General features: G+C 37.5%; 8 protein-coding genes, 1 non-coding gene and 1 pseudogene across 9 annotated transcripts; 7 read left to right on the top strand and 3 right to left on the bottom strand.

Annotated features, from left to right (window-relative positions):
• Positions 1-850: 850 nt before the first annotated feature.
• On the top strand, positions 851-4,197 carry LOC146135620 (uncharacterized). The gene is made up of 4 exons (XM_083396089.1): positions 851-1,102; positions 1,442-1,586; positions 2,168-2,277; positions 3,883-4,197. Exons 1-4 carry the CDS (start codon positions 851-853, stop codon positions 4,195-4,197), a joined length of 822 nt encoding a protein of 273 aa, XP_083252215.1.
• Positions 4,198-5,442: 1,245 nt separating this feature from the next.
• LOC146135619 (uncharacterized) lies at positions 5,443-7,885 on the top strand. The gene is made up of 4 exons (XM_083396088.1): positions 5,443-5,694; positions 6,098-6,242; positions 6,515-6,624; positions 7,571-7,885. The coding sequence occupies exons 1-4, from the start codon at positions 5,443-5,445 to the stop codon at positions 7,883-7,885; spliced, it is 822 nt and encodes a 273-aa protein (XP_083252214.1).
• Positions 7,886-10,273: 2,388 nt separating this feature from the next.
• Positions 10,274-12,889, top strand: LOC146135618 (uncharacterized). Its single transcript, XM_083395212.1, has 4 exons — positions 10,274-10,567; positions 10,887-11,031; positions 11,699-11,808; positions 12,259-12,889. The coding sequence occupies exons 1-4, from the start codon at positions 10,316-10,318 to the stop codon at positions 12,571-12,573; spliced, it is 822 nt and encodes a 273-aa protein (XP_083251338.1). The 5' UTR covers positions 10,274-10,315; the 3' UTR covers positions 12,574-12,889.
• A 1,522-nt stretch (positions 12,890-14,411) lies between these two features.
• On the top strand, positions 14,412-16,645 carry LOC146135617 (uncharacterized). Its single transcript, XM_083396087.1, has 4 exons — positions 14,412-14,663; positions 15,205-15,326; positions 15,906-16,011; positions 16,331-16,645. Exons 1-4 carry the CDS (start codon positions 14,412-14,414, stop codon positions 16,643-16,645), a joined length of 795 nt encoding a protein of 264 aa, XP_083252213.1.
• A 2,977-nt stretch (positions 16,646-19,622) lies between these two features.
• On the top strand, positions 19,623-42,915 carry LOC146135614 (uncharacterized; annotated as a pseudogene).
• Positions 23,015-35,691, bottom strand: LOC146135615 (uncharacterized). Its single transcript, XM_083394991.1, has 14 exons — positions 35,556-35,691; positions 34,368-34,552; positions 33,637-33,744; positions 32,293-32,427; positions 31,349-31,518; positions 29,423-29,566; positions 28,355-28,556; positions 27,694-27,947; positions 26,969-27,065; positions 26,459-26,579; positions 26,036-26,184; positions 25,389-25,494; positions 24,840-24,960; positions 23,015-23,968 (listed from the first exon to the last, which is right to left on the bottom strand). The coding sequence occupies exons 1-14, from the start codon at positions 35,656-35,658 to the stop codon at positions 23,893-23,895; spliced, it is 1,971 nt and encodes a 656-aa protein (XP_083251117.1). The 5' UTR covers positions 35,659-35,691; the 3' UTR covers positions 23,015-23,892.
• Trnaa-ugc (transfer RNA alanine (anticodon UGC)) lies at positions 33,389-33,463 on the top strand. Its single transcript has one exon. It is a non-coding gene; the product is annotated as a tRNA-Ala (tRNA).
• An 8,209-nt stretch (positions 42,916-51,124) lies between the features above and the next one.
• LOC146135613 (uncharacterized) lies at positions 51,125-64,020 on the bottom strand. Its single transcript, XM_083396086.1, has 9 exons — positions 63,722-64,020; positions 62,901-63,055; positions 60,022-60,201; positions 58,173-58,361; positions 57,098-57,360; positions 56,189-56,383; positions 54,294-54,543; positions 52,021-52,532; positions 51,125-51,592 (listed from the first exon to the last, which is right to left on the bottom strand). The coding sequence occupies exons 1-9, from the start codon at positions 64,018-64,020 to the stop codon at positions 51,125-51,127; spliced, it is 2,511 nt and encodes an 836-aa protein (XP_083252212.1).
• An 11,589-nt stretch (positions 64,021-75,609) lies between these two features.
• LOC146135612 (uncharacterized) lies at positions 75,610-79,003 on the top strand. The gene is made up of 4 exons (XM_083395895.1): positions 75,610-75,717; positions 75,882-75,944; positions 76,415-76,579; positions 78,277-79,003. Exons 1-4 carry the CDS (start codon positions 75,682-75,684, stop codon positions 78,547-78,549), a joined length of 537 nt encoding a protein of 178 aa, XP_083252021.1. The 5' UTR covers positions 75,610-75,681; the 3' UTR covers positions 78,550-79,003.
• A 704-nt stretch (positions 79,004-79,707) lies between these two features.
• On the bottom strand, positions 79,708-108,851 carry LOC146135611 (neuronal acetylcholine receptor subunit alpha-7-like). The gene is made up of 14 exons (XM_083395221.1): positions 108,733-108,851; positions 95,902-96,041; positions 95,100-95,144; positions 94,251-94,360; positions 91,531-91,711; positions 90,464-90,539; positions 89,504-89,698; positions 87,575-87,658; positions 86,320-86,403; positions 85,045-85,157; positions 84,011-84,151; positions 83,511-83,572; positions 81,789-81,902; positions 79,708-80,161 (listed from the first exon to the last, which is right to left on the bottom strand). Exons 1-14 carry the CDS (start codon positions 108,794-108,796, stop codon positions 80,068-80,070), a joined length of 1,503 nt encoding a protein of 500 aa, XP_083251347.1. The 5' UTR covers positions 108,797-108,851; the 3' UTR covers positions 79,708-80,067.
• Positions 108,852-121,896: the final 13,045 nt, after the last annotated feature.

Genomic DNA, 121,896 nt, shown 5'->3' with positions numbered 1-121,896 from the left:
ATTGTCGGTCAGAACATAATTATGGTGGATCGTCTAACATCATTTTCTTGCAAAAAAACGTTGGAGCACGGACAATCGGACATCTGCTCCATTGACCAGCATGAAAACGTTATTCTGACCAAGAGACTTCTAAAAGCTAATAGAAAGACAATGAATGCAAAAACGTAGTTAGAACGAAAGGATTTTTCTATGGCGTTATAAGGTTTGTAGAAGTGTCTTGATAAAATTTCGTTAGATTGCAATTCAAATTGGGCAAGTGACAAGCGTTTAAAAATGGCTTATGAGTATTAATATCGCCTCAATATTCACCGAGTCATGTGTGGATCGTTAATGGAAAGGTTTTACCAAGGGCTACACACAATATTTGGTCTCTTGGTGTGCTAAGCATAATATTGCTTAAAAAGAAACGGGTTCACCAAAATTATGATTCTTTAATACTTATTTCTATGACGTGTTCGGACAGACTTGCTATGGCAATGACTTGGGCTCGGACAGAACTAATTTATTTGAAAATGTCTTGTTTACAACACTCACCAATTGCAAAACTTCTTGGAGGGTGACAACATGCCAACTGGCCCAACTATCTTTTCTTAAGGAAAACGTGATTCGGATCATACGTCATATGACAGGAAGCAAATTTTGGAGCGTGCAATTCGTTTGCCTTATTGACAAGAAAAAGGGTTGCTGAAAACGAATAAGGTAAACATAGCTAAAAGCTAAACGCATATTTTTACTTCGGTCAGCTTGCCAATTTTTTAAGTCAACTGCTCAGTTAAGTGCGTTAAAACAAGGCTAAAAGACTGAATCAACTTTTGTAGTTGAGTTTTCGTTAATCTTTTTAAGCTTCAAGATGAAAGTTATATATGCTGGTTTTAGCAAAACAGGAACAAAATCTATGGCAGCCGCCTTGAGAGAGCTGGGCTACATTGTTTACGATTTTATGGAGCAGTACGAATATCTTGTAAAAGAATGGAACGAAATTTTCAAAAATGGAGGCAGCACTGAAGACTTTCGTCGCATGTTCGAAAATGTTGATGCCGTGACAGATATGCCTGCCGGATTTTATTGGGACGAAATCCACAAAGCCTTTCCTGATGCAAAAGTATGTAAGATTATAGGTAGCCTGTTTATTTTACTGCAATATTGCAACAGGTTGTCAGTAAAAACACTTAAAAGATTTGTTTTCGTTAAACTTGGTATGACCGGTCACATACAATAGTTTTTCCATGGGGAAACTTTAGATTTTAAATCTCATGTCATTTCTTGCAATTTGGTTATTTTTAACATAAGATTACTTGCTGATGTGTGTATGTTTCACGTAATAAACAAGACTTGACTGATTTTTGTGTTGTCTTTTTCAATCTATATGTAAATTACAGCTATGTTAGACTCAAATCGCTATGACCAATATGCTGACATTAGCATAACCTAATGTTTTTAGATTGTATTTTCGATGAGAGAAAATGAAGATGATTGGTGTAAAAGCGTAAGAAAGCAATACGACATGTTTGACAAATGGTACTTTCGTCTCGTTGGTTTATTGTCGCCAACCAACTACAAGATACAAAATTTTGCAGATAGAATTTGTAAGTTATTGCTAAACGAATCAAAAAACTTTGTTTGAAAGGATTAAAAGAAATAAACTTTTGGGTTATACTCGTGTTATTTTCAGAATTGAATTAATGTGCAATATCTAAGTGAAAAGCGGTCAAACTAATATCACAAGGAGACAAGTTTGAATCCAAAATATACCTAAACTTGGAACATACAAGCCAACACAGAATTAATTAGCTATCAATACCCATTAAATGTTTGAAAATTTTATGTTTTCGTTTGTTTTTTATTATAATAGCAACTATTTTACTGTAAACACAAAAACTGTGAAATGCATCGTTAAACTTTGGAGCATATTGGTTGAAGGTTGTAGTAAGACTTAGTAAGAATATCAACGTCCATGTAGAAAGGTTATCATATTGAACGTTTCGAACATCTTTTTTATTAACGTTCAAAGGATACCTACTTCTGTATCGGCTTTGACATTCTTACTGCACCATATTAACGCCGAGAACTATTTCGGTAAATTTTCGGTTTTCAAACACAACTTGCAAACTGATCTGGTATTCACAGGCTTTTTGAATATGTTTTTTGTTTTGCTTTTCACGTGTAGTAAACGGAATTTTCGGATTGAAACACCAAGGAAACTTGTTCAGCATGAGACACTTTTCGGAGATGCACATGCGAATGGCATACAGAAGACATAACGCAAATGTGCTGCAGGTATACGAAGAATACTACTGTTTCAGGGATGTCTGATGCTTTGATACTTTTTATTTCAGGGATGTCTGATGCTTTGAGACATTTTATTCCGATAACAGTACCCAATATTTTGGACAAAAAAAATCGCGATCCTACCCGACACCAAATTACGTCATTATTATTGTCAGACAAACAACATATAGATACAAGCTGCACTTGTCACGTCTACGTAAAATGAGTCGACGTCCAGCTTACGACATAGGCTTTCTAACGAATTGTTAACGCTTAATACCCTAAAAAGATGGATATTGCAAAGAACTGTGGGATAAAACTGAATTGGCCTACAGAGAAATAAATAACTAGATCAGTGGTCTCAGCCTTTTTTCTTTCATGGCTCATTTTCGTTTTACAAAAGTTCTGTGGCCCATTCAATTTTTCTGAGTGTAAAAAGGTATAAAATGGGTTTAGTTCGAGCAAACAGAAGCAGGGCATATTTGAAGGCAAAACCGTGCATATCAGTGAGATGTTTGCTGATGAACTTTATTGGTCATATTCCTTAATTTTTGGAGGGGTTGAAAAGAGTGCACATGATGTAAATTCATAATTAATGCAATTTTCATTAAACTGTTCGTTTTATCATTTTAAGCCTTTAACGCAGTACGCATTACGAACAGTTAGTCGTAAACATCAATAACAAGTTTAAGGCATAGCAAGAATGTTAAATACAACCGTAAGAAACTAATTTGAGACAGAGAAACTACATTCTTAAATAATTCTAGCTTTTTTATAATGGTCTATGGCCCACTGGTTGAGAACCGCTAAACTAGAAAAAGCAGTGATTCTTAAACTGTGTACTGCGGTAATCTTGTCTGTATCGAGAAAAACTCACGTTTGCCATGTGATTTTATTGGAAAAATTTTGAACCACTTCCTCAATGAATGAATTTTCAGTGAATGACAATATGAGACTTTTAAATTAGGCCCAGGCGGCTCAAAAAAATTAATCTGTGGCTTTTTTGCAATACGTAATGGTAGAACTTTTATGTAAAACCGTAGGGATATTTTGAATAAGATGAAGTGTTGGGTTTTGCGAGTTCAGTTAGCCTGGTCAAAAATATAGTTCAAGCAATACCAGGCTAGAAATTAACTAGTCTGCGTAGGTCGCGATTTAGAATCTCACTGTTTTTCTAGCCTCAACTTGCCCGCACTACAATCCTATCAGGCTAATTTCAGTAAGCTTTTTCAAAGGCAGCCGGAGTACCCTTACGGGCACTTGTTAGGAGGGCTGCGGAGTCGGAGTCGGACTCGGACTCGAGGAGTCGAGTTGTTTTTGCTGGAGTCGGACTCGGGACTCGGGACTCGGGACTCGGGACTCGGGACTCGAGGAGTCTATTTGTTTTTGCTGGAATCGGACTCGGTAGTCGGGACTCGGTTAGTTTTACAAGGTCTAACCCGAGTCCCGAGTAGACCTTGTAAAACTAACCGAGTCTTTTTTAACCGACTATTTTTAACCGACTCCGCAGCCCTGCTTGTTAACATGTACAATGTACATATATACCTTAGGTAAAATAAAAATCACTTTGGCAGATCGTTGTTTTAACCTAAAAAGATAAATCAAAATTTGCAGAATGCGCCAAAGGACAAGTTGCTTATCTATTCGCCAAAGGAGGGCTGGGGAAGCTTGTGCAAATTTCTCGGAAAGGAAACCCCAGACACACCATTTCCGCACAACAATAAAGGGGGGGACATTGCGGATGAATTATACAGATCTCACCCGGTTTTCGTTCGCATCAAACGCGAGTCGTTGGTCTCAGTTGGACTTCTTAGCGCCCTGATGCTTTACAGTGGCTACAAACTTGCATCTGGATCCAATCCCGGTGCTTTTGCGAGGAAATGTTCAGTATGGTTCTTGTCTGGTCTGTTGGAAACGTTAAAAACGTAGGCGACGGTCTAAACCAGGGATGTCCAATCAGCGGTCCGCCTCATGTTTACGTGCGGCCCACCACTTTTTCTCATGTTTAGTAGCCTTTATTTAAAACAATTGTTTCGACGATCATCACAACGTGCAGAACGCGCAGTATATATGATCAATCAAAGATAAAAAAAATTGATGTAGGCCTAATGCCTAATCTCATAGTTTTTCTGAGGCTATAATCGACTCTAATGTCGCATTTCAACATCCATCGAACGCTTGTGCACCAATAATATAAGAAAAGTGGGTGTCTTTGCGGACCGTTTTAAGAAAATACAGCAGACCAAAGGTGTCGTACCATGGCATGATACTTCATGTAAGCTTAATTTTTCGCACTTCGCGCGATATGGCCGAGATTCACTTGTATATTTGCGCACAAGATTACTCTTGAAGAGCGGGTGTTTATAAGTTAAGTTGTTTTATGACGTCACAATATGACGTCACCCCTGTAATTTAATAGGTTTTGTGGCCCATCGAAATTTTTAAAGTGGCAATGCGGCCCATTCTGCTAAAAGGTTGGACATCCCTGGTCTAACCCATTCACAAAACACTACCGGTAGGCTACCACATGTATGGTTTGGTATGATAAAAAGTGTTAGGGAAAATTGATTTTGTTCATCTGTTTATTATTTTTAAAGATATACTTTCTTATTTTTGACCGAGATATAAACCCAAATTACTGCTAAGCTGAGCTATAACACTATTCACCGCTTTTGGCTTCATTGGGTTCAAAACTTTTTGTTAGTGGCTCAATGTTTTGTGTCAATAAAATCGTTTAGGCCCTACATGAAACGTGAAATTTGTAATTCTTTAGTTTTAATTATTTAGGGTCACTAAACAGTTAAGTAACGTCAGGTATAAAATAATAAGTACAAGTTTACAATTCTGGTTTTACACATAGTTCCAGAAATTAGCCTACCAAAGGAACTATTTTTGTTTATTATTTTGCCTGGTAGCAACACTTTATGTAGAGTTTCCAGTGGTAAGATGTTAATTTTATGTCAATTGCCTGCACTGCATCGAGCACTACACAACAACAAACAGTTGACTGGTTCGGACTTTAATCCAGAAGAGTGTTTGCAGAGCCACTGCGAGCTAAATTACATCGCTAAGCAAATACACCAGCCGATCTTAATGCAAAGTTTATAGGGCACACTACATATTTTACCAGCAGCGGCGGTTCAACTTGGTAGCAGATTAATAAAATTAGTTAAAATGAAAGTGATATTTGCCGGTTTCTCGAAAACTGGCACCAAGTCGATGGCAACAGCTTTAAGACAGCTTGGTTACGTTGTTTACGACTTTCCCGAGCAGTTCGAATTTCAAAGTAAAGAATGGATGGACGTTTTTAAAAACGGAGCTAGCACCGAAGATGTTCGGCGAATGTTCGAGAATGTCGACGCCGTGACAGATATGCCTGCCTGCTATTTTTGGGATGAAATTCACAAGGCCTTTCCCGATGCAAAGGTAGGCTACGTGCTGAATATATGCAGCAAACTTAAACCATTGAAAACCTACAGTCACAACAAGGTACTGAATACAGTTTTCATTACTTAAATTTTAGCAACGCTGTAAGTGCGTAGCTAAACGTTAACTACATAAATTTGCCCAATGAGAGGTATGGTCTATACTCTAAAATATGTTAGTTATGATAAGGAATGGTTAGAGGGTGAAATAAATCCATTTATTATTTTTGGGAAATAAATTCCCAATAAAAAAAAATTCTTATTAACAAATGTTAACGGTGAATTATATAAAATTTTCAAAATGTATATACTTAAAGGTGTTTTTATACAGACTGGCAAAAATATTTTACGTCCTGCAAATGAGAGGAGCATCACAGTCAGATAACAAAGATTTATTTACTCAGATCGTATTTTCCATGCGCTCAAACGAAGATGAATGGCTGGAAAGTACGAAACGACAATACAAAGCTTCTGATAAATGGTATCTTCGGGTCTTTACCTTTATATCACCAACCGCCTACAGAGTGAACAGATTTGTCGATATCATGGGTAAGAATAAGGACAATTTTCAACAAAACCTTGAAAAGTAGATAGCCCAAAAGTCAAGAAAAAGTTTGTTAAAATGCAAATCGATCGTATAGCATAAATCTCGTGCTACAATTTAACGAATGTCATATACGTAAGAATTTTTGTTTCCAAAACAATACATTTTAGCAAGCCTATATAACTGCCCAAGTTTAATTTGTTTATTGTTGGAAATGGTGTGTTTTCACAGTTTTCGTTCCAAATAGTTAAATCTCTTGTTTGAATATTAAACACAGTTAGAGCAACTTGTGGGCACGAGTACAGACAAACGCTGTTCCGGCAAATTCTGGTTCCAGATACTTTAAGCTTGATGACTTATCGCAGACACAACGCGCATGTGCTTCAGGTATATCAGTGTTGTAATGTCTTAAGTCGATGACTGGAGTGCACTTAAGTCACTGCATGCTCTCAAATGCACTTAAGTTACTGTTTTTAAATACTAACTTTTTACTGATTTTTGGACTTGACTTGTCTTAAGTCGTTCTAATAAAATTACTTGGCTCGTCTTCAGTCTTTTGGACAAAAGATTAATTTGAAATTGAGTCATTGAGTTAAATGACCCGTTTTTTGTTACTATTTATAGTTGACCTATTGATCATGTAGGCCTAATGGAACGAGTTTCACAATCTTTATAGTTTATCGTTTCATCTTGATGCTAGTTTGCATTTTACAACACTGTGGTTTAAACAATTTTTTCTACATTCTTTTTTGTGCTTATGAAATGAGGCCATGCAAAGTGGTCCCTTCGAAATTTCATTCGGATAGATAAGGGATAAAGTACAACTTTTTGAAAGAAATACAATCCACTTAGCGGTAGTGGAAAAGTGTACAAAAAAAAAACTCTTTTTAAACATATTATCTCGTTCAACTCTTGATTGTTTTCTTAAGGCAACTAAATATTCTCGAAAGTGTTGTGATAACTTTAAAATTCAACTAGAAAATTAAAAGCTAAAACAAAATAAGAAAGTTTGTTTGAAGTTAATTTTGTCGACATTCGACCGTAAAAGTCGGTTTTCTTCTTTTCTCAACGATGATTTAAACGTTTTATAGAACGCGCTTAAGGATAAGCTGCTGGTCTATTCGCCAGCCGAAGTCAATGATTTGAGTGCACTCAAGTTACTGTTTTTAGTTGTTAATTGACATGACTTGTTTTAAGTCGTTCTGATACCATGACTTGGCTTGTCTTATGCTTTTGACAAAATATTTGATTTGAACGTTAAATGACCCGTTTTTTAGGTTATTTTTGTTGCCATTCGGCCGTAAACGCCGTTTTCTACTTAAACATTTTATAGAACGCGCCAAAGGACAAGCTGCTGATCTTTTCGCCTAAAGAGGGCTGGGGAAGCTTGTGCAAATTCCTTGGAAAAGAGATTCCAGACTCTCCGTTTCCGCACAAGAATAAAGGGGGAAACATTGTGGATGAAATGTACAACACACATCCTTTGTTTGTTCGCATCAAAAGAGAATCTTTGGTCTTTGGTAGTTTGTTAACTACGCTTACGTGCTACGCTGGTTACAAACTTGCAACAGGATCGAACCCGCTTTCTTGTGCAAAACGATTTTCCGAATTTATGCTTTCGTCCATTTTAAACATCGTCGCAAAATAAGTTGCCAGTTGTTTAACCTCTCGATCCGTTTTCAATTAAGTGTGTGATGGCCTGGAATAAATTGAAGATTTATTTTTGAATAAAATTGTTTTTTTACGAAAATGTGTTAACAAATAATGTAAGTTGTATAAAACAACATTGTTTTCAAGCCTTTGGTATTTTTTTGAAAGATTGAGTCAAACCTTTGTAACACAACCAGTGTCGAGGCCAGTCGTTTGCAAAACAACTAAAGTTAGGTTTCCGTAAATAGCAAATTGCGAGGCAAGTTCCAGACGAAACAAAATTACATTTATTTGGTTTTAATTAATCTTTGTTAAAATACACTACAATTTAACGACTGTCATATGCGTCAGATTTTTTTGTTTTCAAAACATTAAATTTAAGCCTATATAACTATCCAGGTTTCGTTTATTGCTGGAAATTGTGTGTTTTCAGAGTTTTCGTTGTAAAGAGTTAAACTCTATAGTGATGAGTCAAATGAAATATTTTCAGCAAACTTATTTTCAAAACCACGATACATTTTAAAATTTATCTTATAAATATTGTAAATTTAATAGTTGAGCTAGTCGTCCCGTTGGCCTAAAATCTACTTTTATATTAGGGGAAATTACCAATTTTATTATTCATCTTACGCAATTATATAATTTGGGGACCCAGCCCTATGCATTTTATTGCGAATATTTAAGGATTAAAGGGGGTATAAACACGGTATGCATTTGTTGATCAGAATGCGTCCGGGTGCTGGCCTTGAATCCTATACCACAGCGTTAAACAATTATTAAATCAACGAACAATATTTAGGTTATCGTTTGGGGGCGCTGGTAGAATCCTACCAAATCCGCACCATATACATGAATAATAATATAGGTTGTCATACGATTCTAGACCAGCGCCCGAGGCCATTCATGATTTTGCCTTAGGTACTGGTTTGGAAACCTTCCATACGTTCACATAATTGTTAAACTAATCAAAATGCATATTATTTGGGCTAGGGTGCGAGTTTGGGTTTGGTAGGGTCCAGTAGGGCAGTAGGGCGCTGGTCTAGAATCCTACCACAGTTATGAAATTAACCCACAATATTTGGGTTAGGATGCGAGTTAGCGTTTGGGTGTGGGTGGGTCAAGTATTATTATAGTCTTTATTTAATAATAAAACTTGACTCACCCTAACCCAAACGCTAACCCGCACCCTAACCCAAATGGTGTTTCGTTGTGGTAGGATTCTAGACCAGCGCCGGCAGTAGGCCTAATGTTATTAGGTTTATATTTCCATATTTATTTATTCTCTTCCTTGTAGTTTAAAATTTGAAACTCGTTTCATCACTGCAAAACAAAAACTGTAGGACTCTAGAGTCTAGACCAGCGCCCCAGCATATTATTATTTTATTTTTTGTTTTATTTATTTTTTAAAGTTGGTGTGGTAATTCACTGATTCAACTGTGCACACAAATTTATTTAGCAAAAATCCCAGGTGTGCACTGCACCCACCACAGAATGCAGAGTGAAAGTTGCATGTAGGATTGATATGTTAATGGTTAATCCAATACCCATATAGGCCATGTCAGATATTTTGTGTAAAATGTGCCATGATCAGTTACTCAATGATGTCATACTATGGTTAAAAGGCCAAATTTATCAAATTAATAACTACTAAAAATAATTTTTTGAGCGTATGAGGCAGAAATTTGCTTTTGCTCTAAGAATGCCTATAAAATAAAAAAACATGAACATATTTTTATTGTATGGTTTAAAATTTATCTTTCAAAATTGATATTTTTGAATTGCAAAACTTAAAATGTATATATTAATTTGTAATTAATATAATGCCTGGCAGCAACAGTATATATATTCATTAATTTAGCATTGGATTGGCTTCCATACCAATGTTTATATTTATTAGAATTCTTACTTCACGTTTAAAGTACAACCATTGTGTTTTATACATAACTTATCATTTGTGTGGTACATCACATGATTTTAGGCATGTCTGAAAGACTAGGTGCACAAGAAATATAAGAATCCTTTTTTTTACTTTTTTTAGGTCTAGTCCTATAAGTTAGTAATGTGTTTATAAATAACTTATTACTAGTAAAGATAATTATGAAAAAGCATATATACTAAGGACAATTTTCTCCAAATTTAATGCTTGTATGTCAGTGCGACATCATACAAAACTAGTTTTTGATAGCAATTAAATATATCACAAAAAATATTTGAGAAAACTGTGGGTGTTGGGTTGCAACCCCTCATTTTGGTTATGCAAATTGCAAAAATAAAAGCTGAGCTGTTACAAAATATTAAGTACAAGGAGATTTTAAGCCTCCAAACAATCTTGAATATAATACTGAATCTAGTGTTTTGTAAACAGTTTATTACAGGTAATTTCTGTAACACCTCTTATCTAATTTATTTTATTAAGCATCCAACAAAAATGAAAGTTATCTCTGCTGGTTTTTGCAAAACCGGCACCACGTCAATGGCAGAAGCCCTGAGACAACTTGGCTATGTTGTTTACGATTCACCAGAACAGTTTATAAACCATGGTGAAGACTGGGCAAGAATTATGGTCTATGGCGCGACTGCTGATGACTTTCACCGAATGTATGAGAACGTTGACGCCGTGACCGACATTCCCGCCTGTTATTTTTGGGAAGAAATTCACAAGGCCTTTCCCGATGCTAAGGTTTTTATGATTAAAACTATTTGTAACACAGAAGCAATCATTTTGTGGTTAGCAAAATAGTACTTGACATAAGTTGGAGAGGTGTTCACAAGGCCCATACTACAACATAGATTTTTGCAAACATTAAAAAACTGCTTTAGTAAAATAATTTGCCAGAAAACATTTAGGATGGAAGAGTTTAAGCAGCGCTAGCCTATAGTGCTTAGTCAAATAGAATATTAATTATTTTCCAAAATCACAATACATTTTAATACAAAAATAAACAAAACAAAAAACTGATTATATAAGGCTAAAAACAGTCCAGCTTTTTTTCTTTTAGATCATATTTTCAATGAGAGAAGATGAGGAAACATGGATGAAGAGCTTAAGGAAACAAATGGACGCAGAGAACAAGTGGTACTTTCGGGTGTTTGAATACCTATCACCGACCAACTACAGACTGAGGCAGGTCTCACAATACATTGGTAAGAAGTAAAGAAGTCATATTTTGGCTACAAATGTGTTATGGTGGTCAAATGTGTTATGGTGTTGCCCCAAAGTCTTAAATTAATTTGAGTACTGAAAAATCTTTAAAAATCCGTATGTTTTTTCAAAAGTCTTTGAATTTAGGATTTGTCCAGCTTTAGTTATATCTTAAAAAGTGCTGTTGTAAAACCAGTTTTTAAACTATTTGTTTATGTGTTGCCAATGTATTATACTGCTTGCTTTTAGAATTGTTTAAAATATAAATTGTCTTTAAAGTATGCAAGGAAGTAATGTTTATTTTCCGCTCGCACTAAAATTAAAATACACAAAGTATAAGAAACAAATTCATGTGCAATAATGGCCGGAGCAGTGATGGGTCCAACATACCTTACAGCTGCATGCTAAATGTAAAAATTAAATTAAGAAAATCATTTTAAAACCCTTTTTGAATGTCTCTGAATTTTTTTCTTAAAAAAATTTCGTGCCAATCAAAGTTTCTTGTATTCTGTAAAAATCGTACAATTTTTCTGATCTCTATTAATTACCAAGGCTTGTTAACATATATATATATATATATATATATAGTATGTGTGACTGTGTGTACGTCTTGTTTTTTAAAGATCTAGATTATATTTCTTGGTGAACCTTGTTAACTTTGTATTACAGTGAGAGGAATCTTCGGCTGTGAATACAGATATTCCTTCTTGCATCGGAAACCCCTGCCAGAGATTCTACTGCGAATGACTTACAGAAGACACAACGCAAATGTTCTACAGGTAAATTAATATTTTTAATTGCAAGATCTTACAACAAATAAGGTTTTAGGTTAAATTTTGTTTTAGTAATGATTGTTGTACCGTACCATTGTTTTTCACAACCACTGAGCAGAATTAATGCTTTAGTGAAGGAATCATATAGACTGGTTACCTGCTGTAACTAATGATTATTAAATCAATGTAACTCGCAATTACTTTTAGGTTTAATAATATTAAAAAAAATGGATTGTATAGACATAGTTGAAATATCAAAGACAATGTAGAAGTAGGTAACAGTTTGACGTAATAAAATAAATGAAAATTTTGATGTTGTGAACAAATAAATTAAATCCAAACGTACAAAATACTTTACCTGCTTTGATATGGAATTTGGTATATCTTATACGCCTAGCTAATTATTCATACCATTATGCCCAGAATATCATAAATATGTAAATAAAATAATTTCAGAACGCCCCTAAGGACAAGTTGTTAATCTACTCCACCAAAGACGGTTGGAAAAGCCTTTGCGAGTTCTTGGGCAAAGAGGTTCCCGACACCCCTTATCCGCACAAAAACGTCGGGGGAAACGCAATGGACGAAATTCTCAACGAACATCCGATATTCGCGCGAATAAAACGCGAAACGATGGCCTCAGTGAGCCTTGTGACTCTTCTGCTGCTTTACAGCGGCTACAAACTCGCAACTGGATCGAATCCAATTGCTTACGCCAAGCGCTGCTCTGTTTCTTTACTTACAAGCCTGGCAAACGCAATTGACAAATAACCGCAAAGTGGGCCACTCTGTATTAGTTTAGTGTGCCGTGTAGAACCGGGCCAGTGAAGACAAATGTTTAACGAATAAGGCACTTCAAATAAATATAAATCGCTCTTCTGGTGTAAACGAAGTATAAACCGACGAAATAAGGCAACTTGTTTCTTTTTTATCCAAATGTAGCTGAGTCTGTTGTAGAGTAATTTTTTGTGTTTCGATCAATCATGACTGAGTCTGAGTTGTGTTTCGTAAAATTAGAAAATCCTCTATTCGTAAATACGATGATGCTGCGGTAAAATAAAATGTGCAATCTTATCCGAAGAATTGACTCTACACATGTCTACGTTTTTAACCGATTCTAGTGTTTAAGAGGGAAGGCCATGTTACTTATAAAAAAAACAGTCAAGTAAAACGTTTTTGGCAGATTTTAACATCAACAGGTACAGAGTATGTTTAGCAAATCATTAACTATACCAGGATAATCAGGTAGTACATTAACTATACCTTATATCGAAAGACTTGAAGGATTATCCCGAGCTAGTTTTGTTGCAAAGATTTTCGTCGACAGCTTACAAGATGGTATGGCTGGACAAGCTGTCGCCTAGCATACAATTTCGGAATAAGTAGGTTGCCCGCGCTGAACAATGGTTTTTAGACGCAACTTGTCCGCTATATGTAGTCTAGAACTGGATTTTATGTTATAGCGAATGAGTAGTTAGGTATATTGAAACATGTTTGACAGGTTCAAGAAGCAGTCGTTGATACTTTCTAAGGCCAAGCCCCGGGACGGTTAGCCCAGTCCTGGGACCGTTTGTTACTTTTAAGTATTCTTTTAAATGAGTAAATTTTAATTTAGTTTGGATTTAGACTTTTGGTCAATTTGCAAGGTTCTTCAAACGATTGTTAGTGTATGTTTCGAGTGCAAAAATCTAGAATATTATATTAAATGAGAATTGTGCACAGTTAATATAAGCTTTTCAATTGTGTCTATGCTCCTAATTGAACAAACCACTTGGACAAAAATGTTGTAAGGTTCGCGCAAAGTTTGGTGGGATGGATTAAGCCATAAACCAGTGTTGAACGTAATTTATAACACGGGGCAAAATCGAGTTGTAATGTTGACGTATATCATATTTAAAAAACGAGTAAGCCATCCCTGGTCTGTAGCAGGCATCTTGATATGAATAAATATTATGCTACAAGTTTAGTTACGGCCTTTGAACAGTTAATTCCGGCAACGTTGCTCAGCAAACACCCTTTTAGCAATTCTTTCTTACCAGTAGCCACGCCAATCGTTGTCAGGTTTAGTTGTCACGACTGACGTACGGTATGTCGTATGCACATTTTCTTGTGTGGGTAATGGGTATAACCAAAGAGACTTCAACAAAATTTTAAATCTCTTTGTATTAACTAGAGTATATTAACCTGTAAGCAAGATTAAACGGCGCTGGTCTAGAATCCCACCTCAATGAACGTTATTTGGGTTCACTAAGCATTAATAATAAATAATAATACTTGACGGGGCTGGTATAGAATCCTACCACAATTTTGAATTCAACGCACAACATTTGAGTTAGGGTGCGAGTTATCGTCGGCGTGTGGATGGTTCAAGTAATATATTCATTATTTAATAATAATACTTGTCCCACCCTAACACAAAACGCTAGCCCGCACCCTAACCCAAGTAATGTGCGTTGTGGTAGGATTCTAGGCCAGCGCCTACTTGACTCACCCTCATCCAAACACTAACCAAAACCCTAACCGCATCATTGTAAATTGCTTTAATAAATGGTTTCAACCCTGTGGTAGGATTCTAGACCAGCGCCGATTAAACTAAACCGTGAAGCAAGATGAAAGTAATTTTTGCCGGTTTCTGTAAAACTGGCACCAAATCTATGGCCGCGGCTCTCAGACAGCTTGGCTACGTTGTGTACGACTCGGCCGAGCATTTTGCATTTCACGGCGACGAATGGTCTCGCATTTTGCTGCACGGAGGAACTACCGAAGACTTTCGTCGAATGTACGAGAACGTTGATGCTGTAACCGACGTCCCAGCCTGTTATTTTTGGGACGAAATCCACAAAGCATTTCCCGAAGCAAAGGTAAGCAACATAAAAGAAAATGACTTGGATTTTTAAAATACTAAAGAGTAGGTTTAACGATGCGAGAAAATTTCCAACATTTTTTTATTCAATTAAAAATCTCGAACCAGTGTTTTTTGAGAATTTTTTCAACAGGCTTCAAAATCTTAATACAAACACTCTTAGTACACCGCAAGCCATTGCAGACTTACCGAATGTGTCGATCAATGATGCAAGCAGGGCAGGCTAGAAAAAGAACTAGCCTGCAGTGAGGTTCGAACTCATGACCCCCGGTCATACCAGGATCATCGCTCTACCAACTGAGCGACACAGGCTAAGAGAGAAGCTAGTTGAGAAACAACCATACGCCAATGCTTGCCACAATCTGTTAGAAAAAGCAACTTCATATTGAAGGGGGTCTACAGTAGCATATCATTATTCGCTGAAACCAGCACACACATATGTGTTTTAACAATTAACAAAGTGTGGATGTTAGAAATCAATTTTGAACTTGAAAAAACTTTTTACCTTAAACTTTTTTATTTTTATTTTGGTCGTGAAGATTATATTCTCAATGCGCGACAACGAGGATACCTGGATGGCAAGTATGCAAAGACAGATAAACGCCGAGAACAAGTGGTACTTTCGCCTATTTCCCTTATTGTCACCAACCAACGCCCGACTGTTTAAAGTTTCACAATGCGTTGGTGAGAATATTTTTTTGTGAAACTAACTGCTAAATTCGAAACATTGCGACTTTCCAGGTATGTCTATAGCAGTATGGAACAACACTTGTGACTTGGCGAGTATGTCGGCCAAAGAATCAACGTGAAAACCAAAGAAATTGGTGCAGAAATTTTATTTAAAGAACTATTTTACAAATAAAAGTTGTGGTTATTTCCACATATAAATTGCCGAAAATGTAGGAACATTAGGCACATACACAATTGACGAAAATATAATTTTTTGTGCCCTTCTGAAAAAGTTGCGGTAGTACGAAGGACGTTGTTCAGTGGGGAAAAAGGCTGTGCCAGGATAGATTGTTTATAATAAATAAAACAACGAAGAATTTAGGCAAAAAAAGCTTGTCACTAGAAGGGTGGCAAAATTCTGCCAGCCTAATGTGAGGTATCGCAAACTTATGTATCCTAACGCTGCGACCGCAAAGCTTTGTTTCTTACGAATGTAATGTTAGAAAAAACAACTGCTTTTTAACAACGAACTTTCTCTGATTGTTCTTCCAAACCTTTTTATTGTAGTCAGAGCAATTTTCGGATGCGAGCGAACCCAAAATTTGTTCCAAAGGCGACCCATGCCCGAAATTCTGTTAAGGATGACTTACAGGAGACATAACGCAAATGTTCTGCAGGTAAACTTAAACGTTTGTCGGAAATAATTTTAGAGGTGTTTTATTGAAAAAAAAAAGTTGGTTGGGTGCTGCATTAGCAAGATTCGAACCATGGAATCGCTTTTTCCAGTTATCTTAAAACGGCCAAATGGAATCAAAAATGTAGGTTTGTAGTATTTAACAAAAATACTTGTTCAACGAGCATTCACCGGTAACTATCTTTACTAGGCTTTCGACACTTTGTAATCATCCTACTGCAATTCATTTTTTTTAACCTGAATCTTTAAGTCTGGTTTTTAAAAACTTATAGATTTTATAATGTTAACTCAAACTATTTCAGAACGCGCCGAAAGACAGGTTGTTAATCCACTCCGCCAAAGACGGTTGGGAAAGTCTTTGCAAGTTCTTGGGCAAAGAGGTTCCCGACACCCCGTACCCGCACAAAAACGTCGGGGGAGACATAATCAAGGAATTGTGGAAAGAACACCCGATATTCGCGCGCATAAAACGCGAAACGATGGCCTCAGTGAGCATCGGGACTCTGCTGCTGCTTTACAGCGGCTACAAACTCGCAACTGGATCGAATCCAATTGCTTACGCCAAGCGCTGCTCTGTTTCTTTACTTACAAGCCTGGCAAACGCAATCGACAAATAATACGCAACTCTTATCGGTTTAGTGTGCCGTATAAAACCGGGTTCAATTTTTGTGTTTCACTCAGTGCGATCAATCATGACTGAACTGGATCAAATACGATTGCCTACTCCAGCGGTTCCCAAACTTTTGCAAATATTTTGATGTTTCGCGGCCCTATAAAATTCCAAGGGTCACTTGAGCCATGCTTCTTGTAGTACACTAGTGCAGTAACGATTCTTTCAATGTAACAACTTTCCAACTGATGCGAACTATTTTTCGGTAGCGTAGTACAGCATAATATACGCTTTGATGTTTAAAAACATTCGCTAAAGCCTAATTAAAAAACTTAAAGACTAATTCTCCTTGCGGACCCCCTAAAACTGATCTAAGGACCCCAGTTCGTCCGCGCACCCCCGTTTGGGAACCGCTTGGCTACTCCAAGCGCTGCTTTGTTTTTTCTTATGAGTCTGGCAAGCATCCTCAATCATTAAATTGGTACGAAATTGTTTGAGTGGTACCACGCGGTGCTTACAACCGTTGTATGAACTCAAATTAAAAAGTCAATAATTTTACCATAAATACGAATTTTGATACTGACCAGTCTCAACTAGCGAAGCTAACTTTGCCTTTCAAGACTTTATTGCAAAACCTGATCTAGATATTTAGAGCAAAACATGTCCGACAATATAACAATTATTTTATGACTTGGGCTACCAAGTTTAAGATTAGCATTAAGCGACCCACTGAAACTATAAAAGTGTATTACAACGGTATCGTTTTTTGTAGGAAACAATACCCTAATGTTAATCAATTTAGTATTATAAATTGAACAAACTCCCTGGGGCCGCCTATGCAAAGAAAATTAGCTAAACATTCACGTATAAGTTATAGTATATCACGTCGAACGTAGGATATGCTGATTTTGCTTTGGCGCTATTTCGCAAATTGCAAAATACAGTAATGTGTAAAGGACATACATATGTTGAGCCAGAAAGCGAGAATCCGTTATTTCAAGTTGATTAAAGTTTTAAGTGGATGGTGATCGAATCTGAAAAAAGGTGTGCTTTTTTACTTTTCACCCACACTATACTGATCTTGTAGTGTACATTAAGCCTTTTTCAGCTAGTTCATAATAACTGATATATTGCGGTACACTTCGTTTCCGTTACACCTCGTTACCCGTTAAAACAATCACACTTCATTTCCGTCAACACAACGCCGAAAAATATATTATAGGCAATAAATGAGGGTAAATGCTATTTGCGTATTTTAAAGGTGATATTTGCGTGTTTTAATAGGCCTAATTTCATCAATTGGTTATACCGGTACAAGCAGAAAGTAAGTAAGTGGCTTATACTTGGCTCTATTTAATACTTGGCTCTATTTAAACCCAACATAAATTGTTTAAAGTACCGTATTTCGTATTGTTTCAGACAAACTATAGTTAAGAATTGCCTGTTAAAACTTCGAAACAAATTTCATCGTTCTGTGCCGGAACGTTTACTGTTAAATTATTTAATCATTTATACTATATTTAATTTGTAATTTGGAAAGTATTTACCGAATTAAAAGTTTTGATTTAATGTTGTTAGTTGAATTTGGATCTGGACCCGGGACTCGACTAGAACAGAAACTATATACTGCTAAGATTATAAGACAGCTTAAAGCAATTATAATTTAAGGGATCGTTTGCCTGGGACCAATATTATGCCTTCCTTACAAAGGAAGTATTTTAAATTGTTTAATGATACTGGGGTATACGTTATCGCATATCAAAAATCTATAGTTAATGTCCTAACCCAGTTGTGCTCAATAATTTGACCTGGCTGAACCCCATTGTCTGTTTAACCTAATTGACGACTAAACACATTTTTGAAGCAACAAAAACTGAAAAAAGAATAACGTGTGCCCTCACCCTTTAAGAATAGTTAATTTAAAGACGTTAGGCCTGATAGGAGGTCCTAACAGGACACATAGGATTGAAAAACATTTTTTTAATTAAGTCATGGGTTTCGTTGCATTTACTGAACTGTGGTTTGTAGTTTTAAATTAGATATGCGCTTAAGGCCTCAACCAATGGATCCCTGTATGCAGGGTTTTTTTTAAGGTTTGGTTTGGGTGACCGCTAAGTAGTTTTAAGAGACCGCAAGTGTTTCATTTAAATACCAAAAAGTTGCAAGTCCAAAATTTGGGAAACCGCTGGAGAAAATCAAAACACCTTAAAAAAACACTGCGCTGTATGTTGTGCTAGCAGGTGGATAAGGATTGGAAACAATCCTCTTGTTAGTCTGTATTTAACACAAATTAGTCTAAGTCTATAGTGAGTTGGCATGTTTGCATAAACTTACAGGAAACGTGTATGTGCGACCAAAAGCAACAAAAGGATCTGCAAATCGACAAACAAACTTCAAAAACTATGGGAAGAATGGTTGTTATATAATTTGACTTTTAAACTGCTTTGAAATTTCTCGAGCCCTTAGCGCGTACAAGGCAAAATAAATCTGCGGCAAGTACAACCGAGATCTACTGCCAACGTATTTCATTCTCATGTGACTTGGCACGGAAACGTACGGCACCACAATTGATGACAGGTGTGTTCCAAAACGCGACGACAACGTGCTTGTTTCAAGTTGGTTTAAACACGACAAACAGCAGCGCAACACCAGAAGTCGTTTTTTTAGAAAAAAATATCAAACAACGCTCGGTTAATTGAATGGGATTTTATTCATTAACCCCAAGAGATTCATTAGCGTTGCTCCGATCCTGGCAAAGAATTTTTTTTATGTTAAACTTAAGCCAATCAATTGTAGCGGCGTTATTGGGAGATTAAGCGAGCGAGTTTTGTACAAAAAGAGGTTTTTGTTTCGTTTCGCAGTAAAAGCAAGCGGATTTTTGTTATACAAGCCCGAAAGTTAGCTGCCAGCACATTGAAGAAATTTGTCTTGAAACATTTTTTGGCAAAAAATTCGTTTTGGTTGTTTGACTAAAAAAATCCGTTATGAAAGTAATTTCCACCGGTTTTTCGAAAACCGGCACCACGTCATTGGCCGCGGCCTTGAGACAACTCGGATACGTTGTTTATGATGCGCCTGAACACTATTCATGCCATCGCGACGGGTGGCAGAGAATTTTGCGGCACGGAGCAACCACCGAGGACTTTCGTCGGATGTACGAGAACGTTGATGCTGTCTCTGATTCCCCCGCGTGTTATTTTTGGGACGAAATTCACAAAGCATTTCCCGAAGCCAAGGTACGAACTAAACTGGAGTCATGTCCTATAGCAGTAACTACAGAGTGGGCCAAAAGTAGGCTTACAGTTATTCCACAGCGTTGGCTTGGAAGAAGAGGTAGCATTGAATGGCCATCGCGCTCAACTGACCTGACACTAATGGATTTCTTTTTTGGGGTGTTGTAAAGAACAAGGTGTATGAGAAGAACCCAAAACAATAAATTTACTTTTAGACCGAAACCCTACTTTTTATAACTGTAAGCCTACTTTTGGCCCACTTTGTATAGGTGTTTTGGATTTTACTAGCTATTTGTCTAGTTTTGTTGTGATTAGAAGGCTTTTCCGAAACCTTTCTTGGCATCAAGGTGCTGTTTTTTTCTGACAGGTAGTTGATAATCGTGTTTATAAATATTGGCAGCTTATGGTTCCAGTTTGCTTTACTGAATGATAGGTTTTAACTTAGGAAAGTCATAGCTAGACTTCTTGTAAAAAGCGAAAATAGAAAAGTTCTTATTTTAGCTGTCAGGGTTTGACACGTGGCCATGCCCCCCAAAACTTCATATATTTTTCCTATTTTAATTGCACACGTAAAATACGGGCATCGTGTGAATCAGGTTTACGTTTTATAATCTATACTATGTCTTACCCCATTTTAATTCATATGTTTTAGCCGAAGGCGTCGCGCGTCAATTTTGCTTGGAATAAATGTTTATTACCTTACAGGCTTACAACATCAATTGTTAGCTATCAGCTATCGTATGTTAAGATCATATTTTCGATGAGAGACGATGAGCATACCTGGTTGGAAAGTATGCAGAAACAGATGGATGCTGAGAACAAGTGGTACTTTCGACTATTCCCTTACCTTTCGCCCACAAACTATCGTTTACTCAAGGTTTCGACAGGCGTGGGTAAGATATTCTTGTTGTTTTTCTATGTATTGCTTTTAAACCCGTATCAAAACGCTACACGACTGAACCAATCACTGATAGTTCTTAGCAACGCGATATTACAACTATTGCATAATATAATCATATTCTCTACACCAGGAATGGTGTTCTTTACCATGGCGCATTTTCATACCCTTTTTTCGTGATATTTTTTACTTATTGTTACAACAACTGGCACAACCGGATACTATTCAGGCCTAACAGTATTGGCAGCCCATCCGTCATAGTCATATAATAAATGGCACTTTTGTTGCCGCTTTTTTGTCAACTTTTTTTGTGATAGGCGTGCACATCAAAACTATGGCCAAACAATTTTTCGATCTAACAGTAAAAAACTATAGTTTAGTCATTATGGTTAGTACCTATGAATGGACCCTGTTTGTAAATGGTTATTGAAGCCGTGCTTTTCATCTAATCGGCATATTTGTGGTTGAAAGTCGCCAATACTGCCTAAATTTTACTCTTAAGTTTAAACAGCATAAAATTACCCTCGACACACTATCTACTACCCCCTATATTGATGCTTTAAACCCGTCTTATGTACCTCTGTCGGACAGTAAGAGCTACATTCGGCTGTGAACGTAAGCAAAATCTATTTGGAATTGAACCTTTGCCAGAGATATTTCTAAGGATGACTTACAGAAGACACAACGCCAACGTTCTGCAGGTAACGGCTTGCTGAACAATTTAAGTCGACCGGCAGATGATCTGCACACAGTATATTTACTTATTAATGACTGACTTTGACTAAGACAGGAAAGTCTAAAGATATTTTCTCCCATTTGAATTCATTGTCGTCGTTTAGTGTAAGGGAGAGGGATGTCTTCATATTTTACACATGTCATTCAGTTTGTCAATGTTTAGTCGTTTTGTATTTGTTAACAGCTCTACGTCAAACATTATGGCCAATAAAGAGCTTATTTCGGTGCATGCATAGTACCAATACTAATTTTTATATTAAATCTAATATTAGTTAAGTTGTTATTAATTGCACTTTTAGTAAGCTTGAACTCGAAATGAAATTTATACTGAGACCGCCTCAAATGGATATTAAAAGAATAGGCCAACACATTAAACAGATTTAACATGAACTAATTTTATGGTCGTAAAAATGTGTATTTTTACTTTTATTTTTGTGTTTTTGGGATCTTTTCTTTAGTATTTCTTTTTGGTGTGGTAATAAGATAAAAGTAATAAGGTAACTGGCTCCCTGTGGATGTATTTTACTGCGCTTGAATAGGATTCCTCTTTATTATTCCTCAGGGGAACCTGGGTCGTTTTGGGGCGGTATACAATTAAAGACAAATATAACAAATATTTAACAAACCATACCTATATTAAAAATTTTCCAATTATAAAAACAAAAAAATAGTCCAATTTCGCCATTGACACCTTAAAAACAACTACAGATCTCGGCCATTGTGTGTTTAAACGATGGCCTCAGTGAGCCTTGTGACTCTACTGCTGCTTTACAGCGGCTACAAACTCGCAACTGGATCAAATCCTATTGCTTACGCCAAGCGCTGCTCTGTTTCTTTACTTACAAGCCTGGCAAACGCAATTGGTCAGTAAATAACCTAATTTGATAGCACCGGTCATCGGAAATCGTGCTGTAGTCTTGCTATGTTTATGGCCGATGTATGAACTGACCCACAACCTGTTGCTTACATGTCTTGGCACTATTTGCGGCATTATAATTAAGTGTGGTCTTTATTTGGTATGTTTGTCTTTTTTTATTCCACCTTGCAACATTCGTTCATTCATTTTTTTTGTTAGTGTCGTCAAGTGAGGCGACTTTAGGGCGTGACAGACAATTTTGAGAAAGCGGCATTTTTTTTTGATCGGAACAGCAATCAGTTTTCTGTATTGTTAATAAATGTTTCTTGCGTTTCGTTTTTGCTATATTGTCGTTATGGTTTAATATCAACTTCGACATACCTATGACGTAAATATCAAGTTAAAATTCACTTCTCTTTACATATACTGTATGTAAACGATATGAATATTAAATTTAACATGCACCGTTGCCTATCACTTACAACGATAAAGGTAGTTCAAATTTAAGCAATTGTTTTGTTTCGATCCTTTTCCTACTCTCTTGTCAAGGATATCGTCGCATTTGTAAACGCGTGGTAAATACTGTCGACAATAAGGCGACTTTGGGGCCTGTTTTAAACGATAAGTCAAACAGAAAAAAGTCTAACATTTATCAGCATGTATAGAAACTGGTTATTATTTAGGAATCATAATAAAGCGCATCATATCACTTTCAAAAAGGTACACATTGAAAAATTCAGTTCAAAACGGCATGCCTACACATTTTGATTAATATTTACAACGATAAAACCAACTTTTGAATCTAAAAACAGCTGTTGATGTACAAAGGGTCATTGAATAAATTATTATTTCGTATAATTATGTAAACAGCGTTTTAAATTCTTACATATTCAAACTAGGGACCGGCAAACTTTCCTAGTGCCGGGACAAAATCAAACTAAAAGGGCTTTCGGCCAAAAGTTACGACTTTTAACAGACAATTATGTTGTTAAAACGTGTGATTTTTTGGCGATTTATCAATTGTTATTGAGAAGTCGTTCCGGGATTCATGGCATTTAAAAGTGGGTTCAATTAATTACATTTAAGAAAACGGCGTTACAGTCGAGTGAAGCGCAAAAGTATCTGAATTTGTTCGGTTTAAAGTTTGAGTCACACGACGAAATTTATGATCAAAATAACAATGTTCAACTTGATGTTATGCTCATTTTTAAAAGTCATAACCAACACACGCAAAACACATTACAATGCATTCAGATACCGATAATTGGCGAAACTTTAGGGTATACATGGCACCTTTAAACTGAAACTATCCTTTAAAACGCCAACATACTTTTTTGGAGAAATATATTCAAATAATTTTGAAACACAATAAAAACATATGTACACCTATTTGAAAACTACGTTATGCATTTACAAATATAGTGCAGTGCTTAAAGCCTACAACACGGATGCAAAGTCAATCTAACGAAAATGACACGATATTGTAGTAAAGAAACTCCATTTTCATAAAATATTCGTTGCCCAGCTTCTCTCTACTGATCTAACATACAGTAAAAATCTTGTAGAGCCATCCACAACAGAAGCTGAATGATTGGGAACACTGCGATTCTGCGTAACATTCTTAACATTAGCAAACATCAGAGTGTTGTAACAAGTTTTTTACGACTTAAATTCCAGTCAAGTGTTTTAGAAATTTACTTCAGCCCTTCCAAGTCAGGTAATTTGGCAAAATATTAAATCCAGTTCAAGTTATTGTCAAAAAGTCAAGTCTTAGCGTAAAAATGAATTGTAAATTTAGGATACAAATTGGTCAACTTATTCGATACGGAGCATATTTTCATTAAAACAACACAAAAACGTATGGCGAGAAAACGGTTGAAAAAAATGGGATAAAACTAAACAAATATTATAAAAAATTATATCAAATAAAAACACGTATGTCCAAGACAAGTAATTCGTACGAAAGTCGCAAAACGAGCCAAGTCTTTTTTACCAAAGGGCTTAGGTCAAGTGCACTTACTCAAAAACGAAGACTTGAGTGAACTTAAGTTAAGTCAAGGCAATTACTTAAGTCATGACAATACTGGCAACTATCACGAGAAAAATACTGGCAACTATCACGGTATTTAAAAACAACACAGTGTAATTTCCGTATTGAATTGTAAAAGAGCGGAAAGACACCCCCTCAACTGCCTTTTTTTCAATCCATACGTATAGGTTAAAATTTATTCAAAAGGCAAATACGCCCAACTCGACAAATTGTGGTTTCAAACAAATGCACTATTTTTGTTGATTTTGTTTCCCCAACTTTTATTTTTTGTGTTGTTCAAATACCCCTGCCATTGAAACCCACTGTTTTTGTACGTGAAACATTATTGAGACCTTGCTCATAAAAAGTCCATAATTGTTTTCTAATAACAATTTTTTCACCTATTTTAATTCCTAAAAAAACAAAAATAAATGTTATTTTGCAACAAACCTTCTATTGATCGTGTTAGCTTTAGACGTGACGTTGTTAAAAGGAAAAACATCCCCTTTATCACATGTTCCTGGATAAGCGTTGCCTGAGGGTACCGACACGTTTTGACTGAGGTCGCTTCCTGAAAAGATCAACTAAACGTTAAGCCACACCTTTAAATCAGTGGTTCCCAAACTTTTTGGCTCGCGGCACACTAAAAAAATCTTAACTATTTCGCGGCACACTTTTAACAGATCAACAATAGACTAGTTTTACAAGCGCCCTTTCCACACGACAAACTATATGTAAATGTCTCAAAATTATTTATTCCTAATAAATTGGTAATAGAAGTACTCGTTTTTCCGAAACGACAAAAAGTTTCGCGGCACACTTGACAATCTCTCGAGGCACGTGTGCCGCGGCACCTAGTTTGGAAATCACTGCTTTAGATTTCTGCTTTAAAGAACCATATTAATCCAAGTGTCTAAGTGTCCCGTTGTGATACGTGCTTTTTGTTATGGTCGACATTTGGTATTTACTAAAACGCCTTCAAGAACATTTGCTACGCACCATCAGGCAAAATCTTAACCGTCAACATCATCCCAAGATCTTCATGATTTAGGATGTGACAGTGGATCACGACAACTCCAAGAAACTTGTCGGCCTTAAAGCGGATCTAAAGAAATTAAGTTTAACGATGAAAGTTCATAAAAAGGATGTAAGGACGTAAACGTAAGTGGTTAAAGTTAATCAAGCGAATATAAGAACATAAAACTTTTAGTGGTTTAATTTAATGAAGAGAATCTAATAAAACAACACCAAATGTTAACTTTATAAAGTTCATAAAGGGTTTGAGGGTTGAAGTTCATAAATGGTTTGAGGGTTGAAGTTCATAAAGGGTTTGAGGGTTGAAGTTCATAAACGGGTTTGAGGGTTTGAGTTCATAAAGCGGATCCCATTATGTAAATTCAAAGGTTAAATTTATAATGCGAAGCAAGGTACAGCTTAATTTAAAGAGAAAATGTATAAAGTGGATGCAAAGAAATAAAGTTTAAAGGTCAAAGAGCATGAAGCAAATCCGAGGAAGTAAAGTTAAGATGTCAAAGTTTATGAAGCGAGTCTGAGAAGTTTATCAGATACAGTTCAAGAAAGGAACAGTTTATTCAACCTTCTCGATAAAATATCTGTATTATTCTAGTCGGCGTTGTCGTGGTTACCGTGATGTTGGAAAGAGGAGGAACAAGGAGCACGTCGCGAAAGATCCCGGGTCGCGAGTATCCGATTGTTCCTGGTCCTCCTTTCTTCCAGCGCTTCTCGTGGCCCAAGTACTTGAGCGGAAAATCCGGGCGCGAGATGTTATATTTGCCTGGCAAAAAATAAATCAAGCTAATAATCAACCAAATACTTCAAAGTAGCTTGGTAACGAGTTGCAAAGCCAAAAAGGTCGAGTAGATCGACATCATCTTGATTAACACGTTTTGATACGAGCTTCTATCATCTTCAGTTAATGTTGTTGTAATTCATTATCAAGCTACATTACAGATCCGTGCATAGTGTACCCAAATACTTAATAATTTAGCAATACTTTGCCAACGTTCAACGTGGCAAGGAGTTTTAAAAAATTTGCGTCGAACGATTACTGTTGTCGTTTTCATGCTGGTAGAAACAGGATTCGTGGTTCTGGTTCCAAAGTTTCCAGTTTTTAAAGTTGTTGCGATCTCTGTTGTCGTATGGACCGGTGTAGGCGTTATAGCTGATCACCTGTAAAATACCTCTTGAGTTTAGGCAAGATAAAATCGTGATAAAGGTAATAAATCAACGACAAAACTTAGTGTTGGATTTACATACTGAAAATAAGCTTTCCAGGATTTATTTATTTTCTTTAACGTTTTGGGATACCTGCCTTTTCCCTTTACCAGGGAAGGCATTTCACACAGATATTCTAAACGCTGGAGAAATTAAAATAGTGTCGGATGTGTTTCTTTTTTGTATACTCTATGCCTGGTAGCAACAGCACAATCTGTTTATATTCACAAGTGATTCTGTTATGGAAATATTCTGGAGGTTTGATGTTTTTACTTCACCATATTTCAATTGTATTATTGTGATGAATATGATTTTATGGAAAGTATTCATCAACCGGTAATCACCTGAAAGCTGTTAACGTGAATGTGAATAGGGTGACTTGCACGCGTGGCTGTGTTGGTGAAATACCATTCCTGAACTGTTCCTTTTCTAACGTTGTACCTGGAGCAATGTCAAATGAAAATCGTGTTACGGCGTTAAGGCCAATGCGCAAAGTAGACAAGCGCCAAAGAAATGTATCGACAAGAAGACCCAGTTTGATCTATTCGCTGGCTGCTCAATTGCTGCCCGGACGTCTGGGCTGGGAAAACAGATCGTCCATAAACAGATTCGTCGAAAGAAGAAGATTTTGTCCAAATGTATTTCAAACGTAATAATTATTTGAACAATAATCAGACAAGGAAAACTAAAAACTAATGGATCCGATCCGATACTGAAGTCTCTATCAGTGTACAGGAATTTATCAATAATACAAAGGCTAACACAAGTGGATTCATATCTTATTCAGAAAGAATACAAAACAACTGTTATTAAAACAGAAACAGCATTAGTGTAAGTTAAACATCTTGACCAAACACTTACAAGTAACTAACAAGGAGAGCTCCTACCGCGACAAGATAGTAACACCAAACGCCGTAAGGACAACTACAATGTCAAGGCACCATGGTCTCAGTGACCTTTGACCGTTTGACCGCAAGTAATATAATACTTACAAAATTAAATAGTCCATAAAGCACTTACATCATAGTACACTTTAGCAAACTCACTGTGAATATTAACAAAAACAAACCTCCAAAACTCCTCTCCTACGAACCAGTCACGGTTAAGGGTGAGCGACCCGCCGACCTCTATCACGAATCGACCTTGGACTTCACTTTGGGGAGTCTCAGTGAAGTTTCCGATATAGGAGGGTCTTTCAGGAAGATCCTCCTTTATTACTGTGCTCATTGTGGGGCCGCTTACCCTCAAAGTAAGCAGGGTTCCGTTGTAAGATCCGGCCGTGCCCGTTGACCATTCGTCCTCTGGAAGTTTCAGTGACTTAACCTGGATCACAAACTCGAGTTTTAGATTCAGTTGTATCAGATATTTTCTTCACAGCAGTTTATTATGCTGTTAAGGCGATGGAAAGTCTTTATTTCAGGTGCGTTGAATCAAAAAGGACACACTAGACACGGCGATAAAAAGGCACGAGAAAAAAAGGTAAACATGACGTTTTGATAAATCCGGGTCGGTGCAGTGCCGCTACACTACATTCTTTCGTAAAATGCGTTTTATTAAATAAAGATTTTTTTTAGATTTTTTTGCTAAATTTTAGGGTTTAAAGTTACGACTGCCTCGATATGGCAAAGTCCAGGTGCTCTGACTAATACTTTTGCTGTTGCAAATGTTTAGCCTTTTCTTAAGTTTCATTGATCTTAATTTCGAACATTTTTAAACGAATGTTAACTCACGTAAAATGTGCCTTCCTTGTTGCACACAATTAACCAATCTACCCTGGATGCAGGCACCAGAAAACTTCTTCCCAGGTTTGGTTTGGTCGAACGGTCGATATAAACACCATCAATAGCAATCTCATAGAAATCACACGCTGCATTTCCCGCAGAATCAGTGACCAAAAGTATAAGGTTATCGCCACCGCCAGCGTTAACCATTCTATCACAACACAATCAAATAACGATAACCGCAATATAAGAAAATAATAAATCAGCAGTAACCATTGAATGTACACTAGACCAGCAATAATTAATTAATTATTCTGTGACAGCCCCATAAACTAACGATAACTATTCTATAAGAACATAACACATCAGCAGTAACCATTTAAAGCAGTGGTTCTCAACCGCCGGGGCCGCGTCAACTTTCCTGCCGGTCCGCCAAAAATAATAGAATTTTATATCTCAATTGCAAGTAGAAGATGTTGAAGGCTTGCATCAAATTTAGAACTTCGCCAATTGCGTAATTTGCAGCATTGTGACGTAACATGAGTTAATGGCTGGTTTAAGTCAACTTTAGGACAAGTTGTATGTAAAAAAACTTCAATAAACACGTAGGCCTATAACACGTAGGCTATGTTATAAAAAGATAGCAGCAAATTGCTCATTAAATTAAAGTTTCCATTCTTTGCTTTTAAGTTGCATATTTTTGTCGTAATTAATTTTTTTGTTTTTGTTTTTTGAAGGTCCACCGGTCCGCGAATTTTGTTTTAAAATTTTACCGGTCCGTAAGCTAAATGGTTGAGAACCACTGATTTAAAGTGCACTAGACCAGAATTGAATAATTATTTTATGACAACCTAATAAACTACTTAACCATTCTACAGGAACATAATATAACATAATATAAGATAATAGAACATAATATAAGACCATTACCTGTTTTGTGGAAACACAATGAACCAGTTTTAACCATTCTATGGATACATAACAAATCAACATTTACAAAAAAACATGAATGGAAGTCATTGAAATGACATTTGATTGTAATTGCTTTGTTCCTTACATTTAATAGTAGTTAGTTACCTGAACCGTTTCGTTTGTCCAGTTTTTACATCCATGACTGGGTTATACAAACCATTGGTTGTAAAGTAGTTGAAAGTATCGTTGTTGTCCTCAATCCAATCAGCCAATGTATCATTGGAACCGTCCTGTTTGTATTGCTCCAGGCTGAGGAATACAGAATTGTTGCCTTTAATTAAATTTCTGGGGCTAAATTACCAGTGTTGTAAACAAGTCATTTTAAAATGACTTAAGTCCCAGTCAAGTTATTTGCAAAATAACTTAAGTCCAAGTCAAGTCTTTTCGAATAAATAACTTTTCGAATAAAATAAGTCAAGTCCCAGTCAAGTCATAATCAGAGCAAGTCAACTTCAAGTCATCTCCTTGTCATAAAAATAAAACGTTAAACTATTAGAATTTTTACACTCGCATGATTATGAACAATAACTGAACTAAAAAATAAGGAAAAAGGAACATATAGCAAGCAATTTGTTTTTTGTGTAAAAATTTGGACAAATAGCTCAATTTTTTTTTAAATACTTGAAGAAATGCTTTATTTCAACCCATGTCATTTGTTCAAAAGACTTAAGTCAAGTCAAGTCATTTGTCCGAAAGACTTAAGTCAAGTCAAGTCATTTTGCCCATATGACTTAAGTCAAGTCAAGTCATTTAAAAACAGTGACTTAAGTGCACTTAAGTCAAGTCATTAAGTCATTGACTTAAGTCATTCCAACACTGTAAATTACCCTTGGATTTATGATTCCTGACACTTTTATTTTCGGAGTCTGAAAATTTTCTCTGCTGCGGTGGCGACCCAAGGCGCGGTGACCGAATACGAATAGTGAAACGGATTATTCTTACGGAAATAACATTTAAAGTTACGTTATAATGTGACGTCCTGAGTTAAGTAGGCTAGCCCTAAAAACTGACTGTGGTTGGGTCAAACTCGTCCGCATATGTGAATCGAGTCTATAGATACGTTCAAGCAGATTGCGGTAAAGCATTTGCGCGTAGTGCAAGACAAATTGAATTTGTTGTGTTAAAATTGACAAAACATTTAATTTGAGGGTAGACGTGATGTCTTGAGTATACCTATAAGGGGGAACACAAAACATGACCTGCAAAGCAATAATACCTAAAGAAAAAAATATATAAAACTATAGTATAAAGACCAACGGCATAATAAAGCCAAATAAACAGTAATATCCAGTACAGAATAACATCGTGATTGTCTGAATAAGACCTGCCCCGATCGAGATAGGTCTTAAATTCATCAGAATAAGGCCTAAATGGCCAAAATAACGTCTGAAACTGGAGGTAGAGAGTATGGGACAAACGGGAGCCGTTGGTCCGGCATCGGACGTTTTGGTGCCGACATTGGGACGCCCTAGTTCGATGCTGTTTTGGCACCGGATATCCGGCCCTGTTTGGGTTTATTGATGGGTTATGGGTGGTGTTAGAGTTAGGATAGGGTTGAAATTATTTGGGGAGCTGGTGATGTACTGAGGGGTGTTTGGAGTTAGGTAAAGTGTTGTTTAGGCCTGACTTTGACAATTTGGGTCTTATTCCGACGGTTTTAGGACTTATTCCGATTTAGACGGTACTATGCATATTAGGTATCAGTTCTATTTTGGTCTTATTGCAAATTGTGTTTTATTCTGTCGTCGATGTGGTTCTAATTTCATTCTTATAGCTGCATAAAAACGAGTTAACAGCTAAAGCATTCAATATTTATTAAGACTATATTCGCACGAATATTAGGAAAAATAAATTTAACAAAGCTATACAGATATACATTTTTATGGCGTTCAGCGGACAAAAGCCGCATGCTGGGGGGATTGTATTTTAACATGGTTTTAGCGTTAGTGCATTGTTAAAACATATTTGATCGTTTCTAAAAATCTTGCTACATTTCGTTATTTAAACTTGATACTCGAAAATTCAACCTACTTGAAAAGGCTGTCGTTTTTTCTGTTAGGGGAATATGTAAGGCTAGGTTGGAAGACGAGCTGTATGTCGTGCTCGCAATTTTCAGGACATGAAACGTCACGGATATGTTGCGGAGTGTCTGAGTTGGTAGGGTCCTCCACTATTATCATCCCGGCCATACCACTCTCAGTCTATACGAACAAAGCAGTTATACACATCAGTTGTGCCTAGTAATGTAACTTGGTTCAGTATGGGTATCAAGGATAAAGAAAATTGGTGTACGAAAGAAACATACACGACCCGTATGCGTACATCTACTGTGATTTAACCTTCCTGAGGTTGTTTTTAATTAAAAAAAGTTAAAAAAACAGGATCAGACGTTTTGTTTATAAGGAAAGTATATTTCGCCAAGTGGCATCGTCAGTTCCTCTAAGAGTACAAATAAATAAAATCAGAGCGCAGCCATGAACAAACCAATTAAAGGAAACAATAAAATATGGAAACATGACAATAAAATATGGAAACACGTCAAAGACTAAAAAAGGTATAAAAACAAAAACGTAATGAAAAGCACTATAGCCTCGCAGTCAACACGACCGGGAAAAACGAGTTGGCGACGCAAATAAGTGAACGAATGGGTACCGATAAAATAGCGGTTTACCCATTCGAGCCGCATTTTACCGTCTATCTCGCACTGAGCATTATTTCCCTTCCTTCCCTTATTTGCGTCACTCATGTTTTTAACTATGAGTTTTACTTGTTAATATACGCATCAGCGGAGCAGTGATCGACTGGCTAAAACCTGCCGCCGATGGTTTTGGATTCTATAAAGATACACCCTAATGTATAAATTTTAAAACTTGGTTAAAAGTTTAGCAAATTACCTTGTTATTGGAACATAGGTTTTATGACACCATTCTATATATATTGTAGATACATTTGGCTTTATTTCAGCGATTAACTACCTGCAGCTTGACGGATCCGTGAAGGTGCGGGTGATACCAGTAGGTTCCTGGAGGATGGTCAGCAAGAATCGGGTAGTTGTAGTTCTTACTGCTATGGTCTGGAGCAACCTCCACAAAAACGTTGTCGTGTGGTATCTGAAAGATCGAAGAGCTCATATTTAAGGGGGTTAACTGGAAGTCAGTTCATCTTTGTAGACGTCCACTTAACGGAGTAAGTCAGTAAGCTTGAAAAAATAGTAGCATTCATAAATATGATTTAACGTATTTTAGTGACTGAAAATTCTAGAACTATTATTATCTCAACAATAAATATTAGATGCCTCCGTGGCCCAGCAACAGGATATTAAGGAAAATCTAAGGGTCGTCCTAACACCTGAGATACTTGAAGTAACTGCATAGCATTAGTTTAAACTTCATCCATTATAATGCACAAAATAGGCTCGAAAAAACGAGAGGAAATGGCTCCTTTGTTGCTAAAGGTTGCCCAACTGTGGTGTATAAGAGTATAAGGTTGCGTAAAGGAGTTCGTAAATTTGGTAAATGCGTGAGTAGCGCATTTTTAGGTGTTTAAATGTACGAACTATAGCTACAAATGCCCTTAAAATCTCATTCGGGATACTATAAAATAAAATGAATTTAATTTTAAAAGTTTGAGTCTAAACTAGGAGCTGTGTAGGCCTACAGTTATATCAACTTGAACTATTTGGTAAAAGTGCCTTTCCAATCTAAAAACAATTTGGTAACGAAGAAGCTATAGCTATAGCAATTATTAATTATTTTTTAACAATTTTACCAGAGTTGCTATGAGTAATGTGTAAGTGTTGTAATATAGTACACCGAAAAGCCATCGCAGACTCGCCGAATCTGTCGATCTATGATGCAAGCAGAGCAAGCCAGAAAAACAATACGGAAGCCGTAATCGTTGGTCATAAAGCAACTTCCGAGGGGCTAGATCACAGATGTTATTAAACACATATGTTTGTGTGTGTCTTTCATTGATTGATACGGACTGATGATCCCACAGTGTGAAGTTGCTTGTACTAACAAAATGTGCAAGTATTGGCGCATGGTTGTTTCTCGACTCGCTCCTCTCTGAGCCTGCATAGCTCAGTTGGTAGAGCGACGGTCCCTGCTTGACCGGAGGTCGTGAGTTCGAACCTCACTGCAGGCCAGTTGTTTTTCTGGCTTGTTCTGCAGATTCGGCGAGTCTGTGATGGCTTTTCGGTGTACTATTGATACGGAAGCCGTAATCGTTGGTCATAAAGCAACTTCCGAGGGGCTAGATCACAGATGTTATTAAACACATATGTTTGTGTGTATCTTTCATTGTTGTAATATACTTACCTCTCCGCTAACATGCAAACCGTGCGTGTGGAAGTTTGTGATGTTCGGGAACCGGAAGGTGTTGTGGCCATTGTCGATCCCGGGGGGAACTCCCTTGAGGGTGTTGGTCTTAGAGCAAAGAACAACAATTAAAATAGTTTTATCGTTCTATACATACAAGTATATTTTTAGCGAGTTAAAAGATGTTTTATATAAGGTTAAGTTAGCGTATAAAAACACAGTCATATACGAGAGAAAGTTTATTGTAACTACTCAATCAGTGCTAGCAAAGGTTTTAACTCAAAACCGAACAAGATCTTATGCGGTAAACAGGTGCAATTAAGTAAAATTAATTCACTTTTTTTGTCCTAGCTCGGTCATGAGCTAAATAAATTGGCAATTAGTCTAAAACAGTTGTTCTTAATCGTTCATAAGGCGTGACCCACTCAAAAGGGAACACTTTATGCCCGCTTTGCTCAAGTTTGAAAAAAATGCGTCATAAATTGTCACAAGTCAGGAATCTGAAGTCATACCGAAAATTACAGTTTCAAGTTGGCTAATAATTAAAATAATGTTTGCTTGTGGACCTTAAAAAACTGCTCCGTGGACCCCAGGGAGGGCGATTGGCGTGCGGTTAAAAACGCTGATCTACGATATAGCGATTAGTTTTGCAGTTAAATTAGGACAAAAAAATCGATCCTGGTTCTTCTCCACCAACAAATAGCGACAATGTCAGTTAAGGTTACACCAACCAGTTTCATCTCAATTGTGACTCCGGGCCGAATGCGCCAAGTGGGCCCGGGGATTTCCCCATTGTAACACCTTCTCGGCACGGTGAACCATTCGACCTTGAATTGCGTGACCTCTACGGTCATGTTGACCCGGAATAAGCTTTCTGGTGCGATCAACTGACGAGGCTGCTTGAAGGGAAATCCCCCTACACAAGTTAAAATATAGGCCTATATATAAAAAGAAGTAAATAAAACAGGGGGATAGTATATATTGCTTTCTTCTGGGCTGTGTTTTTATCCGCAGCGCTCACCTGGAGCTAGACAGCACACAAAGTCAACACAAAATAAATAAAGGCAAAATAAACAAATATATGGGAATTAAACAAATAATAATACCACAATACTAAAACAAGCACAAAAATTATAAAATCATCTCGAGATTGAGCCGCTTTTTCTCAGGCGAGCATCTTGATTTTTTGTTTGACGGGATGATAAATTTTTTTGGCGATGATGTCTTAAAGATAAGTCATAGCGTGGCGTCGTGAAGTAAGTGACCTCTACGTCGTATTACCTATCAAACTCGTAACCATAATTCTAATGGCTATCGTCAATCGGTTAGCGTAAGCGCGATTAACTTTGCGTTCAAATGGATATAATTGACAAAATGTCTTACTTAAAGGAGACGTGACACCTTAAGCATACGATCATTAATCGCACATTAGTCAATATCATGGCTCTATTTAGGTAACTTATGGCAATAAGTTGTAAGGGTCATAGCCTTATGCCCCCTGCTATACCTCTGCTGGGTATAGGTTCGTGCAAAACAAGTTGCATTAACAGAAATAGTATTTGCATTAACAGAAATACCGCAGCAAATATGCGTTTATACTGTTTATGTTGAACTAGGGTTCAAGTTAACACAATGGATACATTGGCGATAAAATTGCATTAAATAGATTAACTTGGCAGAAGTTTCATTTTTATTTTTTGAGTTAACAAGGCACTAGCACGAAGCATGTGTACAGCAAAAATACTTTTGGAAAGCCCGTTTATCATTTATTCAGGTTAGCCAAAAATTGTTAGTTAAATGAAGTAGTTATACTCGCTGTTGATAATAAAAAATAAATTTTGCGAAAAAATGCAGTTACACTGGATATACTTCTTCAAAACGCGAGCAACGCACCGTATAAAAATAATAAAAATTCAAACCTTTTAGCAAGCATGGTGACGTCATTGTGCACGACGTCACTTCTTGGGATTGTCGCACGTTCATAATCAGGATGGTCGCCAAAATTGCATGAACGCCAACCATCTTGAACTAACAGATTTCCAGTTGTTGATTGCAAGGCAATTGTTCTATGATAATAATTAACCTCGCAAATTTATAACCGCAACTCCCACCTGCACAACAAGTTCTGTTTCCGTATGAGTCAGCGTTAATCCACCACCTCTGCTTATTTTCAATCAAACAACACTTCAGGGAAACCAATCTGCAATGTTACAGGGTAAAATACACGTCTCTACTGCCTATAGTTTATCGCACCAATTGACTGTAAGCTCGTATTTCGCTTTTCAACTCGCATTTTGCGACACAAAACGGTGCAGACTAAAATCGTGATATTTGGTGTCGTGGGTTTAAAGATATTCAACCGAGCTTCAATACGGCCGAAGAAAAATTTAGGTATTGTCAGTTTGAAAACACGGATCAACAGTAATCTTTGCCACTTTTTTTAAACATACAAAATGATGAAGAAATGTGACCCACCTAACTATAGCTTAAATACTATGTATTAGCGGGAAATTCGAATTTTTCGGTCAAGGTTCTGTTTTTCTTTCACAATGCGGTTTAGTTCCGGTCCTGCTGCTGTTCGATCAAAGTTGTTTTGAAATCGGGTGATAATTCTCCATTTGGGGTTTAACAAAATGAATTTGGGTTATTGCAACTCATATTAAATCTGAGTTCCGCACAATATTATAAAAGGAAAACCGGCGCAGGTAATTATTTTAAACTCCTGGCAGCACACATTGCTTTTCCATCATGTTTTGCGCTGTTGTTGCGTATATTGCCTTTTGTCGGTTACCGCAGATATATGGTTTATTCCTTTATACAGCAGTATCCATTTTAGGCAAAGTCGAACGTGTTGTAACTTGACTTATCAAAGTACAAGTTGTAGCGCCAAGCTAGACTAAACCGCTTGGTCTTAGTTTTAAATATTATATGGAAAGTTCATAAAATTACACCTGGGGATTATCGCATATGATTAAAATACCTGCCTTGATGTGATATACGTTAAATCAACTGATTATTAAACAGCACCCTTGAAAATGCAAGGAACACACCTCCGTGAACGTCGCGGCACACCTGGCATAGTTACGGCACACCGGTTGTGAAGCACTGGTCTAGAATCCTACTACAGCGTTGAAACAATTATTAGAGCAGCGCACAATTTTTGGGTTAGGGTGTAGGTTAGTGTTTGGGTGAGGGTGGATCAAGTATTATTAGTAATATTATTGTTAACCTATACCCAAGCCGCTAACCCGCACCCTAACCCAAATAATGTTTGTTGTTCTAGGATTCTAGATCAGGGCCAGATTACTTCCTATTAATATACATACATTATTTCTCAAGGTTATGTTATTACCAGGAAAAATTCAACTTTCTGCACCAAGACTTTAAAATTTTATTAAAGAAACATTTTGCCGCATATAAAATGGTGAAGCGTAATAACAACCGCAACAACCTTACCAAAGAAAGCTAATTATTACGTCAGAAGTCAACAATGTGAAACTTCCACAAGTTCGCAGAACGAAAGTTGCCATTTAAGTGCTGCTTGTTACTAATTTTATTTTAACTGTTTATAAAATTTTACGAAAAGTACTTTTACGTATCACCCCTTATGTACGTTCAGGCCCCCCCCCCCCCACCCCTTTTTTTTCCATCATAATAAAGACTACGGTTCAATAAGCAATCTCAATCATGAGTTTATAACGTCAACAGCTTCACAATATATACCAAATCGTTTATAGATTTGGCGGCTCTATTTTATTTTAGTGCCTAACAAGCTATTTTCACACTTTTAAAAATTTCTGTCAGTTTTCAGTACACTCACGTACCCTGGCAGCTTCTCAGGGACCCCTTGGGTGGTCCGTGGACTCCTGGTTATGAACCACCGATTTAAAGAATGTTTAGCGGACCCTTTTAAATCTTCCCCAGTTTAAGAACCATTGTTCCAGTTATGAATCTAATTTTTGAAGGTATCAGTGATCAATATCTAGTATCTACACCAAGTTAGGTGTAGTAAAAAAATTTGTGTATTTCAGCACGAATTTTATTAAAATTTAAAATTTACGTAGCTTGATAATAAATTACAAAGCCAAAAATGTCGAGTAGAATGACATCATCTTGCTAAGACGTTTCGATACGAGCTTGTATCGTCTTCAGTTATTGTGACTGAGAAGCAACTGAGAAGCAACCTTTTTGGCTTCGCAATTTATTATCAAGCTACATTTACAGATCCGTGCATAGTGTACCCAAATGAAATTAACGATTTATTCAATTGTTTTAAAATGTCGTTTGAAATCTCAAATATTACAGGTAAAGCCTAAGCGGTGTTAGAGAAGCCACTAAATGTTTTTTTTGTTTCTCCAGTCTTTCTGCCAGCACTACCTTTGTAATTGTCATTGGCGTTGTCCTATATGTTTGTGTCATCTTTGTAATAATGCGGACATTGTTAAAGTTATATACAATACAGTAACTTAACCTTAAGCTTACCAAATAGATTTGATGATGAAACAGATGAAACATGATTGTTTTTTTTCTTGCTTGTAAAACAATGTGTACCGTTGTTGAGTCATATCCAATACATATAGAAAGCTCATTTGGTTTAGTAACTACTGGATTAACGTATGAGCGACGTTAAGCTTCCATCCGTTAAGTTTGTTCTGCCCACATTAAGCTCATTTCTCTTTTGGCAATTCCCCGCAAGCTTTTGTGTAGGTGAGAAAACCCACAGCTTCCGGTATAGATTGCATAGATTTTCGTTAACTATACATCGGTCTATTTAGTTACTTGCAAAATACATTTTGATGCGTTGATCCAACCCTTGCAATTGCAGCCTCTGGGAGTATTAAGCAACCATTTGTATTGGCACTAAAGTCGCAAACTGACCTTGATATTCAGCCTGCTCGCAATGCGTACTCCAAACATAGAAGAAGACCAATCACAACATTATTTAGGTATTGGCGATTTTAATAATAATCATCCTATTAAACCTTTTAGTGGATATAGGCTACTTTCTTCAAAAAGTCTTTACTCGACTTTATTTTCTTAAAAGTTACGGCAGTATATCCTATACTAGCATATTACTGAACTAGACAAATCCAATTCGCCAAAAACATCTGCACACAGTTTGCGAATTTTCGTCCTACCAATTGTTTTTGGCCAACAATTAAACCTGCCTTTTATTTCCTTGCGTTTACATATCTATTTTATAAAACTTACAACGTTCTTTCTGTTTAAAGATAACTAGAAAATGAACTTAAGAACAGAAATTGCTTCTGTTTAGACAAACTTCGAATATAAATAATGAGGAGAAAACATTCGGTATATATGAGTTTTTACAAAATCGTAAATATTTATCCTGCCATAGCTGAACTTACGAAACTCAATTGACGTAAATTGAATCAACATACAGGCGAGTAAGGACTGACAAATATAAAGCTAGTTATTCACAGAATAGTTCATCTTTGCATTCTTTGCAGAAGCGAACAAAACGACGGGGGGGGGGCAAATATATTCGTCCACCGAAATTTCGGGTTACTCTTTGTCACGGTTAAGTTTTGGTTCCCTAATTTAAGGTCCCTTAGGAAAGCCGTTCTTAACGTTTTTCTTGCTGAACCCCTTTCGCCAAACAATTGTCTCACCCATTCTAGAATTACTTCAATAACAAAACCATTGTAATTTTATTAGTATACAAGTAACTGATACCACTATAGCAAAATACCAAAATGTGAGTTAGATCTACATTTAACTGAGCAAATAAAAAAAATACAGCAATACATTTGCTGTGTATAATTCAGCATTCCCACACCCCATTGTACCAGTTCCCGCACCCCTTGATTGGGAAACCCTTCCTGATGGGAACAAGAGGCTAAAGAGATAGAGTTAGTGGAGAAGAGTCAGCGGTAAAGGATAAAGAGTAAGGGGAAAACAGTTGGAAGAAGATGCACCAATGTGTGCCCGCATTACCTATCTCAAAACACCATTTTTTTACACATTTTCGCGCACATTGTGCAAAAACGTTCGCATCCTCGTCAAATGAATCAACATATAGGCGAGTTAGGTCTGACAAATATGACGTTTGTCTTCCACAGAGCAGTTCATCTTTTCATTCTCTGCAGGAGAGGGGCAAATAAATTCGTCAAGCGAAATGCCGGGTTACTCTTTGTCACAGTAAATTTCCCGTTCGGCTGTGCTTGGCTGCTACACAATAACCCCACTGCATTCCACCAGCAGGCGAACTCGCTTGCTTGTTAATAAAAGTTGCGAAGCTAAATGAGGAACTGAAACACTCTGTTACAGTGGCTTGTAATGACTACCCTTTTGCAACTATTAAATCCAATAGGCTTATATAAATCAAGGTGAAACATTTTGAGTAAAACTGCAAACTGCTAACGTTTCTTTGTGAGTTTTAATGAGTTAAATGAACAAATTGTGACTAAAAAATACTTATTATTACCATATTATTAATTTTTGTTTTGTGGGAAACCTTTATATAGAGATGACGTCGCAAGTTATATCTAAATGTAAAGTCATAAAAAGCAAACACAGTTCGCTTATTTTGTTAAAGTTTTAGGTTGGAGAGTTGTTACTTTCAATACGAAACTTGCGTTAAAAATATGTCAATATATTATCGATTCGTGCAAAGCTAAGAAACGACTTTGTATCGTTCAAGTTGTAAAACATTCTTTTCCGATGGTGCGATGAGTCGCATGGCGCCTTTGAGCTAAAGCCATTTTATGCCAATAGGTTAAGACACACTAGAAATGTAATTTAGTTTTTGTTTACAGTTACATTGTTATAGTCGTCAAAATAGATGAAATGGCCTCGTGCCCCGCCCCTGGCTTTTCTACGTTTGCTCCAACGCTTAACACAACGCTCTGTAACAAAACACTTCGAGCCACTAGTCAAAACAACTCCGATTCATACCGGTACACATCGCAACAACCTTGAATTACATGAAGCGGTGTGTATACTAAACGCCCCAATAGCATCATAAAGTCGGACAGGGGCAACATTTTCCCAGTCGCGGGCAAATCCAAATTCAAAAATGTCTCGGCGGGCCATAATGCATTAAACGGAATACTTTTGTTGTTAAAACATATAGTTTTTAGACTTTTTATTACAAAACCGTCAATCATCGGCGGACCTAGAATTGTTTTGCAATTGAAAAAAATCGTAATTCCAGTTTGTGGTGTGGTTTGAATGGGAACCTTAAACTTTTTATGTTGTTTTTTTGGATCCGGCCGCCGACCGTAGTTTGCCGACCCTGTAGTATTGTATGTGTACGGAAATCGTGTAAATTTTTACAATAAATCAACTTTTTATCGGTGCAAAAGTTGGAGAACGACAATCTTCTCACAAAACACATAGTCGGCCTTAAGTGTCAAATGTGAACAGCTTTATCTCACGCAGCAACATTTTAACAACAAGAACTCAAAATGTTAACTGTTAGCGTTGTAGTCCCGCATTTAGCAATCCGTAGTTTGTTGAACAGTGGCCTTAATGAGGCTGGCATTCGTATTTCCGCATTAACAGTGCTTGGATCATATTAACGAAGATGGGAGCCTTCAGTTTCATTTGTGTCTCGTTTGGTCAAGTTCCGGTACTTTTCAGGGCCTTATTTATTTTCATGGGTGGTTCAATAATTGGGTCATTATAAATAGGATAATTTACCGGGTAACTTCTTGTAATATTATTTATATACAGTTTGAGTTTGGTTTGTTGGTTTTTGGGTATATATTAAGTTGTACTTACCTTGACTTGTTTCTGCAGGCAAAACAGATATAGGACAAAAATGTCTTGCCTTCACCCATGACTTTTAAAGATGCAAAGGGGGGGGGGGGGAGTTAGGCAAGGGATACATTTTTTGTTATGTTTTTGTTTTGTAAAAACTATGCAAAAATCATTTGTTTCAGTCTTACCAACCCCGCTTCTTTTATAGACAAATATACACCCCAAACTTTTCCTTGATTTGTTTCTGAAAGGAAAAACAGATATGGCCCGAAAATGTCCCCCGTTCACTTCTGGCGTAGATGCAAAAGGGGTAGTTTGCCAAGGCTTACGAATTTTACTAAGAAAACATATATTTAAAATTAATTTTAGTTTTTTTTTAAATATCCAATCTTAAAAAATAAGCTCAGTAATATCCTGGCAGTATTTTCCACAAAAAAACATTTATTGTTCTACAACAACAAAAACTAATTTAATACATTTTATAGAGTCGAAAACAGTGTTTAGGTATTGGTGAGTTTTGATAATCGCCCTATTAAATCTTTAGGTGAGTATGCGCAGCTTTCTTCAAAAATTTTTACTCGAATATTTTATTTTATCAAAACGTTACGGCAGTAAATTCTGCATAGCATAACCTGATTAGTGGCGTTTCCGTGGGGGTTTTGGGGGTTCGCCCCCCCCTTATTGTAAGTGACATTATCGTTTTTTGTTCGTTTTTGTCAGTGTTCAACTCACCGTCCGAAGCTGCGTGTTTTTTTCAGTGTAATTGAGTCACGCGTCTTGCTAATGCGAAACCAAAATCAAACGCAAAACGCCTGTTAAAAAAAAATCAAACGCAGGATATTTTTTCTCTTTCGCCTTTCGTTATTCGTTCGGGTTGGCTGATCAGCAAGTGTGTGTTGGACAATTATTAATATAAATCAATCAAGCGGTCGCTGTAATTCATCGGGCCCGCTGCCTCTTCGACAAACTATACACTAGTCCATTTTAAATACTTTTTGACTATTTCAACTTTATTTTGTGAGTTGTGTAACATAAGCATCCTCAAGTTTTAATATAATTATATAGCCGTTAGTAACGATATAGCCTTACAAAACAGCCGGTGTGTTTGATCACCTGGGGTTTGTGGTTTGTACAAAGTTTTCCACAGTTTTTATTTAACCTAATAATCCTTGCAAAAGTTTTTAAAATTTGCGATAAAACATTTCAGAACGCGCCGAAAAACAAGTTGTTGATCCACTCCGCCAAAGACGGTTGGAAAAACCTTTGCAAGTTCTTGGGCAAAGACGTTCCCGACACCCCGTACCCGCACAAAACCTCAGAGGGAACATACTGGCGGATATGTACAAGAACCACCCACTTTTTAAACGCATAAAACGCGAAACGATGGCCTCAGTGAGCGCTGTGACTCTGCTGCTGCTTTACAGCGGCTATACAAGCTCGCGATGGATGAAATCCGATTGCTTACGCCAAGCGCTGCTCTGTTTCTTTACTTGCAATCCTGGCAAACGCAATCGACAAATAACCGTACAGGAAAGGTTTTGTATTTCTCTTTAGTCGGTCATAAAGTTTCGCTACTATCTGCAAGACGTTGTTTAATGAGTCGGGCTTTTGTGTAGTTTCTGTTTGATGTACTTTGCCTGTAGTGCAAGGATTCTCATAAAACTGTGTGCCACGAATCTATAAAAATTATAAAAAACAAACCCAACGTACTATAATATTAGTCATACGACACCTTGGTGTGGCAAGTATTGAGGTTTATACTGCTGTATATATTCGGTGATTGTAAGTCTTTATCAAAATTTTAGGTTTATTCATCGGTAAACTGATTCAAACAAAATATTCAAGCAAGGTATTTTGTATTCAAATACTTGATGATGCTTTGTCGTCTAGAAAGTGTGCCAAAAAATTGGCGTAAGTAATGGATTGTACGGTCATCTTGCAAAGTAGTTACTCACTCAACACAATACATATTTTTATCTGTTAAAGGTATAATTTCCGTTAAAGTAGAATAGGTTTAAAAGTACAGGATGACGCCTTTACGATACGAGAATGTCCCACCCAAAACTAGCATTTTTTTTAATAAAAAACATTTACGTCGACGAAATCCGCATATTCCAGTCGAAATTAACCCGGATCGAGGCAGTAAAGCGGCTCAATCGTATCGGTGTGGTGTCATTGTAAACCAGTGGTGGCCCTCTCGTGGGCCGCGGGTTCAAAGGGTTTGGAACCACTGAGATACAACTTTGTAGTCCAACTGTTGTGTTTATTTTCGCTGTTTTTATTTAGAAGTAATCGTGTTAGATCGGGCAAGCAAAAAAAAAAAAAAAAAAACTGATGAAATGTCCTTTTGGTAACATACACATTCGGTGGAACTAAAATTACTACAGGATACATTTGGAGTGACAAGATTGCAAAATTAACATCACTGTTATGGTGTATTACATTTAATTAATGTTTTCTACGATTCTTCTATCATTAACGATTAGCTATATGGGGTCATACTGTTTATAGTGTCACTTGTTAGGTTGTTGGTTGGCCGCAACAAAACATAAACGTTTTTTACGGATATATTTTTGCTCTGCAATGTAACTATATTTTAAAATTTTATATATATTTCTTATAGTTAAATGAAGATACGTACAACAACACAAACGACATAACACGTTTATTTTTTATTGCATTTTAACGTTGCAAATAGCGGTTTTGTTCTTTTGCTGCCAGTTCGGTAAAGGGTCATCGGTCAATCTGAATTAAAAAAATAAAAAAATCAATTCATTTTTTTGCTTTAAAAATAACAAAATTAGCTTACCTCAAACAATTTGCTTTTTCACTTCCACTTGACTGTTAAGAACAACATTAATACTATTTAAATCAACCCTATTTACAAACCTACAGCCTGTGGAATAACTGTTAAATTGAACCTGCGTACAAAAATCGGTTGTGCACCTGTAAATAAAAAAAGTTCATACAGTAAAGCTATTTAGGCTTACGACTCGCCTGACCTCTACAACTGACTGTAACAGCTGCCATAAAACTGGAATAAACGAAAGCGGTGGTCCACAATTACCTGGCAATATGCTCAAACTTGCATGTTGAGAAGTAGCTTCGTCAACAGTTACCGGTTAACGTTTTAACAATACAAAAAAACAATTATAATCACCTTGATGAGCTTCACAGGAGCCGTTTATCTTCAAAGTTCCGTTCATTCCTCCTGTTGCAAGACGATCGGATCTGGAAAAACAAAAGGTCAATGTAAGTATAAATTGCAGACGCTGTCCCTATAGTTACCCGACAAAACTTGAAAACTTTTCTTTCTTTTGGATTCTTGCACTGTCCACTCGCTTCGTATACATCGGGATATTCTATTGAAGATAAAATTAAGAAAACTAATTCAAATTTTAGCTTAAAGATATTTGTTGAGGTTAAGTTAATAGCATACATAAATCATTAAAAAAACTGCATGGTTAGCTTCAATTTTTATCTATTAAAAAGTAGTACCTAAAAAACTAGGATTATCGCTACATCAAACTTAATATATACAATAGCTTTGAGGGTTTGTGTAAAATTAAGGTTATGTATTTTTAACATATTGATTCAATTAATTTGCGAATAGGATTTGCGTTTTTTGGGCGAATATTAGCTGGTGTAAAACTTTAAAAGCTAATAAAGTTAATATCTAATTCTCACCAATATGTACTAAATGTTACTTACCCGCTACGGGGGATTCAGATCTGATCTTTTAAGGCTTCAGGATTCGTCAGCTGATGGCAGCGATCCTATCATCATTCTAACAAAATCAAAATTTAATTGAAAAACTTTTTTCTTAGCGTCATGCAAAAACAAAAACAAAACTTACTCGGCAGGCTTGTCTTGCTTTCTTGAGCTTTGGTTGGGCATCATGGATTGATTGACAGCCTTAACCCTATATCTTTGCTCCATAGGCGCTAATTTAACCATTTACGCGCATAAGCGAATTTGCGGCGGCGAAGATTACGTCAAGAGTCGGCTAGCATCATATGTACACACAATAAAAAAATATTTTTGGTTCAGGTGAAAACAAGTTTACTCATATCCGGAAAAAATGACAAATGCCGAGCAGCATTACAATACAGTGATTGAACTAAACATATTTTTAAAGTTGAATAAACCCTATAAAATACTAACAGCGCCACGAAAAAAAACTATCCGCGTTTCAACATTTATTGGGGGGGGGGGGGGGGGGGGGGCTTTTCATATTTAATTTACAAAACTGCCTAGTTTATACGGGATGAAAGATTAATCTTAGTAAAAAAAACTTTGTCGAATAACCAACATTCAACAGTAACCCTGAACCAAAAATAAATAGTAATTAAAAACAATACTAATTGTATGGCTTCGATTGTAGGACAAAGGCAATGCAAAAATAAATGCATTGCTGTGCTTGTCTGACAATATTGTTGAATAAGCGTAAAACTAACAACGCTGTATACAAAAATATTGATGACAAGCTCAAAGATTACGAAACCGCAACATTTGCGTTTATGGCGACGAATGCGAGAGTTTAACTTATGCGCAAAAAAAAACGTGCGTAACATTTGCCGCGAAACCTTTTTCGATGAAAAAAACGAAAACGTGTTCTTTTACTATATCCGCCGATATAAAACCGCTAGACGTATTTACAACGTCCAATAAACGCAAAAACAAAAACGCGAGAAAATAAAAACAGTGACGTATTAATTACGTCATGTGCATTATGAAATGCACAGAAAAGTCTGCAGGTTTTCACCTGCTAAAACAGTGATTCTCAACTTTTTTAACTAGGTCACATTTAGTGACTTTGTGGTGTCCCCGCATACCAAACGGCCTAAAACAAACAACTCCCCCACTCTAACTAATCTTATTGAACCCAAAAATAATAATTAAAGACCTAGTCACCCAGGCTCACCACACATTCAAGGTAGTCCGAATTAAAGTGGTGAGATTTTAACTCACGCAGAGCCGCAATAATTTGACTTAACTCCACATGAGACTTAAAAGCCGCATCAAATACCACTTGAAACTGTGGTTTAGTTTACTATAGGTTGAGAATCACTGTGTTCAAAATACAATGTATATCCGACAATCGAAATTGACGCGCTACAGCCTCGATATGATAATTGTTATGTCACTTGGTATCCGTATGATGCGTAGATAGAAAGATGGCCTTTGTGATGTCATTGATCCGATTGGTGACGTGGCTTGGAGAATTATCTGCACGTAAACGTTATTTTGTCAAAGGTAAAATACCAATTTGTGTTCGCTTTTAAGTGTTCTTAAACTTCATCTGCATTATACCTATACTATAGTGGTCCGCCTATGCTGCCATGGGTTAAGAATGACTGATTTAGTTTAACGTCGGGTAAAACGTAGTGCACAAGTCCGACACTATAGCGCAATATTTTGAGGCAATATTTACAGCATTTTAACAAATAAAAATATACTTTGCAATTGACTGTTAACGAGGGTAAATGTACATAACACTTCATATAACAACCTTATTAAAAGCCTACAACTACTAACCCACCCAGCTTACAGTTGCCCAACGAACTAATGACGCGTTGGCTTGCGATGACGTGTTCACTCTTGATGACGTATTGGCTTTCGGTGAAGTGAGATTTCTTGCATCCCTTGCCTTAAAAATCATTTCAATGTTTAAATAAAATGCAGAAAAATAGTACAGCGTGCGTCTAAAGTGGAGACTTTAATTAAGAGAAACTATCAACTATTAGTTCGATTATACTCATTTTTTTTGCCAAATGCTTTTTTTAAATTGATTTTGTTGGCAGCGTATGCCAAATAGTTATTAACAAATGATGCATTTAAATCAATCAGCCATTTTATGTTAAATTTTTTATTGACTACAATATTCGCAAGGACAAATCTAGTTACGCCCTAGAATTCAAGATTTTAGTTGTACTTTTACAGTTCGTCTATAATCTTCCTAAATCAGGGATGTCCAACCTTTTAAGCAGAATGGGCCGCATTGCCACTTTAAAAATTTCGATGGACCACAAAACCTATTAAATTAAAAGGTGGCGTCATAAGTTACGTCATATCGTGACGTCATAAAACAACCTAACTTATAACCAACCGCTCTTCGAGAGTCAACTCGTGCGCAAATATGCAAGTAAATCTCGACCTTTTTAATCTCGAATTTGATTTTTCGAAAATTTGAGTTTTCACATGTTTGGGCTGACATATTTCCTTAAAACGGTCCGGAAACATACACATTTAAAAAAACACACATCTTACTTAGCAATGATGGGTGCACAAAGTGTTCGATGGATGTTGAGATGCGACATTAGACTCGATTTTAGTCCCAGAAAAAACAAAAGATTAGGCCTGCATCAAATCGTGCGCGATCTTTACGTTTTGATGATAGTCGAAACAATTGTTTTTAATAAAGGTTACTGAAAGTGGCAATAAGTGGTGGGCCGCACGTAAATATCAGGCGGGCGCGGGTCGGACATCCCTGTCCTAAATCGATCTTAAAAATTCCTCTTTTCGCAGGGTTAACTTACTTCGATCGAACCTGGATTTTGGTTTGTATTTTCCACCTTCGTCTTCTTATCGCAGAGCCGTTGAATCTTCAATAAAACAAAACTAGTTCAGTTGTTTGCTTGTAGTAATACTTCATTCGTTTTACAGGCGCTAGGTATAACAATGCCCATTAGATTTCGGGCATGTTGAGGTTCACTTAAAACCAAATGTGGCACAAGTCGACACCGTGTATAGTCAATAGATTTGCCGTGAACATTGTATATATCGTAAAGAAAAGAAACACTAAATCTAAACCTTGCAATTAACTCGTAAGTAAATTGCCTGTAAATTCTAAAGATGAAAAACTACGCTAAAGCTTTTTTACTCTTCTAAGACGTATGTTACTCAACACAGATCAAAATGCTAACATACGAGTATTAGCCTGCCATTACATCTAGCTACTCTTGATAAACCCTTACTAGTCCTGTTCCTAACCGCACACAAACCTTACTGAGCTGTGCGGTTTTCCAAATGCAAAGTTAATTAAAATTCTTTTGTTTTCCATGGATTATTTTGGGGCGGAAAGCACTCAGTTGTGCCTAGAGCAGTGTTTCTTAACCTTTTTTACTTGGGGGCGCACCTAGAGACGTATGAAAACGTGGCGGCGCACCTTACGAGCGAAGCGAGCGCGAAATTTTTGAAGTGTACTTATATTTGTCTTAAATGGCCTGCATTTTTTATTATATGGGTTTTATAGTTGCATATCTTTAAAGGGACTTCCAGCCTTTGAGACTAAAAACGTTATTTTGTCCATTAAAGTCTTATTCCGATTAGTTTTGGACTTATTTCGACATGGTTTTCCTTTTTCTCGCGGCGCACCTAGCAGCCTTCCATGGCGCACCGGTTGAGAAACGCTGGCCTAGAGGGAAGCAAGTAATCAAACAATTTAAGAATGCTTAAGGCCAAGCAAAGGCGTTGATTTGCTTTGCTGTAGGACACCAGGTAACTGTTAACAGCCGCATGCTGTGACGAAAAATGTACAGTTTAATTTTAAAATATCGAAGGTTGCGGCATAGGTCATTAATGTTGTACATTTTATTTACCAAACGTCGTATCTGGCGTTCCTCTTTTAGGTTTAATCACAATGTACTTTCTTTTACAACCCAATTGCGTTTTTAGGAAGCTGTAGGCTATGCTTATGTATGAGGTTCTAAAGTCAACTTCGTTATGCATTTAGGGAGGAGTATAAAATATAATTCACCCAAAAATTTTGTTTACTGGCATTGGAACCTAAACAGAAAAACTGCTGTTGTAAAAAGGTATGGTTTTTAATGTGATAAAAATATGGTACTCTCTAAAACAGAATGAAGTGCATCACGTAGGATTTTAAAAAACTGCGTCCGCACAAACCTTCGGTTTCGATTTGTATTAACGTTTGTACTGTAAATTTTGGAACATTTTTTGTCGACATGATGATATATATCTGCTTCCTAACTTTTCAGAATTTCTGCACGATAAATTGCACAGGAATTAAACAGAAATTCCAGTGAATTTATTTTTTGTACAAAAAATAATACAGTGGGTTTGGTATCTAATATAGGGGCCCTTGAATTTTATTTGAAATGTTTATTAGTACATTAATCTAACCCCTAAGTAAACTCTAAATAATTGTCCACTACTGTTTAACTCATGGTTTCAACCTAAACTGTTTATATTTTAGCTGATGTATCAGCCAAGCAAAAGTGTTTTCGGGTAACCTGCCTTGCAATGATATCGGTAATGAGTTACTGCAACATAACTATTGCTCTACATTGGTTTGCTCTGAAGAAAAATCGGAGTTTTGGAAAACTTGCTTTAAGTAATGTATGACTGTTTTAAAGGGAAAGCTTTCCTTTTAATAACTCAACTCTTTTAACAGAGTTAACTACAAACAAAACAGATTGTTTTATTGCAAAGAAAATCGACGATATTGCGTTACAATTGTTCCTAAACGATAGGTGTTTCATGGAAATGAATAAAACGCTTTCCTCACCAAAAATTGGAAAATTACGCTGGAGACATACATTTATGATTTATATATTGCACGTAAACAGTCGGATTTCAAAGGGTGCGCGTTTGTGGAAAGCAATACATATAAATATAAACCGTGGCTTTTACAATGACGAATGTGACAGAAATTTGCAAGGCGCGAGTATTAACGTAGTGTTTTAGCGCCTAAATGTGCGATGCAAATTTACCTGAAAGTAGTCTAAACTTATGCGCAGACAAAAAATACTGAAAAATATGCTGCTTCGTCTGAAATGTGTCTAAATTGCAGCAACTTTTGAGAACAGAAGGCAATACATAAAGTACTGATTTTTCACGGACACTGTAGCCCGTGTAAAGAAGTGATTTTTCTAAAGTGGTGATTTTTCAGTGGACACTGTAGCCCGTTTGGCATATGTGTTTGAAAAATATTTCTTTTTACATACGGAAGAACAAGTTGTAAAAAGCAGGTTTTAACGTAGCTCATCAGGCCACTCCCTAAAAAAAGCTAAACTTTTTTACTTATTTTTACTAAATCCCAAACAAAAATTCAAAGCTCGAATTTATTTTCTTTTTCCAGGCTATTTGGCTGTTTATATATTCAGCCCAAAGGCGCCCTTTATACTTTGGCATGTTGTGCCATGTGACTAATAAACTCTTCGTGTGCAATTTCTGGTAAATTCGATCGAAATAATGCGAGTCGTATCATTTGAATTTAAAATTAAGCCAATTTAAACAAAATAAATGCAAATTTTTTTGCGAATTACGTGATAAGATCAGTTTTCAGCTGCGTTTTGTAAATACATTTTGACGTCCCATTATGGTGAAACGTTGTGACGTCATTGCTAAAAACATTCACGCCCCCCCCAGTCAAGAAAAAATCTGGATCTACCCGCGACACACACTTCTCCGGTGTCAACTTTTAGTCTTTAATCATTACTCGTCCGTCGCATAATCGCCGGCGGCGCCCTGTAGTTTGTCACGAGGCCCCACGGCCTAGGTTACGACTTACGACGGTCAACCACACCAAGGACACTACAATAGATCGTTGCTTCCCGCAGGGGTCCTCAAATCATCCACTGTCCGCCTTTAAATCCATAAGAATGCAACGCCTCAACGAGGAACGTCAGGATTACCTTAACAGCCTCTTCAACCTGAAGTTAAAGGGGTACTGCACTCAGGGTTTCCTAAAAGTATGACGGAGGACATTATTACCCTACATCGAACACTGTCCAGCGAGCTATAAGTCTCCGCCTTCGCGCAAGCTCTCGGAGGACGCTACGAGCCGGCGCACGTCTTCAGGGAAGATGTTGGGCAGCGACGGACGCGGTGCGTCGTAGAAGTTGCTCGGTGGCCCTCTAGCGCTCAACAAACTGTCCTGCGAGCTGCCGATAGAGGGCCTCGGCGAGTCGTAGTAGAAACCGCTCTCGGTGCTTCCGCCTTCCAAGAGGTGCGAGTCCTCTTGCTCCTCTGCAGGAACGCTCTTCTGCTCCTCGAGTCGCGCTTTGGCCGCGACTTGCTCCAGGTGCTCCCGGATGCGAGAAACGTCCTCTCCAGAGGTGTAGGCGCACTGGATGAAGATGTCAGGGGCAGATGGACGCGGCTGCTTGTAGCGCTTCTGGGCTGCCAGAGATTGACCGGAGAAGGACATCTGAGGAGGACGCAAGCGATTCCTGGCTGGAAGAGCTCTTGGATCCTTGCCGTTTGCCTTTGTAGTGAAACAAGGATTATATGTTAATAGATTTATCCAAGCCACGAGTCCTTAGACTTTGTTAGGGTTACGTAGAATAGTTTTTGGGAGTCCACGAAAGCCTTGTTGAAATCTTAATGCATAATTTGTCAAATAAATTATTTTCTTTAGTATTTAAACTGAATAAAACGCTTTGCCCTTGCCAATCGCAATGAAAAACTGTACCAAATATTGTTTTGAAGTTTTAAACGATTTCGCTCGTACTTGCATCATTATGCGACCGTTTAATTAATTCATATTCGATGGAAGCCTTCAGTTTAACAGCAATGAACAAAGCATTTCTTGTTGTTTGTTCCTGCATGCATTTGCGCACATTTGTGTTTGGAATTAATAAAAAAACTCATGGTCTACAAACAGTTTATGGAGTTCTATTTTCCACAACATACCTGATTCTTTTTGTGCACCAGTTCGGGCATTGATGAAGCGGCGGAATTATCTGCGAGGTAGGGACGCCCTGGGACCTTCTTCTTCCGGAGAAAGTGCTTTCGCACGTCATCCTGGGATACGGAGTTGGCCTCCACGTACGATTGCTGCTTGGAGGAACGCGGCTCCGGCGCAGGAGGAAAGTCATCCGTAGAGTTCAGCGACAAGTAGCCTTCGTTGTCGACCAGGGGCAAACCGGGGTTCGAACCACCAGCCTGCAGGCGATCCAAGTGTGGATCCGAGGGAGCAAGCGAAATGCAGGGGGTGCTCGTCTGCGTCCGCTGGGTGGAGCCGTATTCCGCCACCGGGAGGCGCTTGTCGGTTGTGAGTCGCGTCGGAAGAGCAGTTCCGGATGCTCGACCCAAGGGAAGATGATTGGTCGTGGTGTACTCCGCCACTTCCGGGATTGTGTCGAACTCTTCTTCGTCTTCTTCTTGTTTTTCTGCTTCTTCTTCGCTTTGTACGCTGTTGGCCGCTGCAGAAAGAAACGCGAAATTGTCGTTAAATCAGTTTTGAATTAAAGATATAACTAGGGTCTTGCTGTCTTTGGTATTTCCATAAAAAAAATTGTGTTCGTCAGGTAGTCAGCAAAATATAAAAAACGTCTGGTTGACGACGGAGTTCGCAAATAATTTGGAGCATAAGGGATGAACCTTGCAATAAAGAAATTAAAATCAGGTACAAATGCAACTAAAATTTTTAAAAAGTTTGAGGCTTTTCTTCAAAACACTAGTTTAATTGGCTAAGCACTTTGCAAATAAAAGTAGAATTCGACTAAGTAAAAAAATCGACTAACTTTAGATCGAGATTGTTTTAAGGAAACATAATTTTTTCCGAGATGACGTCACGTTATGATCTCTGAAAATATTATGCTTTCCTAAAGGTAATGTAAGAGATGTGACGTCACAAAGTTACATTTAAATGTGGTGTTGTAAAGTAGTAACCTTAAAAAACCACACATTAGTTATTTTGTTAGTTTTAGGTTTGTAGAGGTGTTAGTTTCAATACAAAAGCTACATTACAAATATGTTATCTTCCGCGTTGCGATGAGAAGCACGCCGCCTTTGGGCTAAAACGCTCTTATCCAAAAGCGTCTGCAAAAGTCACATTTAAAAGGTAATCGAGATTCGCGCGTAGCACAAAATCTTTTTGCAAAAATAAAATATGTGAGGCACGCCGCCTTCGGGCTAAAACGCTCTTATCCAAAAGCGTCTGCAAAAGTCACATTTAAAAGGTAATCGAGATTCGCGCGTAGCACAAAATCTTTTTGCAAAAATAAAATATGTGAGGCACGCCGCCTTCGGGCTAAAACGCTCTTATCCAAAAGCGTCTGCAAAAGTCACATTTAAAAGATAATCGAGATTCGCGCGTAGCACAAAATCTTTTTGCAAAAATAAAATATGTGAGGCACGCCGCCTTCGGGCTAAAACGCTCTTATCCAAAAGCGTCTGCAAAAGTCACATTTAAAAGATAATCGAGATTCGCGCGTAGCACAAAATCTTTTTGCAAAAATAAAATATGTGAGGCACGCCGCCTTCGGGCTAAAACGCTCTTATCCAAAAGCGTCTGCAAAAGTCACATTTAAAAGGTAATCGAGATTCGCGCGTAGCACAAAATCTTTTTGCAAAAATAAAATATGTGAGGCACGCCGCCTTCGGGCTAAAACGCTCTTATCCAAAAGCGTCTGCAAAAGTCACATTTAAAAGATAATCGAGATTCGCGCGTAGCACAAAATCTTTTTGCAAAAATAAAATATGTGAGGCACGCCGCCTTCGGGCTAAAACGCTCTTATCCAAAAGCGTCTGCAAAAGTCACATTTAAAAGGTAATCGAGATTCGCGCGTAGCACAAAATCTTTTTGCAAAAATAAAATATGTGAGGCACGCCGCCTTCGGGCTAAAACGCTCTTATCCAAAAGCGTCTGCAAAAGTCACATTTAAAAGATAATCGAGATTCGCGCGTAGCACAAAATCTTTTTGCAAAAATAAAATATGTGAGGCACGCCGCCTTCGGGCTAAAACGCTCTTATCCAAAAGCGTCTGCAAAAGTCACATTTAAAAGATAATCGAGATTCGCGCGTAGCGCAAAATCTTTTTGCACTTATGTATAGTTCAAATTGGCAAAAATAAAATATGTGAGGCACGCGGTCATGACCTGCCTTTGCTTCAAACAAGGTAATTTTAAGTACACTTATAAGCAGTGTGTTGTACGCTCAACAGCTAGTAATTCCAACTCACCTGATTTGTTCTTATTCACGCAAGCATAAGCTGCCGTTATCGGTTCCTCTCCAACCGTCCCGTCCTTGATTGTCGCGTAATAATGGGGCGTCGCGGGTGGCGCGGGGGTCGGAAGCTGGGGCCTGTCGCCCCCCGTAGCCGGGGGTGGCATGAGCAGGGGCTTCGGCGGGGCGCTTTTGGCCTTGGGGCGACCGTCGTAGTCCAAGTAGACATCCTGGAGTTGACTGAGACGCTGCTGGCGCTTTTCGGCCTGTAAGAGGTTATGCATTGCTGCTTTTGGATCTTGCTTTGGTTGTGTTTTAGCTTTGTTTGTCCGCAATAGTTGCACTGAACATTTTTACACAACTCCAAATCTATGTTTTTACCCTTCTGGATCAGCGATTAACCATCGAGACATTTGTCTTTGGCAAACGAACTTATAGTTTGCTTCACCACTAAACCTAAACACCTCGTTTTGTCCGATTCTTGGTAACGCTTTTATGTTAATAATCCTTCCAAGAAACAGTAAAAAAGGTAGGACATAATTTAAACTGCATAAACAAACGTAAGCAGCAGCACCACAATTTGCGAATTTTAATGCCCCTTGACAGTGTACAAACATAAGACAAACACGAGGGAGCTACTATGTGTTATAAATATGCAAGTAGTTGGTAAACTCATATACTAATTGACTAATTAACAAGAAAATTTCCCATGACTGTCCACACCTCAGCTGTGAAAAAAAGATGTCAGTTTAGTAGAACAAACGTTCACGGAGAAATATATTTTTCTCAGGAGGAATAGCTGTGTTGTAAACATGTCATTTTTAACTGACTTAAGTCCCAGTCAATTCATTCGTAAAATAACTGAAGTCCAAGTAAAGCTTTTTTTAAATAAATAACAAGCCAAGTCCCAGTCCAAGTCATTTGACCCAAGTCAAGTTAATTGTCTTGCGGGAAAAAATTAGGATAAATACCCAATTTTAGAAAAAAAAATGCTTTGTGAAAACACTTTAGCTCAAAAAGCCAAGTCATTGTGCTCAAAAGATTAAAGCCAAGTCAAGAAAATAGTGACTTTTGAAAACAGTGACTAAAGTGCACTTAAATCAAGTCACTGACTTACCTCATTACAACACTGGGAAACAGGGCTCAGCTACAAGGACACGACCGAAATAAGGGCCTCTGGCGTAATTACCTTATGCGTACTGCGGCCTGTACTGTGGCAAACGCTACACAATGTATAGCAAAATATGATTTGATTTAATGCACTCTTATCGTATACAAACAGTGTTAAGAGGCTTACAAATAAAGAAAAAAAGTAGAATGCTTGCCCGGCACGTTGGGCAGTAGAAATGGCACCCGTGGCATCCCGGTCGGAAACCGCTGAACTGAAACAAACTTGTTGCAGTATGGAATTTCTCAGATTAAGCTTCAACCTTAACAGTCATACATTGAGCACGACCTAAATGGCAAGCCACTGACGCAGTGGTTCTCAACCGGGTTGCCGCATTTCTAATGCTCCAGGGTGCCGAGAGATATTTGAGAATCTTTAAGAATCGTTTTGTAAGATTATAGTGCAACAATTCCAATTATAATTCCCTCACGTTGTGTAGAGTTGATGTTCATTGTTTCAGTTCCGTGTATTGTGACATTCTAGTGAATTACCTACGGAAAAATCTTGTAGGGCTGCGGCAATCTATTTGTTGTTTCTAAAGGGGTGCCGCTAGACATAAAAGTTTAAGAAACACTGACTTAACGCGCATCTAGGCAGAAAGTTTTAAAGTGCGTTTATACACTAAGCTGTTACTTCTAGGTGTTTTATTGAAGTCGTCAAATTGAATGCAGAATCAGTATTGTCCTGCGTAAGAGATGCTGTCGAAACACTGACTGGTGTAATACAAAGTTCACCGACTTTACCTCAGACGCGTACTGCGGCCTGTCGTTTGGCACGAGTAGCGGGCCTCGTGAAGTTTGGCTGGCAAGGGACTGTTTGCGTGGATCTCCGTTTTGCTGGACTTTGTCGTACATGAGGTTGTTGATGGATCGGACTCCCTCCTCCTCGCCCAGTTTACGCCTGTCCACGTACTCTGTGACGTCAGTCGATCGGGACTGCTGTTGGAGAAAAACGATGTTTTAGTCAGTTAAGGGCAAAGAAGGCTGTTGGAGCGAAATGTCTCTTCGGCAGTGTTGTAAGCAAATAATTTTGAAATGATTTTAGTAGCAGCCAAGGCATTTTTAGCATAAGCTGAGTCCAAGTCAAGTCTTTGTGAATTAATAACAAGTCAAGTCGCAGCCAAAGTCACTGTTAGAGAAAGTCAACTTCAAGTCAAGTCTTGGTCATACAAGGAAAACGCCAAAATATTAAAATTGATAAACTCGTTTAAATATGAACATAGCTCAACTGAAAAATAAGAAAAATACAATATATAACAAGGAATTTTTTCAGGTTTAGCGAGTAACATACGAGTAATGCTACTCATTACAAGTTGATACGGAATATTTCGCGACGTGTATGGCCACCTACCTATAGGACTATAATTTTAATTAAATGGAACTTTCAAAATTAGCAAAATTTAGAGATGCGAGGAAACCAGCACCTAATGGTTAGATACGGTGAGGGGCCTTCTCTTTAAATCTGGTGGGAAAATGAAGAAACGGGTGGTTGGATAATTACATTAAAAATAACGTGGTATAGGTTTTCCGACTAATGTTTTCCACCTAACTAACGTTTTCCGGCCCCATGTACTTTTCGTGCGCAAATCAACCAGTAAATCTTTGGTTATGTACATATTGTTTTGTTTTTAACTGGTTACTTTCGTGACGAACCTTCGTGGACATGCTCCGATGATGCGCTGATCTCTTTCTTCGCTTTTTCAACACGACGCAGGCGACCGCGAACACGAGAATGACGAACACACCGGCGCAACCCAACCCGATCGCCTCGTATGTTCCCGATGAACTTCCGCCACCTTGCGGATCTTTGTCAATTCCTTCGTCGCCACCAGCGGCGCTGTCATTGTTCTGCACACTTTGAATCGTCGTGGCGTTAACGTGAGCCATCTTGCGCGGACCAATTGTTTCCGGGGTAGCTAAAAGTTGCAAGGCATTTGCTAACTATAGCATCATAAATAAAACTAGCGTTTGATGGAGTTTCTAACTCTCAGATAAAGAGCGTAAATATTTTGTGTTCGCCTTTGCCCACGTGTATTAATTGTGCCAAATATATTTTCTCTAAGTTAATAACTTTCTTCGCAAATTAATACATGTCGGAGAGTATTTTATCAGTTTAAAATAAATCAATTTTTTGACATTTTAAAGAAATCGTAGTCAAAGGAAGTACACGATTTCAATTTTGCATAACATATACGAAAAAATACCTATGAGAAACCAGTAAAGGGACACTAAACGCAAACAAAAATTTAGCACTCAAGTACATTGGTTAATTTTATAGATGATGTCACAAATTATTATTAAGGACTAACCATCCTAAAAGATTGCTGTGTTTAGTCAGTCGATTCTAAACCGTATTTTTCCCTCAAAGGTTTTTTTTTTCGGTGCAGACATTGGATTTTTCACGTCAGATAACAAAACACAGCTTTGGGTACGAACTTATTGGGAAGAGTAGTTTACATCGCAGAGACATGTATTACGTTAAAATAACCTATTCGAAACGCTCAAAATTGTTGATCTAAATATATAAGACCTTTAACTTTAAACTCGGGAACGATGTAACTGCGCAAAGAGCAAATTTTATTGCGCAAAATGTCAGTTGTGGCTGCCTGATTGCACAGTTGCGTAAATTCGATGAAACACTGACCTCGAAGCAAAAGAACCAGCCCCCTTACATTACTTACATTATCTTTCCCTATACTCCACATGATCATTGGCGGTTGTACATTACCTGTCGTCAAAAGATACTTTGAAATCTCCGAGAGCGGCGAGGAGTAGAACAAGAGCTTGAAGTAGGCACCCTTGAATGTGATGTTGACCAATGGGCGTGCAGTAACAACACGCAATGTGCTGGGTATTGTCATTCCGGTCTTGTTGCAGATAATCGGAAATTCGGGCAGCACATTTTCTCCCAAGGCGTCTGAAAAACGACAAAAATATGGTCACATTTTGTCCATTCCTTAAACCAGATTCTATTTATAGTTCCGCTTTTAAGTTTTTAGCCGGCTGTAGAATTAAGCCTTATTATGTTATGTTTTTAATTTGGAAATTATAACTAGTTGTTTTGTTTTCGCAATTTGGTCTTTTGCGAAATTTGTTTCAAAACTTTATAACGACCGAACTCGGGCAGCGTTACCAAACTGCAACCGGCAGGCGAGATGCAGCCTTTTGTGCAATGCGAAATTTATTTAGGTAAATAATTGTTTAAATAATGTGTCCGTTGTTTAATAATAATATTTAAGTCAACAAGTTTCGACACAAAATTCAATTAATGCGTTTTTGAGTAGAAAGTTTCAAAGTGAGTTTATACAAAAAGCTGCTTCTATGCTTTTTAAGATGAACAATTTGAATACAGAATCAGAGCTGCTCTGCATAAGAGATTTGTCGTAACGCTGTTGTGAATTACAAAGCGCGTGGGCACCGGCTTGTGTTTATCTCAGCCCCGAAACAATTGCGTGTTTGTGCGGCGCCGTGTTGCGCTGCCTGTCGAAAAAAAGATGACAGCACGCCTGTGACATCATATTAGCAAGAAGCGCTACGTCACTGCCAGCCTGCACAACATGAGTCGCGCCTGCGACCAGCAGAAATCAAAACAAGCAGCTGGTTGTAATTTTTTAAATCGGTTTTTATGACGTCACAGTCATCGGACGTTATAGGTAAGGTAGGTATTCCTGATCGGTCATGCTGTGTTGTAAGGCCTTGTGTTGCACGGCGCGTGATTAATGTGCAATTTTTATTGCATTAGACCTGCTGTGACGTAACAGTGCAGGTTCCGGTCAGTATTGCTCACAGGCCAAGCCATTTCCGGTTTGTCTGGGCATTTAAAAAGCTATACAGACAGGACTACAATGGCGATAGCGGTTTTTGTTTCAATAAGGTGCCAATTTCAGCCGGTTAATGTATTTTCAACATACAGTTTCAATTGCAATCCCCAAATAACCCTGCATTATTGACGTGTATGTTGCAAAAGGGTGATTACTGTTGTAGCACAACCGTAGAAGACCTTTTATGCGACAACTGTTACTCTTTTAATGGGTGAATGAATCACCCTCGTACTGTAAACAATAGACATCGATTCTGGCTTATTTTTAACTGACAATGCAAAATTGCGCTGTACCATAAAAATGAATAGTGCGTTCTATAAATAAAATTAATATAGTTCAACAGATGAGCTGTACTAGGTTTTACAATGCCATACATTGTCTTTAAAGTTTTCGTAAATACCATTAAAGACCACAGTTATAATTTCGATCGTATTTCGTTTAGATTAAGATAAAAAGTATGCCGATTCTGTTTTACAACTATCGAATAGTTAGGGTAGTTTGTACCAAAAATAAAACTATACACAACACCATCCAAATTCTCAAAAGTACTAACGTATAAAACATTATGTTTATCCAGTACAAAAAGGAAAAGTTGGCTTTTTCGTATGTTTCCTGCACAAACTTTAAGCAGGTTTCATGGCGTGGCTATAACAATAAGGAACAAACGATTTCCTAGACGTTTCTCCAGAGGTATACAACTTTAAACACTGCACCAGAGCAGCCTTGCTACTCTTGGAGACAAGTACTATTTCTTACCGAGAATTCGAATGTAGCCAGTCTTACAACGCCCGCTGCCGCCTCTTCGAACGAGAATGCTGGAAAGCTCGGCGACCAGTCCCTTGCCCGGCGTCTCGAGTGCAAGCCATTGAGGCAATGCTGTCTTCTTCATAGTCACAGTCGTGATCACCTGTGTCGCTCGCCTGGTGCCTGCTACGCCTGGAATTAAAAAAGGTGTACGGTAATGTGGGGCACGGGTTTAGTTGTTGAGGCTTATAATAGTTGATTCAGCCGAAGAGTGTTCTAATTGACACTTTCGTTCTGACTCCAACTTTAGGGTGCGTATCTAACTCGCGAGCGGCCTCAAGACGTTCTGGTGATTAAAATTGGATTAGTTAATAAACGAACAGCCAGTTTCTTTAGAGCGGCCAAACAATCAACGCTGTAAACAGCACAAGTCGACAGTTAAGAAGAGTTAGTTTTCAAGCGGATATAGCGGCCTTAAGTAGCTACCTACAATCCCAATGCTGACCGCAGTGATATGGCGGAAAAAGCCATTCAGCATTTAACACTTTGGTGTGAGTTAGCGTTGCTTGGCATAGGCAATAATACTGTCACATAAGCAGAAACATCATAAAACATACGGTATACACAAAAGCTCTTAGTCGGTAATAAATCATGCCCTCTACAGTAAATCCAGTGTTGTAATGACTCAATTCCTTGACTTAACTTAAGTGCATTTAAGTCACTTTTTGAAAATTACTTGACTTAAGTATTTTGACCAAAATGACTTGACTTGACTTCAGTTGTTTTTTAGTCAAATTGTTTCTCATAATCGGACGAATTTTAATAGTTTAACAGTGTCAATGACATGACTTGAAATTGACTTGCTCTCATAATAACTTGACTGGGACTTGTCTTGGGCAACCGATGACTTGGACTGGGACTTGACTTGTTATTATTTTTGCGAAAGACTTAACTTGGACTTAAGTTATTTTTCATCAGACTTGACTGGGACTTAAGTCATTTCAAAATGACTTGTTTAAAACACTGGAAACCTCAATAACTTGTGTTGGGTCATTAAAGTCTAATGAATTTATAATTCAAATCGGCTTGAAATAACTCGATTAGGGGATCATGGCTACGTGCCCCTGGATCCAGCCCGGTTTTATTGTGTTTTACCGTTAACAAAACGTAACCCTGGTTGTACTGGCACAATAGACGGTTACAAAGAACCACAACGTTTTCACTATTGTTTGCATCGAAATTTTTTTAATTTAGGACAGTGCACTTTCATTACTTTTGGGCCAGTAACTTGTGGTAAGCAAATGCTTTATAGGTGGAACGCTAGTGCCGTTCAAGTCTTAAATAGATTTCAGGTAAAATGAACGAAAGTGTAATATTATTGCTTTACTAGTCTGGCACGTTAAAACGACCTATATTCTACAAACCCATGCGCATATAGAGCGAGTTTTGATTAATTACATCTTAGATTTCATAACATCACCAAACTTAAGCCGGCTGCAACAGATTGCACTATAGCAGTAAAGTATGTAAAAATACTTGAATATAACCCTGTGAAATGGCATTTGTAACCCATTCGGGGGCTACCTGCACCCTAATGCGACAAACAAGCATTGATTTTTGGAAGCCGTGTGAGCACTAAAACCCTTTTTACAATGTGTTACGAGAAGTGGTAAAAGTAACTGTCCGGAAGGCGTTACAATGAAGTATTTTTTTGCAAGACCATGTATCAAAAGTCTATTTTTTAATCCCTATCACGTACAGTTGCTGAAAAATTTTACCACCGGTACGCATATTTATTTTTCCTTCGTGCGAATGCCATATCGCTATTTAAATTAAAGTCTTGCTAACCTAATCCATTTAAATGTATTTTTTCTACGCGACCTGTGTTTATGTGAGATAAGTATTCTACTTTTGACGCTACAATAGCACCTAACGAGAAACTCTTGCTTTGCATTTAGCTTGAAAACGGAACCAGCGCTATACCGAACTCTTAGAAGATGGCAAAATGCTTCCGTTTTTATTTACATGCATAAAAATAGATTTTCTATTCCGTATAGATTTCTATAAAACCTACTGCGATGGGCCAATATAGACCAAGAGGTATACAAAAGCCTTTGTTCAAGAATGCATATGTTTAAACGCTTATAGTTTAAATAGTAAAAAAGTAACTGTACATAGTTTAAAAAATACGGGCTAAGAAAATGTGCAAAATATTTACTTAACAATACAAAGTACTTGACCATTATCAATTTTAAATTAAAATGAATGCAACGGCAAAGCCGACCACTATATAGAATATAGATTAGTTAAACTGAGGAAACAACAGAAATACGAATAAATATAAAAGTTGGGATACTTATGCGCCAATGTAAAGCTGCTAAAATATCCCAATAATGGTGTTTTGAGGGTAAATTAGGTGGGGTAGGCTAATATTTAACGTCTAATTGCCTAAAATTTCCATTGTTTACAGAAAGCTGATAAAATATAAGTATTATTATTATCATTATTTTTATTGTTTATATTGGGATCTAAGCCTGTTCCAACACTAGATTTGTTATCCATATCGCAAGACACAAGCAAAAGCACAAAGTTTTAAAAAAAATGTAAAACAACTTTATTTAATAAAAACAGATTACTTAAATTGCGCAAAAATTGCATTATCAGTTCTGCTTACAATCTTAATTCGAATAAGTTTAAGTTTACGCAACTATAGTGTTCTGCTTTTATCGAATAAAGTTGTTTTACATCTTTTTTAAAACCTTAGTGGTTTTGTTTGGATTTTACAAAGGCTCTCGTGATAAAAAAATTCCCAATAGTGTGAATTCTACAAACGCAAAATTGTTCTATAATAAGCCCCAATCGTAGCAATTTGATATTTCGTTGTTACTTACTGGCAGTTACTTTGAGCTTAAACTGACTACCCCTGGTCGGTCGGCAATGTGCGATTTCTATGCGGCTGCCGGACACGTAACTTCTTGGGTCGGGTCGTCCTGGACAGTGGCGGATCTTAGAGCCGTCGGACAACAGAATGATCACCATTGAGCTCCTGCGACAAAAAAATGATCAAGTTAGAAGTTAGAAAAACACTAAAAGTAGTCTTAATGATAGTTGGATGGTGGCTGTATATATCTTCTAAGAAAGTAAGTAATAAAAATTGTGCTGGTCATCCCGAAAGCCAGGGACTAAATAAGACTCGCAAACGTGAAGCACAAAAGCTATGACGGGCCTCTCTTATTATTCGTTAACAAGAACATTTTATTTACTATAAAAAGGGATCAGAAACATGAATGAAGCATATTTGATGGTACTAAGCAGTACTACAGGGGTTAACAACCCCCATGAAGAGTTATTTGACATTTTTAGGACGGTTAAGAACGTTATGAGTCTGTGAACGCTGAATAGCAAAGAGCAATATCGCTATATCAGCCTATCGAATGTTCAAAATTTTAATTTGTTTAAATGCAGATTATTATTTCATGTTTATCTATTTATTGCCGTGTTATTTATCCATTAAACGATTGCTGGTTATAACTTAAACAGTTTTTAGAATGTATTGTTAAAAAAATGCTTCTGGGATATATAACGCCGCTAAAAAGGCTAAGAATCACTTCAAAACTACTTTTCTAGTCTACAGGCGCCCTAAAACCAATTTTTCGCAAATTAAAAAAAGTAAAAAAAATATTGAAAAATAAGAAATAAAACCGACAAGCACCTGTCGTAGTACGGAGGAGTGTCGGAACAGGGAATGCCCCTCAGGTCGGTCTCATCCAAGGCAATCTCAACACTGACGTTTCCGCCGCCTGTTGCAGTTTCTACGATCCACGAGGTCGTTTGGGTATTCCCTTTGCCGATGACGTACTGGGTCTGGTGCTTTGCGAGCCGAATCAGGTTTGGGAGTGGGAAAGGCCCCGGGTCCCCGCAAAGGTCACTTGCCCCCGATGGACTTGGGTGAGCGCAGATGAAAAACAGAAGCAAGGTCAAGGACCTTGATAAGGCTGCTGGTAGCTTCATTTATCTCTCGTTGTTTACAGTTCTTGTTTTTCTCAGCCCAACACCCAGAGACAATAGAGAGTGTTACGGATTTTTCTTTTTTTTTTAGAACCAGTCGTTTCAACGTTTAAGTCCAGTAAGGTTGAGACTTGTACGGCGTTCAGTTGTCAGCGGCACTTTTCGCTTTTCCTGGAAATCTAATAGGTCCTGTTAATTCTCTGCCCTTTCTATACCCCGAAGAATTTCAGATCGGTAAGGAGTGTTCTTTCAATGTCTTAAGAGTCAGTCGTTTATCAGTTTAAGTCCAGTAATGTAGACACCTATGCGTTCAGAGATTTTTGCACTTTTCGCCTTCCCTGAAAATCTAAAAATATAAAACATACGGTTCGTTCGAAGGCGAAATTGCAATTAAAACGGCAACCATTTTTAGTGTGGGTGCGTCTAACATCGCACTGAATCACGATTAAAAACCGTTAAGAAATATAAACATAGCAATATTGGCGCATCCAATGTACGTAAGAAATACATTTATATGAACGTATGTAGCGTGAATGCAGCATGCCAATATAAAACATATACGCGGTAACTGAGAAACAAAAAAAGCTTTGCTTCAAGCTAGATGAATCTATAAAACTAAAAATTCGCTTTACGTCGGTTATTGTTTTCATAGCGTGAAGCAATTAACAGCATTTCCAGAGCCGTTCCCAGAAAACAGCTCATATTCATTAAGCGTTATTTACAGTCGAGTGTTTTGCCAAAGCACTTGAATTCAATAAAACGCCCTTGTTATGCAGTTTGGCGTCGTTTTACTTTTGATAAACACAGCAGCTTCGCCGACTCAACTCTTTAAACAGGAGTCCTGCTTTTCGAAGCTTGATATACACAAAGCTGTCTAAAAATGCACGCTAATTAATTATCTTCAACCCGCTGTACGCCTAATTTCGCATACGGTGTTTTTGCGCTGTAGAGAGACTTCCTAAAATAGAAAGATCTCACTGCGTTTACAGGTCAGGCGGAAGTCATTTGAACCCGCAATATGCTGCCTATACTCTCACCATTTTATGACACCCGAATGGAGCACAGAAAGTCACTTTCTCGCGTCAGCTGCATACGACCATATTCCATTCTAGTATAGTATAATTATTTGAATTAGGAGTAAATGCGACTAACTTTATTTCTTAACCAATTTTGCGAATGTATCGTGTGTTTTAATTCTAATTGTAATCTAATTCGAGTTAAATTCTCGTTTTCATTTAAATCAAGTTTTTTTCTCATATGAATATTTCATCCACATTCTGATGCGAATATATTGCGATTTCAAGTTAAATTAAATGTAAAATCCGTAAATTTCATTCTGGCTCAAATTGTAGTCTATTTTCGATTATTCCACATTTCTGTAATCTTATTTAGTTTAGAAAAATACTAAAATGCTCTAATTTTCATTCTAATCTGATGTGCGAAAAGTGAGACGGTTTTATTTCAATTCTGAACTTATCTTAAAAGGCTGAAATCAATGTACTCGTCCAAGTTGGCACAAACAACACTCAAGCCTCTGATCGAAGACACGGAAAACTAAGCGACCTCGCTTGGCACAAGGTGACAAGTTTTCCGACGACCGAATTACGTCGCGCAAAGTCGCCAAGGACGAGAGCCCAGCAGCTCGTGTGTGTCACTTGCTTTCAACCTCGGGTAATCAGCTTGGCAGCACGGCCACCGGAAGCGACGTTGTGTTGCACGCAAGTTGCAGTATAGGCGGATGTGACGAAACCTGGCCGCGCGCCCCATTTTGTGGGCTGCGTGCTGCCGACTGTAGGGGTTAGGGGCGTTTTTGCTGATAAAGCTTATCAAAGTGCCGGGGAAATCGTCGTCGCACAACTTTGGGTGACCAAGTAGTCGCTTGAGCAATGTTGAGGTCTTAGTTGGCCTGAATGTAGTGGATTGTTGCGTTGCATACTGTTCATGAATTGCGATCTAAATTACTCCTAATCTCTCATATTATTTAATGCTGTTTACAACCTTTTTCGTCATATCTTATTCTTACTTACGCACACTTTTGTAATATGAATCTTTGTAAATAGCCGTATTTGTCCAATTCTAAATAAATGAATCAGGGGGCACTATTTAAAGACAAATTGTATTTTGTATTATAGTCAACTTTTGTTTCTTAAAACTCAAACAACATTGCTTCAATCGCAGGATTGTCGTTAAATCAACAAAAAAACAGAAAGAAAAGCCAGTTCGGCACAACTTTCTTTTACTTTTCTGATAAGGATTAAGCACGACGCTGACCAACAAGCGCTCTTTAAACTTTCTAACTTTGTAAGTAACTCAATAACCCTGGTTCGATGCAAAATCGTGAATGGCTGCAACGAGTTTATCAGCGATTCTTTTTTGCCACCGGCATCGGAAGCCGTTATTCAAATTCGATCAGTTCCAATGCCTTATCATTATCGCCATTACTGCTGCCTTAGCTTGTGCCTCATCATCCAATATCAGCAAAATATGCAGCAATGTCATCATAAAGTAGACTCACACCTCTATAGAATAAGAACAAAGACCCAATTTGGTGTCCGCCGTTCTAATCTTAACATAATGTGCGATATGAACAGTTCTTTCTACCTTGTTGCAAAAACACAGGTTTATATTATCTCAAAGCTACACAAATCAAATTTAAATTTCTACAAACGATTTCGAGTTTTCTGCATCCGACCAAATTATCAAAATACCCTTTCGGATTTCCGGGTAAAGCGACCCTTTCAAAGAAAAGTTATTTTAAAACTTGCTCCTGTAGCATTTCTGGACAACCGACTGAGATGACCAACCGCCTTTCAGTGACTAAAACGACAGCGATTTCTTAAAAATGCAGGAGAAACGTGTTGACTCGAACGTGTTGACGTTATTCGGTTCGTTTCTAATATTTAATCTACGTGGAATTGCAGTGGTCTGCTAGAAATAAGTGGTGTAGCGTTATTGTAAACTTAGAGCAACTGAAGGGACTTTATTCACAGGCAAAAGTCACCCTGATTAACCTAATACAGGTTAAAAATGAGCCAACTACTTAAATAAAAAAACACCATTTAAACAAGCATTTGACGCAGTTGTAATTTTGCAATACAAATCCAAACGTAAATCGAGTTGCTTCATTTTCTTAAAATTGGCCACGAAGCTATTCTATACCCTCCGTGAAATTTGAAGCAATGTAAAATTTTTATGACACAATGAAATCGAAACACTATAAACTTCCCTTTACCTTTTGATAAAACTTTTGATAAAACGTTCAACAACAGAATGGCCTTTGAATAAGGGTTCAAACAATAACCTAAAAGACCGCTGAATGCACAGACTTTGGACACAAGACAATAGCCCATAAAGAGGGACCATATTTTATTTAAAACAGGAAAAGCGATGAGAGCATTCTGAAAGTAAAAGTACCGTCACGGTTTAAAAAAATGGGAATAGCGTACAATGGATTTTATACCACAATAAATAGACTAATTACATAGCCCTGTTATCATAGCTTCGGCATTGAGTAAGCAACAAAGTGCAATTTTGACAAAACAATATTGGTTTAGCAATAAGGTACCCTACCATAAAAATTGAAATAACTTATCCTTTTTGGCATCATAAAGAAACCCTCGAACGTTGATAAACACGTAACGAATGGCGCATTTAGAAACAAACAGGAAGTTGGTATTGAAAAAAAATTAAACTTAACGACACTCTTATAAGGTTCACAACTGTTTTTTGTGAAATAGCCGTTCTTTCTTTATTTAACGATAATTAAGTTAATCGACAGTAAATTTTTAATCGGGACCGCGATTGTCAGGCATTATTACAATTATCAGACTCCTCATAAAAACGTTTTGTGATCTCTGCACTAAACAACGAGTATTACAAGACTTCAATATTAAATATTTCCGCGTTAAAATAAAACTTTTAAAACGGTTCTTAGATCAAATCGGTGAAATCAAAAGGCGGGTACGAACCGGGGTGACCCGGAAAAAGTAGATGACGTCATATTGTCCCACATAAACTTACAACCACCCCAAACATCCGCTCGTCGGTAAACAATGATCTACGTCACTGGTAGTTAACCTAAATGCACCCCTGCGGCTTCCTGTATGTCAAAGTTAACGTGACCGGAAGTGTCGTAAACGTTGGCATGTTTGTTTTCGAAAAAACAAAACAATTTTTAAAAAATTTTTAAAATAGGAAAGTAAGTTTATTACTCATAATAAGAATATCAAAGCCCATACAGAAGTTGGTAACATTTTGAACGTTTCGAATAACTCTTTAACTCTTTTTTTGCTATGTTGAAAATGAAAAAGAGTTATTCGAAACGTTCAAAATAATACCTACTTCTGTAGGGGCTTTGACATTATTATTGCGTCTTACTACAACCTGCAACCATTGAGCTCCAACATTTGTAACTGAGAGACGCGTTCGCTGACGATATTGTACAGCAGAAGAAACGGGGTTGTTTCACAGAAAAAAAAAAACTATTAATAGTGAGTTGGCGTATTTTGAAGGCGGGTCTCGCAACGCAAACGCAATAACATAAATGGTTGCTACACCTCACGTCCGTAGCCGTGCTTAGAATGTGTGCGGACGTCAGTATAAATAAGTTCCACTTGTGATAGTTTCCGCAAAATTTGCAACCGCACCACGTTGCATCTATGAACGCCCACGTTTAACGGTAATTAAAAAATCTAATTACTGTGGGACATTTTCTTCAAAACATAGCTATACGAAGCCAAAAGGCATTAGACACCCAAATCAACAAACGGAAGTAATTCACAAATATAAACAGTTGCCTTTTGCTTTGCGATGTGTTAAAATGTGTTGCTAAAAAGGAAACTCTAAGGTCGCATTTTTAGTGCACTCTGGAACAACTTTAACAGCTTCCAGTATTTTTATAATAGATACCCTTTGAAGAGCAATACCACCGGGATAAACTTTGCGGATGCAAAACAACTCGAACAAATTTTCTCAACAACATGGTGCATACATGGCTACAGGAACTAAACGAACTATACTTTCAACAACCTTTTTTTTAATAATTACTACATTTTACAATATTGTAAAAAAACGGCACAAGTATAGTAATATACTGTGTTTAACTTAAAAGGTTTATCATAGCCGATGAAATAAACCCTAAACTGGTAGAGATAAAATAAACCCGAGAACGCAAATGCCACAATCATTGATTTTGGCGTTAAACATCTGAGAAGCACCAGCTTCACCAAACCGTTGGGTCTATTCAATAGAAAGTCGCCCTGAGATAAATACATATGACAGACGCCAAGCGCACTGGGAGTTTGGGGAAAAACTTACACGGGCTCACCAGGGTAGGTTTAATGCCTTTTAGAGCAGTGGTCGGCAACCGCCGGTCGGCGGACCGGTGCCGGACATGGTAAATAATGGCTGCTTAAAATGAACTTTTCATGCAACTACTTTACCAATGTTTGGATGAAGGTCTTGCCAGAATACCCTGACCTTGCCATAAAAGCCTTACAGCTGTTTGCTGCCATTTCAGACATCTTACTTGTGCGAATCTGGATTTTCTACGATGACAGCACAAAAGACAAAACCACAAAATAGAAAGAAAGGGAGGGACATGTTGCGGGTTTTATTAAGTTAAATAATAATAATTCCTACAGATTGCGCAAAACAAGCTCAGAGTTCTAAAAGTTGCACTAAATTTACTTTACTGAACATTTGTTTTTAAGGCCGGTCCGCGGCCAAATTTGAGTTTTAAACCGGTCCGCAGTACAAAAAAGGTTGCCGACCCCTGTTTTAGAGGACCGGAATTGAATAAGTAAGGTTCAGTGTTGATTACTATTTGAGGGTCAAGTTATGATTAATTAACATAATTTTTGTTTCGGAAATAGTTCTCATACCAGCAAGCTATTATAAAAAGGTTTAAGATGATACTTGAAAAAGAAAGAAAGCGACAACTTGTTTCAACCGGGCCCTTATTGAGGTCTGAGTCGTCTGACCAAATAGAATTATTCCATTAAACACTGAGGCACCATTAAAAATTCGGCTAAAAATTTGTGTGATGCCCTCTTATCTTGGTGCCCTATAAAGCACGTGATAATTTTGCTTAATGGTTAATTCTGTGCTAACGCACAACAGCCTGAAGTGCCGAACATACATTTGGCTTCACCATGGACTTGGTTTTGTCCAACGGTACACCTTTAGAAGTGTCTGAGTTAAATACACAAGCGTGTACAACAGTATCGGACAATGGGACATCCCTAACGTGTAACTTACGTATTTCTATAAAGACAGAGGCCAACGAAGCGGGCCGAGTTAGATACAGGGAGGGTGAGTGATGTTCATAAGATAGGCATACAACGAGTGCTGTTACAAAAGCTCGTGACGAGAACCTTTTGCCACTTAGCTTGTCGATCACGCGCGGAAGTGATACGAGGCCTCGGGTGCTTCCGTCGCTTTTTGCGCCAATACACAGCCTTGGCGTGCTGAGCGTTGTCACGACCCTCCCTACATCAATAACTTTAACATACCGCTTTTATCTTATGCGACTTAATTGGCGGTGTCATATCCTAAGGCAGTGATTCTCAACCTTTTATGGCTTACGGCATCCTTCCAAAATAAAAAAAGAGATTTGCGGCACACCGACAGGAATTTTCAAGTGTTTACTGAAATGTCACTATAAATCGAACTGGAACAACCCAATCAACTTAAGACATGTAGAAAAATGTCATTAGATTAATGATATTTAATCGTACACAATAGTTGTATCAAGAAGCTTACAAATTTAGTAAATATCAAATTCTTAAAAATTCTCAAATACCACCTATTGGCACCCTTGAGCATTCGAAATGGCACACTAGGGCGTCGCGGCCCAGGTTCAGAACCACTGTCCTAAGACGACGGGCAATTCAAAGGCTTGTTTCGCTGTTATACAGGGGCATTTTTTGTTATAAAATAACATTGTTTGAATAAGGTAAGTTGTGCAGCTATACGGCAGCATAGAAACGCGTTTTATTTCCCTGCGCGGACTATTTTTGTTGGGACTGCTAAAACTTCAAGCAACAAAGCACAACCTATACCAAGCAACAAAGCACAACCTGTAGGCCTACTACTTTCTCCTTGACTATTACATTTGCTTATTACTTCACTAATGCCACCCCAATCATTTGGGAAGAAATCATTTCTTTCTGCCATGTGTAGTTTTTTATTATTTCGTTGTAAAAAACACCATATATTTTCTTCTTTTCTTCATGAAAAAACAAAACATTTCCATTGTCTACAAAAACTAGGTTCTTATAAGTTTCAAGCAAACCTCGCCTTAATATATCATCCTTGATGTGGCCTTACAAGGTTTCGGTAAAAGTGCCACAGTCCGGGTTTTTATTGTTTGATAACTACATAAAAGGCAAGTTAGATCTGGACACCGCATATTGCGAAACGAACGACGCCTGTTAGCTGACAACACTTTCCTGAAAATGAGTACAGGATACACGTCCTGTCACCATTCAGCTGTCGAATGTATATTTTTCTAGTTGTTCCGACTTGTTAAACGACGGATGTTTGTTCGCGAGTATAAGCTAGTGTCCATAATTATAAATCTGCAAGGTGATGATATGTCGGAAAGCTAACTAAAATTTCGAAACTGGGTGTAAATATTTTGTTATCGCAGCATTGACGCCTAAATAAAAAAAACATTGCGCCATGTATAAGATAATTATTTTACATGACAACGAAAATACCACAAAATTTTCCCGTTTGATGAGAATAGTGTTGTATTGATTATTATTTGAAGCCCAAAATAAAACAACCCTTTCTGACAAACCTCTTTAAGTAGCAGCGTTTTTGATTCATTTCAGAATTATTAATATTTTTTAAGTTGACATTGCAGTAGGGAAAGTTGTATCGCCTAATTAAAAAAATCTGCTATTATCCCCATATGTCAGCACTTTTATTTTCACAACAGGTTACGGTTACACTTTGACCTGCCACCACAAAACGAAAGCTTACGAGCAATTTTGACCTAACTAAACTCGAAAAGACAAAAAGCTACCTCCAAAACCTTTCAACAGTGTCCTGTTATTTTTTTTTTAAATTACAGTAAGCAAAATTCAGTTTTAACGATGAACGTACTATTCTTACACAAACTACAACTCTAACTTCATTCGCTAAAGATTGACAACTTTTAAACTAATATTCAGGGGCATATGCGTAACTTCCCTCTAAAAGGTTAACTGTCTCTTTTCCACTAAAATTTCCGCTGTTCTTGCGACTCCTTAACGCGCTATCTTTACCGATGACAGCTTCACAATAATGTATTACACCTCGTGTCGAACCTTTAGCGTGAATCGCCTGTTTCAAAACTTCCGCTGCGCAGTCAATTAAAAGTAACGGCCCACTTGCAAACGACACAACAACGCAAGGTTTGAGACGATCGAAGGAACCCGCTCAATTTTTCATCTACAACGCGCCGCGCCTACCTCAGGCCAATCGGGCTTTTGCTTGTTACTCACTGCAACACAGCTGCTGTGAAAAAATGACGCGCCGCATTAGGTTGTAAGAGGTTACGTGGCCGATGCGACAATAACAATACGCAAAGGCTGCTTGCTTGTGATCAGACGCGTCTTACTTGATGTGTGTGTATGTGTGACGTGTGTGTTTGCAGTGTTTAGTCAAATGATTGTCTGACTCGTTTATGACACTTCGGTGGTCAAAAGACGCCCACGCTAGGTTAATTGGCATATACAAGTTGACACTTGGGATCAACATGGGGAATTAACATGTGCAATAAGAGCAACAAAGGGCGTCATGTGCAGGCTCTGGCTCTGGCTCTGACTCTGGCTCTGGCTCTTATATTATAAATTTCGTTATGTCAGTTTAATAGCAATGTAAGCGCCTAACGTGTAAGAAATCCACCACAATTTTATTGTTTGCGGTTTAATTTGTTTGCAGTAGGCCTATTGGTTAGTGCAGGGCTTCTCAACCGGCCCAACATAAGCATATATTATAAATATTAGCCAGTTAAACCTAAAATATCCGTCTTCTTTGTTACTTTTGATGCCTATCTTATGACGTTTCATGAAGCATTTTTTCCAGTTCGTGATCAGGCGGGGACAAAGTGTTGAGAGCAGAGGCGTAGTCAGGGTATTTTGCGCCGGCAGGCAAACTATAAAATTGTCGCCCCTCCTTCATTTTTAATCACATTTTCTATTAAATTAACAGAATACACCCTACTGTATACGGAAAAACCATTCAAATGTTAATAGAAATTTCTATTTAAAGAAGAAGTATTCTCATTTTGGCATTTGTAAGCCTCATTTTGGCGCCCCTGTACCTTGGCGCCCATAGACATACGTACCCCACCGCCCCCTTAGCTACGTTAAGAGCCAATGAAAGTGGCCATAAGTCCACGATTCATAAAAGGTTGACAACCACTGGGTCACTGGATGGAGACTAATCCCGACTTTGTTCAGCTGGTAGTGTACTGGAATTATTTATTTGTTGCTAATATTCTAAGCTAAGTTTTATATATAAAATTTATTACGTGACCCAATTAATGCAGTCCTCGTCAACATAAAATATTGGCAGCGTAATGTAGCCTTACACGTAGATCATTATTTGTTAACCATTTAGCGCTCGTACCCTTTGAGCTTTCATGAAATTTTCTCGTAGGCTACCCCTGTCTATAATGGCCGACGGAAGTAAATCTAATTGCAATTAAAGGAGTTAAACTCAATGTATTCATACCTTACGTGTTGAATACATGCATTAAAACAGTCTTGTAAGTTCAACAATATTCACACACAAACAATCAGTCAGTATAGGCCTACTAATGGCGTTTTGTTGTTGCTTATAGTAAACAACGCATTCTTCACAAATATGCCTAAATAGCGCATAATTTCACACTGCATGTCGTACCCCCTGCTTCGCTACTTCGTACCACCAAGGGGTACACGTACCCCTGGTTAAGAACCCCTAACGTAGATGTATTTACCTCCCGTTAACATCCCATTGTTAAACGGCCAATCGATGTGTATTAAGGGGTTGACAAAAAAGAGAGTGCACCTTAACTGAACGACAGACAACCCACAGAAACTAACATAATGTAACAGACAGAGGATGTTATGCTGGACCGTTATGACTAGACCCTGGACCGTACGTAATTCCTGTTATTTGATTTCCGTTCTGTTGTTATCAATAAACACAGATTCGCATAATACATTGCTGATGCTAAGCTTTCCGCTGGTGAAACACACAGCCTTTACAACAAATAGGCGTAACTCGCTACAGCCCTTACAAACTCAGTTAGCCCTGCAGTAGCTTTCATAATACGGCAGAGGCGTAGCGAGGGTATTTTGCGCCCGGGGACAAACTATAAATTTGGCGCCCCCTCTTCCATGTTTAATCACATTTTTTATTGAATTAACATAATACACCGTAATTATACGGAAAACAGTTCAAATTTTAGTAGAACAATGTATTTAAAGAAGAAGCGTTTTGGTTATACAAACTAAACGTATGACTCATTTAGTCACTGTCAAACATGAATGATTTACAACTATAGATTATTTTTCTTGATTTTTCTGTCGCAAACTGCCCTGCAGTAGCTTTCATAATACGGTACCTAACAATAAAGGTATTTTTTTATTTCAATGTTTTACACAAAATGTATGCAGTGTACTGAACCAATTAAATATAAAAAAATGTTTATAAACACGACAATGGTGAATTTAATATTTTAGATTAGGCCAGGGATGGCGAACCACTGTCCCGCGGTCACTTCGTGACCCACCAAAGATTTTTAATGACCCACTTGTCTCTCTAAAAATACCGAAATGTTATCAATCATTTTCATGAAATAATAAATGTAAAAAAAAAACGCTCTTCGTTAGATAGCATTATACTGTTTAAATCAGGGCTACCCATTTGTCGGCCGTGCAAAAGTGTTTTAGGGTTGATGATTAGGCTTATTTAACTACACGTCCACAAATGCGTGCAGAAAAGCAGACAACTAAAAGCCTTTTGTTTATCGCTGTAAACCTAAAGGGTGGCGATCCTGGAAAATTAAGAGTTCGCAGACCGACAAACCATGCTGGAAAGCTTTCTGCTGAACTTCTGTAATTCCGTATAAAATGCTGCAGTATTTGTTAACTATCTAGCTTCTTAATATTGGTGGGTATCTGAATTTGGAAAACATACAAAAATTACCAACCCAGACAATAACACATAAAACAACGCAACAGCAAAGTTTCGCAAGAAATTAGTGTACTGTTAGATATATGACCCACTTGAGAATTTTGTAAGCATCAAGGTCGTGTTTGTGACCCGCGCGATGAAGAGGTTCGTCATCCCTGGATTAGGCCTACACAGTCCTGAGTACACAGTTTTGCTTAATTACTAAGTATTCTATGAATAATTGGTTAAACAACATTTATTTAAACTTAAAAAATTAAAATTATATATATTTTGACTTTATTACAATGGTTTATTTAAGATTTTTGTTCAAGTTTCGAATATTTTTTTCATGTTTCATTCTAAAAAAACTTTTTATTTTTTTTAGTAATAAACTTAGGTTGCAGGTTCGGTGAAGCACCCAACGGGGCTGCTGAATTAGTAAAATAAATCGTTTGCCGTTGTTTATAATTTTGCTGTATTGTTGGTTGGTAAGGTTGATTTTTGACAAAAATGTCGGCAGAAATTCCACCTGCAGATGTACAATCGGTATACTTTTCTCTACTTATACCTAACTATATTAACGCACGATCTAAGGCCCTAACTTTGACTCAATTGAGAATCAGTTTAATTAGTGGCTTAATATTGCTAGACAATGTCAATGACAAATCAGATGTGTTGTGTACGATATAAAATCATTTTTGTTATTCTAGGAGCATTTGATGGAGGATCCAGATAAAAGGGACAAGTTTCTAAGGCTTCTTGGTGGTAAAAAGGTAAAAATAATAAAAATATATGTTATTGTATTAACTTATATATGTATTAGTCCTTGCTGACTATTTTAATTAGGGTTATTTCAGAAAATACATTTTTAAGTTTTATTTGACTATAAAGCAATTTAATGAGCTGCACACTTAAATTTAGAAAAAGATTGAAATGTGGCAGTGGCAGGATTTTAAACCTGAGGTGTGTAAAGAAAAAAAACATGATAACACACCTGCAGCCCTCAAAATTTTTTTAGAATTTTAGAAGCGATTGCCTTAAAATACAAACTGGCTATCTATACCATCACAATTGTGTTGATCAAGTCTTAAATAGTATTTTTTTTCATTTAAATTCCAGAATAATTTGTTTTTATTGTTTACAAGACTAATGTTTTGCTCTCGTGGATTTCTGCTACCATTAATTTTCTTGATGGCGTTGATTCCAACACACTTGTGGTATTATAAAATGTTATTTCTGCCAGGCCAAAAACCAAGAAGCGAGCGATAACTGGATAAAGAAATCTCGTTCTGAAAAGGATGAAACAGCATTGGCGAAAGGACTGGAGGAACAATACACAAATACAATGCAGCAGGTTGTGGAAGGTAAAACAAGAAGAAAAGAAGGAATTGGATATATGGTGTCATCGGTAATTTGCTACAACTAACTGCATTTTTGTTTTAGCTCTAGTGCAGTGCTTCTTAAACTTTTTTAGTTTTGTTCACCCCTAGCATCTATCTCCAGACTTCATTCACCCTTAGGAAAAAAACTTAGAATTGATTTTGTTTTTCAAAATTCTCACCTGTTGGAAAAATTTTATTCATCCTGGGGTGAACCATTCACCCGATTAAAAAACACTGCTCTAGTGAAACAAACTTTATATTTACATCATTATATAATGATTTAGTGAGATTTTTGGAACACTATATACGGATCTGTTCATAAGTTTAATGGTAAAAATAATGGCCCAAATAGACATAAAAAGCGACATACTTTATTATTCAAACGTTTCAGCAAATGCTCATGCCATCATCAGAAAAAATATGATGGCATGAGCATTTGCAGAAACCTAAAGCATGTCGCTTTTTATGTCTATTTGGGCCGTTATTTTCACCATTAAACTTACATGAGACGTTTTTGTGTTTTATTAGAACATTAAGTATCTGCAACTAAAATAATCTTAATTTTACCAGTAATCTTGTTTGAAAATAATCCATGTGACCAGCTGTATTTAGTGTAAAAACATCATTATACAAGATGTAATGACTAATTTTCAAGATATTGGCTGAACAGTTTGTATTATGATATTAGCAGTAAGTGTGTCAAATAATATTGAAACAAAACAGTGTTCTGTTGTCACCACAGAAATTGTCCCTAACCTGTATGGTGCAGGTTAAGGGAGGCATAATTTTAAAAATATTTTAGAGCCTACTTGTATTTTGTCCACTTATATAGGGAAACTTACCAGCTTTAAAAATACCTAGATTAAAGTTAATCAGATTAAATTCAGTTTTTTAATCATAAGCAAAACCTAGAGACTGTAATTTTCCAACTTATACTGCAGTTTTACATCCCAAGCCCTCACACTAATCCTAGATCCAACCGCTCCATGTTGCCAATATTTACTAGGAAAAGTTAAAAAAATACAATATTGGTATAAAATACAGGTAGCATGAACTTAATCAAAACAAAAAGCATAGAGTGAAGGTACACCTTGCTATACAGGCCACTTTATTTTGCAAAGTGAACCAACTTGTTAACTGGCAAACACTGCTCGTCCATTTCTGGCCAAATCTTATAAAGGAACTGTTTGTAATATTTAGCTAACCACAGTCAAGTATTTGGTGAAAAATGACGGTCTTATCAATTTTTTAAGTTGAGACTCAGTCCGAGTCATTATTAAAGCTCAAAGGCAAGTTAAGTTATTGACATAAAAATAAAACGGTTAACTATTAAAATCATACGATTGTGAGAAATAACTATAAAATAACACAAAGCGAGCAAATTTTTTTTTGCGTAAAACAACCTAAGTTTAAAAAAAGTTGTTTAATCAATACACCTAATTTCAACCCAATTTACAACTCAAGTCCAAGTCAAGTCGTTTGTTTAACAGACTTAAGTCAAGCCATTTAAACACAGTCAATCGAGTCCACTTACCGGTACTTCAAGTCATTGATTAGGGTCATTAGAACACTCCTGTAGGTACCGTTCTCTTAAAATCTAAACAACCATGAAACAGCATATAAAATTCCATTTACCTAAAAGATACGCTCAGTTTCTTCATCTAAACCGCCAAACAAAGCAAGTATCTAAAAACAAATGTATTCCCATTCTTTGATTCAACAGGCGGAACCAGAAAGAAGGCGCGAAGGAAGATTAGACGAACGATCTCACGCCGATCATAACAAAGCAGAAGAGACACGTTCGCGCCACCGCAGTCGTTCACCGTTGAAACCTGAAAAGCCAAGTCAGTGGTCCGAGTTGGCGAAAGACCTTGAACATAATGGAACGCAGAAAAAAACTCAAGATGATGAGTCGCCTGCTGCTGAAGCAAAACCCGCCGCCCCTTCGGTTTCCAACAAAAAACAATTTTACATGCAATTTAAAAAGGCATCATGAGGAAGCCTGTACCTACGGTTTAAAAGTGATGGCTGAGTAATTCTCTGAGCCTTGGGTCTTGGCATATCCAGATTTCAAGTGAAATTATAAACAGTAAAATCTGGTAAATGCGTGGCCACTTCTTTGATGGTGTACATAACTTTTAATATTACATGCTACCACGTCTATGTGTCGTATTTAAAGATACAGCTGAATTCTCGTAAATGGCACATATGTATAACTAATGCACACTTCGAAAACGCTACAAGTGACAAAATTCGCCTAAAAAACGAGACTTTATTCCTATATCTGCTAATAACGAGAATCCCTTGAATGTTGATACAGACTATGATATGAATGTCGGTGTAAGTTCTGAAATAATTGTAGGAAATCGTTGTGTGAATATTTTAAGCCTACCCATTTACAAGCGTAAATTTGACAGAATTTTTGCGTCGAGGTAGACATTGCAAATACTAGTTAACCTGTAAAACTTGCTTGTTTTTTATCCTAACATAATGATGTCCATAGGACCAGGTGCTTCGCAGGGTTGCCGAGCTCAACTCGGGACTCGGAACTGTAGTAAGACTACTAGAATCTCGAGTCCGACGTGTACACTGCATATGTGCAGTAGCGAGTTCGGAACCAGTTAGGCGGCACATTATAGGTATACAAAGGTAGAAAAGCGTATAGAATGACAAATTTTCAATCTACGTATTGTAGGTGGGTGAGTTGTAGGACACCCCTATTAATGTATTGCGGTACACCCACCCTATACAGTTCTGAAAAGTCGGAGCCGGACACTGGACTTCCCTAATTTTTTTGTACGGATATCATGTAAAACCGACACTACAGGCCTGGCTGTTTTCCACCGTTAAATACCAGAACTTTTACCAAAACAGAGGACAATGTGCATGGCTGCCAACTAGTCGGTTTGTACGTTTTGGGTTTCAAAGTGTAGTTGCAGAATAAATGGCGGACTAATAAGTTCAAGAAAACATCCTACAGCTAGAGTTTTCACTAAAATGTTAAAGAAAAACATGGCCTGCCTCGAAGGAGGACACATGGTGGCCATGGAAAAAGCATTTCTAGAAACGACTGATAAATCAGCTCAGGTACATTTCTGGGCGAGCTTTACGTCACACATGATCTCACCAAAAACAACAGTCCGTATGTCCGGTTGAAAGGCACTTAGTTTATAGTACAGAGGCGCGCGGTGCTAGGACGATGACATGCAAAAAAATGTCGCGTGTTACGGGAAAAGGCACTACGGCGTAGAAAAGCACGTGAAACTCTGGCAAACGAAAACGCGAGACCCGCAAAAACACAACAACTACAACAGTAACTCTATGTACAAGCGCGAACAAAGCAAGACCGGCGACCAAAGGGTTTTCGGATTCAAAATAAGGGGGTAGGGGGTTAGGGTTCGAATAGGGACGGTTGGAATGGATTGAAAACAACTGGCAAACAGTCGGCGGCGTCTTCCGGTGTATCTGTGACTGAGTGCCCGTTGTCCGTGTGTTCGGGCGTGCGTCGACCCTCCTAGCTCTGGTAGGGCAGTAGGATTCCCGGGGCGAGTCCAAGTGTGAACATGGTAGACACCACGAAGTAGATGACGAAGAACCAGACGCAGAACCTGGGATTGCAGTTCTCGATCCGTTAGTCTTACACGTATTTTATTTTAGGGTTAGAATATTTTGAACAGGTAAGATCCAGTGTTGTAATGACTTAAGTCAATGATTTAACTTAACTCACTGTTTTCAAATGACTTGACTTAATTCTTTTGAGGAAAATGGCTTGAGTTGCCTTAAGTCTTTTGAACAAATGAATTGACTTGATTTAAGTCTTGTGGACGAATGACTGGGGTAAAAATAAAGAAAAAAATGACTTGTTTACAACACAGGTAGAACTTGTTGACAAATATTTGAAAGGCATCGGTAACACGTGTAATTTTCACTAATGAAGTTCCGGACTTCATATGTTGAGAAAGCTTTAATGAATGCAACCGTGGTTTTGTCGATAGCGTATGTTTCAAAGCAATTCCAACTGGGAACAAGATTCGAACGCAATACTCCAAAGCAGTGATTCCCAAACTGTCTGCCGCGGCACAATAGTGTGCCTCGAGAGATTGTTAAGTTTGCCGCGAAACTTTTTGTAATTTAGAAAAATAAGTTATTTGTATTTCCAATGGGCATACACGCAAGCATTTAAGACTTAACTACGCACTATCCATTACAAATTATTAATATTGATACATATAGGCCTACATATAGTTTGTCGTGTTTTAAGGGCGATTGTAAAATGACTCTATTGTTGTTCTGTTAAAAGTGTGCCGTAAAATGTTTCAGAATTTTTAGTGTGTCGCAAGCAAAAAAGTTTGAGAACCACTGCTCCAAAACAACCAGATGTATCTCGAGAAAGCGTCAACTCTAAGGCCAATATTTTATACGGGTTTTTTCACTGTTGATATTTCCTGTTAAATAGGCTTAGGACAAAAACTAGTATACCAATCTGGCTTCAGGCATCTTTGGTGCTAAGTTTTACGACTCATTTATCGCAGTTGTACAAACATGAGAAAGTATGTTACATTTATTTTTATCAAAAACGCATTTAATGCTTATAACTTAAACGAGTGATTATACTGTTATTGTTGCCAGGCATTGTATTGTTTGTCCGACAAATATTTTTTCCCAAATGTGCCAACGTTTGGATGATCTGTTGAGGCAATCTTCGTCAGGGCAATGAACTTACAACCTTGCGAAAATATATATACAATGCGTATAACCACGGCTGTGGAGTCGGAGTTGGACTCGGGACTCGAGTGAGACCACGTAAAACTACCAAAGAAATTTAGACGTGAGCACGCGCAGTACTAAATTTTGAAACTGATATGACCGCCAACTGTAAATTGTACAAGGCGTAATAGCATATGGTGGATATTTTCACACCATGTATTGCGAGTAGATGAGTTGTATTACACCTCTTTTTAAATGGGTTGTTGAATATACCGAATTTAGTACGGAATACAGTTTGTAGAGTCAGAACCGGACTCGGGACTCGACGAAATAGCGCACGTTTGACTGGAGTCGGACTTGGGACTCGGATTCGGGTTTATTTTTTTGGCTGGAGTCGGACTCGGGGTAATTTCACCCGACTCCGCAGCCCTGCGTTTAACACTTCACTCACAGCAGGCTGTTTTTATTCATCAAATTATTCTTAGTGCAATAATAAGCACCCTAAACGGCCCGAGCGGATTGCCTCACCTGTCCAAGACTGTGGCGGCAAATCTCCACTCGAGGGCGCTCTTTTCATCTTCATCGTCATTGTGCATTCGCTGGGTGATGAAAGTCAGCCCCTCAAGGATCTTGTTCATTTCCCTGATCAACCACATTACAGTATAAACCAGGGGTGGGCAACATTTTTTCTAGTCGCGGGCCGAAACCAAACTTAGAGAGGTCACTTCGGGTTGGTTTAATTTAAATGTGTATACTTTACGCATCTTGTTATAACAACCGCAACGACTGTTAATCAGGGTTAAAACTATAGTATATTTTGTAAATTGTAATTTACACCCGATGGAGGAACAAGATTTGCAAAGCGGAAAAAAAGATTTTAGGTACCGGTAGTTAAAACAGCCAAATAAATATCAGGAATGGCCTCGTGCCCAGTTTGTTAAATAGGCCGCGGACTGCATGATTTGCGTTGGCGGGCCAAATCTGTCCCGCGAGCCGTAGGTTGCCCATTCCTGATATAAACACATGTGATTTTAAAGACATGTTAAGCCGCCCGCCATTCCCTTGTGAGCAACTGTATTTCGAGTTTTATTTGTTAGAACTATTTTTTGACGCCAGTTTGAGAGACGTGATGCCAAAATAAAAACATCAGTTTTTATTGCGAAAATGGTTGTTGATGTTTGAGATTTAGATATTATACGATAGTGCGGTGTTTCGTTACCCATTTACCTCAGGACGCAACTATATAGAGCAGCTTTCTTAACCTGGGGTAAATTTATCCCAGGGGGTAAATTTACTCGTTCTAGGGGGTAAATCCAAGGATATGTATATTTTTTGTTCCATTTTCTTTAACTAACTTTTGCGAAGCGGCTTCTCTGCATTACTAACTATTAAATATAAAGCACGAAACCGACTTCATGTTAAATCTTAAATTCGTTGTGCATTATCACTAATTTCCCAGATATTGCAATTTAACTCGTTGCCAAAAAGCAAAGGAAGCCGTCACACTGACTATAACTGATGTAATTTGTTACTTTCGTTTTTTTAATAAATGAGCACCACTTTATATATTGGGGGTAAATTTGATATTCATTTTTGTTCAGAGGGTGAAACATACAAAAAAGGTTAAGAACCCCTGATATAGAGCAAGCAGAAAATATGTTCTGTATACCAGTATTCACCTTTAATTTCTTGCAAGTTTTTTCTTACGTGGGTCTCATGGTAACTTTATCATGACTGTATTGTATAATGACCTAAGCCAAAACAGTTAGCAAATAAATTACGTTTATTGCAAGTTTTTATTTATTTATTTATTGAAAGTTTTTTGTACGGTCTCATGATTGCATTATCTTGAAAGTGCTGTAGTATGCTCAATGAGCTAAGGCAAAGGAGAAAGTAAATAATAAAAATAGGTTTTATTTTTGAGAATTTGATCTTTTTTTTGCCTTCGGCGCACCTGGAACCTTTATGAAACAACCAATGTCCCGAGGTTAAACAGCACAGCAAAATATTTAATTCGATAACTACATAGAAAGGTGTTGTGCCCAAGTTTTTATTATTCATTTTATATTTTTTACCCTTGGCCCATCAAAATAAAAATCCCAAACCATTAGGCTACATCCTTCACCTTGATTTCATGCCAGTAGTGCAACTGTAACTAAGTGCCAACTGTTTTAAGTAACGCCATGTGCTAAACTATTTTAGACAACCTCATATTTTAAGGTGTGTTGGTGTGCTTTAATTTGAACTTACTGGTTAGCGTCGCACAGATTTGTGGTGCAGTCGTTTCCTTTGTTAGCCAGCCGATCGCCGATCTGTGAAATTCGAAAAGAAAGTCAAAGTAATGCACACAATAAACTCGATTTAATTCTATGCCGAGATGATAAGTAACTCAAACGACTTATCACTTTTCACAACATGGCAAATCGTTAACTACAGGCGACTTACATTTTTATAAAAAAAAAATTACCCCCAGACGTTTACAGCAATGCCTCCTGCTCAATTTAGCAGCAATCCAAAATCTAAATTTAAATTTGCCAAAACTAAATTTAGATGTTGAAGTCGAAACTGAATAAAGACATATTCGAAACGTTAAAAAAGTTACCTATAATTCTTTATGGACTTTGATATTTCTACTTCGTCTAACTAAAACCTCTTACCATTGTGGTCCAAAGTGTAAATTGTAAGCAAAGTTTTGGATATTAAACATTTCTGTGTCGGTAAACAATATAGCAGACATTTGATATACGTGCCCTGATCAGGGGTGTTTCTGCCCCATTTCCAGCCAGAAGTTCCGGCTCGGTTCCGTCCAGGAACTTTCGTCTAAAGCTGTTCTCCCCTGGCCTCTTCATACGGAGCAACTTTGGAAGCCATTCGAGAAAGATCAGACGAATCTACACGTAACATAAAATAGTATTCGGACGAACTTGATCGCCTATGAAAAGCTCGTTTTCGGTGTTATGTCAAAAAAACGCTGTAGTCAAATTGGGGAAAAAGCGATTTGTTTCCGCGCTGCAATCCTGTTTCTTTGAAAAAAAAATTGAAGGTTGTTGACAAGAATAATTTAATTTGCAAAGCGCAATGCATTTTTTAACCCTTAAATTGTTTTTCACACTGTTTACATGAGTAATTTATTTAGCATTTTCTTCAGACTACTTAGAATTAATATCAAAGTCCGATCAGAAGCCTTCGTGATTCATTTATTGTTTCTACGCATAAATTGAATGGATTTTCAATCACACGTGTTTGGTGGATTTCAATCACACGTGTTGACAAATGATTAAAATTTATAAAGCCTAAAAAAACTAAAATACTGTAATAAATCCAGCCTAAAACTTTGCGTTCAAAATAAATTTATTTTTTAACTGGTTAAAGAGATGCACATTCTTTGAACATTTTCTAACATCTTAAACTATTCCAATGTATATCTTTTCGCTTATTATCTGTTCCGAGTGCCTTTTCGCGCACAGGTAGACCTGTTGTTGTTCTTTCAATGATATGGCTCGTAGAATATGTAAAAATTACCAATAGAATTATAGAATTACTGTATGAGAACCTACATGAGAATTACGGTTAACTAAACGTCATTAACAGGAATAACTCAGTTATGTGCAATAAAACGATTTACTTGGTTGCAAAGCACTTGTTATTAGAATAGACACGACCGAGTAAGATTTTCTGCAATTAACTTTGTTTCACAATATACGGATGCGGCGTTTCGCCGTAACAGTTAAGAATTAAGATAACCCCACTTCTTTAAACAAACGCCCCGCCAAGCGTCACTTACCGATGCAGGCATCTCGTTGGTGGTCGCCGACGTCGTGTGGTGAAAGTTAAGGGAAATCACCGTGCATATGACCGATGACGTCACCATGACTATGCTGCACGCGAAGTACTTGCCTGGACGCCAACGCAATTCGATTAATGGGCAGAAAAAAGAGATTTCATACACACTCCGTGTGTACAACGCATGCAGAAGACCGTCAAGACGACATTTTTTTTTTCAAATAAAATGGCAACACCATGCAACGCAACATGCAACATACGATACCCCCAATGGTAAATAAAACTTGGGTACACTATTCACGATCTGTAATGTAGCTTGATAATAAATTGCAAAGCCAAAAAGGTCGAGTAGATCAAAATAATCTTGGTTAACACGTTTCGATAAGAGCTTCTATCATCTTCAGTTAATGTGAATAAACTAAATAAAACTGTCTGTTAACAACGAGTTAGATTTTGGACAATTGTTAGTAAATCACAAAGCAGAAATGATATATTTTTTTATACAAACAAATATTTCTGGTTATATTTGAGGTTATTTTTAGACTTCAGTATACTTTCAATCTGGGTTTAAATAAGGCAATTGCAACTTGGCTGATTTTAAGGTTGCATCTAAAATATACAGTGCCTGGGTTGTTTTGAAATGCTTTGGTTCTAAGGTTAGTTTAAAACAACGCTCTTTATATTGATCAATAGGCAGTTTATTTTTTACAGTATAACGCTTGTTGGTAATATAGCGACATATAGTGTAAATGCTATTACTGGTGGATAGTAGGGAAAAGCAGTTATTTAAAACTAAATGACATTTAAGGTTTATTACTATCATCACCTCATATCACAAGAATGTCTAACGAACCAAAATATACCGAGATTCATCCTAGCTTTGTTAATTTTAGTTTATTTTAGTAAGAAAGTTTAATATATAGAAGGAACATTCACAGCAGTATACACAAATAAGTTAATATTGTGTAAACGTTCGAAGTAAATCGTCTAACGTTCGTGAATAATATATTCGAAACGTTTGCACAAATTGACCAGTTTCTGCAACGGCTTTGATAGTCCTTGAAAGCCAAACCTAGCATGTTGTTGCAACACTAAAAATACGACAAGTCTGCGATGTCAGTGTGTCAGTATTTCAAACACAAGCTTTCGAAGTACGGCGTCGCAACCGACTGTTCTGTTAAAACGTACCAAGGCATCTCGACCCGGCAAAAATCACTGATTAAAGCCAGATATCAGCTGCGGTTAGCAGAAAACCCCGTTACACTCGTTTGCTTACAGACGAGGGACTCCACAGTGGAATGGGGTATCACTTCAACAACGGGACCCATAAAGACAACGATCGCCAGCACGAGGGTTATACCTGTTCGGAGGAAAGACGATGTACACAGGTTACCAGTGCTTCTGTGTTGAAACTGTGACCGGTTTCAAGGGTTGTATGCTCGGAAGACAGTTGGGCGACTGACTACATGCCGGTACTCCAAAGGCCACGCCTTAAGTGCTACCTTCCAGCGTTGTAACCAAGTCATTTTGAAATGACTCTCGAGTCCTAGTCGGGTCATTTGTAAATTAAGTTTAGTCCTAGTCAGGTCATTTGCAAATTAAGTTTAGTCCTAGTCAGGTCATTTGCAAATTAAGTTTAGTCCTAGTCAGGTCATTTGCAAATTAAGTTTAGTCCTAGTTAGGTCATTTGCAAATTAAGTTTAGTCCTAGTCAGGTCATTTGCAAATTAAGTTTAGTTCAAGTCAGGTCATTTGTATCAAAATGGTAAGTCAAGTTCTAGTCCATAGCAAGACAATTCATTTGCATCAAAATAAAATGATAATTTACCAAACAGAAAGTTTTGATTCACAAATAACAGAAACGAAACACCTGTATAGAGAGCAAATAGTTTTACGAGCAGATACTGAAGTAAAACTAACCAAATTTTACCACTAATTGAATGAAAAGACCCAACTTTGTCAGGTCGTTTGTCCTAATGACTTAAGTCCAGGTCAAGTCTTTTGTCTGATAGACTTTAGTTACCCATTTTGCCTAAAAGACTAATAATTTTTTAAAAAGCAGTGACTTAAGAACAAAAATGACAAGAAGTTTGTAACAAATTGGTATGATATTTTTATGTTACATTTATGCTTACTCAATAACTTTGCTTTCATCGAAATGAATACCTGGATTTTTGACTGACAAACGGCGAGGTTTAAATGCTTGTTTCTTATTGTAACTGTTTCACTTGCCCAGAATACATATGGTTTTCAATGCAAACAGAAAAACAAAAACAAAATTTCAAAAGAACACAACACCACAGAAGCCACATTAAGTTAATTTGTTAATAAACACCAAGACTATGGAACATGCAGCATTCCCCGAAATTAAAGACAGCCATTTACCAGGACTAAAAGCCTCGGAAAGGTACAGGCCCGGATAAAAAAAAACGCTCACTACCGCCAGCGTAAACCTCATTTGTGCGGTTTTCGCCCAAATTTTTATCCGGCCCCGCCCATTCGTGAGCGAACAATCACAGCGGAGCACCCTACCGAGCAAAGGTATGACGTCAGTCGGAGGCAGGTTGTCGGCGACAAGTTGTAGGAAGACGACCAAGGCGAGAAGCACCGTGATGCCTGTGTATGGGGGCGAAATAGGTTAGCTCTACATAAGTATTTTTAAACTGGGTTGAAGGACTCAAATGCAGTGTAGAATATTTTGTAAGCTTATTCTAAATTGATTGTCTCATCTATCTCATTCAATGACAGCTTGGGAGGCAAATGGACAGAAGAGGATATTGTCTAAAATCGGGGCTTTTCTTTTGAAATGAATTGGGACATAAGATATGCTATACATAACATAAGTATACAGCTCTCCAAATTTGAAATAATGCAACACACAGTGATTTCGGCCAATATGTATTTCAGTACCATTTTCTAAAAGAATAAGGAAATTAAGATTTTGAACAAAGAATTAAGATTTACCACAACCTAAAACCCCGTCGCTAAGTTTAAATATGCATTTTACAGAACTATCATTGCTTATTGTCATTATGGATGAGAAGAGTTAAAACGCAGGCTTTATTTCTTGGCCAACAACCCAAAATCGGCGTTTTTGTCATTTGGATATACGTGCCAAAAACGGTGGATTTTTCAGACCTTCAGTATGAACGGAGTAGTTTTTTTTCGCACCCGATCGTGTTAAAGGGTTGTATTCGCAATAACAACAAATCACCATAATGTAGTCAGACATCATATTTCAGATTGCCATTTACTTTTTATGTCCTATAGTAAACGAAATTATTCACGTTTAAAAGCTTAAATCTCACGAATACGACAACAGGTTGAAAGGCACCAAGAAAAACGGTTGAAAATTAAAAAAAAATCTTTAGCGACACCATCCGGTACATATTTTTAGTCCCTTATTTTAAATGTAGCGCGCCAGCGACACATGCGGATAATTCGTGTCCGCCCGGTTTGAACTCGCTAAGGCGCTAAGTGGTCGAGGGCGAAAGCGTGTAGTTCGCTTGTACAAGCAACAAGATATGTATCAATAATGCAAGTCACACGTGGAGAGTATAGCACAGTATATCCAGGAAATCCGCGAGTCCGATCTGAATACACATGCACTAAAAAAAACATCATACAGTGTCGTTTATTTAATGATTTTATTGGTAAACGTTTTTTCGGTTATGTTATACCAGTGTTTTTTGGGATGCCATTTTATTGGCTGGGTCGCTGATGAGTGCAGTAGTCCACGTGGTTTAATTTATTGAGATCGATTTTGAGGGGTCTTTCTTCAAAATTGGACACAAACCTAGTAAAATTCTCTGACACGACTTATTATGGGAAAGATCCACCGCTACAGTGTAATAGTAATACCCAGTGCTGTGAACAAGTCATTTTGAAATGACTTAAGTCCAAGTCAAGTCATTCATTAATTAATTTAAGTCCGTTAAGTATGTTTTCGAATAAATAACAACTCAAGCCCCAGTCCAAGTCATCGGTTGCCCAAGACTAGTTCAAGTCAAGTCTTAATTAGAGCAAGTCAACTTCAAGTCAAGTCCTTTTGTCTTGAAAATAAAACTTTAAACTAATGAAATTGGTAAACTCGTCCGATTGTTAGCAATAACTCAAGTAAAAAATAATATAAATGCAACATATAGTAAGCAAATTGTTTTATATGCGCAAATTAAGATAAATAACTCAATTTTTGAAAAAATTCTGAATGAAAACGCTTAATTTTAACCCAGGTCAAAGTCGAGTCAAGTCATTTGTCCGAAAGACTTAAGTCAAGTAAAGTCATTTTAAAAAGGTGACTTAAGTGCACTTAAGTCAACTTACTCACTTAAGTCATTACAACACTTATAATACCAGAACCAACAGCATATGTTTCAAGCCGCATCGAGTTGTGTCAAAAATAAAGCTAACACCGCGATGCAACAAACCAAAAAGAAAAAGAAAACAAAAGAGGACTCTCACCCAGAGTGATCCGCTCCCCGGAGTCAGCCGGGAGGAGAAAGACCAGGATGGTAAGGGAGCAGACGAGGACGCAGGGAAGGATCAGGTTGAATCCGTAGAAGAGCGTTCTCCTCCTCATGTGAACCGTGAAGGTGACGTCGACGAACGGGTGATCGCAACATTCGTACGTCACCGCCGTCCGCTTGCCGCGCATCGCTGCACACGTGGCGCGAAAAAGGGGCTGTTTTACTGTTTTGACCGCATACCACATTAAATAGTGACAAACTGATGTGTAAAATATGAAGATATCTCCTAACCCTTACACGTATATCACGACAATGGATTCAAATGGCAGCAAACATTCTTTAGACTTGGTTGTTTTAGTCAAAGTTATTTATTAACAGGTTCTAGTCCGCAATAAGAAGTTTTAGTGCGGACTACTATTTATTAATGTGGACTGGAACTTCTTAATGACTGACTTTGACTAAGACAGGAAAGTCTAAAGAATATTTGCCACATTAAATAGGGCATAATTTTTGGCTCTAATAGGATATTTAGTAGTTTACTGGCCCAACATTTTATTTTTAGTTCACTTTTTCTCTGAAAACCTATATTACACGGTTATTTCGACGGAGAATTCAACGGAACTTCATTTAAAAGTTACACGTGACAATAAATAATTATTTAAATTACTTTTTAAGTGAGATCTGTCTTTAGGGTTTTGGATCACATTTGATATATTGTCTCGAGTAACTTTTGGTGCTTTGCGATGCAATTTTTTTATTTTTTGTCATGGCATGAATCACATTTAAATATTTTCCTGGCTTTTTGTTACACTTTTTGGCGTTTTCATTATACCGCACTGTTAGTACATTGTTATTTAACTGGTATAAGCATGGAACAGAAGAGAAAAAAAATACTAAAGAGCAACAAAAAAGTATTGCATATTGCATTTCAAATAGCAAACCACAAGATGCTTACAAAGGAGGTCCCATTCTCCACTTGGAGTGTAGCTGTCCAGGGCCGCTTCGGCGTTAGGCGCTACCACCAGATCAACCTAAAAGCACATAAGCACAATATGAGAAGTTAAGCATGTCTTTTAACATTCTAAACAAAAGGGCTTGTCTAAATCGCCGCTTACGCTTAAAGCTACGATTTTTACCTTGTCCCCGTGACTATCAAAACCGACAGAAAAGCACAGTTACCTAAATTTTGCACAAACGCTATACTATCGGAAACAAGCCTTCTACAGATTTCCCCAATTCTAAAACAGGTGAACAACGATATCCGGTAATCTAAATAGCTTTTAAACTTAAAATTAGGGATATCCAATAACATCGGATCGGTGCCAATGCCAGATGCCAAGTGGCATTATCGGTACTCATCCGATATTACGGTGGTATCGGCGCCGACAGGATACCAAATCAATGCAAGGATTTCATCCATGAATGCGGGGATTATACTTAATTTGAAAAGGCAATCTTTTTAACAACAAAAAGTAGGCTAGCAACTGGAGATAACAAGACTTCTTAACGTTAAAGCAACTTTTGGCCTAATCAGTAGGAAAAATTGACTTTTCATTTTTATCTATTTCGATTGTTCTATGCATAGCAATGACGTAATTTGGTATCGGATTGCGACAGCTTTTGTCCAAAATGTCAATTACAGGTATCGGATTAAAGTGTCAAGTATCAGACATATCTACTTAAAAAGGATCAATAAGAGGCGAACTAATTGCCATAGGGATAGCCGGTCCGGTATTCATGACCGGTGACCAAGATATATAGTTGCCTTTTAACTGGCAAAATATATCGGAATAGAAACAAGATATACACAAAAAAATTGTAAAAAAATTCGGTATCGGAAATAAAATGTAAAATATTTATATTCGGTATCGGAAATAAAATGTAAAAATATTCTAAAAAATATTCGGAAAATGTCAAGTTTCGGACATTTCCACTGAAAATGGGTCAATAAGTGGTCCTGTTTTTCCTGACCGGTTAAACTAGACAGGTGCCTGTGAACCTGCACTTAAAAATCACACTCACCAGTCCGCCGTGGTAGGTCCAGGTGCCGAACTTGATGTGGCATCGCTGCTCGTCGAAGGGAAAGTACTTTATGTCGACGTCACAGGTCGTCTTGAAGAGACCGGGAGGAAGCCATTCGACCAGCCCGTGGTGGTGGACGATTAGGTTGGTTTGCAGCATCTGATCAAACGTGTCCACAGCGCTGCGAAGCATCGTTTGTTTTTATGTTAAATCGTATGATTTTCTTGCATTGTAATTGCAGTATATTTGTAAATGGTCGCATTTGCCAATTTAACCAGTTTTGTACTTTGAAATGATGGAGCACGGTTGTGCGAAGGCTTGTCGAGAATTCAATACAATTTGTCTTAATACAGTGTCACCTGATTCCTCTAAGTGCAATATGTGCTCCTGAATCATAAACTAACCAGAAATGAATTAAAAACATGTTTTTCTTTTGGAGTGTTTTTTTCTTTTGGAGTGACACAGAACGATGGCATTTGGTATGGCAAAAAGGCTTAAAAATTATTTTTTTGTTTTTTTATTGTAATTGTGGTATATGATTCTGAATCATAAACTAATTAGAAATCAAATTTTTTCGTTGAGTGTTTTGGCAATGAAAGAGCATTGGGTATAATAAAATGTTTTAAAAACGGTATAGTCTTGGAATTGCTGTAGGCCAGACCAAATCAGAAAACACTTTTTACTGATGGTTAAACGACCTAGGTCAAATGTTGAATGATTTAGAAAGAATATGCAAGAAACGACAGGAATAACAGAGGTAGACGCAACAAAATAAACATGTTAAATGACTGACGTTTTTTCTGTGACATTTGCCTGAAAAAACAATTGATTTAGGTGACCATGAGTATTCTATGGGCTAACCTAAATCAGTCAATCTATCAGGGGTTAAAAAATCTCCGAGAATACTATTGATATATGAACATCGGAATTGTTTATCAGTACGCCTTTCAAAGCTCCCACAGTTGTACACACATTTGTGTAAATAGTTTAGCACACAATATGATTCACCGGAAAACCCGTTACAATGACAGCAAAGTAGCAAAAAAAATCCCAAGGCCAAAGTTTTCTACGCACATTATTATCGCCTATACTCACGCGTGTACTAAAGGGGGGTCGGCTGTGAATTATGCAGGCGGCTCGGGGCACGCCTTTTCACGGCAAAACGCCAATTAAACTTTCATGAACGCGTGTTAAGGGCGAAGAGTTTGGGCAACTTGGAGCGGAACGAACCCGCAAAGTTGGACAAAGTGGGCGGAAACGACTGACTCTTTCCCGAGCCTGCTATGCATAATAGATCGGTGGAAAGTAGGTGTGGGTAAGGGCTGATCCCAAGTCAACTTTGCCAGGACGAGTATTATAACCTAGGAATGACCCATAATATAGGACCGGAGCCGCTAAGTGTTATTATCGATGCCAAATTGATATAGGAATATTTTCCATAGTATTCCACTTTGACATGTGAATTTATCCATATAATTGTAGGTTAACAACGGGACGATTTAACGCTAAACCAAATCAATGACCTGGAAAAAAATGCTATTCAACTTTTAAATTTTATATATTTTGCTGGTTTTAGGGTGGTGATGCCGCCAATTGGTAGAACGAGTAAAATAACCTAGGAATGCCTGATAATATTGGATCGGAGCCGATACACGATACCGATGCTACAGTTGTATCGGTGCCGCTCCGATACTAAATTAATATAGGAATTTCAGTCGTCGTTTTTGATCTAAACGTAGCGATTCTACTTTTAATGGTGATTTTATCAATAAAATAACAGGTTACCAACTATAGACGACCTAACGCTAAACCAACTTTGGGCCCAATAACCAGAGAAAAAAGACTACTGACCGTTTAAATTTTATCTATTTCGCTTCTTTCAGGGTGTTCATGCCGTCATATGGTATCGGATCTCGGTACTTTGTGCAGAAAAATTCGGGCATCTGTATCGGAAAAAATGCCAAGCGTCGGAGATCCCTAAAAGAAACGCAAGGCATATTCTCCCCTTCTAGTTTCCGGTCCCTTGGACGGCTGCCAAACCTAAGTGGCCGTTTAGCTTGTGCAAATTGTTCCCATTAAACCAGCCTTCCCAAAGGTCGATTAGATGCCAGTATATTATTAACCGCCGCGCGGCAATTCAGCTGACAATTTGCGGCCGAAATGAACGAAATAAGCGAAATTATCGAAATGCGGAATCGTACTTAAGGCGGACGCCGGCTATGACAAGACCCCAATTATTCGCGCCAAGGGATCAAAAATTATTATTCGCGAAAATGATCAAAATTAATATCCGCGGAAATAAAACTAATATAAGTTTGCACAATGTTGACGACAATGTACATATTGACACCTTATCTTATCACAAACTCTATTATATTTTTATGTACAGCAATTTAAACCCTTGTTATTCCCTATTGGGGGAAATTATATATTATACGAATTAGTTTTTTAATTTAAGTAATATTAAAAAAGATAATGCCCAGGAAGAAGCCGAATGAAGGGCTCCTATCGCTGTTTACACTGAACGCGTATATAGAAGACTTTTTCAAGGCCCAGTATAATTTTGAGACTAACATAGGATGTACGAGGCACATTTTTTTATTTTAATGCGCGCCTTGAAGTTTATTTACTGCTTTGTGTCACTCATGAAATTTAGGTTTTTAGCTTACGGCCACGTTCACTGTTCTTCATTTAAAAATACGACATTTTCCCCTTCATACCTGTTATAGATCAGGATATCCGGTTTCCACAGCTTTTGGGCTGGAATCCGAATGTTCTTGATTCCGCCGTAGTCTGCTGGTACCCAGTGCATATACGTGTCATTCCAACCCTTAAAAAATTAATCGAGGTTTAATCTTGCCGCTAGATGGAATTGGAGAGCGATTTACAACACACGTAAGTAAGTTTTCATTCAGATCACCAACATCTACTGGACCTCGATAGAAGTTGGGTACACTATGCACATGTGTAATATAGCTTGACGTCATGATACAAGTAACTTTATGAAATTTTTTTGGTCGAACTCTTGCGCGAATACACAACCTAATTTTGTCAACATACACCAAATAAAGAGTGTTTCAATTTACCAAACATCAAATTTTATGGAGAGTGGCGCTTTGAGCACACGAGCAAAATTCGCAAGTTACTCGATATTAATGCATTTACCAAGATGATTTGAAATAATAAATTGTGCAAGGCATAAAACAATCAACGTCACGTAACGTCAATATTTTTTGTGTTAAATTAAGTAAAAATGGCAGTTCTGCTTAAAATATTCTAACAAAACAACGAAAACGTTCTACAAAGACGTAGAGCTTCGGGCGAGCGAAAGTTTTTTTGCATTTATGTAGGACAATCAGTCAAAAAAATAGTTTTAGACCGTGCAACACGCGTTTAATGCGCCCATGATGTCGACTATACGTTATGGTAATAGTTTCCAGTTAATCGGCTATCTGTATAGCAAGGATTTCGCTCAGCTATTCCAAGGGTTTACATATAGGCTTCAAGAGCAGAAGTTTCTAATTATTTTCTTGTAAAGCAAATAGTTGCGAAAGCACAACTGCACTTACCCATCCCATGTACATGCTGGTGGTCAGAAGCTGGTTCTTTTCATCCTGTAAGTTAAAACTAGACGTGAACACATGTTTCTTGCAGCTATACTATTTTTAACTTTACGGGGGGACATAGAAATCTGATAGTAACCTAAATTCAGAACAACAACAACCACTAGGTACACCTGGATTGGCAGTTTAACATGGATTAGCAATTTTGAAAGTTACTCAAACAAGCGGGGCGTTTTGGAAGAAGACTGTTAGGCCGGTATGCTTTATGTTAAGTTACGTCACATATTTTTGTAGACCTCCGCTTTGTAACGTCGTTGTGCTAATACAATTTTTGTAGGGGTGAACCAACCAAAAGGGGTGAATAAGGGTGAACCGTCAAAAATGGATGATAGTCCATTGTTTTTCTAAACTTTGCGACTGTGTTTAGTGCTTTTGTAGCTTTATATCTCTGGACTCGAGAAATTGTAGATTTGCAATGGTAAAACTTAGCTTGAGTTGTTCAAGCTAACAAAAATCGAAACAACCTACTGTAAGTCATTTTGTGCTGTGATTTACAGACGAGATAGTTTTATCATATCATGAGACAAGGGTGAATGAAATCTGGAGAGAGATGCTATGGGGTGAACAAAACTAAAAAAGTTTAAGAAGCCCTGCTATACTCTACCGTTTTTCCGGCGCTCATTGGCTTATTATGACAATAATAGACAAAAAACACACAATCGGATCAAAATTGCATTAAGATGTGCCTATTCAACACTATGGATTCGGTTCAAGGTTGGATTAAATCAAGTTTTAGGTAAACGCTCACCAAGTCTACGATCTGCTGCAGAGTCAGTGAGAAAGTCACGTTGACCACTTCTTTGTAGCTTGAGGCGGGTCGCACCATCGGCTCGTAGTTGGTGAGCAGCTTGTTGATCAGGTCCTTTTCTGCCTGGCTCGCACCGCAACCTGTAAGACCAAACAATTTCCAGTCAGTATATTCCCGCTTATTGTTAATTGAGTTATGGCGGTTCAATCTAAATTTAGGGTTAGGATGCAATTTCCATGTTGCGCTGCACCCAAAATTCCAAAACGATTTCAATCGGTATATATGCTCGCTTAATATTTGTATTTTCTATTTAGTTTATGGTTTAGTTGCAATTGCAATGTTGCTCTGTACACTGTAATACCAAACGATTCCAATTTTAACTTGTTGTCTATAGTTGATTTAGTAGGGCTGCCTCAACCATTAAGCAAAATAAGCACGTTAAAGCAAACAGGGAAAGGAGGCACCAAAATGACTTAAATTATTCTACCCTAATATTTTTTTGCTTAAATTATTTCTACCCTAATATTAACAAAATAAGCCACAATTCATAGTATAAACAAATGATTTTGAAAAATTTTATTTTTTTTTGTTATATAGTTCAGTTTTAGTACACCGAAAAGCCATTGCAGACTCACCCAGTCTGTCGATCAATGATGCAAGCAGAGCAGACTAGAAAAACAACTAGCCTGGAGTGAGGTTCGAACTCACGACCTCCCGTCAAGCCGGGACCGTCGCTTTACCAACTGAGCTATGCAGGCTCAGAAGGGAACGAGTCGTATATGTGTGTACATATGTTTCATTGTATAGTTCAGTTTTATTATTATTTTGCATTTACTCATTTAATATTTCTGAATTAGAGTTATGGTGGGTGTACCACAATCGTAAAGGCTGGTTCACACTAGACGCGTCTAGCGTTAACGTCAAACGTTTTTAAAAAACGCTTTCGGTTGCGGAAAAGTTGAAATATTTCAACTTTGACGCTTTTGGTTAGAAGCGAGGAAATTTGCCGTTAACGCTGGCTACGCGTTATGTGTGAACTGGACGACGTTAGACGCCAGACGCTAACGCTAGACGTTAACGCGTCTAGTGTGAACCAGCCTTAAGAGTTCATAGGGAACCTATTAGGGTTATTCCGTCCCTAGGGATTAGGTTAACTTGGGGACTGTCTTGTGTTTAGTTTGGGAGAGCCTTTGTTGGGTTGTGACCTGAAAGACTAACATTCACGTTCCCTTGTTTTCTTGCCTGACTGCCAGGAAAGGGTAACGCATTGGGGCGAGTTAAGGTTTTTCACAAAACGTTTCTAAATTGAAATTGTTTTAGTTGAGTTAGGGGTACAAGTGTTTTAATGACGTAATACTTGACGAGTTATTTATTGAAAAAAAGACAATATTTTTTCAAATGACTAGCCTGGAACTTAAGTCATTTCGAAAGGTCTGTGGGTGAATTTGTGAGTGGGAAAATGCCCGGGAAAAGAACAATGTCCAAAACACACAGAGGATGTTGGTTTTCGGCAATTTTACGAAACGATCTTAATGCGACAATTTTGAGAAAACTCGGGATACGCGAGCGTACAACGGTATACTCACGCCCCGGCATAGGACTTAAAGCAAGGGGCTCTTGGAGGTAGCCAGACGATCGCGCGCTTGTTTATTCGCGCCCGGCGTGTCTAATTGCGCGCATTCGCCGCCAAACAAAAGCAGCTTCGGCGCGACTCGAAAACAACAGAGACTCGGAAAAATCGCGCGCCGTCAGCGCTCCGCTTTGAAAAGGCGCCGACGGAGAAGAAAATAACCAAAGGACTGCGGCTAAACAAACAAGCTGACAAACAAACAAGCGCTTCCTCCGACATCGTATGTCGGGAAATTTCACACGAGTTGGGAGCTTGGAGTCCGTGCAGATGTTCAGAACAAGTTTGTTTTAGCTCGCGTTTCAATGGTAGGCGGAGCCGACGCTCAAAAAACGAGCCGGTTTCACTCGGGCAAAGCGAACGCGTGGTCGCGGCAACGTATAGGATGACGTCACACGTGTCGTGACCTCTATACGAGTCCTTAGGGGCGCGCGGACGCGTCAGAGGTGAATTGGCCGGGTCAAAGGGCGTCCGGACACCTGAAGGTCGCTATAGGAGATGGCGACCTCGAGTTCGACCGGAAAATGAAACGTCCCAGCAGACCACAGGCGCCTAACTTTCGAAACGATCGATTGAAAACTTGTGCTGAAGATGTTTCATCGAAAAGCGCTTCTGTGGATTTTGAGTTTAATTGTCAAAAAAAAAACTTTTTTGCTGTTCAAAACAGCTCGTGCTTGCTTCTTGTTCGGCTGACTTTTGGTACGGAAAAAAACTCAATTATGCTTTCACACTTGCAGTCACTTTTTATGGGACAAAAAATAGTTTGAGCAGAGGTTTTAAACCTTTTGCCTTGCTGCACCCCTTTCAAATTACCAACCAAGTCTCGCGCCCCTTTTGCTTACATAACAAAAAAATCGTAATTTTTATATTTTTTTTAAGATTTAAATAACTCATAAAATAGTAACACAATACCAAAATAAGAGTTAGTTTTAACATTTAATTACGCAAAGAAGTAGATTACAGCAATGTAATTTCTGTGTCTGATTTAGCATCCCCGCACCCCCTAGGAACAGTTCGCACCCCTGGTTAAGAAACCCTGGTTTAAAGCCAGTTGCAGTGGCAAATGACTGGTCAAAAAATTGCAAACATGGTGTTTTTCACTTTGCCCCCTACCCTGACAACTTTATTAAAACGACATTTTTTACGCGCGGTGTCACTTTATTAGTGGAAATCAAAAACAATAGAGAATCGGTGAAGATTTTTAATTGAGGTCCTTGCTTCCCACAAGATTCAGTGTGCCTTATGCCACAACACCGAACTCCCAGCCTAACTTTTTTAAGTATTAGTACCCGACAACGCAAACCACTATCGATTGCATGTAATTCCACCTGTCAGTTGTGGGCAACGCGGATTTGAATGTCGCGGGGATTAAATCAATTCTCGGTCAGAATCAAACGAAGTGCGGTGTTCTATTAACTGCAATCAATTACCGCTGTCTTGCCAATTGAATGTAAACTGAACTTAAAAGTGAACTCGTATGCAGATACTCGTGTGGGAAAAAAAGGCTAAAAAGAATCTTTGTGTAAAAGTGCCTTGATTAGTAAAATTACTGTACATCGGGTATTACGACATAAAATAACCATACTATAGAATATCTAGGCCCAGATAAGTATAAATTATAGTTGCAATACTCATTAAAACAACTTTTTTTCGCTTAGGTTATGTTACATCGCCCAATATAGTATACACTTTAATTATTCGTAAAAACTATAAAACTATAAGTGAAACAATTTCTCATTAACGAACGGAAAGAAGTTAACGACAGTTTTGTTAACTCGCAAACTTACACGCTCGTGTCGATATTGAAATTTCGAACGTCTAAAGCAGTGGTTCTCAATCTATACTAATGGCACACGTATCAATAGCGGTACACGAAGGCTTTTTAGGTGGTAATCCAGCAGCAGGTTTTACTGTTTGTGAAGTTTGGGAATTAACGAAATAATGATTTTTTTTAATGAACATCAGTAAAAGAAAGCAAAATGGTCTGATTTCAAACCAAGTGATACACAGTAACAGTTAAAGCCACTATAGCGGTATGCGGCCTGAAAAGTTTGCGAACCACTGGTCTAAAGTATTCCAAAACACTGTAATTTAGAGAAAGTTTGACATACAATTTCAGAGAACTGTGGCTACACATGTGTACAAAAAAGAGAAGTTTAAATTAACAAATGGATTTAAAGTTACCACATGAAACAAGACTTTTCAATTTATTTTAAACATTTTCAATATACTCATCACGCTCGTTTAACCACAAGCCAAATGAAATCAATAAAACTGCATGAATGGTGGGTGACAGAACAGGCTTAGGTTTAGGCGATCTCACATGGGACCGCAACCCATAGACTGGAGACCACTGCATTATAAGCCATAACAATATCGGCATCAACCGATAAAAAACAAAAACAAAACAGCGTCTGTTGCATGCAGGGTTTAGGGTGCAATTTTGCCTGCATGGGAAAAGCCTCAAAGCAACAAGTTGGAAGAAAGGGCCAACAACGTAAATACACGCCATTTGATCTCGGCGATAAAGCGAAAAAATCGCTGTGAAGACAACACCGGATTAAATGCGACGATGCGCGTAATCGACTATCGTCTATCTATCAATCTACTAAACTTAGGCCCACAAGGACCAATGCCCTCGGGTACCGAGCACCTTCGTGGCACAAGAACTCTTGGGTTTTGCGTTTTTCGCCTATAGTTGCGCTGTAAACTATAAGGCTTAAGCTGTACAAACAAGATATCTCACCATATGGTCTCCGGCAATTTTTTGTGATTTAATTTCCTACGTATCCACCTTGCTATTGCACTGTGCCCGCCAAAAGCATATTTAATCTATATTCGCTATAGCACAGCCACTGCGGTTCTCAAGTTTTTAAAAGTGCTTTATAAAACAAAAACAAAAGACTTTTAAAAAATCTTTTGTGTTTTTATTGAGTCACCGCCCTGATTATAAAATTAATACTGAAAGAAAAAAAAACACGACGTATAAAACAGATATTTGTATATGTATTCCAAAAAACACAAAAAACTATAGCCAAGTATCATGCAATGGGTTCCATTGCTACTTTAAAGTTGATTGCATTTTAGGTCAAGTTTTCAAGACAACGAACTTTTCTTTGTTTTCAGAAAATAATCTTAAAAAATTTGTCGGTGACCGAGTATAGACGACGAGAAGTTTACTTAGCAAGCAGGCGCGGATCTAGGATATTTTGTTGGGGGGTCAAAATTTTTTTTAGAAATAACGTCACTAGTTTACGTCACAACGTAACGTCATAAAGTTACATATAAAAGTGACGTCATAAAAGTAGCCTTGAGAATATTACACAGCACTTTAATTTTGTTAAATTTCTAGGTTTGAGAAGTTTTACTTTCAACGCAAATCCTACTTAACAAATATTTTGTCGATTTGCACCGTTTTGATAGTAAATAGCAAAGTTAATTTAATTGCATATAGGATGTAACGCTTTAGTTTGCAGGATATATTCGTTTCGGTTCTGTAATGATCATCGGAAGATATTTGAGCAACACAAAATATACAAATTTATCGTTTAAACATAAAGTACGCGACGATTGATCAGGGGTGGCCAGGCCGCGGCTCTTGTGTTTAAGTTGCATTTTTTTAGGATATATAATGTCGATTTCGTATGCTTCAATTAACGATTATTTGAAAACTCAACTAAGATTCTATACCACTTTGTGCAGAATAAAGTCAAGATTTTAGAAGCTTTACCAGCTTTATGGCATCGATTCAACATATTCACTGTAAAAATAACAATTTGCGTTTAGGCACCACACTTAATGTTGGTATAGTGTGCATCATGTACAATAACTCTGACAAAGCAAAGGTATATGTGGATAAGCGACGAATAGTCGAGTACTCTCTATTTTTCCCATGTTTAAGGTGCGGTTCTGGACAATGCGGTTTACATGTACTAATAAGACTGGAGTACATGGCCTTTCCTGCGTTAGAATTATGACTTAAATAAGAAAATATCAACAATTAATATTATTTATCGTAGTTTGGTCGTAACATGCTGCTCGTTTTTTTATTGTTGTTTTACCCAAGACTCGTTTTACGGCAGAATTGGTTTTCTACTTCAACATTTGGTTTCTCAGTTTAAAAAAAAACATCTAAAAATTTCCTTACTGCATGGATAATAACCGAAAGTAAACCAAACAAAACTATATTTGGAATTTGGAATATCAATTTACAGCATCCAGTTACGATTAAAAATATTACTTTCAAAGTTAAAATATTTCCAAATCAAAAACACGAAAATGAAAAAAAAGTTTCAAGTTGTGTTTTTAGAACTTTATTATATACCTTTAAACTTTGTGTTTTGCCATCTAATTTAGAATTTTCAACTTATCTATAATTACGAAAAAAAATACATCTTGAAATGTAACCAGGTGTAAATTACGAAAAACCCTTCCCAGATTCAGTTTGCATCAGGTGGCTTATACAATGTATAAAAAGTGAAGATCATGGGCTCGTTTTGCCGAAGGACGATCTCTTTATTGAAACAGTTCCGTCTTAAACCGCGACCGATGTACACGAAAAGCGATAATATCAGATTCGTGTGCAGCCGCGAAGCTATGGAATTTTATCTGCCACGGGAAAACAACGACAGACCTCGTTGTCTTATCGCAACCCGTAAGGGTCCAATTGATAAAGTCCTTATTGTCCGTTTACGCCGAGATGACTTGGCGGGTCGCTACGCTTTGCCGATTTCGCTGGGGCCAAAGAAGCAATTAAATCAAAACGCGACTTGGAAAATTGTAACTCCGAATTCGGACCAATCTTGATAATAATTGGATTGGCATCGACGCGAATGTTTTATGAGGCAAAACGCTATTACTGCAAAAATGCGCTTTGACATATTCATAAAGAAATCGGAAAATACGCCGCAGACCTAAATACACCTAACGTCACAATAAACCAGGGGTTCTTAAACTTTTTTAACAGAATTTATTTTTTTTGCTGGCACGAAATTTTTAGAGATGACGTCATAAATATACAATCACAATACAAATCGACTACAGAAACCCGCTGATTTTGATCCAAAAATTTGAAAGTGAAATGGAGTCTAAATATACAGTCAGTGAAAAACCGTTTTATTTTTAATTAAACTCATTTCTTTGAAAAATTGATTACTTCTCAAATATACACTAACATTTCAATTAGGTCTTCATGCACCCCCTAAAACTTGTTCACGGACCCCCATGGTGTCCATAGGCCTCAGTTTAAGAACCCCTGCAATAAACGAATTACGTTTATAAGCCGAAGACCGACACGAAAAGGCTTAGCGCTATATCATTTCGATCTATATAGGATCGTTTTGATAGCATCGGTTCAGATTAGGCGATTCCAAGAAAATGTAGTGTGGTTTGTTTGGAGCACGTTTAATCGACATCTAATACACCTGTAACGCTTACGCCGTGTCACCCTGGCCCAATACAACTGTTCAAAACAAGTGGTATAATTTTTGTTAGGCTGTACAACAAAACCTTAGTCCGATGTTTCATCTAGGCATATTACAAATCTTGCCGTAAAGCAATCTGAAAAAAAATCTCGCTATAAAGGCTATTATTTTTCAGCAACATTTTGTATTACGGTTGTTTGCGTTTTGTTTAAAACTCAATTAATTTAGATTTGAAAAATGAGCTTTTATATTAAATATTGGACAGCGCCTGGCTATGGTCAGGGCAACTTTTGGCCCATCGCATGTGTCATTTGCGTTTGGCTGTCGATTTATTGTTTTAGATTCTTTAGGAAGACAGCCATCCCTTTTAAGAAACCGACGAATATTGGACTAAAACTCTAGTTCGCAAGATTTCCGATTAGGACAAGATTAAAGACAGAAAACCGGTAAAATGACAAGCTGTTTGAAAAAAAAAACGATATGCAGTTCAACTAGCAATACACAACTTTTGAACCTTTCAACTAGGAGTTAGCTATGTTGTAATAGGAGTTAGCCATGTTGTAATGACTTTAGTCAATGGCTCGACGTTAGTGCACTGTTATTTTACAAATCATTTGGCTGGGACTTTTAATTCATTTCAAAATGACCTGTTTACAACATTGGTAGTTCGACAGGTTTCATGCCGTGATTTGCGTAAACTCGCTTCATTTCGGGTAAAAATAAAACCACGAAGTCGTGGCCCGGTGACCTGCGCATAGCTTTCTATGCAACGATCGATCAAACGTCATCAGACGCGCGTTCTCACCTACCAAGTATCTGCTCAAAGTGCTCCGTCAAAAGTGCCATAACAAGCTGTCGCCCAGATAAAAGCAAATGAAACAACGGCAACCCCGCTATCGCTTTAAACCGGTTTTAATTCTGCATAGGGGTCACTTACCACACGCAAGCACACAAATATGAAAGGATTTGAAGCGACCCTATACAGGGTTTCCACATATAATAAAAACTACATTTAAAAAAAATACATAGACTTTAAAGATAACTCTGTGGCGGGCATAGTTTCGCGTATAGGTTTTCAAAGACTTAAAATTGGATCACTCAACGTCTTTTCAATAAAATCTAAACCCGAAAACGGTATAAATTCCTTGGTCAACACTATAGCAAATGTTTAACATTCTGTTTTACTATGGCACTTTTAATTAAAACATATCTTAAGCTGCACATAAAAGTACTGCAGGAAAAACTAAGGTGTTGCAAAGACCCTGTTCTGCACGTATACCGCTCATGTTTTACGCGCTTCTTTAATTGCTACTAAAATGCGGAAACATTTCAGTCTAAAAATTGCGTCCGCAAATTCCCGCGTAAAGTTTCTAGCAAGAAACCTGAGCGACTCTTAAAATTTTTTTTAATTTTGGAGATTTTAAAACTTGAGGATAAATCAAATGCTATAATAAAGTCTGAATATAAATAAAACGTTTTAGATAAATTGTGTACAGAATGTATTAAAATATATTTTACCATTTTAAACTTCTTCCAAAAATTAGGTTGAAACAAACAATAGTAACTGTTGTTAAATGCATTTAGGTGTGAATTATAAAATAATCACGCAAGACTGATTGATAGAGAATTGCCCAAGAGCCCAGTTAAATAATAATGTACGCTAATGGTAATGTAGTATACATGTACATTTGGCAAACCAATCATGATTTGAAACTAGAAAAAAAGTATGTATGTTTGACAGTGCTAGCCTTTATTTGAACTTTGGAACCGACACAGGTAAAACAAAGTTAATTAGTTGTATACGTACATCGATATGAGACCAAAATTTCCAATTTTCCGCATCGTAAAAAATGACGTTAGACGGCTATACAAAAACAGCTATCGACCTTGTCCGTACAATAACTTTCCAATTGCGCAAAAGATAATTGCAAGCTAATGCAACTGGTCAGGGTCATGCGGCATCTAACACCACCAGAACGATTTCACGCCTCTGATTAGCAAGTTTTTACGGTTGACTTTTTAGTTGTAGCCGTAACACTAATAAACAACTTGAAATATTGCTTTCTGGTAAAAAAAATATACGTAGCAGTCTGCAAAGACTATATAAGCAAAACTGCCGTATTTAATTAGAAATCATAGACATTTTTGATCGTCCGAAAAACTTTTAATTAATTACACGTAAAACAAAATTCATTATACGTATGGCGTTTGTCGTACGTTGTAAAACTATTGAAACAAGTCTTCACAAGGGTTTCACTCCACCAAGCGCAGTCTTTCAAGCTTGAAACCCATATATATTTCAAGTTTTAGGATCACCCTATGTGATTGTAGCGCTAGAACAATCGTTCTCAAAATGGGCTATCACGGGTACCCCTATAGGTAAATAAATGACGGGGTACAAGTTCGTTTTGGTGCAATGTGTCGAAGATTCCGTAAAAGTGATTCAAAAACACATTGCTGACGTTTGTTTAGCTTAAAAGCCTAAAGCTATACTGCAAAACAAAAGAGAAAAAACGCCGAGGAAAAGTCGATTTTACAATGCCAACTGAAAATAAAATTTAGAAAAAATCAAATTCGTAGCACAAAGACTGTTGTGCTATCAAGGGGTTTCAAAAACGCCCTGCTCCTATAGATAATGTGTTTTGTCTCACTTTCTTCACAAAGGGCGTATGTATAGCGTTCAAAGGAATGCAATACCAGAAAAAGTGGCATAATTTAGCTTTCTAGCTAAATCTCAAGTTGCCTGTGCTTCTTAAATAAATTAACATAAATCTATGAGATGTATTGACCGATTTCCAATTTCAAATCCAAAACAAATGAAATTAAACTTAAAATTGCCAAATTAAATGGGACCCTTAAAAACACCTCTTGTTCAGAGAAAAAAAGTTTTTATATTTGTTGAAAGCCTAAATAGTTCTCTAAAAGGGGTGAGGTTGAAGATTTTGTTAATCAACTTTGAGTATGACATGTATCCAGCCAATTGAAAATTTAAATAGATTTTTTACAATTTTTGATCTGTAAAAAGCGAAGCAATCTTTTGATCTCAAAATTAACGAAAAATTACACTTTCGTTCTTTTATCTACTAAAAAACATTTCTAAGTTCATAGGCAAAGCTTTTTTGCGTGTGAAACAACTTTAAATAATCCCGAACAGTAGATGAAACATTTCATGTTAACACTCCGTTTTTATTTCCTTGTCAAAAGCGAACCGCCCCCAAAAAAATCGACTGGAGAAAAATTATATAAAAAAATTCGGACAAAAACAACATGTGCCCATTTATTGTAGGATAATTAGTTGTGAAAATGAACGGCCTTTCTGTTGACCTTTTCTCACACATGGACATAAGCCGTCAGCAAATAGACCAGCTTTATGCCGACCTCGACACTTTCTAATCGGCTCACCCAGCGGATAATGCAGGAACGCTATGGGCGACGCAGTTTATTTGCGCAGGCAAATCACTTACGCGCTCGCGAGTTTTGGAGAAAAATAATGAAAAAAAGAAATCCCCGCCCTAGATTGACTTGAACACTATTTGGGAAACCGGATTTGAGAAATTGCATTAAAATTAGTAGAATCAAACACTGACCTCCTCTCAATTATAAAAAAGAAACGCTTCCTATTTTATAAGCACGCCTTTCGGAAAGTACATGTGGAACGCTCTATAAACGAGATTCTCAACCCATCGTTTCGGGTAAATAAAATGTATAACCTGTTTGAACATACACTTTTACAACTTTTTTATACGATATAAAAAACCTTTTCTCCAGCCCCAGCCTATCAAAGGCATTGCTGGTGTTATCATACACCTACATCACATTAGAATTGAATTGCGGTAGTTCAATTTGTTAATTGGTTTGCCACAGCACATATGTTTGGTATTATAAATCAACGTTTTCTTATGCACAGAATTCCGAAGTGAGTCCTATCAGGTATTACAAAAAACCTGAGAAATTTACATGTAACTCATCCCTTCACATACAATCCTATTCTTACTGGCACTTGCAAGATGAAATTCATCCGGGTTTCTCAACAAAAGCTGAATAGATTTATGGGTAAACCCCTACATTGCTAAGTCCTGAATTATTAAGACTCCTCACGTTAAAAAAAATGGGGCCCGTGAAGCAGAAACAGTGTAACATTTTTAGAGTTGACGTCATTAAGCAAGTTAGAAAACCTGGTCTTTTCAGTCATAAATGTGAAACTAAAATGAAGTCAAAATACATCCAGGAGAAAACACCATCATTTTTTCAATTAAACTGTTCTCTGTAAAATTATAATTCCATTTTCGAAATTATATAGACACATATTATATTGAGGTCATGTACTCCCTTAAACTAGTCTGGGGTACACTGACCCCAGTTTAAAACTACTGCTCTACACTAATGCAGGGCCTTTCTAGCAATACCTCCCTGGAGTACATTGGGAGGGAGTAATAATAAAATTAGTTTTAAAACAAATTATGCGCGGGACAATGTAAGAAAATATAAACAATACCACGCAAGTCGAACCCTTAATCTTGGTAATAGCAGGACTATATAAACTGGGATACGTAGGTTAAGTTGGTATCGCTAGTCGCAGACTAACCACGAAGCCCACTGCATGTTATGCGTATAGGTTTAAACACAACTTTAAACGGGATTCCAGCGCTAAATCATGCGATCTAAGTTTTAAACCATCACCATGTTGTAGCATAGGAAAGAACATATTTAATAATTTTGGTACTAACAAAATCCGATATCAGTAACTTGTTAATGTCTAGAAACAAGTCGTTGGTATTTACAGCATGGCGGTTTAGATTAAGCGCTTCACTAATTAGCCTTAAATGTTTTACGCTTGCGTCACATATACGTTAAAAATGATATCGTTGAATTACTGCTGACAAAATCGCTACAGTGCCATTAAATGAACTTGCTCGCGTACACCTGGAAATTCGCCTATACCCCAGTTTGAGAACCCATGCTGTATACCAGTGTTTCTTATTCAGGTGAATGGTTCACCCCAAAGTGAATAATTTTTTTTGCAGAGGTGAACCAACCAAACGGGATGAATAAGGGTGAACCATCAGAAATGAATGATAGCTTGCGACACAACCTAAGTAATTTGTGCTGTTATATATAGACGAGATAGTTTTATCATATCATGAGACAAGGGTGAGTGAAATCTAGACATAGATGCTAGGGGTGCACAAAACGAAAAAAGTCTAAGAAGCACTGCTGTACACTATCCCTCGAACATTGTAAATTAAATATCTGCCACTTGCCGTTATCTTTCGATCTTGCCGAATGACCGCAACCAAGCCGTGAAAGCGCCTTAAACTCATCACCAGACCAAGTTTGGAAATTGGAAAGGATAAGACACAGAACTCGAATTAATGGCCAGGTTATAAATAGGCATATTTTGCCATTCCTTCCTGTCAGGACGTTTGCTGCGGAAACTCACGAGTTTGTTAAGAAACCATAGATAGCATCTCTAATTGGGTGTTAATAATGCTCTGACGTCATGCATTTTAGAAGCTTTTATATCGTTTTTACTTAGGTCTGTAAGAATGGGAGTTTCTCCTTTTTTGGCGAGCAAAAACAATTCGGAACAAATTTGAAGGTTATAACAAACTACATCTGAAATAAAAAGGTACTGTCTTGGTTATTTCTGATACTTTCATCCATTATTCATCTCTTAAAAGCTTGACTTGTGTTAACAGTGTGACCACTGTTGACTTTTTTAGTTATAATGTGGAAATTTTCGGTTATTGCTATACAAATGATTGACATTGCTTTACTTACTTGAAAACATCAGAGCGAGCGAGACAAAAACCATCAAGAAAAGTTGACCGCGCATTCTTTCCATCTTTTGTTCATCAGAAACCAACGATCAACTGAAATACCGTTACTCAACAAGTCCTGAAACAAAATCAGTTTATGTGAAGATAACATATCGGCATGTAAATAAAAGATGCGTAATAATTTATTGCATCGGTTCACGCTGTATAGTTGCAATATAGCCCACACTTGAACGTTACGATGTTTTTTTGCAAAACGTTTGGGCAATGTACGTATTAACCATTCATCAAAAACGAATTTAAACAAACTAGATTGCTGAGTTTTACGAAAAGTCCATCAACACGAAGGTAAGGAAGCGTGTAGTTTAATGACAATACATTGGTTTTAATGACAAGTTTTTAAAAATCGATCTAAAATAAGTGCTTTTGTAAATGTATTTTAAATAACCACTTTGATTTGGCAACAAAATGTCGAAAAATGTAGCATTTAAGTTGCTGTGTCGAGTATGCAAGCAACGTATCATACAGACTAAAGTGGGAGACTCTAAATAGCGATCGGCTTTCATTTTCGGCCTGATTGTGTAGTCGTTTGCCGAGGTTAGGTTCGGTAAACAAAAACCGTTGTGTTGCTTTTTAGTTGAGTCATTCAATCCGACGAGTTTACTAATTATAACAGTTTGACGTTTAAGTTTTAAGAGAAGAACTCGACCTGAAAGTGACTTGCTGCAATTATGACTTAACTGGGACTTGACTTGTTATTTATTCAAAGAGGCTTGACTGGGACTTTTTGATTTGGACAATTTTTCAGCTTTTAGATGCAACTTATGTCGCATTCCGTTCATATTTAGCCTGGTTAATAAAAAAAAGAAAAATTCACTCTCGGGACGGAAAGAAACTTTCGGAAGAATTCCATAAAAAAACAATTTGTGCACAAAAACGGCAACTTTTAACATTGTTCAAATAAAGAAGCGTCCAATCCAAGTCAACGCATTTCAACAAATAACTAAAAATCAAATTAACCAGTTTTAAAATCATCTAGAAAAATGGGCTTCGCCGTAAAGAAATTCTCCTAAATGTAAGTGATCAAAACATAAGGGCGTAAAGTACACTAATGCGTTATAAAGGTAATGTTCACAACTTAGTTGTATTCTTCGTATCGTCATAGAAAAACACATTTCAAGCATTTCAGGCATTGCGACACAACTTAGCACCGTAAAGCTACAATCGCGTTCCAGTGATAAATCCGGCAATAAGTCAAGAATTAAGGCAAAGCGAGACCGCCAGTGCTTTTAATGAAGCGCCTGTAGCAGCCCAAAGCATTCACTGTTCTTTCAGGTTGAAGACTAATATCGCGCAGATAATCAGATTAGATGCGGTTGCAATGCGTATGGACGTCGGGCCAAAACGCTGAAGGCCTTTTAACTTATGTTTAGGCGAAGAACGCCGGAAGCCGACTCAAGAAAGAGCAGTGTAAAAAACGAGGACCACACGGTATGGAGAAAAACAATTAAGTAATATTCCTATTTTAGCTGGTAACGTGCGTGTTGGCCAACGTTGGTAAAACACTCACGGAAAGTGAAACGCCCTTTACTTGACAATAATATTAAGCTTTGTGTTACCTTTGCTGCGTTTTAGCGTTATTCACATTCGTTATTTTCCTATGTGCGATATATAACGTGATGAAACTACATATTTCAAACGGTAATAAATAAAATTACTCATTATCAAGAATGTGAAAATGCTTTTTACAACATAGATCTCGTCATGTCAATCTACAAACATTACTGAAACGCTATTAAGTATTCGCGCAAAAGTCTGAGAATTCCTTTTGTCCTATTCGGGAAATCGTTATTACACAAATCAGGAGACGCTAATCACAGCCTAATTTAAAAAAAACTGCTAAGTTTTGTCAATTTTCCAGCTAAAGATATTTTTTATCTTGGTAAATCTCGTCTAAAACAAATCCAAACTTTGTCTCCTGCACAAAATGTTGGAAAACACAGCAATAATACAAATATTTTTTTAAGGTGTTTTGTGGGACCGCAACGGTCCCCCAAATTTCTCCAGCGGTTTCCCAAATTTTAGACTTGCAACTTTTTGGTATTTAAATGAAACACTTGCGGTCTCTTAAAACTACTTAGCGGTCACCCAAACCAAACCTTAAAAAAAACCTGAATATACGTACTCTGTTTGTGGTGCATTTTATATTTAGGTAATTAAATCGGTACTATGCTGCGCGCAGAAGTTGTGTGAGGTAATGGATATTTGTATTACATCGGTAAGACCACAAATTACAATAACCGTACTTAAATTTTTCTTTGCCCTTGTCAATTGCTCGGGTCAAATCTAAACCAAATGTCACTTCAATCAACTAACACATTTTATGAGCCAAACTGTTGATTTTTGTCTCGTTAAAATATCAAGCTCATTAAGGGTCTTATAGTTATTCATTGGGCGAAATCAGATAACAATATTTGTCTAGGTTCATATGTTTTAGACATAATTTTGATCTGGTACTAGTTTCTATTCGCCGCCATTGCCGAGAGGTGACAACTTTTCGTTAGAGATGTATGACCGTTACTCGGAAGCTATATTTTCCTAGAAGATGAAACACACTATAGATAAACTAGCATCAATCTAAGGTGACCATCCGATTATATAAGTTCAAAAGATATCGCGTCCACCTAACATTTCTATCCAACTTCTATATTTCTGCAATAAAACTAACAAAAATATGCGCGTTTTCTGCATAAGATCGGAAACATAAACGGCGCTGCAGCTCACTTCGGCCTGTCCTTTCCTCAAGTCACATTTGCGAAACAGCTGACGGAACAAAACCGCGAACTTTGTCCGGCGCGATTTTGCCGACTCGATATATTAACTTGGGGCGTTCTGAGTTGCGATCGTGAGAGAATAACTTCCGTAACGCGAAAAAAAAGGCCCGAGTTTGGGCGGTTCGCGAGCGCCAACGTGCGGATTTGTTGCAAAAGTACGGCTTTACGGAAGTGGTCAATTGTCGCGAGGTATGTTGACCGCATTTCGAATTTTGCGAGATTAAGAACTTACAGAGCTGTGCAACATGAACAGAAGTAACTTGAATAAGGTAACTGGCTATCTATGGATGTCTTTTCCACCAGCAAAAAAGTTAAAACGCTCAACTCCTGCCACACGCAATTTCACTCGGGTCCTGCCTCTATGGCCGCACATATTTCCAATCGAGTCAGTTGCCAAGAGAAATGGGCTCATACCACTACTGATTTTGTCAGACATTTCCAGTTAATGGGAAAGGGGCAACCACAACCCTTACCTACTTCACCCTTACTTACTTTACTTCTACGTTCTTAATAAGTTAATCTCCTGTGGAACATTACCAAGGTCAAGTAGAGTCCAGCCTTTTTTTTCCTGGTAAACACAGTTTTTTGTTTTGTTGTTTCGGTTGTAAATTAGTGAACAAAACGCCTTAGGTGTTGTCTTTTTGAAACAAAAAGGCTCTGCCTCCACCACAAACAAAGGGGTTAGTTTACCCAGTCTCCTGCGCAGTCACAACTTGGGCCCTGTCTCCGTGACGACAACTGCACCCCATTTTGAGAACACCTCACCAAGGGGACTCGGCTCCTATGACCACATACTAACTGTTTAGTTGAAGCACTCCTACCTCCATCATGGACAATATAAAGAGTCCAGCCACAAAACTTACCTTCTCTTTTACTTTACCTTTCAGGTAAGTCGATCATACCAGACACAAGGTAAACTAACAACAACCCTACTTACTACGACGAAGTACTACTAACAAACTATTTCGTACTGATGTGCACAGTTCAAATCTCGGGACCTGCCTCCCTGGCTGCACAAGTAACCTTTAGTGGTGAAAGGTTGTCACAGGACTGTGTCTGAGCACTATTGGATCATCCGTAATTCCTGACCAGTTACTCGCTTTATACGAAGAAACCCGATCACAACCCTTACGTACTTTAATCTTGTTATTTTATTCAAGTCCGCCATTGATGGACAAATAAAATGAAATGGGATCACGTATGTGCACTTTTTGTTACAAAATTTACAAAGTATTTAATATATAAACGTTGTAATTAAAAAAATCTATTCCAAAAGAGGACTTCATATAATCTTGTTACTTCACTTGGTCAACAACGAGTTCGCTAAGTAGGCTTTCGTTTGGGATACTGAAATCTTTTTCTGTTATATTTATTAAAATGTGCTGTTAAAATGACAGAAGAACATAATTACTTTCTTATTTAAAAAAAAATGTTTTTTCCTATCGTCAACAAATAACGTACTCTGTCAAGTAACAGAAATTGACTATAGGCCTCAATATTATTAGGGTTTAATCATACATTCCTGAAACTTAGGCTAACTTATTTTATGTCGTTTTCAACAAAATATTTTTTAATATAGACGTTGGATTAATGGGGTAATACTAATTTGCGGAATGATGAATGGTCGGAACGCTCACTAATTTAAGTGTTACCCCGTTAAAACAACTTTTAAACCAACGCACAATATTTGGGTTAGGGTGGGGGTTAGCGTTTGGGTGAAGGTGGGTCAAGTGTTATTATATTTAATAATAATCCTGTGAGCGTTCCGACCATTCATTCCGTAAATTAGTGTTACCCGATTAATGTTAAGTCTCATACTGAAGCCTTCTTCGCGTGTAATTTTCACTTGAAGGATCCGGGTTGTATTCGGACAAAACATAATACATAACCTATACGAGAAAAACAACTTCATGAGCTAGCAATAACCGACAACTACAACTTTTCAGAGCTGAAAGGTTGAATACACTGCTGCTACCAAGAATTGTATCAATAATAAAATGGTTAGGCTATTCCAGTGGTTCGCAACCCGCAAAAAATTTCAGTGGCTCAATAGCATTTTTATGAAAGAAAAAGCTTTAAAATAGGTTTAGAATAAAACACAGCAGAACATATTTCAAAAACCATTATTTATTCAACCGTGCATTAGTGAGATACTTGTGGCTGAACAATAAGTTTACATTCCTTTTTAATCGCTCCCCGAGCCATTATTCCTGTAAAATTAAATATAACGACACACATGAAACTAAATATAGCTATTTAAATTGGGCTGTGGCCCACCTCAAATGTTCTTATGGCCCACTGGTTGAGGACCGCTGGGCTATTTAATCAACAGTTATTTTTTATTAATAAATGTATCGACGTTTTGATAACCTTACGTTTGATTTCCGGTATGGTATAAGGCAGTGCTTCCCAACCTTTTTCAGTTCGCGACCAACTTTTAAGATTATAACTTACATAAAACCTGTATCTTTACATCTGGGTCGCGACCCACTGTTTGGGAAGCACTGGTTTAAGGGTTATCGAAACATCGGTACAATTAGTAATAAAAATATTTTCCGGAAGAACAATTTTATAATGGATGCCACGTGGTGACGCTAATGCGCAATAATCAGCACTGTATCTGCCGAATTTTGTAAGCGCGACTGAAAGAATTGATGCAGAAGTTCACCGAAAAACTGCTTCGAGTGGCAGTTTTAATTGTAGCTAACCTGCTTTTGTGGTACTTTTCTTAAAATTAAATGCGTTGTTCAAACTTCAGTTTACGAAAGTTTTATCTCAAATATAAATTGTTGTTTAACGCTTTACTGTACAAAGCTGCGGCTATTTTTTTACCGCGTTGAAAAAATAAGATTTTTATTTCAGAAAAAATATAAAAATTGGCTATAGCTTAACAATTTGATTAGTTTTGTTGAAACACAATTATATAAACCTGCATTCGTGTTAATTTTTCGTTCAGCTAACCGTATTTTTGGTGAAAACTCATGCGTGTATATTGGATCTTGGCGTTTCAGAAATTGCAAAAAATAAATAGGTTCAGCTTGCAAATGAAAGGTGTACAATATCGCACTGTGGCTTCACAGACAACGAGTGCTTACAGTGTTTTTGTCTCTTGTCCAGTGGCGAGTTTACGCTGACAGTAATTATCCTCTTATCACCCAGCGCAATCAAATGACCAGCTATCGGCGAAAAGTGGTCGCGCAGTTCGCACACAATTACCCGCTCGGCTCAGGCGAGATATTTCCGTGGGTCGAAAAGCGATGACCCCGTGAGCCTAAAGTGCTAGGTAGCGCAACAACCACCGGATCCCAGCATAATATCAGCCTCCAATCTTATTTTTCCAATTTCACATCCATCTTACTTTAACTCTTTCTTTTTTCAACAAGAAACTGGGCGAGGCCTTAAGCCTACTCCCCCCTTTTTTATTTAGTAAAATATTTTTCGTTAGTACTTTTTCGCATCTTGTTGTTATTTATTCTGGCTAAGATTAGGAATGGCAAAAAAACTCAGTTGTGCGGGTCAGAAATTACACCAAGTAATACACGAGGTTTAGCGTTTACCGATTCCCGTGGAAATATTAACGGTGCCATGGGAGGAAACATATTATTAAACAAAAGTTTTTGCTCGGTAACTTGTTCATCAAGCAGGGGGCAACCTTTCCTTAATTATTTCGTTTATTCCGTATTATTTCAACGAAACTCTCATTTCTTGTTAATTTAATTTATCTATAAACACGATATCGCTTAATCTTTTTCATTTTTGTATATATATTCTCGTTGGTTTGCCTATATACACCGTTTTAATATTGTTTTCGCCTGCTTTGTATTGTTCTGTTGTAAATTGCCACAAAAATTTAATAAAATCTGTCTGTAGAAAAAAGCAAAGATACTCACACCGAATGTCAGCTGAACCTAAAAAACACAAAAATAGTACTGTGTTATCATTTAGCTAAGCTTAATAAGAAAGTAAAAAATGTATGTTTTATGTATTAAATTATTTTTTCTTTTGCCCGCGCCGCACCTGGGAGCCCTCCATGGCGCACCGGTTGAGAAGCGCTGGGGTAGAGGGACCTTTTTTCTTAATAATATCAAAACGTCACAAACTTACGTCAAACGTGACGTCACACGGAAAAAGTCTTTATAACACTACAAAATTTATTCGTTTGTTAATGTTTTAGGTGGGAGAGGTGTAACGTTGTTTTTATTTATTTATATTTTGTATAAAGCTACATTACAACGATGTTATCGGTTTGCGCAAAACGAAAAAAAGCCTTAAAGTTGTCAACATTTCTATTTTCTAAGGTGTTGTGAGAGCACGCAAAGAGGCAAAAATATCGTTTGTGGGGACGGAGGTATGGCTACGTGAACCCTGAATATCCATTTAAGTAACCGGGTTTGTAAGTAGTCGTATTCATAAGGTGTAGTACATTGTACAGGTTTCAAGATGCTGGTCCCTGCTAACAGTGTAGTTCAGTAATTGCTCAACAACCAAATTCAAACCTTCTAATGCTTCAAAGTAAGGCTGAGTTTTGAAACGCACACAGCTTTTTATCTTAGATCAGTAAAAAGAAAGGCAAAATATGTTACGAGGATCTACTGTCACTTGAAAGGACTGTCGCGCGCCACAAGTCCCATTTTAAGGCAATTTTACAGCACCAAGTTTCCACCAGAAAACAAACGATATAAACATTCCGAAGGTAAACTTGAGTTAAAAAATCAACCCGAAAGAATGCTGTCATAAAAAAATGTTGTCATAAAGGATAAAAGCACATTCAGGCTTTCGTGATATTTTCCGGGAACTTTTGGTCATTGTTGTTATTGTCGATGAAGCGTGTTTATTTTGTTCACACGCTGTAAAGACATGACGACAAATAGCGGGCCATTTTTCTCCCAAAGGGCACAACAATTTTAGAAAGGAAAACAACCAAACTTTGCGGAAACTTTACTTACACCAAATGCCCCTAACAAGCGCAAAATTGTAGTTTATCTGTATCCCAAGGCGCCAAAGAAACTGTGTTGGATTTGTATATATACACTCCAAAGTTCAGCAGCACATAAAGGTAATTTAGCAAATATTACAGCTTAAAGGAATTTTAATGAAATCTGTTCTTGGCATTTTTGTCAAAAATATAGTTAAAAATGGAGTCTACCGAATTTTGTGTTTTTACGCTAACGGATTTTTATGTTTACTTATAAGTGAGTAATAAAATATGCACAAAGGGTATATTGTGCTTTATTTTACGAAATAGAACTATTAGGGAAAATCATAAAACAGGGGGGGGGAATACAATTTTATGTTGACAGGGCCGAAAAATAAAAACAGGACCGAAAAAAAAATGTTATGGACCAACAGTTGACAGGGCCGAAAATAAAATGTTATGGACAAACAATTAAATTCATAAAGCCGCTGACGTTTTGGAGAGCATATTTAAACGAAACCCGAGCAACAAACGTAACCTTTGCTTTTATTTGTTATTTCAAAATATAATTTTCCCAAGTTTAAAGAACGACGATCTCTAATTTTGAATTTTCGGTTGTGATGCTATAGAGGTAACGGCACAGCGCACTGTTTATTTACCAAACCTGGTCGCGTACCTACGCTACCCAAGCTAACGATAAGACTTTGCAACGTAGACATTTCGGGGACGTTAGCAAGGAGCAATTTGCGCGTGTTTTAACTTCAATGTTGCTCTGAATATGTGATAATAGAAATCACCTTGACACTTGCAAGATAAATGTCGACCTTAATTCCTGACCAGTGACATTAAAAAAAAACACTCTAGCCAGCTAGCAACTCAGGTCAGACACAATTAACAGATCTTAAAAAGTATATATATAGTTTGCCAACAAAGGCATCGTCTGTATATCTGAATAAAAACAAACGCAAACAGTATGTTTTTTATATTTTAGTTATTTTACTTTGTTTTACTTTTTTATGTTTGTGACTTATTCCTATACTGTTGCGTTTGTTTTCATTCAGACATACTGACGATGCCTTTGTTGGCGAAATATATATATATCTTTCAAGATCTGTTAATTGTGTCTGACCTGAGTTGCTAGCTGTGCTATAGAGTATTTTGAACTGTTTGAACTTCAGTTCGAAACCTTAAACATCGACCAAGCGTTTTGCGTTGGCGCAAAAATCATCCGAATAGAGCGTAAGTTTGTTTAGGGTCGGGCAACGCAATTCAGCAGAGTTGGCCAGGGCGAGATCCGTCCCGCACCCATAACATGGGCGGAGTCGATTTGTGAGTTGCGTTGCATTTGATAAGGCTTCGGGCCAACGACGAATACTGAAGTTGTTAAACCAGTCGGATTTAGCGGAATGCGGTCGAGAAATTGGCCGGTTTCCACGGACGCCGGTAAAACGACAGGTCCGGTTTATCGCCATGTTTTCAATAAAATATATAATAGAAACGGCATGCAGAGCTGTGTTTTTTAATCTGTGGCTGATTCTGTCCAAACGGGTAATGTGACAGCTCAGAGGGTTACTTTCGACAATGATATGGCATGCTCTTTTCAGATACTGATGTATAGCAAATTTATTATTCCTCTTTTAAATGCTTAAATCTGTGATGTTCATTTAAAACCAATATTTGATGCCAACCCAGTGTTGTTTAAATATCAAACTGTTACAAGACATCATTATATATATATATTTTTTTTTTTTATATATATATATATAAATGACCACACTGGACTTAGTACATTTTAAATAACTTACACTAGAACTACACTAGAAAGCGGTTATAAAGAGTTTTTGTATTTAAGATCTCTTCTTAAAGGCGTAGAAGTCGGACCGGGCAGCGTTATTATGGCAATTATAGTGGACAAAATTCGGTGGATTTAGTGGCAAGAGAAACCGACGCTCTGTTGTGAAGTTTCGTGACCCACACCAGCGATAATTCGTCAACACAACAACATTGCGCACAAGATCAGCGACATATCCCGCCTTTGTTTGGCACAATGCAAACGTCATAGGCACAGCAGCTATGGGTATGCCCGTAGCTGCACTCACAACAATTCTCGTAAAGAACACTTCCCAGTAGCAAAGGCCGGACTCCTGAGCCAATAACATCAAAACCGGATCGGCGAATTCTCATAGGGGATGGAAAAAGGTGAAAATTACATTTTTTGGAGTGTTAATTTCCACTTCGTGTTGAAAAAGAAAATCGGGTTTACGGTTCTACCTTTTATGTATGATACTCGCATATTGGGTGTTCATGTATTCTTGGTTTGATAAATTACCATTACAAATATCGATTTCTACCTTGAAAAGGTAAATTTGTTAAGAATAGCAAATTAACCACTTGAGAACGAAAATTTCATAAAAGCATACTATATAACTTAATAATAAGTTGCAAAGCCAAAAAGGTCAAGTAGATCGACAGCATCTTGATTAAGACGTTTCGATACGAGCTTGTATCATCTTTAGTTAATATGACTAAGAGGTAATTCGAGCATCATTTATAAGAGATGGGACGCAATTGTTTTCAGTCAGAGTTTCGAAAGTTGGGGCATTATTTAGCACCTTCAGGTGTTGAATAGGTACAGAGGTGTTGAATGATGTCGATCTACTCGACCTTTTTGGCTTTGCAATTTATTATCAAGCTACATTACAGATCCGTGCATAGTGTACCCACATACTATATAAGGATTTTATAGGACGAACTCGTGCTCAAATGTAAAAAAAGCAAGGCGTTTCGCGAATTCTAATTAATTTATATTTCCCGGACGATTACATAAGCCGGAATGGTTTTAAACCACTGTTTTGGTCTCTCCAAGAGAGTTTTACAAAACACCGTTAAAATTTAATATTTACGACGATGAAACGGTCTCCTTTGATTGTTTTTTTAAATTTTATTTTTCAAATTTATTTACAACCCTACTTTTTTGAGAAAAGTTAACGGGTCTTTTGAAAGGTGCTGTTGATATAAATACTGTCACAATTTACACTAACAGTACAATGTAAAGCTTCGTCATATTGTAATGCCAAAATAAAAAATGTACTTTTTTTAACGACCACAATAAGGCGACAGCCTTACGACTGGAGGATAACTTTTGTCGGGACACCACTTACAGCGAGTAACGCAAATGTTTTCAGGAACAGAAAGCATTTTCGTGTTAGTAGCCCCGCAAAAACTTCCAGTGAAGCGCATTTACCAGTTATAAAGTTTAGATTTCCAAGAATTTTTTAACGAAAATCCAAGCGCAACAAACAGTCCCTTTCCCTTAGCTTTTAACTATGACGTTAAGTAGTCTTTCGTTCGAAGGAATACGACAAAATGCTGTAGTAAGATATGACTGAAACGGTCACATTTAAGGCGACTTTTCGCATCCGGGAAAATTAACACACCCGGGCACCGGGAATGACGCTTTCCCTGGACTTTTAAAGCTGTCCCGAGTTGAAATAGCACCTTTAACTCGATACTGAACGTATTCCTGTTGAAAGACATATTCGGCTCGACAAAATAAATGTGCAAATTCGCTAAAAAAACTTGTTTATGAACATGACGTTGCATATATCGTAGGGATAATTGTGGAAATATTTTTCTTAATTTAAAACAGGTTAGTACTCGCAACAAAAAGTAATTTTGAATAACCATAATACATTTTATACATATTTATTTTTACTACATTTTAAGACATATTTATGTTTTAATGTAAGCATTTTTTTCAGCCGGCAAATGTTTAGGGCAGTGGTTCTCAAAGTGGGGCCTGGCAAAATCTTGGTGGGGCATCGATGTTTTTTTTAATTTTTCAAAACATTACTGCGTGAAAATAAATTTGGCATAAGGTTTTAATCGCCCAGCACAGGCAACTGGCTATTCTTAACGCGTGTAAAAAGCTATAGGCCTATCCTGTGGAATTTGACGGTTGTCTGTGTCGTGAACAAATAACCGAAAATATTTAAGAATTAGTGAAATCATTTGCAAAACAGCTACAGTCAAACTGAAATCGAATTTCATTACATACGTATATGTACCGTACAAGTTTAAGGTAGTAAGATTTAACTAACTAGCATCAAAAATGTTTTAACCCATAAACTAGTCAAATGATATCTTATTTAGGCTTTATTTTACATAGCAACCTCTAAAAGCAAAGCAATTAGCAAACAAACTGTTTCATCAAAATTGAAGTAAATGCACAACTTTACGCTAAATACATTCACTTTCAATTGGCTTTATACCTAAAACCCAAGTCAAGTCATTTGAACAAGAGACTTTTTTAAGCTTAGTTATAGTCTATAATCCTTGTGAAATCGTTATGTTGAATCATTACAACACGGGTTAGGGTGGCGCAGCGACACTTCGAATGCAATTTAGACAATTTACTGTGTGATTTAGGAGGTATAAGGTCGGCAGATGGTGTCAGTCTGTTTGCAACAACTTAATTATACATGGGTTCAGTCGTGTGGCAGGTAGCATTTGGCGTCTGTTGCCTTTCCAATTCGGACGCCGGGCAATAAAACCATTAGTTTTTTTTCGGTAAGTTTTCGCGGAATAGGTGAACTTGTTTTAAGAGGTCCATAAAGGCCTAATTATAATATTTTGTTAGAGAAAATGGCTGAATATTACAATAACGCTTTTTTGTCGTCTGCTTTCTGTCCCAAAGGTTATAATACTCGATTTAACGTCATATTTTGGCGCGAGTTCGATTGGAAATAACATGTTTCTTAATTGTTTCTAATTTGTGACGTCATCTATAAAGTATCATGCTGATCCTGGTTCACGCGAACCACAACAATTATTTACCCTTGTTAAAAAAAACTATCGACTCTCCCCACTTTTAAATTAAGACCTACCTATAATGGCAAAATGCATATTTACGGCGTTAGGCGCCAGCAGAAAATTCTACAGCCGGGAAAAAACAGTTACTTTTTTTCACGGTTAATTGGCATGATTTTCGCAAAATTTAATATCAGTAGAAAAAGAGATTGTTTTAAATCGAGCCAAGTAATCTAAATAGAAAGCAGACGATTTTTAAGCAGTCTTATATTTTAGCAATGTCCGTATAGCAATGTCCGATACTCCGTCGTTCAAAGTACAGTTAATGTAGGGTTCTTCAGAGTTTAAAAAGTTTAGCTTTCTGAAGGGTTTAAACAAATAGTAAAATGAGATCCAGATTTTCGTAATGCTTAGGGCCCTAAAGTTCCCGAAATTTTGTAATCTTTGTTCTTCGTTTGTTCAGGGTCCGATTAAACCAATCTGGCATCCCTCGACCACAATCCAAAAACGACGTTAGCATTATTACAGGCGACGCCAGCAATTAGGCAATCTGTACTTGCAATTTGGCGTGGCCGCCCCAAGCCTTTATGGCCAGCGCGTCCGAAGGAGT

Source organism: Ascidiella aspersa, chromosome 8, assembly GCF_963924565.1.
Source record: "Ascidiella aspersa chromosome 8, kaAscAspe10.2, whole genome shotgun sequence".
In the NCBI taxonomy this organism is placed as follows: Eukaryota; Metazoa; Chordata; class Ascidiacea; order Phlebobranchia; family Ascidiidae; genus Ascidiella; species Ascidiella aspersa.
This window is presented reverse-complemented; position numbering and strand designations above follow the sequence as displayed.

Coding starts and splice junctions, on each gene's coding strand:
- LOC146135620 (XM_083396089.1), top strand. CDS start 851: ATGAAAGTTATATATGCTGGTTTTAGCAAAACAGGAACAAAATCTATG. Junction 1,587..2,167: donor AAATTTTGCAGATAGAATTT/GTAAGTTATTGC, acceptor TTTCACGTGTAG/TAAACGGAATTTTCGGATTG. Junction 2,278..3,882: donor ATAACGCAAATGTGCTGCAG/GTATACGAAGAA, acceptor CAAAATTTGCAG/AATGCGCCAAAGGACAAGTT.
- LOC146135619 (XM_083396088.1), top strand. CDS start 5,443: ATGAAAGTGATATTTGCCGGTTTCTCGAAAACTGGCACCAAGTCGATG. Junction 6,243..6,514: donor CAGATTTGTCGATATCATGG/GTAAGAATAAGG, acceptor TATTAAACACAG/TTAGAGCAACTTGTGGGCAC. Junction 6,625..7,570: donor ACAACGCGCATGTGCTTCAG/GTATATCAGTGT, acceptor AACATTTTATAG/AACGCGCCAAAGGACAAGCT.
- LOC146135618 (XM_083395212.1), top strand. CDS start 10,316: ATGAAAGTTATCTCTGCTGGTTTTTGCAAAACCGGCACCACGTCAATG. Junction 11,032..11,698: donor GCAGGTCTCACAATACATTG/GTAAGAAGTAAA, acceptor TTTGTATTACAG/TGAGAGGAATCTTCGGCTGT. Junction 11,809..12,258: donor ACAACGCAAATGTTCTACAG/GTAAATTAATAT, acceptor AAATAATTTCAG/AACGCCCCTAAGGACAAGTT.
- LOC146135617 (XM_083396087.1), top strand. CDS start 14,412: ATGAAAGTAATTTTTGCCGGTTTCTGTAAAACTGGCACCAAATCTATG. Junction 15,327..15,905: donor TCACCAACCAACGCCCGACT/GTTTAAAGTTTC, acceptor TATTGTAGTCAG/AGCAATTTTCGGATGCGAGC. Junction 16,012..16,330: donor ATAACGCAAATGTTCTGCAG/GTAAACTTAAAC, acceptor AAACTATTTCAG/AACGCGCCGAAAGACAGGTT.
- LOC146135615 (XM_083394991.1), bottom strand. CDS start 35,658: ATGGTTGGCGTTCATGCAATTTTGGCGACCATCCTGATTATGAACGTG. Junction 34,553..35,555: donor GTCACCATGCTTGCTAAAAG/GTTTGAATTTTT, acceptor TAACTTGTGTAG/GGGGATTTCCCTTCAAGCAG. Junction 32,428..33,636: donor GTTTGCATGTTAGCGGAGAG/GTAAGTATATTA, acceptor TCGATCTTTCAG/ATACCACACGACAACGTTTT.
- LOC146135613 (XM_083396086.1), bottom strand. CDS start 64,020: ATGAAGCTACCAGCAGCCTTATCAAGGTCCTTGACCTTGCTTCTGTTT. Junction 56,384..57,097: donor ATCGGAGCATGTCCACGAAG/GTTCGTCACGAA, acceptor TTTCTCCAACAG/CAGTCCCGATCGACTGACGT. Junction 51,593..52,020: donor TGGTGCACAAAAAGAATCAG/GTATGTTGTGGA, acceptor TTCACTACAAAG/GCAAACGGCAAGGATCCAAG.
- LOC146135612 (XM_083395895.1), top strand. CDS start 75,682: ATGTCGGCAGAAATTCCACCTGCAGATGTACAATCG. Junction 75,718..75,881: donor CACCTGCAGATGTACAATCG/GTATACTTTTCT, acceptor TTGTTATTCTAG/GAGCATTTGATGGAGGATCC. Junction 75,945..76,414: donor GGCTTCTTGGTGGTAAAAAG/GTAAAAATAATA, acceptor TATTTCTGCCAG/GCCAAAAACCAAGAAGCGAG.
- LOC146135611 (XM_083395221.1), bottom strand. CDS start 108,796: ATGGAAAGAATGCGCGGTCAACTTTTCTTGATGGTTTTTGTCTCGCTC. Junction 94,361..95,099: donor CCAGCATGTACATGGGATGG/GTAAGTGCAGTT, acceptor TAATTTTTTAAG/GGTTGGAATGACACGTATAT. Junction 83,573..84,010: donor CAGAAACACCCCTGATCAGG/GCACGTATATCA, acceptor CGAATTTCACAG/ATCGGCGATCGGCTGGCTAA.